Here is a 144,179-nt window from a genome sequence, read left to right as displayed (position 1 = left end):
GTACTATCCAGTTTTGGGCCTTTGGTATCTAAAAAAACAAAGTTTGAGTGTGTCGCTCACTGTTCAGCCGCAATTATATCTATTTAAAAAAGTCTGGTATACCCCAGTAAACAATAACTGTGGTTTTGCCATCAAACGGTAAAAAATCTCTATTATTCAGGTTTTGGTATATTTTCCGTAAAGAAAAACAGTAGTGTCTCCTGACTGTTGTGACACAAAAATATATCTGTTGAAAATAGTCTGGTGTAGGCCCGACAAATCCCAGTGTGGTTTTGCAGTTCCATGGGTCAAATCTCTGTACTATCCAGTTTTGGGCCTTTGGTAACTAAAAAAACACAGTTTGAGTGTGTAGCTCACTGTTCAGCCGCAATTATATCTATTTAAAAAAGTCTGGTATAACCCAGTAAACAATAACTGTGGTTTTGCCTTACCACGGTAAAAAATCTCTATTATTCAGGTTTTGGTATATTTTCCTTAAAGAAAAACAATAGTGTCTCCTGACTTTTGTGACAGAAAAATATATCTGTTGAAAATAGTCTGGCTGGTGTAGGCCTGACAAATCCCAGTGTGGCTTTGCAGTTCCGCGGGTCAAATCTCTGTACTATCCAGTTTTGGGCCTTTGGTATCTAAAAAAAGAAAGTTTGAGTGTGTCGCTCACTGTTCAGCCGCAATTATATCTATTTAAAAAAGTCTGGTATACCCCAGTAAACAATAACTGTGGTTTTGCCATCCCATGGTAAAAAATCTCTATTATTCAGGTTTTGGTATATTTTCCGTAAAGAAAAACAATAGTGTCTCCTGACTGTTGTGACACAAAAATATATCTGTTGAAAATAGTCTGGTGTAGGCCCGACAAATCCCAGTGTGGTTTTGCAGTTCCACGGGTCAAATCACTGTACTATCCAGTTTTGGGCCTTTAGTATCTAAAAAAACACAGTTTGAGTGTGTCGCTCACTGTTCAGCCGCAATTATATCTATTTAAAAAAGTCTGGTATACCCCAGTAAACAATAACTGTGGTTTTGCCATCCCACGGTAAAAAATCTCTATTATTCAGGTTTTGGTATATTTTCCGTAAAGAAAAACAGTAGTGTCTCCTGACTGTTGTGACACAAAAATATATCTGTTGAAAATTGTCTGGTGTAGGCCCGACAAATCCCAGTGTGGTTTTGCAGTTCCACGGGTCAAATCTCTGTACTATCCAGTTTTGGGCCTTTAGTATCTAAAAAAACACAGTTTGAGTGTGTCGCTCACTGTTAAGCCGCAATTATATCTATTTAAAAAAGTCTGGTATACCCCAGTAAACAATAACTGTGGTTTTGCCATCCCACGGTAAAAAATCTCTATTATTCAGGTTTTGGTATATTTTCCTTAAAGAAAAACAATAGTGTCTCCTGACTTTTATGACAGAAAAATTTATCTGTTGAAAATAGTCTGGCTGGTGTAGGCCCGACAAATCCCAGTTTGGTTTTGCAGTTCCACGGGTCAAATCTCTGTACTATCCAGTTTTGGGCCTTTGGTATTTAAAAAAACACAGTTTGAGTGTGTCGCTCACTGTTCAGCCGCAATTATATCTATTTAAAAAAGTCTGGTATACCCCAGTAAACAATAACTGTGGTTTTGCCATCCCATGGTAAAAAATCTCTATTATTCAGGTTTTGGTATATTTTCCGTAAAGAAAAACAGTAGTGTCTCCTGACTGTTGTGACACAAAAATATATTTGTTGAAAATAGTCTGGTGTAGGCCCGACAAATCCCAGTGTGGTTTTGCAGTTCCACGGGTCAAATCTCTGTACTATCCAGTTTTGGGCCTTTAGTATCTAAAAAAACACTTTTTGAGTGTGTCGCTCACTGTTCAGCCGCAATTATATCTATTTAAAAAAGTCTGGTATACCCCAGTAAACAATAACTGTGGTTTTGCCATCCCACGGTAAAAAATCTCTATTATTCAGGTTTTAGTATATTTTCCTTAAAGAAAAACAATTGTTAGAACTCTCCTGTTAGGTTTTTTTGAGTTTGCTGGTCACATGACCATTTTGCCTATTTAATCCGGCTCCGCCCTCCTTACCTTGCTGGACTTCATTGTATTTACTACTCTTGAGCTAGCTTGGTGCTCTTTTGCCGTTCTCTGTTAGTTTTACTAGGTCTTCTGACCTCTATGCTTTTTGTTGTGTGTTTGTCTTTGACTGCTACTATTTCTGCTAGGAGGTGTCCAACTTATCCCAGTCCCTAGTTCTTGTAGGGATGCCTCCCTCACATCTATAGGTCTTCGTACAGACTAGCCGAGGACTTTAGCGGGTCTGATCGCAGGATCAGGTTCCCCGTTACATCGTAGGGATCTAGTTTAGTTCTATTGTAGGGACAGATCTCCTGTCTTTCCTTAGTCTCTGTAGCAGATCATAACAGTAAGTCCAGCCCTAAAAGAAAAAAAAAAAAAAAAAAAATTTCTCTAAGGAAAGACCTCCAGTTTTCCATCATGGTCTCGGTTCAAGATTTGGCTCAACCCTTGCAGGGACTCTCTCTGGAGGTGGTCAAGCTCCAACAACACGTGAGTAGCTGTCCTGAAGCACATTTTGTTGAACCAAAGGTACGTCTGCCTGATTTATTTTTTGGCGAACAACAAGATTTTTTTTCTTTTAAAAATGCTTGTTTATTGTATTTTCGTTTGAGACCCGGATCCTCTGGTGATGAATCACAGCGCATAGGGTTCATAATGTCACTTTTGCGCAAAGATCCTCAGGGATGGGCCTTCTCTCTCCAACCTAGTGATCCGTGCTTTAGATCAGTGGATAGTTTTTTTTCTGCTTTGGGTTTGTTGTACGATGATCCTGATCGTGTCTCATCTGCTGAGTCTGAATTAAGGCGTTTGAGGCAGGGATCGGTTAATGTGGAAAAATATTGTTCTCACTTCCGTCGGTGGTCTACCCAGGTGGGGTGGAACGATTCAGCTTTGAAAAGCTTGTTTCTTGCAGGGCTAGGTGAAAGGGTTAAGGATTTACTGATTGCTTATCCCACACCTGGAAACTTGCAGGAGGCAATGCAATTAGCTATACGGGTGGACAGGAGACTGCGTGCAAGGATTAATGAGAGCAAATCCTCTGCTATGTCAGCTCCGAGTCTTGAGAGGGTCTGTGCTGACAATGGAGAGCCAATGGAGATTGGGGCGATGGCACCCCGCTCTCAGGAAAAAGACCGCAGGCTTTCTGAAGGCTTGTGCTTCTATTGCGGAAATTCTGGTCATTTTATTAAGAGCTGTGTGCTTCGTATGAAGAAAGAAAAAAAAATGGTCAGTCATGCCCGTATTGCCTGTTTAAATTCTAAGGGAGTATTCCTATCTGCCACTACGGCTGCTCAGGATGAATTAATTGAATTTCGGGTATTTTTGGATTGTGGTTCTACTCTGAATGTGATTGATGGGGGATTCTTGGAAAAACTTAGATTAGAACCTAAAACTTTGTCATCCCCTATTTCTGTGGTTTCTGTTGATGGCTCTCCCTTGAAGAGTGTTACTCAAAAGGTCTGTGAATTTCCCCTCACTATTAATGGTATTCATCAAGAGAATTTGGATTTGGTGGTATTGGATAATTTGCCTTCTCCAGTAATATTGGGGTTACCGTGGTTAAAATTGCACAATCCTGTATTGGATTGGTCTACAAAAGAAATTAAGTCCTGGAGCCCTAAGTGTTATGACAAGTGTTGTAACGGGCGCATTGCTGCTGTGGAAAAAGGGGAATTACCTGTACCTATTCAGGATTTTTGGAGAGTTTTTTCTGAGGAGGAGTCGCAAATTTTGCCTCCCCATAGAGACTATGATTGTACCATTGAATTTGTCCCTGGAGCGACTCTTCCTAAAAGTCGTTTATTTAATCTGACTATTCCTGAGAGAAAGGCTCTGGAGGAATACATACAGACAAGCTTGGCCGCCGGTCACATTAGGCTTTCCAAGTCTCCTGTGGCTGTTGGATTTTTTTTTGTAAAAAAGAAAGATGGCGGTTTACGTCCTTGTCTGGACTTTCGTGAGATTAATAAAATTACTGTACGCAATCCTTACCCACTGCCATTGATTCCTGATTTATTTAACCAGTTAGTGGGGGCCAAGTGGTTCTCAAAAATTGATCTCCGGGGGGCACACAATTTGTTGCGCATGAAGGAGGGTGATGAATGGAACACTGCTTTTAACACTCCTGTGGGTCATTTTGAGAATCTGGTGATGCCTTTTGGTCTTACCAATGCTCCAGCATTTTTTCAGAATCTTATTAATGACATCCTTAGACCTTTAATCGGCAAAAATGTGGTTGTGTATTTGGATGACATTCTGATTTATTCGCCTGATCTGGAGTCTCATTGGCAGAGCGTACGTGAGGTATTACAGTTATTAATGGACAATTTGCTTTTTGCTAAGCTGGAGAAATGTGAGTTCGCTGTACAATTAGTTTTTGGGCTACATTATCTCCAGTGAAGGTTTTGAGATGGACCCGGTTAAAGTTCAAGCTGTGCAGGAATGGCCTAGGCCTATTGGTTTGAAATCGATACAGAGGTTTTTGGGTTTCGCCAATTATTACAGAAAATTCATAAAAAAAATTTCTATTAATGTCTAACCGCTGACCGATCTCACCAGGAAAGGTGCTAATGCGGTTCAGTGGACTTCTGAGGCCATTGAAGCATTTGTGTTTCTAAAGGAGAGGTTCACCTCTGCTCCCATCCTTATGCAGCCTGATGTGACTAAGCCGTTTTTGGTTGAGGTTGATGCTTCTTCGGTGTGGGTCCGTGCGGTGTTGTCTCAGGAAAACAAGGATGGAGTACATCCCTGTGCCTTTTTTTCAAAGAAATTTTCTGAGACTGAACTTAATTACGATATTGGTAATCGGGAATTGCTGGCGATTAAACTCGCATTTGAACACTGGCGTCACCTCTTGGAAGGTGCTGAATTTCCCATTCAGGTTTTCACTGATCATAAAAATCTGATCTATCTTGATGCTGCCAAGCGCTTGAATGCCCGTCAGGCTAGGTGGGCACTTTTTTTCTCGCGGTTTAATTTTTCCGTTACTTACATCCCAGGTACCAAGAATGTTAAAGCGGATGCTTTGTCTTGCAGCTTTTCTCCCATGGTCGGTGTTGAGGAGGAAGAGGAGACCATTTTACAAGAAGGTGTTGTGATTGCTGCTTTGGACTCCGTTTTGGAGGATGAGATTCTTAAAGCTCAGGAGAATGCCCCATCTAACACTCCCCATGGGAGGTTGTTTGTGCCTAGGACCTTTAGGAGAGATTTGTTTGTTGAGTGTCATGAGTCTCGGTTGGCAGGTCATCCAGGAATTTCTGAGACCAAGAGACTTGTGGGTCGCAGTTTTTGGTGGCCTGGATGGCAGAAGGAAGTCATTAAGTGGGTGCGCCAATGTACTGTGTGTGCAAGATCCAAGTCTTCGCATGCTCCTGCTGCGGGGTTGCTTTGCCCTCTGGAGGTTCCTAGTGCACCTTGGACACATCTGGCTATGGACTTTATTACTGACCTTCCCCCCTCTGAAGGTTTCACGGTCATCTGGGTGGTCGTGGACCATTTTAGCAAGATGTGTCACTTGGTTCCCTTCATCAAACTGCCCTGTGCTAAGACACTCGCTAAGGCCTTTGTCAAGGAAATTGTCAGACTACATGGTGTTCCTACTGACATTGTTTCTGATAGGGGACCTCAGTTCGTGGCTCGTTTTTGGCGTGCCTTTTGTGACAGGTTGGGAATTCATTTGTCGTTTTCATCCGGATATCATCCTGAGTCTAATGGCCAGACAGAAAGGAAGAACCAGGATGTTGAGCAGTTCTTGCGTTGTTTTGTGGCAGACAATCAAGAGGGGTGGTCTGAGTTTCTGCCACTTGCTGAATTTGCTCTTAACAACCATACATCCTCTTCTGCTGGGTGTTCGCCTTTTTTTTGTTGTTCTGGGAGACATCCGTCTTTTGGGTCATTCTCCAAATTGGTTTCGGCTGTGCCTGAGGAGGAGAGTTTTTCCGGTGATTTGGAGAGAGTTTGGACGGATGTGCGTGGTAATCTTCAGGAGGCTAACAAAAAATCTAAGAGGTACTTTGATAGGAAACGGCAAGAGGTTTTGTTTGCTGTTGGTGACATGGTTTGGTTGTCCTCTAAGAATCTGCGATTGAGGATTCCTTCTAAAAAATTGGGTCCCAAGTTCGTAGGGCCCTTTAAGGTGCTTCAGATAGTTAACCAATCTGCTGTTAGGTTGGAGGTTCCTACGTCCTGGAAGATTAACCCGGTGTTTCATGTTTCTCTATTGAAAAAAGCTGATGTGTCGGATGGTGACGCCTCTGCCACTGTTCCTCCGGTGGTGGAGGACGGGGAATATGAAATTTCCCGCATCCTAAATTCTAGACGGTATAGAGGGAGTTTGCAGTATCTCGTCGCTTGGAAGGGTTTCGGACCTGAGGATAACTCATGGGTGAGGGCGGATGATGTTTCTGCTTCCAGACTTTTCAGAGCGTTTCACAGGAGGTTTCCTGGTAAGCCTGGGCCTAGGGGATCCGGAGGATCCTCTTAGAAGAGGGGGTACTGTTAGAACTCTCCTGTTAGGTTTTTTTGAGTTTGCTGGTCACATGACCATTTTTGCCTATTTAATCCGGCTCCGCCCTCCTTGCCTTGCTTGACTTCATTGTATTTACTACTCTTGAGCTAGCTTGGTGCTCTTTTGCCATTCTCTGTTAGTTTTGCTAGGTCTTCTGACCTCTATGCTTTTTGTTGTGTGTTTGTCTTTGACTGCTACTATTTCTGTTAGGAGGTGTCCAACTTATCCCAGTCCCTAGTTCTTGTAGGGATACCTCCCTCACATCTATAGGTCTTCGTACAGACTAGCCGAGGACTTTAGCGGGTCTGATCGCAGGATCAAGTTCCCCGTTACATCGTAGGGATCTAGTTTAGTTCTATTGTAGGGACAGATCTCCTGTCTTTCCTTAGTCTCTGTAGCAGATCATAACAACAATAGTGTCTCCTGACTTTTGTGACAGAAAAATATATCTGTTGAAAATAGTCTGGCTGGTGTAGGCCCGACAAATCCCAGTGTGGCTTTGCAGTTCCACGGGTCAAATCTCTGTACTATCCAGTTTTGGGCCTTTGGTATCTAAAAAAACACAGTTTGAGTGTGTCTCTCACTGTTCAGCCGCAATTATATCTATTTAAAAAAGTCTGGTATACCCCAGTAAACAATAACTGTGGTTTTGCCATCCCACGGTAAAAAATCTCTATTATTCAGGTTTTGGTATATTTTCCGTAAAGAAAAACAATAGTGTCTCCTGACTGCTGTGACACAAAAATATATCTGTTGAAAATAGTCTGGTGTAGGCCCGACAAATCCGAGTGTGGTTTTGCAGTTCCACGGGTCAAATCACTGTACTATCCAGTTTTGGGCCTTTGTATCTAAAAAAACACAGTTTGAGTGTGTCGCTCACTGTTCAGCCGCAATTATATCTATTTAAAAAAGTCTGGTATACCCCAGTAAACAATAACTGTGGTTTTGCCATCCCACGGTAAAAAATCTCTATTATTCAGGTTTTGGTATATTTTCCTTAAAGAAAAACAATAGTGTCTCCTGACTTTTGTGACAGAAAAATTTATCTGTTGAAAATAGTCTGGCTGGTGTAGGCCCGACAAATCCCAGTGTGGCTTTGCAGTTCCACGGGTCAAATCTCTGTACTATCCAGTTTTGGGCCTTTGGTATCTAAAAAAACACAGTTTGAGTGTGTCGCTCACTGTTCAGCCGCAATTATATCTATTTAAAAAAAGTCTGGTATACCCCAGTAAACAATAACTGTGGTTTTGTCATCCCACGGTAAAAAATCTCTATTATTCAGGTTTTGGTATATTTTTCGTAAAGAAAAACAGTAATAGTTTCTCCCTGATTGTTCAGATTGTTTAAAAGAGTCGGGTGTAGGCCTGAGAAATAGAACTGTGGTTTTCCTCTTCCACGGTTCTAATCTACTTTTTATAACCTTTTTTCCATTGATAGTGCAAGTGTATGCTATTTTACTTCCTTTACAATGGGCAAGGCGCGTGGCAAGGGACGTGGAAGTGGACGTTCTGGTGATGGTTCGTGCAGAGGACAGGGCCGTGGCAAAGGTGAAAATGTGCCACAACCAACAGCCACATCTTCTCGCTCCCACTTCTTGACTGAATTACTAGGGAAGCACAGAACAACACCAGTATTGAGAACTGATCAGTGTGAACAGGTTATTAATTGGATAGAAGATAATACTTCCAGTTACCTGGGCACCACCACCTCCGGTCTGTCTTCCACACGGTCAACTCTTAGTAGCCATGAGTCTCGACCGCATACTCCTCCTCACCCTGATGCTCCTTCCTCCCACCATGCCGAGTGTCGTCAGACAGCAATTGATCCTACACTTGGACACTCTGAAGAGCTGTTCACTGGTCCATTTCCATATTTGTGCCCCTCGCCTTATACGCTTGAAGTGGTGGAAGAGGAGATCCCATGTAGCCATGCCCAAAACAGCCACGGCCACAGGAAGTCGACGCTGGCAATTTGTCACAAGAGGTGGACGATGACGAGACACAATTGCAAGGAAGTGAGAAGGAGCATCGTGGTGCGCAAGTGGAAGAGGAGGAGGTGGTGGATGATCTAGTAACTGACCCAGCATGGCAGGAGGACATGCAGAGTGAGGCCAGCAGCACACACGGGGAGGGAGGCAGAGTACCTCAACAGGCAGGAAGAAGCAGTGTGGTGGCCGCAGACAGAAGGTGGGCAACCGTTCCCCGTAACACCAACACGAGGGACGTTGCCAGTACAAGCGGTAGGTCTTCCAGAGTCTGGAATTGTTTTAAAGACTCTGCTGATAACCCCAAAAAGGCCATATGTTCCACCTGCCATGCCAGCATCAGCAGGGGTGACAAAACTACCAGCCTGACCACCACCAGCATGATCCGGCAAATGGCAGCAAAGCACCCGACTTTGTGGGGCGAAACCCAGGGTCCACGACCAGTGTCAGCGGGTGTCACCACTGCTTTTTCCACTGTTGTGCGTGCAATAGAACCCCCTGTTGTGTGTGCAAGGCAATCCCCTGTCCATACTGCATGTAAAGATGCCCCCTCCTCTCAGTCTTCACTTGTTATGGCAGTTTCTCAAGAAACAGCATCAACGTCCACGTCCACGTCCCACCGCAGCGTTCAATTGTCCATATCCCAGACCTTTGAACGAAATCGGAAATTCGCAGCTAACGCCCCACAGGCCACAGTCCTAAATTCGCACATTTCACTACTGCTTGCGTTGGAAATGCTGCCTTTTAGGCTGGTGGAGATGGAATCCTTCCGCAATCTTATGACGGTGGCCGTCCCTCGGTCCTCGGTCCCCAGCCGACACTATTTTGCCCGGTATGCCATCCCCGCACTACACAAGCATGTGTCCCAAAGCATCTGCCGTGCCCTCAACAATGCAGTTTCTGGGAGAGTCCACCTGACAACGGACACGTGGACAAGTGCTTGTGGCCAGGGATGGTACATCTCTCTGACGGCACACTGGGTAAACTTGTGGAAGCCGGGACCCAGTCGGACCTTGGGACGGAACACGTCCTCCCCACACCGAGGATTGCGGGCCTTATGTCAGTCATAGTTGCCCACACAGTGTATAGCTCCTGCGCATCATCCTCCTCCTCCTCCTCATCATGTTCAGCCTCCATCTCAGATATCACCACATCAGTTACAAGCTGGAAGCACTGCAGTACTGCCTCCGCCAAGCGGCAACAGGCTGTGCTGAAACTCATAAGCTTAGGTGATAAACCTCACACTGCTTGTGAGTTGTGGACAGCTGTGAAAGAGCAGCCAGATCTGTGGCTGAGACTGCTGAACCTACATCCCAGCATGGTCGTGTGTGACAATGGCCGTAACCTGGTGGCGGCTCTGAGGTGAGGTGAGATCACACACGTACCATGCCTGGCTCATGTGCTTAACCTTGTGGTTCAGCAGTTTCTTAAATCGTACCCCGAGTTGCCAGATCTGCTCGTGAAAGTACGCCGCCTGTCAGCTCATTTTCGCAAGTCTGCTACAGCTTCCGCCGCCCTTGCTGTGTTGCAGCAGCGTTTGCAGCATCCGGCACACCGACTGGTATGTGATGTCCCCACACGTTGGAACTCTACCCTCCACATGTTACAAAGGATTTGTGAGCAGAAGAGAGCAGTTGTGGAGTACCAGATGCAACAAGTCCGTCGATATTCAGGTCAGACTCCACACATAAGACCTCACGAGTGGACCTGGATGTCTGACATACTGTATGTACCATCCTGACAAACTTTGAGGAGGCCACCAAGATGGTGAGTGGCGATGACGCCATCATTAGTGTCAGCATCCCACTTGTCTGTCTTTTGCAACGCTCTCTGCAGAGAATTAAAGAGGAGGCATTGCAGCCAGAGTGTGATGAGATGGATCAAGAAGCTGTAGTGGGCGATTACACACAGCCCAGCCTCATCTCATCCCAATGTGCATTGGGGGACAATGAGGGGGAGAAGGAGGAGGAGGAAGAACAGGAGCTGGTATCATGCGCTGTAGACGGTAGTACCTGTACAAGTGTCATACCGTCGGTTCAGCGTGGGTTGCCTGAGGACAGGGGGGAGGAGGAGGAGGAGGAGAGCATGGTCAGTCGTCATCTTGGTGAGGACACGGAATTCTTGCCCGTTACCAGTCTGGCACGCATGGCTGACTTTATGTTACACTGCCTTAACCATGACCCTCGCGTTGTCAAAATGTTGGGTGACAGTCATTCTGGTTGGTGACACTTTAAGACCCCCGCTACAAGGAGAACTTTCACTCTCTTATTCCTGAGGTGGAGAGGTCTACAAAAATGGGGCAGTACCAGAAGGCCCTTGCTACAGAACTCTTAAAAAAATTCCCATCTGAACACGCTAGCGGCAGAGGTCACAGTTCGTTGCCCAACCAAGGCGTACAGGCGAGAGAGATGCAACTCCAATCCAGCAGAGGCAGGGGAACACTGTCAACATTCTGGGACAGTTTTCTGAGACCCGCCCAGCTTACAGGCCCTGAGGCGTGGGGTACTCTCACAAGGAGTGGAAAGTTTCAAAAAATGGTGAGGGAGTACCTTGCCGACCGTACCAGCATCCTCCGTGATTCCTCTGTGCCTTTTAATTATTGAGTATCCATGCTGGACACTTGGAATGAACTCGCTCTGTACGCCTTGGAGCTCCTGGCCTGCCCTGCCGCTAGCGTGTTATCGGAGCGTGTTTTTAGTGCCGCTGGGGGAATTATAACTGATAAGCGCACTCACCTGTCAACTGACAATGCTGACAAGCTGACCCTTATCAAAATGAACAAAGGCTGGAATGGGCCAGACTTCTCATCACCACCAAATGACAGCAGAGTAACATAAAGTCAAATCCACTGTGTTATTTCGGGAGGTGTATTCACATGCACCGCTTCACACCCACACATGGGTATACGCTTCCTCATTTCGGCTGTTTTATGTTCTTCTCCTTATCCTCAGCCTCCACCACCACTATACCACCAGGGTGCCAACATTGCAAGTTCCTCCGTCCTTATTTTTGTCAGCTTTTGCTTGGAAGGCATAAGCAAATCCTATGGGAGACCCACTCCCCAATAATGGGACTTATGTTTGTAATATGCTGTACTGCATGGCTCTTGTAAGGGGCATTGCAAGTTGCTCCATCCTAATTTTTGGAAGCTTTTGCTTGTAAGGCATAAGCAAATCCAATGGGAGACCCACTCCCCAATAATGGGACTTATGTTTGTAATATGCTGTACTGCATGGTTCTTGTAAGGGGCATTGCAAGTTGCTCCATCCTAATTTTTGGAAGCTTTTGCTTGGAAGGCATAAGCAAATCCTATGGGAGACCCACTCCCCAATAATGGGACTTATGTTTGTAATATGCTGTACTGCATGGCTCTTGTAAGGGGCATTGCAGTTCCTCATAATTTTTGGAAAGCCTTCCATTCACTGCTTAGGCCAACAGTGCACAGGAGACCCAGTTGCTATAAATGGGAAAAAAGGTTTAGTTAAGGCCCTTTGACCTCCATGTCATTTCCAAGGGGCATTGGAGTGCCTCGAAATGTTTGGTAGGAATTGCACTCACTGTATGCCCTATAACTGTGTAGCCGAACCGCTCCTTTTGTTACAGAAACATGTCCTACAAGACATATCTGGTTGACTGGACTGATATTGATGTGAATGGTCCCTGTTCCTCCTGCTCTTTCTCCTTTGCCACCACCTCATCCATCATTTATCACCTGGAGCTTTGTTTTAACGGGAGTCATAGAACTTGGATAGTGCAATCTAGCACTCTTATTAACAGGTTCAAAAACCAAGGATACCCCGGTAATCTAATCAAAAAAGCATATCTGGAGGCTTTAAATATAGAAAATAGGGATAGTCTATTGATAGGTAAAGAAAAAACTAAAAATGCCAAGGAGAGTAATTATTCCTTGAACTTCATAACTTCCTACAACAAATCTCATGGTCAAATACGAAAAATACTAGAAGATAACTGGAAAATTCTTCTGGATGATCCCATACTGAAAAAGATCTTGCCTAAAAAACCGGGTATTACTTTTAGGCGTGCCCCCACACTAAGAAACATCATAGCTCCAAGTAGGATAAGGGATACGACAAAGAACAACAGTATGACTCCTGTAACATCCCGTAAAGGGGTTTTTAAATGTGGCAACAAAAATTGTCTATGCTGTAAAAGTATTACGCATGGTCTTACTCACTTTCAATCAAATACTAATATGGAGAGTTTTGAGATCAATAAATATCTCACCTGCAATTCTACCTTTGTTATTTATCTGATAGAATGCAGTTGTAATAAACAATAAGTGGGGAGAACGATACAGCCCCTCCACCTACGCCTCAACTCCCATAGGCATAATGTTCTTAAAGGGTTTTTAAAACAAGGTCTTTCTAGACACTGCACAATGGTGCATAATAAAGATTTTCTGAATCTAAAAATCAGCCCTATTGACCAAATTCCTGAGAATTATCCTAATAGGCTCCAAGAACTAAACAGAAAGGAAATTTATTGGATTTACAGACTGAATACTCTTAAGCCCTTTGGTCTGAATGATGTTTCTGAAGTTTTTTTATAGTTAATGTATAAGTTTTTCTATTTTCATAATTACTTCCTTATTGTATTACTATTCCTTTTTATTGTGTTATTCACAAGATCTATAAATAATATTGTTTTTCACATATATACACATAAATCCTTGGTTTTACATTTATCATAGTTTTTTGACACAAATATGGTGTTCCTCTAAAATCATGTACGCTATTATAAATATTCCCTCTTTTATGTTTTCCTTTTGGGAGTAGTATAATTCGAACCCACATCGCAGCGCTCTGCTGGATGCTACTATCACACACCTCTCTCCTTCCACGCCACCGCACGTCAGGTGATTCACTACCTGTCTGTGTATCTCCTGTATTTAAGCCGCAGTCTTTATACTACATTGCGGCGTTTTCTCAGGATCCTATTACTACACATTAGGTCTCTACGTCACTACATGACATATGTCAGATAACCTGTTCCTTACACTATTCCTCCGTTGACAGAGGATACTACTAGCTATATTTTATATGGGGGTACTTTTTATTTTTTATTTTTTTTTTATTTTATTTTGTTCTTTCCAGTTCCATCTCCCTTTATGGAACGATTTCTGATGGGTGTATTCTCATTAGAGTTTTTAATGTTATACACATATTTATTTTGTTCTTACCTAATGTGTACACTTACTTGTTAGTAAGTAATATTGCTTTTATGTAATTACTCCATTTGACTGATACCTTTGATTATTTATACTTTTCTGTCCAACATTATCTTTTTGCCCCCTTTTTTTTTTTTTTTTTTTTTCTCTCTTTTGCACACGGCCTCAGGTGCAAAGGTTATGTTTGGTTTTTTTCTGCTCTTCCTTTTTGAACCCTTTTTTTTCATTTGCTGTCTGTATATAAATGGAGTGTTTCAGTGCATACATTGATATATCTGTTGGTGCCCTGATGAAGGGGTGTGGAACACCCAGAAACGCGTAGGCATTTACCAATAAACAAGGATATTATTACATGTTCCTGACTTGAGGATCTTTCAGCGGCGCGGACATATATCTCTACTTTCACCGCCTTTAGAACTTGGATAGTAGCAGGAAAACATCCAGCAATCCTCGGAGGAGGTAGGATATGCGCCAAAACGCTGACCACCTCAGGCCTAGCCGCTACTACATACATGCGCTTGCATTCCAACAAAACAAAGCAGATGTTAACTTCTATCATCCTCATCATGCTCCTCACCTTAGCACTCTCAACTCCCCTGATGCAGAAGCCAGGGCCCACCGGAGGAGTCTGGTTGTCTGGTGGGCTCGGCCAATGCTGCCCTAAAGCAGGCCAGGCTAAGAAAAGTGTGGGAAAGGTTACCGGGACAAATAGGGGTGGCTGGGGACTGAGTATGGACAACCGGCCGCCCCCTGGAGGCTGGGGAGCAAGCGGGGACATCCGGCCACCGGGCGGCTGGGGACTGAGTATGGATACCAGGCCGCCGACGCAGCCATGGCATGGTGGCCAGATTCCGCCTCCACATGCCTAAAAGGCCCAATTTCTAGTGCAAGCAAGCAAGCAGTATAGTATTGCAGCCTGGGGGTGGGTGGGTGGCAGGCTGCATACTTGCGCTTGTATTGCAAGGAACGGGGGAGGTACAATTGAACACTGCCCTGGGACTAGAACTTGCACAGGGATAGTTACAAGTCTGCATCTTCTGATGCGGCAAGGATCACTTATGATGGGCACACTTTTAGACAGTGACCTGGGTGTCAGAGATGCTTCCAGGGGTCTTCCCCATGCTGTTCCCATGTCTTTTCAGCATTTTATGCATGTGTCACACAGCACATGGTCAGATAAGGTTGTAAAATGTTAAAATGACATTTTCCGGTGAATGCATTTGTCACAGTTGAAAGCAATACAAAAGTGCAAAAACGCATAAAAAATGCTACTTGTGAACATAGCCCAAGGTGGGGAGGCGTATTTTTGTTTTTGGTTATTTATTTTACCTTATACACAAGTCTTTACCCTGGAAAAGAAATTCCTTAACATATTTCACAGGAAAAAAGTTTCAGTTTCGTTTTTGAACGTTTTATTGTGAGCCCGTAAAAGTGGCTTAATACCTCTGACCACGTTGTTGACATCAGTGACCTGGGGGTCATAAATGCTTCCTGGGGCGATCCCCATGCTGTCCCCATGTCATTTGAGCACTGTCACTATCGTTTTGGGCACTTGTTAGGCTTTTAAAAGACTGCCGGGGGTGCCACCGCAAAAATGCTCGGGTCTCCCATAGACTAACATTGGGCTCGTTGCTCGGGTTGAGCACCCGAGTATCACGGCGAGCTCGGCCCGAGCTTCGAGCACCCGAGCATTTTAGTGCTCAATCAACACTATTGGTGATATCAATTTCCTGTTTGTGGCACATTAGTATATGGGAGGGGGAAAACTTTTCCAGTTGGGTGGTGACTAGTGATGAGCGAGCATGCTCGCTACTGCTTGGTGCTCGCCCGAGCATCTCACTGCTCGAGATGCTCGGCGCTTGCCGAGTATTTCTGGGGTTGCTCGGCGGGAGCTCAGGTCCCCTCCCTGCATGTTTGGCACTCTTTAGAGTGCCAGTCAACATGAAGGGATTGCCTGCCACTCACTGTAATGCCATAGCCATGTTGGTTGTGGCATTACAGTGATTGGCTGGCTGCACAGCGTCATCAGGTGTATATTAGACCTGGCGCCGCCGTGCTCATCATAGTCACTCCGGATCAGACAGTGTAGGGAGAGCTGCTGCTGCTGTGTCAGGGAGAGATTTGCTTGTGTATTAAGTAGTGTAGGGAGAAAAACCGTACATTACACATATCCATCTTAACAAACAGTCCTTCTGAGGACTAATCTATCTGCAGAGATATTAGGCAGGCAGGGTGCATAGGCAGGCAGTGTATATAGCAGACTGCAGTGCATATAGCACAAGAGGCTCCATTCCAATTCTGCCTTCTGCTGCTGTTAGATATTTCTATACAAAGGTCCAGGTCTCAGGGGCCAGGAATACTTTTTATTGGATCCTAAAATGAAAAAGTATTTTTTTTCCACTTTTTCATTTTTACAAATCAATTTGTGAAGCACCAGGGGGTTCCAAATGCTCACTATGCATCTAGATAGGTGCCTTGGGGGGTCTATTTTCCAAAATGGGGTCACTTGTGGGGGAGCTCCAATGTTTTATTCTGTTCCGCATGTGGTAAACTTGATAAGGCAGCTTTATTCTTTGCGTCAGTACGTTTACAGCGGTACCACATTTATATAGTTTTTCTATGTTTGGCGCTTTTACACAATAAAAGATATTTTATAGAAAAAAATATTTTTTTGCATCGCTTTATTCAGAGAGCTATAACTTTTTGATTTTTCAGATGATGGAGCTGTATGGCGGCTTGTTTTTTGCGGGACAAGATGACATTTTCAGTGGTACCATTTTTATTTATATTCGTCTTTCTGATTGCGTGGTATGCCATTTTTTGTTTGGCAGTATGATGATAAAGCATTGTTTTTTGCTTCTTTTTTTTTACCGTGTTCACTGAATGGGTTAACTAGTGGGACAGTTTTATAGGTCAGGTCATTCCGGACGCGGTGATACCAAATATGTGTACTTTTATTGTTTGTTTGTTTTTTTTTTCATAATAATATTTATTGATGGGTAGATTATATTTTTATTTTTGGTGGATTATTTTTTTTAATTTTTTTTTAATATGTTTGCAATTTTTTTTTTTTTTTTCACTTTCTGACAGTTTTTACACTTTTTTACTTTATCCCACTATGGGACTTTCACTTTTTTTATTCTGATCGCCTGCACAGCATAGGGATGGAGCACCATCCCTGTGCTATGCAGGCAGTCAGCGCAGCACAGTGATAAGATTGTTTGGTCATACACTGCGCATGATCAAACAATCTTCCTGCTGTCTGGTGACCCGGATGTTGTCATGACGACATTGGGTCGTCATGGCAACACCCGGGAAGCCGCGGCAACAGCGCTGGAGGCCGGAAGAGGAGGTGAGTATTGCAATCACCTCCCCTTGCCACCGCAATGCTGCGATCGACTTCGATCACAGCAATGCGGGGGTTAATGTGCCGGGAGCGGTGCGGGACCGTTCCCTGCACATAGTGCCGAGTGTCAGCTGTGACAATCAGCTGACACCCGGCGGCGATCGCGCCCGCACAGCCTGTGTGCGCGTGCGATCGCAATGACGTACTAATACGGGTCAGGCTCTTAAGCCCCAGGGCACAGACGCGTATTAATACGTCATGGGCTGTAAAGGGGTTAAAACTCTGTTTCCTCCAACACACGGATCACGCATAAGTTCTCTCCAAACTCAGTCATTTGTAGTGAGCGTGGAAGATACTGTCCTCCATTTAAAATGGGCAAGGCACGTGGCAAGGGACGGGGGAACTGGGCGTGATGGTGATTGTGCATGCAGACGCCGAGGACAAGGCCGTGGGCAAGCCGAAATTGTGCCACAACAAACACCCACATCTTCTCGCCTGACCTTTCTGTCACAATTCCTATGGGCCCGCAGCACACCACTATTGAACCCAGAGCAGTGTCAAAAGGTTGTTGGTTGGATAGCGGATAATGCTTCCAGTCACTTAGCCACCACCACCACCACCACCCTGTCTTCCAGACGGTCAAGTCTCAGTAGCCATGAGTCTGGACTGCATATTCCTCACCCTGATCCTCCTTCCTCCCACCATGCCGAGTACCTGGAGACAACTGATCCCATACTTGGACACTCTGAAGAGCTGTTCACTTTTCCATTTATAGATTCGGCCTCTCGCCTGGTCCACTTGAAGCAGGGCAAGAGGAGATCGCGTGTAGCGATGCCCAAATATTTGAGGAGCCACGGTCACATGAAGGCGACGGTGGGAAAATGTTACAAGAGGTGGACGATGATGAGACACAATTGTCAGAAAGTCAGGAGGAGGACCAGGGTGCGGAAGTGGAAGACGAGGTGGTAGATGATATAGTAACTGACCCAACCTGGCAGGAGGACATGCAGATCAACGACAGCAGCACACAGGGGGAGGGAGGCAGAGAACCCCAACAGGCAGGAAGAATCAGTGTAGTGGCCACAGACAGAAGGCAGGCAACCATTCCCCGTAACACCAACACGAAGGAAGCTGCCAGTACAACTTGTTAGGTCTTCCCGAGTCTGTTTGTTTTTTAAAAAGAGTCTGCCGATAACCCCAAAAAGGCCATTTACACCACCTGCCAGGCCAGCATCAGCATGGGTGGCAAAATGACCAGTCTGAACACCACCAGCATGATCAGGCACATGGCAGCAAAGCACCCGACTTTGTGGGCCGAACCCCAGGGTCCAGGAACAGTGTCTGCGGGTGGCACCATTGCTTCTTCCACTGTTGTGCATGCAAGCCAATCCCCTGTCCATGGTGCATGCGAAGATGCCTCCTGCCCTGCACCTGTCGTTGCGCACTCTCAAGTAGCAGCATCAAGAAGCACGTCCATGTCCTTGTCCCAGCACAGCGTTCAGTTGTCCATACCCCAGTCCTTGGAATGCAAGCACAAATACGCAGCCAACGCCCTACAGACCACAATACTAAATTCTCACATTTCACGACTGCTTGCGCTCTAAATGTTGCCTTGTAGGCTTGTGGAGATGGAAGGATTCCGCAACCTAATGGTGGCTGCCATGCCTCAATACTCGGTCCCCAGCTGCCACTATTTCTCCCGGTGTGCCATTCCCACATTACACAAGCACGTGTACCAAAACATTAGCCGTGCTCTCAACAGCGCAGTTACCGGGAAAGTCCACCTAACCACGGACACATGGACAAGTGCTTGTGGGCAGGGATGGTACATCTCGCTGACGGCACACTGGGTTAACATAGTGGAAGCCGGGACCGAGTCAGACCTTGGGACTGAACACGTCCTTCCGACGCCAAGGATCGCAGGCCCTAGGTCAATCAGGGTTGCCCCCACAGTCAACAGCTCCTGCACCTCATCCTCCTCAGCCGCCTCCTCCTCTTCAGCCTCCATCTCCAAAATAACCACATGAGTCACAAGCTGGAAGCACTGCAGCACTGCCTCGGCCAAGCGGCAACAGGCTGTGCTGAAGCTAATACACTTAGGTGACAAACCGCACAATGCTGAAGAGTTGTGGACAGCTCTGATAGAGCAGGCAGATCTGTAGCTCACACCGCTGAATCTACAGCCAGGCATGGTCGTGTGTGACAATGGCTGGAACCTGGTGGTGGCTCTGAGGCGAGCTCACACACCTACCATGCCTGGCCCATGTGCTTAACCTCGTGGTTCAGCGATTTCTCAAATTCAACCCGGATCTGCCGGATCTGCTTGTTAAAGTACGCCGCCTGTGTGCCTATTTTAGAAAGTCAGCTACAGGTTCCGCTGCCCTTGCCGTGTTTCAGCAGCATTTGCAGCTTCCAGCTCACAGACTGTTGTGTGATGTCCCCACACATTGTAACTCTACACTGCAAATGTTGGGAAGGATTTGTGAGCAGAAGAGGGCAGTTGTTGAGTAACAGCATCAACAAGGCCATCGGTATTCAGTTCAGTTCCATACATAAGACCTCAGGAGTGGACATGGATGTCAGACATATGTACCATCCTCCAAAACTTTAAGGACTCCACCAAAATGGTGAGCGGCGATGACACCATATCTAGCGTAACCAGCTTCTCTGTCTTCTGAAACGCTCTCTGCTCACAATCAAAGAGGATGCATTGCAGGCGGAGCACGATGAGATGGAGCAAGGAACCATACAGGGTGATTGCACACAGCCAAGCCTCATCTCATCCCAATGTGGATTGGGTGACAATGAGGAAGAGGAGGAGGAGGAAGGACAGGAGCTAATTTCTTGCACTATAGATGGTACTACCTGCACAGCTGTCATACCGTCTGTTCAGCATGGATGGCCAGCGGACAGAGAGGAGGAGGAGGAGGAGAGCATGGTCAGTCATCCTCTTGGTGAGGACATGGAAGTCTTGCCCGTCAGTAGTCTGGCACGCATGGCTGAGTTTATGTTACGCTGCCTTTCCCGTGACCTTCGCGTTCTCAGAATTTTGGGTGACAGTCATTACTGGTTGGTGACCCTTCTAGACCCACGCTACAAGTAGAACTTTATATCTCATATTCCTGAGGCAGACAGGTCTACAAAAATGGGGCTGTACCAGAAGGCCCTTGTTGCGGAATTATTAAAAAAATTCCCATCTGAAAACGCTGGCGGCAGTGGGCACACTTCGTTAGACAACCAAGGAGTTCAGGTGAGAGAGACACAACTTCAATCCAGAAGAGGCAGAGGAACACTGTCAAAGTTCTGGGAGAGTTTTCTCAGACCCTCCCATTTCACAGGCCCTGAGGCGTGGGGTACTCTCACAAGGAGTGCAAAGTTTTGGAAGATGCTGAGGGAGTACCTTAGCGACCGCACCAATGTCCTCCGTGATTCCACTGTGCCTTATAATTATTGGGTATCCAAGCTGGATACGTGGAATGAACTGGCTCTCTATGCCTTGGAGGTCCTGGCCTGCCCTGCCGCCAGCGTTTTATCAGAGAGGGTTTTTAGTGCCGCTGGTATAACTGATAAGTGCATCTGCCTGTCAACTGAAAATGCTGACAGGCTGACTCTTATAAAAATGAACAAGGGCTGGATTGGGCCAGACTTCTCAACACCACTGAATGATAGCAGCATAACATAAATTCAAATCCAGTGTCTTTTCTTGGGAGGTATACTCCCATGCACCTTTTCACACCCACTCATGGGTATTCGCTTCCTAATTTTGGCTATTTGCTCTTGTCCTCCTCTTTCTCCTCATCCTCCACCACCATATCACAGGGTGACCGTGGTCCGTGATAAACACCCTATAAAAATTCTGTGTGTGTTGCATGATGCCCATAAAAAAAAAAATTATACAGTATGTTCATGTATACCCCCCAGGGGTAAATGTTTGTCAGCCCATACACTTGTACATGGGCATTACAAGTATAGGAGGCCCGCTCTTTTCTAATGGGAACATTTTTTTATGAGACCCTCCTCCAAGTCTCTTCCAAGAAGCATTGAAGTGCTTCCAAATTTTTGGCAGCCCTTGCATTCACTGCTTAGGCCAACACTGTGGGAGACTCTCTCCTTTCTAATGGGAATTTGTCATTACTGTGGCCCTGCTCTATGTGTCTTTAAATTGTTAGTGGGGTTTTTCCTAAATTTGGTCAGCCGTTGGACTCCCTGCATACCTTATAACTGTATAGCAGACTCTCTCCTTTCTAATGGGAACATGTCGTACTTGCTACTGTGGCCCTGCTCTGTGTGTCTTTAAATTGTTAGTGGGGTTTTTCCTAAAATTGGTCAGCCGCTGGATTCACTGCATACCCTATAACCGTATAGCAGACCCTCTCCTTTCTAATGGTAACATGTCGTACTTGTTACTGTGGCCCTGCTCTATGTGTCTTTAAATTCTTAGTGGGATTTTTCCTAAAATTGGTCAGCCTTTGAACTCACTGCATACCCTATAACTGTATAGCAGACTCTCTCCTTTCTAATGGGAATTTGTCGTTACTGTGGCCCTGCTTTATGTGTCTTTAAATTCTTAGTGGGGTTTTTCCTAAAATTGGTCAGCCGTTGGACTCACTGCATACCCTATAACTGTATAGCAGACTCTCTCCTTTCTAATGGGAACATGTCATACCTTGTTACTGTGGCCCTGCTCTGTGTGTCTTTAAATTCTTAGTTGGGTTTTTCCACAATTTTGGCAGCCCTTGCAGTCACAGGGTAGATACAGTTTCCCTCTATGCCAGTCCTTTCACCAAGCTAAATACAACTCTCAGCAAAAAAAACTGTGGACTGGCTCCGTACTGTCCCTGGCCACATTCACCTATCCACGTGTTTGTGGGTAGGCGGTCTTTCCCAGTAAGTGCACTGGGGAGGGCACGGGTAATGTTGTGGGACCTGTGCTTTAGGAAGGCGGTGACGATACCGGGAAAAATAATGCCGGCTGGGGACCGAGTATGGATTGTGGACAGCTTCCGCCTCCACGAGCCTAAAAGGCCACATTTCAAGTGCAAGCAGCTGCCCAGAAATCTGTCAGTTTAGTGTTGCGGCCTGTGGGTGGGTGGCTGGCTGGCTGCATACTTGCACTTACATTCCAAGTAACAGAAAACTAAGCAGATGGTGGCCTCTATCATCATCATGGCTTCACCTCGGCACTATGAACTCTCCTGAAGGAGAAGCCAGGGCCCACCGGAGGAGTCTCCGGTTCTCTAGTGGGCCAGTCCAACCCTGCCAAGAAGCAGCCCTGGCTAAGAAAAGTGTGAGGAAAGGTTCCGGGACACTCTATGGCTGCTTTTTTAATGTGAATAGGACATGCTTATGCATTTTATTTCTTAAACCGCATTGCAGATCAGGCCATTGTCCAACTCTGTATTCATGAAATTAAATGCGCAAAGAAAGATGTTTGTGTGTCAAAGCACCACCGACAAGTGCGAGTTGATGTTGGATGGGCTGCCATTGCTTCTGCAACAAGCTGCATTAGAGGACTTCCCAGGGTAGATACGGTTTCCCTTTATGCCAGTCCTTTCACCAAGCAAAATACAACTGTCAGCAAAAAAATCTATGGACACCCGCCCGCCGCCGGCACGAGGTTATGAAAGCTTCCGCCTCCACGAGCCTAAAAGGCCACATTTCAAGTGAAAGCAGCTTTAGAGGACTTGCTGGGAAAAATGACAGCTTGGTAGATATGGTTTCCCAAGTCCTTTCACCAAGCTAAAGAATATGGCTGTGGTGAAATACAACTCAGCAAAAAAAGCTGTGGACTGGCTTCATACCGTCCCTGGCCACATTCACCTCTCCACGTGTTTGTGGTTAGGCGGTCCTTCCCAGTTTGTGCACTGGGGAGGGCACGGGTAATGATATGGGACCCGTGCTTGTGGAAGGCGGAGATGACACCATGAGAAATTGTGGGGGCTGGGGACCGAGTATGGACACCCGGCAGCCTCTGGCATGAGGTTATGAAAAGCTTCCGCATCCACGAGCCAAAAAGGCCACATTTCAAGTGCAAGCAGCTTTCAAAAATTTGGCAGTGTAGTATTGCAGCCTGTGGGTGGGTGGGTGGCAGGCTGGCTGCATACTTGCGCTTGCATTCCAAGGAATGGGGTAGGGACAACTGAACGCTGCACTGGGACAAGGACGTGGACGGTGATAGTTTCAAGTCTGTAACGTCAGGTGCATCGCGGGAGGCACCTTCACATGCGCCAAGGATCACTTATGATGGGCACACTTTTAGGCAGTGACCTGGGAGTCAGAAATGCCAGAGGTCTTCCCCATGCTGTTCCCATGTCTTTTCAGCACTGTATGCATGTGTCTGATGATGTGTCACACATCACATGGCCAGATAAGTTTGTAAAATGTTAAAATAACATTTCCCGGTGAATGCATTTGTTTTAAAAAATAACGTAAAAAACAAAACAGTAGGATCTTTCTTTAGTATGAAAAACAGCGTTACCAATTTAACCTCAATGTAATCACATTGTTCAGCTCATGCACCTCCTCCTCCATCTCCGAAATGATCACATCAGTCACAAGCTGACAGTACTACAGCACTGCCTTGGCCAAGCGGCAACAGGCTGTGCTGAAGATAACATGCTTAATGCTTAATTGACAAACCGCCCTGCGCTGCAGAGTTGTTGAAAGCTGTAACACAGCAGCCTGATTTGTGTCTCTCACCGCTGAACATACAGCCATCTTGTTAAACCACTCTTAACTCCACAGCTCTTCCAAGGGGCATTGAAATGTTGTTTTTAATCATAGTAACATAGTCTTCCTTCAAAATTAAAAACTATGTTACTAAGTCCATCTAGTTCAACCCATAGACTAACATGTTGATCCAGAGGAAGGCAAAAAAAAACATGTGGCAAACACTAAGCTCCACATTGGGGAAAAAAATTCTTTCCCGACTCCATACGACAATCAGACTAGTTCCCTGGATCAATGCCCTATCAAGGAATCTAGTATATATAACCTGTAATATTATACTTTTCCAGAGAGGCATCCATGCCCTTCTTAAATTATTGTAGTGAATCACTCATTACAAAATCATGCGGCAGAGAGCTCCATAGTCTCACTGCTCTTACAGTAAAGAATCCCCGTCTGTGATTAGGATTAAACCTTCTTTCCTCCAGACGTAGAAGATGCCCCCTTGTCCCCGTCTCAGGCCTCAGAGTAAAAAGATCAGTAGAAAGGTCTTTGTACTGTCCCCTCATATACTTGTACATAGTAATAAGATCACCCCTAAGCCTTCTTTTTTCCACAGTAAATAACCCCAAGTGTAATAACCTGTCTTGGTATTTCAGACCCCCCAGTCCTCTAATAACCTTTGTCGCTCTTCTCTGCACCCTCTCTAGTTCAGCTATGTCTTTCTTATACACCGGAGACCAGAACTGTACACAGTATTCTAAGTGTGGTCGCACTAGTGACTTGTATAGAGGTAAAATTATGTTCTCCTCATGAGCATCTATGCCTCTTTTAATGCATCCCATTATTTTATTTGCCTTTGCAGCAGAAGCCTGACACTGGCCACCAAACGTGAGCTTGTCGTCCACCAATACACCCAGGTCTTTTTCAGTTACAGTTTTGCCCAGTGTTTTACAATTAAGCATATAATTATACATTTTATTTCCTCTGCCCAAGTGCATTACCTTACATTTATCCCCATTAAAGCTCATTTGCCATTTATCAGCCCAAGCTTCTAGTTTACATAGATCCTCCTGTAATATAAAATTGTCCTCCTCTGTATTGATTACCCTGCAGAGTTTAGTGTCATCTGCAAATATTGAAATATTACGCTGTATGCCCACTACAAGGTCATTAATAAATATGTTTAAAAGAAGGGGGACCAATACTGCCCCTGTGGTACCCCACTGTTAACTGAGATCCAGTCTGAGTGTTTTCCATTAATAACCACCATTTGTTTCCTATCACTGAGCCAATTCTTAACCCACATACATATATTTTCCCCTATCCCCATTGTTCTCATTTTATGCATCAACCTTTTGTGTGGGACCGTATCAAAAGCTTTTGAAAAGTCCATATACACAACATCCACTGCATTTCCTTGGTCCTGTCCAGAACTTGCCTCCTCATAAAAACTGATCAGATTAGTTTGACAGGAACGGTCCCTCGTAAAGCCATGTTGATACTGGGTCATGAGGTTATTATTAGTGTTGAGCGAACATGCTCGACACTGCTCGGTACTCACCCGAGCATCACGCTACTCGGGATGTTCGGCGAGCACCGAGCATTTCCGGGTTACTCGGGTGGGAGCTCGGGTCTCCGCCCTGCATGTTTGGCGCTCTTTACAGAGCCAATGAACATGCAGGGATTGCCAGCCAGTCACTGTAATGCATGTTGTTTGTGGGCATTACAGTGATTGGCTGGCCGCACAGCGTCACCTCGAGTATTTAAAACCGGGCGCCGCCATCTTGGACACAGTCGCTCCGGATCAGACAGTGTAGGGACAGCGCTGCTGATTTAGGGAGAGATATATCCTGCAAAATAGTTAGTGTAGGGTCTGTAAAGGCTGCCAGATCAAACAAACAGTCCTTCTCAGGACTAATATCCATCCCAGGTATATCAGGCAGGCAGGCAGGTAGGCTGTATAGGAGACACAGTGGTTATACCAGCAAATGCTGCATTACAGTCCTGTGTGCTGCTCCTGTTGCTGAAATTGCTGGACTTAGCTCCAGGTCCCGGGGGCCAGGAAAAATCCTTTTTTTTTATCAAAATCCTCTTTTTTTTTTCCTCCTTCACAATGTACAAATACCCATCTTATTAACCTCTTGGTGTCCCCCCCCCCCCCCCCAAAAAAAAAAGTGTGCCTCTGATTTTTCAGACACAAATATATCTGTTGAAAATAGTCTGGTGTAGGCCAGAGAAACAGAAGTGTGGTTTTGCAGTTCTATGGGCCATTTGTATCTAAAAAAAACAGTTTGAGTGTGTCGCTCACTGTTCAGCCGCAAATATATATATATTTTAAAAAGCCTGGTATACACCAGTAAATTATTACTGTGGTTTTGATGTTCCACGGTAAAACATCTCTATTATCCTGTTTTTGGCATTTTTTGCTGTATAAAAATAATAATAGTGTCTCGCTGATTTTTCAGACACAAATATATCTGTTGAAAATAGTCTGGTGTAGGCCCAAGAAATACAAGTGTGGTTTTGCAGTTCCACGGTACAAACCTCTGTATTATCCACTTTTGGGCCATTTGTATCTAAAAAAAACAGTTTGAGTGTGTCGCTCACTGTTCAGCCGCAAATATATATATATTTTAAAAAGCCTGGTATACACCAGTAAATTATAACTGTGGTTTTGCTGTTCCACGGTAAAAAATCTCTATTATTCAGGTTTTGGTAGTTTTTTCCGTAAAGAAAAACAGTAGTGTCTCCTGACTGTTGTGACACAAAAATATATCTGTTGAAAATAGTCTTGTGTAGGCCCGACATCCCAGTGTGGTTTCGCAGTTCCACGGGTAAAATCGCTGCACTATCCAGTTTTGGGCCTTTGGTATCTAAAAAAAAAAGCAGTTTGAGTGTGTCGCTCACTGTTCAGCCGCAAATATCTCTATTTAAAAAAGTGTGGTATACCCCAGTAAACAATAACTGTGGTTTTCCTCTTCCACGGTTCTAATCTACTCTTTATTACCCTTTTTCCATTGATAGTGCAAGTGTAAGCTATTTTACTTCATTTACAATGGGCAAGGCGCGTGGCAAGGGACGTGGAAGTGGACGTTCTGGTGATGGTTCGTGCAGAGGACGGGGCCGTGGCCAAGGTGAAAATGTGCCACAACCAACAGCCACATCTTCTCGCTCCCACTTCTTGACCGAATTACTAGGGAAGCACAGAACAACACCAGTATTGAGAACTGATCAGTGTGAACAGGTTATTAATTGGATAGCAGACAATACTTCCAGTTACCTGGGCACCACCACCTCCGGTCTGTCTTCCACATGGTCAACTCTTAGTAGCCGTGAGTCTCAACCGAATACTCCTCCTCACCCTGATGCTCCTTCCTCCCACCATGCCGAGTGTCGTCAGACAGCAAGTGATCCCACACTTGGACACTCTGAAGAGCTGTTCACTGGTCCATTTCCATATTTGGGCCCCTCGCGTGATACGCTTGAAGTGGTGGCAGAGGAGATCCCATGTTGCGATGCCCAAATATTTGAACAGCCACGGCCACAGGAAGTCGACGTTGGCAATCTGTCACAAGAGGTGGACGATGACGAGACACAATTGCCAGGAAGTGAGGAGGAGGATCGTGGTGCGCAAGTGGAAGAGGAGGAGGTGGTGGATGATCTAGTAACTGACCCAACGTGGAAGGAGGACATGCAGAGTGAGGCCAGCAGCACACAGGGGGAGGGAGGCAGAGTACCCCAACAGGAAGGAAGAAGCAGTGTGGTGGCCGCAGAGAGAAGGCAGGCAACCGTTCCCCGTAACACCAACACGAGGGACGTTGCCAGTACAAGCGGTAGGTCTTCCAGAGTCTGGAATTTTTTTAAAGACTCTGCTGATAACCCCAAAAAGGACATATGTTCCACCTGCCATGCCAGCATCTGCAGGGGTGACAAAACTACCAGCCTGACCACCACCAGCATGATCAGGCACATGGCAGCAAAGCACCCGACTTTGTGGGGCGAAACCCAGGGTCCACGACCAGTGTCAGCGGGTGTCACCACTGCTTCTTCCACTGTTGTGCGTGCAATAGAACCCCCTGTTGTGTGTACAAGGCAATCCCCTGTCCATACTGCATGTAAAAATGCCCCCTCCTCTCAGTCTTCACTTGTTATGGCAGTTTCTCAAGAAACAGCATCAACGTCCACGTCCACGTCCCACCGCAGCGTTCAATTGTCCATATCCCAGACCTTTGAAGGAAAGCGGAAATTCGCAGCTAACGCCCCACAGGCCACAGTCCTAAATTCGCACATTTCACGACTGCTTGCATTGGAAATGCTGCCTTTTAGGCTGGTGGAGACGGAATCCTTCCGCAATCTTATGGCGGTGGCCGTCCCTCGGTACTCGGTCCCCAGCCGACACTATTTTGCCCGGTGTGCCATCCCCGCACTACACAAGCACGTGTCCCAAAGCATCTGCCGTGCCCTCAACAACGCAGTTTCTGGGAGAGTCCACCTGACAACGGACACGTGGACAAGTGCTTGTGGCCAGGGAAGGTACATCTCTCTGACGGCACACTGGGTAAACATAGTGGAAGCCGGGACCCAGTCGGACCTTGGGACGGAACACATCCTCCCCACACCGAGGATTGCGGGCCCTATGTCAGTCAGAGTTGCCCCCACAGTATACAGCTCCTGCGCATCCTCCTCCTCCTCCTCATGTTCAGCCTCCATCTCAGATATCACCACATCAGTTACAAGCTGGAAGCATTGCAGTACTGCCTCCGCCAAGCGGCAACAGGCTGTGCTGAAACTCATAAGCTTAGGTGATAAACCTTACACTGCTTGTGAGTTGTGGACAGCTGTGAAAGAGCAGGCAGATCTATGGCTGAGACTGCTGAACCTACATCCCGGCATGGTCGTGTGTGACAATGGCCGTAACCTGGTGGCGGCTCTGAGGCGAGGTGAGATCACACACGTACCATGCCTGGCTTATGTGTTTAACCTCGTGGTTCAGCGGTTTCTTAAATCGTACCCCGAGTTGCCAGATCTGCTCGTGAAAGTACGCCACCTGTCAGCTCATTTTCGCAAGTCGGCTACAGCTTCCGCTGCCCTTGCTGTGTTGCAGCAGCGTTTGCAGCTTCCGGCACACCGACTGGTGTGTGATGTCCCCACACGTTGGAACTCTACCCTCCACATGTTGCAAAGGATTTGTGAGCAGAAGAGAGCAGTTGTGGAGTACCAGCTGCAACAAGGCCGTCGATATTCAGGTCAGACTCCACACATAAGACCTCAGGAGTGGACCTGGATGTCTGACATATGTACCATCCTGACAAACTTTGAGGAGGCCACCAAGATGGTGAGTGGCGATGACGCCATCATTAGTGTCAGCATCCCACTTGTCTGTCTTTTGCAACGCTCTCTGCAGAGAATTAAAGAGGAGGCATTGCAGCCAGAGTATGATGAGATGGATCAAGAAGCCGTAGCGGGCGATTACACACAGCCCAGCCTCATCTCATCCCAACGTGCATTGGGGGACAATGAGGGAGAGGAGGAGGAGGAGGAGGAGGAGGAAGAACAGGAGCTGCTATCATGCGTTGTAGACGGTAGTACCTGTACAAGTGTCATACCGTCGGTTCAGCGTGGGTGGCCTGAGGACAGGGGGGAGGAGGAAGAGGAGGAGGAGGAGGAGAGCATGGTCAGTTGTCATCTTGGTGAGGACACGGAAATCTTACCCGTTACCAGTCTGGCACGCATGAGTGACTTTGTTACGCTGCCTTAACCGTGACCCTCGCGTTGTCAAAATGTTGGGTGACAGTCATTACTGGTTGGTGACACTTGTAGACCCCCGCTACAAGGAGAACTTTCACTCTCTTATTCCTGAGGTGGAGAGGTCTACAAAAATGGGGCAATACCAGAAGGCCCTTGCTGCAGAACTCTTAAAAAAATTCCCATCTGAACACGCTAGCGGCAGAGGTCACAGTTCGTTGCCCAACCAAAGCGTACAGGGGAGAGAGATGCAACTCCAATCCAGCAGAGGCAGGGGAACGCTGTCAACGTTCTGGGACAGTTTTCTGACACCCGCCCAGCTTACAGGCCCTGAGGCGCGGGGTACTCTCACAAGGAGTGGAAAGTTTCAAAAGATGGTGAGGGAGTACCTTGCCGATCGTACCAGCGTCCTCCGTGATTCCTCTGTGCCTTTTAATTATTGGGTATCCAAGCTGGACACTTGGAATGAACTCGCTCTGTACGCCTTGGAGGTCCTGGCCTGCCCTGCCGCTAGCGTGATATCGGAGCGTGTTTTTAGTGCCGCTGGGGGAATTATAACTGATAAGCGCACTGCACTTTCAACTGACAATGCTGACAAGCTGACCCTTATCAAAATGAACAAGGGCTGGATTGGGCCAGACTTCTCATTACCACCAAATGACAGCAGAGTAACATAAAGTCAAATCCACTGTGTTATTTCGGGAGGTGTATTCACATGCACCGCTTCACACCCACACATGGGTATACGCTTCCTCGTTTCGGCTGTTTAATCTTCTTCTCCTTATCCTCAGCCTCCACCACCACTATACCACCAGTTTGCCAGCATTGCAAGTTCCTCCGTCCTAATTTTTGGCAGCTTTTGCTTGGAAAGCATAAGCAAATACCATGGGACACCCACTCCCCAATAATGGGACTTATGTTTGTAATATGCTGTACTGCATGGCTCTTGTAAGGGGCATTGCAAGTTGCTCCGTCCTAATTTTTGGCAGCTTTTGCTTGCAAGGCATAAGCAAATACTATGGGACACCCACTCCCCAATAATGGGACTTATGTTTGTAATATGCTGTACTGCATGGCTCCTGTAAGGGGCATTGCAAGTTGCTCCGTCCTAATTTTTGGCAGCTTTTGCTTGCAAGGCATAAGCAAATACTATGGGACACCCACTCCCCAATAATGGGACTTATGTTTGTAATATGCTGTACTGCATGGCTCTTGTAAGGAGCATTGCAAGTTGCTCCGTCCTAATTTTTGGCAGCTTTTGCTTGCAAGGCATAAGCAAATACTATGGGACACCCACTCCCCAATAATGGGACTTATGTTTGTAATATGCTGTACTGCATGGCTCTTGCAAGGGACATTGCAAGTTGCTCCGTCCTAATTTTTGGCAGCTTTTGCTTGCAAGGCATAAGCAAATACTATGGGACACCCACTCCCCAATAATGGGACTTATGTTTGTAATATGCTGTACTGCATGGCTCTTGTAAGGGGCATTGCAAGTTGCTCCGTCCTAATTTTTGGCAGCTTTTGCTTGGAAAGCATAAGCAAATACCATGGGACACCCACTCCCCAATAATGGGACTTATGTTTGTAATATGCTGTACTGCATGGCTCTTGTAAGGGGCATTGCAAGTTGCTCCGTCCTAATTTTTGGCAGCTTTTGCTGGGAAAGCACACGCAAATACCATGGGACACCCACTCCCCAATAATGGGACTTATGTTTGTAATATGCTGTACTGCATGGCTCTTGTAAGGGGCATTGCAAGTTGCTCCGTCCTAATTTTTGGCAGCTTTTGCTGGGAAAGCATAAGCTAATACTATGGGAGACCCACTCCCCAATAATGGGACTTATGTTTGTAATATGCTGTACTGCATGGCTCTTTTAAGGGGCTTTGCAGTGCAGTTCAGGGTCTTTACTGATGATTATAAGGTAGACCCTCCCGGGAGTACTGGCTAGCATAAGAGGCCTGGTCAGTCTGTGAGCAAGCAGGAGTTCCCCTGGCCAGGTGGAGTTGTAGGCCTCCCTGTCTGTCTGCACTCTTCCTGGCTACCTTGCTGTAAGCGGGTAGAAGTAGCCCACGTCCCTGAGTGTACCGTGTAGTGCTCACCCGTATGGCTGGTGACTTGGGGCCTTCTGTTAGCCTCCGCTCCACGACGGCGGTGCTGGTCCCTTGCTTGTGACTAAGCCTCCGGGCTTCTATGGCCAGAGGACCTGAAATCCCCTGCCGGCTGGTTTCTGCTGCTGGATATATAAGTCCTCACAGCTTCGGACTCCTGTGTCCGGTTCCTATTGTCTTCTGCCAGGGCGAGCTCTGCTCAGCTTCCAGCCCCTCGTCTTTAGCTCCTAGCTCCTACAGAGCTCCTTGCTGTTACTTTCCCTTGCTCTCACTCTGACTCTGACTGTTCTCTGTTCTCTGACTCACTCAACCCCACCCCAGATCCAGTTTATAAGGGCAGAATTCTCCCCTCCCAGGACTGGGGCAGGAGGATGTTGCATGTTTAAGGGATCCTGACCAGGAAACCTCCCACTTGCTCTCCGACGTAATCTCTATTACTGTGGTGACCAGACCCCTGGGGTGCCACACATGGCTCTTGTAAGGGGCATTGCAGTACCTCATAATTTTGGAAAGCCTTCCATTCACTGCTTAGGCCAACAGTGCACAGGAGACCCAGTTGCTATAAATGGAAAAAAAGGTTTAGTTAACGCCCTCTGACCTCCATGTCATTTCCAAGGGGCATTGGAGTGCCTCGAAATTTTTGGTAGGCATTGCACTCACTGTATGCCCTATAACTGTGTAGCTGAACCGCTCCTTTTGTTACAGAAACATATCCTACAAGACATATCTGGTTGACTGGCCTGATATTGATGTGAATGGTCCCTGTTCCTCCTGCTCTTTCTCCTTTGCCACTACCTCATCCATCATTTATCACCTGAAGCTTTGTTTTAACGGGAGTCATAGAACTTGGATAGTAGCAGGAAAACATCCAGCAATCCTCGGATGAGGTAGGATATGCGCCAAAACGCTGACCTCCTCAGGCCTAGCCACTACTACCTACATGCGCTTGCATTACAACAAAACAAAGCAGATGCTAACTTCTATCATCCTCATCATGCTCCTCACCTTGGCACTCTCAACTCCCCTGATGGAGAAGCCAGGGCCCACCGGAGGAGTCTGATAGTCCGGTGGGCTCGGCCAATGCTGCCCTAAAGCAGGCCAGGCTAAGAAAAGTGTGGGAAAGGTTACCGGTACAAATAGGGGGGGCTGGGGACCGAGGATGGACACCCGGCCACCCCCTGGAGGCTGGGGAGCAAGCGGGGACACCCGGCCACCAGTCGGCTGGGGACTGAGTATGGATACCAGGCCGCCGACACAGCCATGGCGTGGTGGCCAGATTCCGCCTCCACATGCCTATAAGGCCCAATTTAAAGTGCAAGCAAGCAAGCAGTATGGTATTGCAGCCTGGGGGTGGGTGGGTGGCAGGCTGCATACTTGTGCTTGCATTGCAAGGAATGGGAGAGGTACAATTGAACACTGCCCTGGGACAAGGACTTGAATGGGGATAGTTGCAAGTCTGCAACGACAGGTGCAAGGTGGGAGGCATCTTCGCATGTACCATGAACAGGGGTTTGGCATGCACACACTACAGCGGAATAGGCTCTCCTTCCCACTAAATGCACTGGGGAGGGCACAGGTAATGTTTTGGTATACGCGCTTAATCTTATGTATAAGACACACCAGGACAAATAGGGGCGGCTAGGGACTGAGTATGGATACCTCGCTGCCGAAGCAGCCATGAGGTAGTGGCCAGCTTCGGCCTCCTCTAAACTAAAAGGCCCCATTTCAAGTGCAAGCTAGCAGTATGGAATTGCAGTCTGGGGGTGGGTGGGTGGCAGGCTGCACACTTACACTTGCATTAAAAGAAAACATAGCAGATGCTAACTTCTGTCATCATCATCATGCTCCTCACCTTGGCACTCTCAACTCCACCGATGGAGAAGTCAGGGCCCACCGGAGGAGTCTGGTTCTCTGGTGGGCTCGTCCAATGCTGCCTAAAGCAGGCCGGGCTAAGAAAAGTGTGTGGCTGGATGTTCCAAGGAGAAATGGGGGCGGCTGGGGACCGTTTATGGACACCCGACTGCCCCCAGGCGGCTGGGGACCGTGTGGACACTCGGCCGCGGGGCGGCTGGGGACTGAGTATGGACACCCGGCCGCCGGGCGGCTGGGGACTGAGTATGGATTCCAGGCCGCCAACACAGCCATGACGTGGTGGCCAGATTCCGCCTCCACATGCCTAAAAGGCCCAATTTCAAGTTCAAGCAAGCAAGCAGTATGGTATTGCAGCCTGGGGGTGGGTGGGTGGCAGGCTGCATACTTGCGCTTGTATTGCAAGGAATGGGGGAGGTACAATTGAACACTGCCCTGGGACTAGAACTTGCATGGGGATAGTTGCAAGTCTGCATCTTCTGATGCGGCAAGGATCACTTCTGATGGGCACACTTTTAGACAGTGACCTGGGAGTCAGAGATGCTTCCAGGGGTCTTCCCCATGCTGTTCCCATGTCTTTTCAGCACTTTATGCATGTGTCACACAGCACATGGCCAGATAAGGTTGTAAAATGTTAAAATGACATTTCCCGGTGAATGCATTTGTCATAGTTGAAAGCAATACAAAAGTGCAAAAACGCATAAAAAATGCTACTTGTGAACATAGCCGAAGGTGTGGAGGAGTATTTTTGTTTTTGGTCATTTATTTTAACTTATACACAAGTCTTTTCCATGGAAAGGATGTTCCTTAACATATTTCACAGGAAAAAAGTTTCACTTTCGTTTTATTGTGAGCCTGTAAAAGTGGCTTAATACCTCTGACCACGTTGTTGACAGCAGTGACCTGGGGGTCAGAAATGATTCCTGGGGCGATCCCCATGCTGTCCCCATGTCATTTGAGCACTGTCACTATCGTTTTGGGCACTTGTTAGGCTTTTAAAAGACTGCCGGGGGTGCCACCGCAAAAATGCTCGAGTCTCCCATAGACTAACATTGGGCTCGTTGCTCGGGTCGAGCACCCGAGTATCATGGCGAGCTCGGCCCGAGCTTCGAGCACCCGAGCATTTTAGTGCTCGCTCAACACTAGTTATTATTCTTCAGATACTCTATTATACAGTAGCATCTCTTAGGAAGCCCTCCAGGATTTTACCCACAGTAGAGGTTAAGCTTACTGACCTATAATTTCCAAGTTCAGTTTTTTGTCCCCTTTTTGAATATTGGCACCACATTTGCTATACGCCAGTCCTGTGGTACAGACCCTGTTATTATGGAATCTTTAAAGATTAAAAATAATGGTCTATCTATGACGTTACTTAATTTCTGCAGAACTCGCGAGTGTATCCCATCCGGGCCCGGGGATTTGTCAACTTTAGTGATTTTTAGACACCGCCGTACTTCCTGCTGGGTTAAGCAAGTGACATTTAATGGAGAATTTTTGTCATCACTAATCATGTTTTCTGTCATGTGATTTTCTTGCGTAAATAAGGTTGAAAAAAAATCATTTAGCATATTGGCTTTTTCCTCATCCTCATCCACCATTTCACCCAGACTATTTTTAAGTGGGCCAACACTATCATTTTTTAGTTTTTTACTATTTATGTAGTTAAAGAATATTTTGGGGTTATTTTTTACTTTCTCTGGCAATGATTCTCTCTGCCTCAATCTTTGCTGCCTTGATTTGTTTTTTACATAATTTATTTAATTTTCTGTTTTTATTTAATTCTTCATCACTACCTACTTGCTTTAGTTCTCTAAATGCTTTCTTTTTGTCACTTATTGCGCCCCTTACAGCTCTATTTAGCCATAGTGGTTTCCTCCTATTTCTAGCATGTTTATTCCCAAAGGGTATATATTGTGCACAGGTTCTATTCAGGATGCTAATAAATGTCTCCCATTTGCTTTGTGTAGCTTTATGTCTCAGGATATTGTCCCAGTTTATTGCACTAAGATCATCTCTCAACCGTTGGAAATTTGCCTTCCTGAAGTTTAGTGTCCTTGTAACCCCTCTACTACACATCTTATTAAAGGTTATATGAAAACGTATTATTTTGTGATCACTATTACCCAAGTGACCCCCAACTCGTATATTTGATATGCGGTCTGGCCTATTGGTTAATATTAGGTCTAGCAGTGCCCCCCTTCTTGTTGGGTCCTGAACCAGTTGTGAAAGGTAATTGTCTCTCATAGTTGTCAAAAACCTATTACCTTTGCTTGAACTACATGTTTCTGTCCCCCAATGTATTTCAGGGTAGTTGAAGTCTCCTATAATAATGATTTCTCCTTGAGTCGCTGCTTCATCTATTTGCTTTACGAGGATATTCTCCACTATTTCCATTATTTTTGGAGACTTATAACAAACCCCTATCAGTAATTTATTATTTTTCCCCCCTCCCCTTATCTCCACCCACAGGGACTCTACATTTTCATTAGATTCACATATATCCTCCCGCAAGGCGGGTTTTAAGGATGATTTTACATATAAACACACACCCCCCCTCGCTTGTTTGTATGGTCATTTCTGAACAGACTATGGCCCTGTAAATTAACTGCCCAGTCATGGCTCTTGTCCAGCCACGTCTCAGATGTCCCTACCATGTCATAATTATTTTCCAACAAAATTAATTCTAATTCCTCCATTTTGTTGGTGAGGCTTCTGGCATTAGTGTACATGCATTTTATGTATCTCTCTGTACCTCTATTCCTTCTTACATTATTGACTGTTCTAACCCCACCCCCAATTTCTTTATTTGTGCCCAGGTCAATATCTGCACTATATTCCCCACCTATAAAATGAATACCCCCCCAATCCCTAGTTTAAACACTCCTCCAACCTTCTAGCCATTTTCTCCCCCAGCACAGCTGCACCCTCCCCATTGAGGTGCAGCTGGTCCCTAGCATAGAGTCTGTAGCCAACTGAGAAGTCGGCCCAGTTCTCCAGGAACCCAAATCCCTCCTTCCTACACCAGTTCTTGAGCCACTTATTTATCTACCTAATCTCTCGTTGCCTCTCTGGTGGGGCACGTGGTACCAGTAGTACGTCAGAGAGTACCACCTTGGAGGTGCTTGCTTTCAGCTTGCAGCCTAATTCCCTGAAATCATCTTTAAGGACCTTCCACCTACCTCTAACTTTGTCATTTGTGCCAATGTGCACCATGACCGCTGGGTCCTCACCAGCCCCTCCCAGTAATCTGTCAACCCAATCAGCGATGTGCCGGACTCGAGCACCAGGTAGGCAGCACACTGTTCGACGATCCCTGTCTTTGTGACAGATTGCCCTATCTGTTCCCCTAATAATTGAGTCCCCCACTACCAGCACCTGCTTGGCCTGCCCTGCTCTCCTATTTCCCTCATTACTGGAGCTGACACTCCTCCGGCTTTCAGGGGACATGCCTTGCTGCAGCAGTGCTACCCCTGTACCGTCACTCCCCTCATCTGCCAACTTTGCAAACTTATTGGGGTGTGCCAGATCAGTACTAGCCTCCCTGGCACTCTTCCCTCTACCCCCCCTTCTAACTGTCACCCAACTAGCGGCCTCAGTGTCCTGCAGCTCCCGACTACCACCCTCCCCCACATCTACCCCAGTGAGCTGCTGCTCAATGAGCAGCAGACTCCTTTCCATATTGTCAATGGATCTCAGTGTTGCCAGCTGCTCATTTAGATCCAGTACCTGGGCTTCCAAACGCACAATGTGCACACATCTCGCGCAGCAGTAAGCAACCCTGACCAGCTGTTCAAGGAAAGCATACATGTGGCAAGATGTACACTGGATAGGATTGTCAATAATGGAGCTCATTTCCTAATGGGGATTGCAATATACAGAATGTTAAGTAAAAAGAAAAGAATTAATAAAATACAGACAGCAATTCAGTCCAAAGTCCTCCCTTCCAAACTCCCTGAATCCAAGTCACTGAAAAACAAGTCACACACTTACTTTCGTTCGCACTTACGCTCCGGTCACACTCAGCTCGTTCACACTCGCAAACTAAGAGATATAAAGAGTTTTTTTTTTCCCTTTTCCAGCAATCCACCCTACAGCTCAATGCACTTCCAACCTCCTCAACTCTTATAACGAGCATTGCATTTCCTCCTAATTTTAGTCAGCTTTTGCTTTTCAATACATTGGCGAACACTAAGGGAGACCCACTCCCCAATAATGGGTAGAAGGTTTTTAGTATGCTGTAATCCACATCTGTTTCAAGGGGCATTGCAGTTCCTCATAATTTTTGGAAAGCCTTCCATTCACTGCTAAGGCCAACAGTGTACAGGAGACGCAGTTGCTATAAATGGAAAAAACGGTTTAGTTAAGGCCATCTGACCTCCATGTCACTTTCAAGGGGCATTGGAGTGCCTCGAAATTTTTGGTAGGCATTGCACTCACTGTATGCCCTATAACTATGTAGCTGAACTGCTCCTTTTGGTACAGAAACATATCCTACAAGACATGTGTGGTTGACTGGCCTGATATTGATATGAATGGTCCCTGTTCCTCCTGCTCTTTCTCCTTTGCCACGACCTCATCCATCATTCATCACCTGAAGCTTTGTTTTAACGGGAGTCATAGAACTGGGATAGTAGCAGGAAAACATCCAGCAATCTTCGGAGGAGGTAGGATATGCGCCAAAACTCTGACCACCTCAGGCCAAGCCGCTACTACACACATGCGCTTGCATTCCAAGGAACAGAAAGCTTAGGAGATGGATGGCCTCATGATCATGAATAATTTACTTGTTGTGTAGGAGGCCGACCACTGCTGCTGTCTACCTTCTGAACTTTGTGTTGAAGCCTGATTGACCCAGGACCCGCAATCCTCTATGTCTGGAGGACGTGTTGCATCCAAGTGTCCAACTGTGTCCCGGCTTCCACAGTATTAACCCAGTGTGAAGGCGTCAGTCAGATGGACCATCCCTGGCCACATTCAGTTGTCCACGTGTTTGTGGTTAGGCTGTCCTTCAAATAGGGGCGGCTGTGGACCGTTTATGGACACCCGGCCACCCCCAGGCGGCTGGGGACCATGTGTGGGCACCCGGCCGTGGGGCGGCTGTGGACCGAGTATGAACACCGGCTGCCCCCTGGCGGCTGGGGACCAAGTGTGGACACCTGGCCGCCTGGGAACTGAGTATGGATACCAGGCCGCCGACGCAGCCATGACGTGGTGGCCAGATTCCGCCTCCACATGCCTCAAAGGCCAAATTTCAAGTGCAAGCAAGCAGTATGGTATTGCAGTCTGGGGGTGGGTGGGTGGCAGGCTCCATACTTGCGCTTGCATTGCAAGGAATGAGGGAGGTACAGTTGAACATTGCCCTGGGACAAGGACTTGCACGGGGATCATTGCAAATCTGCATCTTCTGATGCAGCAAGTATCACTTCTGATGGGTACACTTTTAGGCAGTGACCTGGGTGTCAGAGATGCTTCCAGGGCTCTTCCCCATGCTGTTCCCATGTATTTTCAGCACTTTATGCATGTGTCACACAGCACATGGCCAGATAAGGTTGTAAAATGTTAAAATGACATTTCCCGGTGAATGCATTTGTCACAGTTGAAAGCAATACAAAAGTGCAAAAACGCATAAAAAATGCTACTTGTGAACATAGCCCAAGGTGTGGAGGAGTATTTTTGTTTTTGTTTATTTATTTTACCTTATACACAAGTCTTTTTACCCTGGAAAGGATGTTCCTTAACATATTTCACAGGAAAACAGTTTCCGTTTCGTTTTTGAACGTTTTATTGTGAGCCCGTAAAAGTGGCTTAATACCTCTGACCACGTTGTTGACAGCAGTGACCTGGGGGTCAGAAATGCTTCCTCGGGTGATCCCCATGCTATCCCCATGTCATTTGAGAACTGTCACTATCGTTTTGGGCACTTTTTAGGCTTTCTACAGACTGCCGGGGGTTCCGCCACAAAAATACTCGGGTCTCCCATAGACTAACATTGGGTTCATTGCTCAGGTCGAGCACCCGAGTATCACGGTGAGCTCTGCCTGAGCTTCGAGCACCCGAGCATTTTCGTGCTTGCTCAACACTATTTATAATATTGAACCGTAAAAATAAAATTTTCACATTTTTCCCACAAAAATGTTTTTCATCCCCTAATTTTGCATTATCATAAGGGTAACAGGAGAAATTGCACCATGAAATTTGTTTAGTAATTTCTCCTGAGTATGCCGATACCCTATATGTGGGGGAAAACCACTGTTTGGGTACATAGCAGGGTTCGGAAGGGAAGGAGCGCCATTAGACTTTTTGAATGTAAAATTTGTTTGAATAATTAGCAGACACCATGTCGCATTTGGGGAGCCCCTGATGTGCCTAAACAGTTGAAACCCCCCACAAGTGAAACCATTTTGGAAACTAGACCCCTTAGGGAACTTATATAGATGTGTGGTGAGCACCTTAAACCCCAGGTGCTTCACAGAAGTTTAGAATATTGAGCCATAAAAATAAAATTTTCACATTTTTCCCACAAAAATGTTTTTCATCCCCTAATTTTGCACTATCGTAAGGGTATCAGGAGAAATTGCACCATGAAATTTGTTGTGCAATTTCTCCTGAGGACGCGGATACCCCATGTGTGGGGGGAAACTACTGCTTTGGTGTACGGCAGGGTTCAGAAGAGAAAGGAGCGCTATGTTGGCTGGGATAGGTTGCAGACACCATGTCACATTTGAAGAGTCGCTGACATGCCGAAACAGCAGAAACCCCCACAAGTGACCCCGTTTTGTAAACTACATCTCAAGGAATTCATGTAGGGAAGTAGTGAGTATATTTTAATTTTTAAATTTATTCCATTGGACAGTGAAGAAAACATAATTATATTTTTACCACAAAAAAATGTTTTACCCTCAGATTTTACATTTTCACACAGGGCAATGGGTAAAAATGGTGCTAATAATGTGTAACACAATTTCTTCTAAATGTAGCAATACACCATATGTGGCTGTACCGTACCACTTAGCCATATGTCGAGATCCGGGAGGGACGGAGAGCTATTTGACTCTTGGAGAACAAATTATTGTAGAATAGTTTGCGGACTCCATATACACAGCCTCTAAGTGCTAGAAGAGCAGAATCCCCCCTCAAGTGACCCCATTTTAGAAATTATACCCCTTTGGGAATTTACCTACAGGTGTAGTGATGATTTTGACTCCATGGGTCTTTTCCAGAAACAAGCAGCAGTGGATGTTGCTGAGTGAAAATGTCAAACTGCCATTGAAGTGACCAGTACGCTGTAGTGACCAGTACTTTGTGCTCAGCTCGTGCTTGTGGAGACATGCACCTATAAATTAGGCAAGCTCTCATCGCTACAGGAATTCCAAACGTGAACCCTAAATGCAGTTTGAGCACATTGTGGGGCTCAGAAGGGAGGGAGGCATTTGGATTTGGTAGCACAAAATTTTCTGAATTTCTTTTGGGGGGGCAAGGGCCACTTCGCTTTTCCAGAGCCTTTCTGCTACCAGTAACTTTGAAGTCCCTTATATTTTTAACAGATAACGGACCTAAGTGGGGACAAGCTTTTTTTGTGGATTGAGTTGAAGCTCAGTGCAGAAAGCCAGATAAATGTGACCAGAGCCTTACTGCGATCTTTGGGAGACATAATAATCAGTAGCAGGTGAAGAATTTGTTTTATTTATTTTTTAAGCGTTTTTTTACACGTGCGGTATAAGTGATTAGACGACTTTATTCTTCGGGTCGGTGAGATTACAGCAATACCAGATTCATATCGGGTTTTTACGACTGATAGCTGTCACACATTAAAAGGCACTTTTTTTTGGCAAAATCTAGTTTTTGCATCGCCATATCTTGAGAGCTATAATTTTCCAATATTTCGGCCGACAGAGTCATGTGAGGGCTTGTTTTCAGCGGGAACGAGTTGACGTTTTTATTGGTACCATTTTTGGGTACGGGACATTTTTTGATCACTTTCTATTCCGTTTTTTGGGAGGTAAAATGAACAAAAACCAACAATTCAGGAATTGTTTTTTGAGGGTTTTTTAATGCCATTCTGTGTGTGGTAAAAGTTATAAGGCAGCGTTATTCTTCTGATCAGTATGTTTACAGCGATACTACACATATAGTTTTTTTATGTTTTGGCGCTTTTACACAATAAAACTATTTTATAGAAAAAATATTTTTTTTGCATCGCTTTATTCTGAGAGCTAAAACTTTTTTAATTTTCAGCTGATGGAGCTGTATGGAGGCTTTTTTTTTGCAGGACAAGATGACGTTTTCAGCGGTACCATTTTTATTTCCATTTGGCTTTTAGTTCGCATTTTATTTCACTTTTTGTTTGGCAATATGATGAAAAAGCATATTTATTTGCTCAATTTTTTTTTTTTTTTTTACGGTGTGCACACAAGGGGTTAATTAGTGTGACAGTTTTATAGATCGGGTTGTTCCGGACGTGGCGATACCAAATATGTGTGCTTTATTTGTTTTTGCATAAATATACGGATTTATTGGTTTAATATTTTAGCTATTTATTTTTATTTATTTTGTGATTTTTTTTAACAGTTTGAAAACATTTTTTAGACTTTTTTTTACATTTTTACTTAGTCCCTTTATGGGACATCAATTTTTATTTTTATAATCACTGTTCTCACGCAATGCAATAGACATGTATTGCATTGCATGAGAGCTCTGCTGACAGTGTAAAACTGTCATTATCTCCTGCTAGACTCTGCTGCAGGCTGAGCCTAGCAGGATACCGTACATGGCAGACCCGGAGGCGGTCATGTGACCTCCGGATGCCATGACAACGCCAGGTCCTCTCAGACATCAGGGGGGCGTCTGAGAGGTAAGTGGACAACCCTCTCTCCTCTCACTAACTTCTAAATACCGCGATCTCTATAGATAGAATCATTGGGACCTGATCCAATCAGGTCCCGATGATGTCCCCTGTCACTGCTACTGTTCTGAACCACAATCGCAGCACCTGCAGGACCCTGGGGGTCCTGAGCGCTGCGGGACCACCGACCATTTATAAACGTCGGTGCTGCACAGAGCCCAGGCAGCGCCGACGTTTATATACAGTGGGCGGTCGGAAAGTGGTTAATTTACTTATAATATTATACACAGAGACCGAATGTGAATAGCATCACCGAAACACTGCAACGGAATGAAAATGGAAGAAATGTATGATTTTTGAAGTCTATTCGGTGATATGTCTGATAGAGAACGACAGCTTTAAATTGTAGTCCTGTAATTTACTAATATTATTCTACACGGAAACCTAGTGTGAATACCGTCAACGACAAATTGCAACGGAATTAAAATGGAAGAAATGTATGATTTTTTAAATCTTTTTGATGAAATGTCTGACAGAAAACCACGGAATTAAATAGTAGGCCTGTAATTTACTAATAATAATCTACACAGAGACTTAGTGTGAATAGGTCACCGACAAACTGCAACGGAATGAAAATGGAAGAAATGTATGATTTTTGAAGTCTTTTCGGTAATATGTCTGACAGAATCAAGGCTTTAAATTGTAGGCCAATAATTTACTAATGTTATTCTACAAAGAGATCTACACTGTGTTCCAAATTATTATGCAAATAATATTTTCTCAGATTTTCCCAAATTACCTATATGAATTGCAGTCATTGTAATTTTCCAGTCAAATAACTATTAGAGTACAATTGAAAGGTTTTTGTACAAACTGCCTATGATAACAGGATATTTTTAAAAAAATAAAAAACTCAAACTGCACTCAAAATGCATGTTCCAAATTATTATGCACAGCAGAGTTTTCAACCTTTTCATTTTAATAAAGAACAAAAAAATGGTCATTTTTGAAATTATAAGCATTAGCCGGTTATTACACACTGAAATCAAACAGTTTTCAACTCAAAACTTTATTCTAGGTGATGTTACATTTACACATAGGACCCCTTGTCCGAAAGGAGCTTCTGAACTCTCTCGTCCATTGAATTTGTCAGGTTTTGGATGGTTTCTGCTTCAATTGTTTTGCATGAGGACAGAATACCCTCCCAGAGCTGTTGCTTAGATGTGTACTGCCTCCCGCCATCATAGACACTCCTTTTGATGATGCTCCAGAGGTTCTCAATGGGGTTGAGGTCAGGGGAGCATGGGTGCCACACCATAAGTTTGTCCCCTTTTATGCCCATAGCAGCCAGAGATGCAGATGTGTTATGTTCAGCATGAGACGGGGCATTGTCATGCATGAAAATGATCTTGCTGTGGAATACACGGTTCTTCTTCTTGAACCATGTAAGGAAGTGCTGTTTGAGAAACTCAACATACATTATGGAGTTTATCTTTACCCCTTCAGGGATCCTAAAAGGGCCGACAATCTCTCTCCCCATGATTCCAGCCCAAAACATTACTCCACCTCCTCCTTGTTAGCGCCGTAGCCGTGTTTGCATGGGGTGTCCATCAACCAGCCATCCTCCACTCCATCCATCTGGACCATCGAGATCATTTCATGCATGATAATGCCCCGTCTCATGCTGCACATAACACATCTGCATCTCTGGCTGCTATGGGCATAAAATGGGACAAACTTATGGTGTGGCACCCTTGCTCCCCTGACCTCAACCCCATTGAGAACCTCTGGAGCATCATCAAAAGGAGTGTCTATGATGGCGGGAGGCAGTTCACATCGAAGCAACAGCTCTGGGAGGGTATTCTGTCCTCATGCATAACAATTGAAGCAGAAACCATCCAAAACCTGACAAATTCAATGGACGAGAGAGTTCAGAAGCTCCTTTCGAACAAGCGGTCCTATGTGCAAATGTAACATCACCTAGAATAAAGTTTTGAGTTGAAAACTGTTTGATTTCAGTTTGTAATAACCTGCTAATGCTTATAATTTCAAAAATGACAATTTTTTTACTCTTTATTAAAATGAAAAGGTTGAAAACTCTGCTGTGCATAGTAATTCGGAACATGCATTTTGAGTGCAGTTTGAGTTTTTTATTTTTTTATAAATATACTGTTATCATAGGCAGTTTGTACAAAAACCTTTCAATTGTACTCTAATAGTTATTTGACTGGAAAATTACAATGACTGCAATTCATATAGGTAATTTGGGAAAATCTGAGAAAATATTATTTGCATAATAATTTGGAGCACAGTGTAGTGTGAATAACTTCACCGAAACACAATGAAATGAAAATGGAAGAAATGTATGATTTTAGAAGTGTTTTCGGTGATATGTCTGATAGAAAACCACGGAATAAAATTGTAGGCCTGTAATTTACTAATATTATTCTACACGGAGACCTACATGGAGACCTAGTCTAAATAGCTTCAATGATATACTGCAACGGAATGAAAATGGAATAAATATATGATTTTTTAAGTCTTTTCATAGCTATGTCTGACAGCAAACCACGGCTTTAATTTTGAAGGCCTGTGGTTAGTAATATTATTCTACACAAAGATCTAGTGTGAATAGCTTCACCGACACACTGCAACGAAAAGAAAATGGAAGAAATATATGATTTTTGAAGTCTTTTCAGTGATATGTCTGACAGACGACCACGGCTTTAAATTGTAGGCCTGTAATTTACTAATATTATTCGACACGGAGACCTAGTGTGAATAGCTTCACCGACATACTGCAATGGAATGAAAATGGAAGAAATGCATGATTTTTGAAGTCATTTTAGTGAAATGTCTGATAGAGAACAACGGATATAAATTGTAGGCCGCTAATTTACTAATATTATTCTACATGGCGATCTAGTGTGAATACCGTCACAGACATACCGCAATGGAATAAAAATTGAATAAATATATGATTTTAGAAGTCTTTTCGATGATATGTCTGACAGAGAACCACGGCTTTAAATTGTAGGCCTGTAATTCACTGATATTATTCTACATGGTGACCTAGTGTGAATAGCGTCACCGACACACTGCAACTGAATGAAAATGGTAGAAATGTATGATTTTAGAAGTCTTTTCGGTGATATGTCTGACAGAGAAACATGGCTTTAAATTGTAGGCCTGTAATTTACTAATATTAATCTACACAGAGACCTAGTGTGAATAGCGTCACCGACACACTGCAGCAGAATGAAAATAGAAGAAATGTATGATTTTAGAAGTCTTTTGGGTGATATGTCTGACAGAGAACCACAGCTTTAAATTGTAGGCCTGTAATTTGCCATTATTATTCTACACAGAGACCTAGTGTGAATAGCGACACAGACACACTGCAACTGAATGAAAATGGAAGAAATGTATGATTTTAGAAGTCCTTTCGGTGATTTGTTTGACAGAGAACCAAGGCTTTAAATTGTAGGCCAGTAATTCATTGATATTATTGTATACGGAGACCTAGTGTGAATAGCGTCACCGACACACTGCAACAGAATGAAAATAGTAGAAATGTATGATTTTTGAAGTCTTTTCAGTGATATGTCTGACAGAATCAAGGCTTTAAATTGTAGGCCTGTAATTTACTAATGTTATTCTACACAGAGATCTAGTGTGAATAACTTCACCGACACATTGCAACAAAATGAAATGGAAGAAATGTATGATTATTGAAGTCTTTTCAGTGATATGTCTGACAGAGAACCACGGTTTTAAATTGTAGTCCTGTAACTTGCTAATATTATTCTACACTGAGACCTAGTGTGAATAGCTTCACCGACACACTGCAACTGAATGAAAATGGAAGAAATGCATGATTTTAGAAGTCTTTTGGGTGATATGTCTGACAGAATCACAGCTTTAAATTGAAGACCTGTAATTTACTAATATTATTCTACACAGAGACCTAGTGTGAATAGCTACACCAACACACTGCAATGAAATGTAAATTGAAGAAATGTATGATTTTAGAAGTCTTTTGGGTGATATGTCTGACAGAGAACCACGGCTTTAATTGTAGGCCTGTAATTTGCCAATATTATTCTACACAGAGACCTAGTGTGAATAGCGACACAGACACACTGCAACTGAATGAAAATGGAAGAAATGTATGATTTTAGAAGTCTTTTCAGTGATTTGTTTGACAGAGAACCAAGGCTTTAAATTGTAGGCCTGTAATTTACCAATATTATTCTACACGGAGACATAGTGTGAATAGCGTCACCGACACACTGCAACTGAATGAAAATGGAAGAAATGTATTATTTTAGCATTCTTTTCAGTGATATGTCTGACAGAACACCACAGAATTAATTTGTAGGCCTGTAATTTACTAATATTAATCTACACAGAGACCTAGTGTGAATAGCGTCACCGACACACTGCAACAGAATGAAAATAGTAGAAATGTATGATTTTTGAAGTCTTTTCGGTGATATGTCTGACAGAATCAAGGCTTTAAATTGTAGGCCTGTAATTTAATAATGTTATTCTACACAGAGATCTAGTGTGAATAGCGTCACCGACACATTGCAACGAAATGAAAATGGAAGAAATGTATGATTATTGAAGTCTTTTCGGTGATATATCTGACAGAACCAAGGCTTTATATTGTAGGCCTGTAATTTACTTATGTTATTCTACACAGAAATCTAGTGTGAATAGCTTCACCGACACACTGCAACTGAGTGAAAATAGAAGAAAAGTATGATTTTTTAAGCATTTTCGGTGATATGTCTGACAGAGAACAACAGATTTAAATTGCAGGCCTGTGATTTAATAATATTATTCTATACAGAGACTTAGTGTGAATAGCTTTACAGACACACTGCAACAGAATGGAATATGAGGCCAATATTTTTCATGTTCAGTTCAAATTTCTGTATTTTTATCGCTATAATATGGAACAGATCTGGCTTTGTTCTGCAGTGAGCAGAAAAATGTTGTGCTGGATTGCTTTTTAGGCAAATAACCAGGATTAAGATAATAAAAAAAATTGCCCTGGCCCCTGATATCTGGGGCTGTCTAGAAATATCTGTAATTATTACCACAGCAGGAGACAGAACGTTCAGTGGACCCTCTTGTGCTGTATTAAACACTGCCGACTGCCACATACACTGCCTGCCTGCCTAGCATTGATTATATGCAACTGGATTAGTCCTCAGAAGGACTGTAGGTTCAGATGGATATATACGATATGTTATGAAATAGCTATACTAACTCTAAGAAGCAATCTCTCCCTGACGCAGCAGCAGCTCTCTCTACTCTGCCTGATTCCGGGGTAGACTGTGACAAGCATGGCGGCGTCCGATCTTATTTACACCTGATGACACTGTGCGGCCAGCCAATTACTGTAATGCCCACAGCCAACATGGCTACGGCATTACAGTGTGTGGCAGGCAATCCCTGTATGTTCATTGGGTCTCTAAAGAGCGCCAAACATGCAGGGAGGGGACCCGATTTCTCGCCCAAGCAACCCGGAAATACTCGCCGAGCGTCGAGCTTGTCGAGCACAGGCGAACACGTTTGCTCATCAGTAGTCCTAAACAGTCTGTAGGTGCTTTATCAGAGAAGACAACTTCCTCCTCCTCTGCAGTCCTTTCCCGGTAATTGCTGTAGTTGTTTCATCTGATGAAGGCCCTTACCGCTGTTTGGGACATCTGGAATTCACTACACAACAGACTTGGTAATTTGCTTTTACCCGGTGCAGAAATCCTTCCCGGATTTCCACCCCTGAGAGCAGGAACCTCAGTGGCTCGTACCTGCCATCCTGCAGTCTACCTGACAAAAGGTGCAAGTTGTGACCATCTCTTCACTCTTTCTCAATATCTTTGCTTGCGACCAACCCAAGAGTCGTGTTTGTTACAGATCGGCTGCTAAAGGCTTATAAAGAGCTTTTATCTTTCTGAGAAAGCTGCAAAGACTTTGTGTAATTCATCAAATTTGGGCTTGTTTGCCTTCTTTATTTGTCTTCTCTCCCAGTAAGGATGACATCCTCTATTAATCTGATCCTCTTACTCTCATCTCCAGGACCCCTCTTGTGCTGCACCAGATCTCTGGAATGCACTACCCCAGACTTTCCAGTTAATTCCCACTGTCCAAAGTTTTAAGCTTGTCCTAAAAACCCATCTGTTTAGACTGGTCTATCACCTCACCTCACTAATATAACTACTCCCTGTACTCACTTTCCTCAGACTCTTGTCCTGTCACCTGTTCTCGCGCCCTCCTTGCACTCAGAAGCACTTTGTATCTGTGCTGGTACAGATTCTGGCTGTTGTCCGATTCATCCACTTATTTATTATAGTGATGCCGGGCCGGGCCGTACAATTACATTATTTTAATATTATTTTATTTTAATATTATTAGAAATCAATATGGGCAGAAAATAGAGACGTTCTTGTCACCTGGCAGCTGCTCCTTTCATTTGGGGCATTGGATGGTGAACTTGGCGCTGGACGGCAGGAGATGGTGGAGAAATATTACATTGATGTAAAACAAGTGACAATAATGATGAAATGTAACAAATTATTGAAGGAATGTTTTGCACAGAATCATTTCAGGGGGAGATGATTTTTCTTAAGGAGAGAATACTATGCTTCTTGTCATTTATTAAGGTAAGAAAAGAACGGTCAAATAAGAGATTGGGAGAACTACAATAACAGGAGGAGGGTCTACAATGATTTCATGTGGTATAGTGCCTATTGAATCTGTCACCTTCTCATCCAAACTGGGCATGGCTTCGCGGACAGCCTACGGAGGTTGAGAAAAAGGATCTGATTACATTACATGGACTTAAGAAATAGATAGATAGATAGATAGATAGATGATAGATAGATAATAGATAATAGATAGATGATAGATAGATAATAAATAGATGATAGATAGATGATAGATAGATGATAGATAGATAATAGATAGATGATAGATAGATAGATAGATAGATAGATAGATAGATAGATAGATAGATAGATAGATAGATAGATAGATAGATAGATAGATAGATAGATCTTACCCTAGAAATCTTTACCTTGGTTTCTCCGGTGATACCAGATAGATCGGAGAAGACTTCTACTAAGGGCATGTTAGTTAATAATTCTTGAAGATTGATGGACCTGGAGACATTGATTTTGGGGAGGGATAAATCCACATAACTGTGTGCAAAGAAGAGGAACAGAAGTGTGAATGATATATAAACTGTGGACCTCATAAGATAATGTGCAGATGCTTCATAGAGCGGAAACCACCGAACATGGACCCTTCAGACATATTGCTAATCTGCCCTATCAGACATTTTCCCAATGGGCCAGGGTAAGGCACTGCTTGGGGGGCTGCCAGCCCCTTTAATTTTTCGGATACCTATTGCAGAGTCACTGGGGCCGGGGTGCGCGCGCACAGCTTTCATTAAGGTTATGTACCCACGATGCTTACCAGCCTGCGGCCCCCACGCTACGGAATAGCTGTCGGCGGCTACCGCAGTTTATGCAATTAAGCAGCGCCATTTTTTTTTCCACCAGCGGACTTTCCTCAGAGGTCAGGTCTATGGGTAAAGCCCGCATGCGGACCCGCAAGAGAAATTGACATGCTGCGGTCTGGAAAGACGCGCCGCATTTCAGTTTCCGCGGGTGATCCGCATGTACATGAAGACGTATAGTGGACATGGGATTTCTCGAAATACCATTCACTATGCTGTAACATTTGGCCACTGTGGATTTGACGCTGCATAAACACACAGCGTCAAACCCTCAGGGTCTCCGGATCGTGTGCACATACCCTAACTGAATGCTGCGATGCCAGGAAAGTTGCAGCTGTCACATGTCAGAGCATTCTCTGTGTGCGTAGAGCGCATTCTACTCTCCCACCCCAGTAATGCTGCCGCCGCTGGAAAGCAGCACCGGACCATCAGTCCACCGCAGTGTGTCCCCGTTCACTCACCTTCTGCAGACACCTTCCTGCCATCACAGTGTCTTCTATGGGAGTATATACAGCAGTTACAATTTCCTATAAAATGTATATACAGCAGCCCCAGCTTTTCTTAAAAAAATATGTACAGCAGTTGCAGTGCACAGTACCACCTCTCTTGGTCAGTATACTGGGTGTAATTCTCAGTATATGTATAATTCTGTATATATACAGTACACAGTACCGCTCCTCCTGTCCTGTATATATACACTGCACAGTACCACTCCTCCTGTCCATATACACTGCACAGTACCACTTCTATTTCCTGTATATACACACTGCACAATACCACTTCTCCTGTCCTGTATATATACACTGCACAGTACCAGTACTCCTTTCCTGTATATATACATTGCACAGTACCACTCCTCCTGTCCTGTATATATACACTGCACAGTACCACTTCTCCTGTCCTGTATATATACACTGCACAGTACCACTTCTCCTTCCCTGTATATATACACTGCACAGTACCACTCCTCCTGTCATGTATATATACACTGCACAGTACCACTCATGTCATGTGTATATACACTACACAGTACCACTCCTCCTGTCCTGTATATATACACTGTACAGTATCACTTCTCCTGTCCATATACACTGCACAGTACCACTTCACCTGTTTTGTATATATACGCTGCACAGTACTGTAGCGCCCAGGGGATGGGAACTACTCGGCGCCCCGGCCTTAATGCCTGATTCTGGGGGGGATGTCGCGGTGGTCGGCTCCCGGGCCTGTTCCCTGGGGTCTCTCTTAAAAAAGGGGAAAGGAAATGTCAAAGTTCCTGACGCCACCTGTGGTATCTGGTGAGTGTCACCAGCGCTGCGGCAGTCCACTGAGGCCGGTGTTGTGGCAGATTAGATGGTATCGCTCCCCACAGGTGGAGCAGGCCTCAGGGCAGTAATGTTTGATGAGGTGCACTATATGGTGGTGACCCAGCCGGGTCCAAGGAAGAACAGGGGACACACACACAGGGTTTGCTTCTGTACCTTTTACTGGTGGAAATGCAGGTACCGTCTGGAGCGCTGTAGGGTGAGGGGTGCACTGCAGGACTCTCCCCAGTGAGCAGGTGTAGGGCCTCCTGTTTCTTCACCGCTTAGTGTTACTGTCTGGTCTGCCTGGAGCTAGGCCTAACTTTGTTTCCGTTCCGCACCCGCTGACTTGGTGATAGGGCCTTCTGCTGGAGATCACTCTCCCTATTCTTTGGGGTCCCTGTGATTCCTGACCCTGGTACGTATCAGCTTTTGGTGATCCTGGGACATATAGTTCGCCAGGGGATTCCGGTTGTCTTCTACAGGGGATGTACAGCTCTGTAGACTCGGATCCGGTGTCCGGTATATTTTCTGGGGTGAGCTGATAAAGCTCCTCTGCCCCCAATGCTACTCACTCCTCTAGCCTTCGGCCTACTCTGGGCCCTAGCTAGGCTACACACACTGGCAGTTAGCTGGCAGCCTCTTCTGCCGCTCTCTAGAGCGTCGGCAACGCTCCTAGCTCGCTGGCCTGAGCTACTTGAGTCCAGCTTGCAGGAGCCTGGTGTTAGAACCTTGCTCTTAGGTTTTTTCCTTTGCTGGTCACATGACCTTGTTGGCCTATTTAATCCTGCTCCGCCCTTCTGGCTTTGCTGGACTTCATTGTATAACTACTTTCTAGCTAGCCTGTGCTCTGTATCTAACTCTGTTAGTTTGCTTGGTCTACGGACCTCTATGTTCTCTATATTTTGTTTGTTCGTCTGTCTGCTACTATTTCTGTTAGGAGGTGTCCCATTTTCCTCCCAGTCCTTAGTACTTGTAGGGATTCCTTCCCCACATCTATAGGTCTCCGTACAGACTAGCTTAGGACTTTAGCAGGTCTGATCGCAGGATCAGGTTCCCTGTTACATCGTAGGGATTCAGCTGAGTTCTATCGTAGGGACAGATCTCCTCTCTTTCCTTAGCTCTGGTAGCAGAACATAACACCTGGTGCTCCACTGCTGAGCTATTAGCTGTGCTCTCTAGACTCCCCTGCAGACTGACCTGTTTCTGTGTCTGACTCTGCAGGAACTCTGTCACAGACTGCAAACTGAAACTAAACTCCTCTATCTCAACTCACTTCCTGAGGAGAACTGACTAACAGACTCTTCTGCTCTGTTCTTAACTCTGGAGCAGACTGACTCACTGCTTAACTCCACCCTCCTTTATATATCCTTATCCGGGGCTTCCTCTGGTGGTTCTGAGGTAGGGTGGAGGTGTATGTGCGGGCCTCTTGTGGAGGAATCCTTTCGTGCACCCCTCTAAGATCTGTGGCAGGGCGCCACAGTACCACTCCCCCTGTCCTGTATATATACACTGCACAGTACCACCTTTCCTGTCCTGTATATAAACACTGCACAGTACCGCTTCTCCTCTCCTGTATATATACACTGCACAGTACCACTTCTCCTGTCCTGTATATATACACTGCACAGTGCCATTTCTCCTGTCCATATACACTGCACAGTACCACTTCTCCTGTCCTGTATATATACACTGCACAGAACCACCTCTCCTGTCCTGTATATATACACTGCACAGTATCACTCCTCCTGTCCTGTATATATACACTGCACAGTACCACTTCTCCTGTCCTGTATATATACACTGCACAGTACCACCTCTCCTGTCCTGTATATAAACACTGCACAGTACCAATTCTCCTGACCTGTATATATACACTGCACAGTACCAATTCTCCTGACCTGTATATATACACTGCACAGTACCAATTCTCCTGACCTGTATATATACACTGCACAGTACCACCTCTCCTGTCCTGTATATATACACTGCACAGTACCAGTTCTCCTGACCTGTATATATACATTGCACAGTACTGCTTCTTCTGTCCTGTATATATACAGTACATTGCACAGTACCACTTCTCCCTGTCCTGTATATAAACACTGCACAGTGCCATCTCTACTGTCCTGTATATATACACTGCACAGTACCATCTCTACTGTCCTGTATATATACACTGCACAGTACCACTCCTCCTGTCCTGTATATATACATTGCACTGTATCACTCCTCCTGTCCTGTATATATACACTTCGCAGTACAACTTCTACTGTCCTGTATATATACACTGCACAGTACCATTTCCCCTGTCCTGTATATATACACTGCACAGTACCACTCCTCCTGTCCTGTATTTATACACTGCACATTACCACTTCTCCTGTCCTGTATATATACACTGCGCAGTAGAACTTCTCCTGTCCTGTATATATACAGTACATTGCACAGTACCACTCCTCCTGTCCTGTATATATACAGTACATTGCACAGTACCATTCCTCCTGTCCTGTATATATACATTGCACAGTACCACTTATACTGTCCTGTATACTGTATATACACTGCACAGTACTGCTTCTCCTGTCCTGTATATATACACTGCACAGTACCACTTCTCCCTGTCCTGTATATATACACTACACAGTATCACTCCTCCTGTCCTGTATATATACACTGCACAGTATCACTTCTCCTGTCCTGTATATATACACTACACAGTATCACTCCTCCTGTCCTGTATATATACACTGCACAGTACCACTCCCCCTGTCCTGTATATATACACTGCAGGTCTTTTTTTTATTGATAGAATAAGTACAGTACATGACAGAACAATAATACATTACAGGACACCAAACATAAGAACAAAACAAGACGACAAATCACAGAAAATAAATCCCCCCAGGAATATATACATATACAAGAAATAAATATAAAACCTATAAAACCCCCGGCCCAGCTTCATTCATACTACTATATACAATCCCACACAACACTCACACCGTCCTATATACAAGATTATATACAATAAAACACTAAACCTAATATAACGTATATACAACCGGACACTAACACTAACCTACTGGTCCCACTGCCTGACCTTACAGTCACCCCCTTACCGCACCTCATTCACACCACAGAAAACCAAAAATAACAATATATACAATAGTGACATGGACAATTTTAAACCTTTTTTTTTTTGTATATTTTTTTGTATTTTTTTTAATATTTTTATTTTTTTTATTTTTTGTAATTTTTTAATATATATATAAAACACAGACCTACACTAACTATCCCACCACCCCTGATCCAGCTCTGGCCACAAAGTTCAGGATTACTCCGAGCTAGGATCAGGCCCCAAAGTTTTTCCCCAGGCGGGGCCTGGACCAGGCCAGATCAGTCCTCTTATCACCACTGATGAAGAAATCCCCCAAATCCCCCACCCAACCTAACTAAAAACCCCTATTATACATTATATACAATATATACAGAACACAACCTACACACTCACCATCCAAGGCTCAAGTTCGATGACGGCAAACCTTCTATTCAGGAGACAGAAATACAAAACAAAAATCTAGGGTGAAAAGACATCAGCCCACCACCAGTATATAGGAGTACTACCGGACTAAGGTACCCTGAAGGAAAAGCCCCTCCAGAGACGGGCCGCCCTCCGGGCACCCAGTCTTTCATACTCCAGAAAACGTACCTTCACCAGGTCACCTAGGATGTTCCTACAGACTTCATCTACATGGAGGATTTTACTCTGCGTCGAGACTAAAACTCGTGTGTTCCACGTGAAATACCTTACCACTGCGCTGACTATGAATAAAGTGTCTCGGTCCCTTCTCCCAAGGTCTCCGAACGCTCCATAGGCCCACCCGGCGTAGGACAGAGTAGCCAGCCGCGGCCAACCAATGGAAGCCCCCACCCTGTTGTACACCTCTGTATTAAAGGGACAATGAAGCAGGAAGTGCTCCATGCTTTCCAGCACGTTAGCACAAGCCTCACGGGGGCAATTCCTGTCCTCGGAGCTCCTGTACTTCAAATTATCCCTCACATACAGCTTATCATGGAAGCAGCTCCAAGTCAAGTCCCAGTACTTCTCGGCGATCCTGCTAGAATTTAACAAACTCAACCCAACCTCCAGATCCTGACTTGGGCAGTCTTTGAGGGCCAATGGACTCTGAAAATGAGAAAGCAAGACCCTCATATCGAGGAGTTTCCTCGGGAGGGACCTCACCTCCCACATTCCCAGACCCCACCGGCGGATCATTTTCAGAACCGGGGTAACATAAGCCGGGAGATGCCCGTGTGGTGTGCGAAGATCCTTCAATCTTCCCCCTGTCTCCCATTCCTGGAAGAAAGGCTGAAACCATCCCTTGCAGGAGAATACCCACGGAGGAGCCCTCTCTTTCCAGAGGTTTGCCACGTTCACTTTCAAGAAGGTGTTCACTAGGAACACCACGGGGTTCACCTTATTCAAACCCCCTAGTCTCCTCGTGCGGTAAGTGACCTCCCGCTTGACTAGGTTCAGTCTGTTCCCCCATAACATCTGGAAGAACAGACTGTAGACCCGTGTCCAGAAAGGCTCTGGCAAGACACAGACGCTGCCCAGGTAGATTAGCAAGGGAAGCAGGAAAGCTTTGCATAGGCCAACCCTTTCCCTCAGGGTCAAAGACCAACCCCTCCATTGGTCCACTCTTTGGGCGACACCTTTGATTCTGCCTTCCCAGTTTTTCGTGGGGTAATCACCCTGGCCGAATTCGATGCCCAGGACTTTGGCATGTTCTTGGGGTTCGGGGAGGGGGTCCGGAAGATCAAACCCGGGATCTCCGCCTCGCAGCCAGAGACTCTCACACTTATCCTGGTTGACCTTGGACCCGGATGCCTCAGAGGAGCGCTCCACTTCTGACATCACCACCACTGCCTCCTCTTGCGAATAAACAAAGACGGTGACATTATCCCCGCAGCCCCGCCCATCCGCACCCCCGCCAATGGTCCACAATCGATCCTTCTGAGGAAGGGATCGATTGCAAATGCGTAAAGCAAAGGGCTAAGAGGACAGCCCTGACGGACACCAGATCCTACCCCGAAAGGTCGTCCAATCCACCCATTCACCAGAGGGAAAGTCTCAGCCCCTGCATACAAGGTCTTAAGCCAGTCCACAAACCCTCCAGGCAGATCATACCTCAAAAGAGTGGACCAGAGGTACTCGTGGTTAACCCAATCAAAGGCTTTTGCCTGATCCAGGGTCAGCAAGAACCCCTTCCAAAGGCCCGCCCTGCCTTGCTCCATGGCCTCTCGGACACCTAGAACAGCACTAAAAGTGCTACGGCCAGGAACGCAACAGTGCTGAACCTCCGAAAGGAGCCAGGGTGTAAACTTCACCAGCCTGTTGAAAAGTATCTTAGCCAAAATCTTCCTGTCCACATTGAGAAGTGCTATGGGATGCCAGTTCTCAATGCGTGACGGATCCTTACCCTTTAACAAAATGATCAAAGCTGACCTCCTTAATGATCTCGGCAGAGTGCCCGAGGAGAGACACTCGTTAAACACCTGAGTCAAGAGGGGACCAAAGAGTCCCTAAAGGTCCTAAAGAACTCAGATGTTAAGCCATCTGGACCTGGCGACTTTTTGGGCCTAAGCCCCTCGATCGCCAGTCTCACTTCCTCTTCTTTGATCGCTTCTGCCAAATCGCCCAGCGGGAGGTCAGCCCCTGGCTCAGGAACAGATTCAGCCAGGAAAGCCGACATCCCGTCACGATCAAGCTCCCTCCTTCCCAAGAGGTGCGAGTAGTAGGAACTGACGACCTCCAAGATCCCTGATCTGGACCTTCTCAGGGACCCTGTACTGTCCATCAGCCCCGTCACTATCTTACTATTTACTGACATCTTACAGTTTCTGTAAGGGTCGGGCGAGCAGTACTTCCCGTAGTCCCTCTCGAAAACCAAAGATGCGTGCCTATCGTACTGACACCTCTTCAGCAAGGACTTCACTCTGGAGATCTCCTCGCGGCTACCTCCAGTCAAGACAAGATGCTCGAGTTTCCTTCTCAGGCTCTGATACAGGCGATCCCTGTTCAGGCTTCTGAGGTTCGAGAGCTGCCGGAAGAATCTCGCCACCCGATGTTTGAACATCTCCCACCACTCTGACTTAGTGTTACTTAGGCCCAGCAATGGTACCTGGCTCTGAAGGAATTCCTCAAAAGACCGTCTTACAGCTTCTTCCTCAAGGAGTGACGAATTCAGCTTCCACTAACCTCTTCCCATCCGAGGAGTCTCTGTAACATTCAGAGAAAACATAATCAAACAGTGATTGGAGAACTCCTCCTCCACAACCAACAATGGTGAAGAGACGGCCTTCTCCTTCAAATAAAACCTGTCTAGCCTAGACCTGCACTGACTACCTCTAAAAAAGGTGAATCCCGTGTCGCCCGGGTTGTGCCGGATGTGGACATCCACCAGGCGAGCCTCACTCACTATCCTGTTTAACGCGACGCAGTCATTAGCCAGCCTGTCTCCGGAACCTCCTCTATCACAGGATCTCGTGACATTGTTGAAATCCCCTCCAAAGACCACCTGCCGACTCGAAAATAAAAAAGGTTTGATCTTCAGGAAGAGACATTTGCGGTCCCACTTGGACTGTGGACCATAGATGTTAATGAGCCGAAGCTCTTGTCCCCCCATGGAGACATCTAGGATCAAGCATCTCTCCATTTCTAATTCGATCACTCGTCTGCATTCAACCGCTGCGGTCTTAAAAAGGACCGCCACCCCGCTATACGGCTCGGCCGCAAGAGACCAGTAGGAGGGCCCATGCCTCCACTCCCGCCTTGCTTTATGCAAGGTTGATATATCGGTCAACCTGGTCTCCTGCAAAAACAAAATGTCGGCGTCAAGTTGGCCAAGAAAATGAAAGGCCGTGTACCTTGCCGCATCTGACTTTATGCTGCAAACATTAATAATTGCCAGCGTCAACGGGGTGTGTGCCGCCATCATGAATGATTGAATTAGATAGCCTTTTTCTTCCCACCACTGACAGTCCCAACCTCTCCCTCCGATAATGACGGGTTTTTAGTGCGCTTAAGACAAACAGACTCGTCCATTCTCCTTACATACATTCTTGCCCTCATCTGGTGGTCCTGGGTTAGTCTTCCCCCCAGAGGGCTTTGTATTTGCCCCGCGAGAGGAAAACTCAGCCATCTCCTGAGCCTCAACCACCTTGTCAACAACCTCCGGCCCCGGGTCCCCATTTCCACCCTCCAGAGGGAGGTCCTGGAGAGCCCCGAACCGGTTGGAGAGATCCACCAGAGGGGGGCGGCTGAACCCTCCAATGGTGCTTAGATCACGGCCAGAGAGTCAGAGGGGTCGCACTCCAAAGAGGCAGCTCGAGACCTGGTCACCCTCCTACCTCTGGCCATTTTCCTGTTACCCTTTTTCTTTTTCTGTGACCACTCCCCCTCTCCCTCATCTAGACTGTCACCAGAAGAGGGTTACTGGGAAGACGTGGCGTCCTCTCACTCTTCCCTTTCAAGTCTCTTGATCTCCTCGCTCAATTTGCTGTCTTTAGGATCCTCAGCTGCAAGTGAAGTACCTGGGTCAGAGTTAAGGGACATTACTCCCTGCCCCCTGTCCCCACAGCGCTGTTCCTGCCGCCTGATGGTGGATGGCGGCAGCTTGCTCCTCACCGGTTCCCTGCCTCCCCCGCCCCTACTGGTCCCTTCACCGGCAAGATTAGTCCCGGCTTTCGTCTGTCCCGCACTCGCCGCTTTCAGGACCGCATTGGCGAAGGAACGCGGACAGCGACTGAACAGGTGACCGTGGTCACCACACAAGTTACATCTAATCCTGCAACAGGCAGCAGCAAGATGACCAAGGTCCCCAAACAGTGCGCATTTCTGGGTGGTACACTGCGCACTGAAGTGTGTGGGGCTACCGCACCTGTGACAGACATTAGGCTGCCCCCGGTAGAAAATCAAGATCCTATCCCTCCCCAAAAAGTTTGAGGAGGGGATATGGGTAACAGTGTTTCCCGAAACCTTCAATCTCACCATGAAGGTCCAGGCCCCTGACCAGATACCATGGTCATCGAGATTCTTTTGGGGAATATCGGTGACCTCTCCCTATCGACTCACCCAGGTCGTAATGTCCATACAGGAAAGCTACTCATTACTAGTCAAAACGGTCACCTTCCTGACTGAATTTTGGCGGGTTATTGCCAGGGGAAACAGACCATGCCATTCGGGGCGACTCCGAGCCAGCTCATGGTGAGACCAGAAAAGCTCAAGGCCCTCCGGTCTCATGAAGCTGACATCGAAGTAGGAGGTCCCGTAGGGATGGATCAAGGCAAAGATGTCATATGCCGCAAAGCCCATCCCCAGCAGGAGCTCAACCACCTTCGCCCTATCAGGACAGGCAACCTTGCTCACCCACTGGAGATGGGCCACGTTCCTACGGTTACTCCTCTGCCCCGTTGTGGGCAGAGATCAGACAATCTCTGCCCCTCTATCTCGGAAGGCTGAAAGACCATGTCTCTCTATCCAAAAAGACAGATCAACCTCCCTCCCCTCTACAGTGATGAGCTCTCCCTCTCCTCAGGGCGTCCAGGAGCTGCTGCTGCAAGTCACCATTCCCAGGGCCCCCAGACGAGGGCGCACTACTACCCCCAGCACTGACAGCTCCTGAATAGCTTTGGGCTGAAGCCCCAGCCAATGCTGGGGGGGCAGCGGGACCATCGCCTACTTCCCTCCCACCAACACCAGTGCTGCTCCCACCATTCACTCCACTACTACTCCGACCATTCGCTGCACCACTACTCCCACCATTCACTCCACTACTACTCACACCATTCGCTGCACCACTACTTCCACCATTCACTCCACTACTATTCCCACCATTCGCTGCACCACTACTCCCACCATTCGCTGCACCACTACTCCCACCATTTGCTCCACCACTACTCCCATCATTCGTTCCACTACTACTCCCACCATTCGCTGCACCACTACTCCCATCATTCACTCCACTACTACTCCCACCATTCACTCCACCACTACTCCCACCATCTGCTCCACCACTACTCCCATCATTCACTGCACCACTACTTCCAATCCCTTTACTTGTCACCCCATTACCTCCTCTGTTCTCTGCACCTTCCACAGTCACCTCCATTCCTTCCTCCCTTGTGTCTGGTGTCTCTGCACTCACACCTGCTGGGCCGGGGGAGGGGAGCTCTTCCAGAGACTCCTTTCCCTGCAGCACCACACCCGTTTCCCTTTGGCTGCTGCTGGCTTTCTGCAGGTCATCTCCTGGATCATCCCGCCCCCCTACTGCAGCATTTTGGTCCTTGTGCTGGGCAGACTGTTGGGCACCGCTGCCCGCCCTGCACTCACAGACTTTGGGGTCTTAGTGTGCTTTTTGGGCGCTGGGGCACACTGCCCCCCTGTCACAGCAGTGTGCCCAGTGTTCCTCGCAGATGTGTTTTTCACATCCCTCCCGGCCCCCCCAGCCCAGGTGATAACTGGCTTAGCCGCAGACGGCAGGGAGGGAAACTCCACAGAACTTCCTATGTCCGGCGCTGTACCTCCACAGCCTCGCCCCCAGCACTGTTCCCCGCACAGATGGCAGCATCGCCGGACGTCCTTCTCCTCTCCCCACCTTGCCTCTGCCTCGAGCCAACTGCAGAGCCCATGCCTTTAGGTTTATTGGGGTTTAAACAGAAGGTGGCAGGCGCAACATCAGACATTGGTACATACTTGTAACTCACCACCTCCTGTGCAGCTCCTCCGGTCTTCCTCTTCCTCCTCTTGGTCTCCTCCACTAGTTTGTCCTCACCGAAGGAAAACCGCATCAGGTCCACTGGAGACTCCAGCAGTCTGATCTCCCTCAGCAATCCTCCTTCCTCCTCCTCCCCCGACACTCCAGCCTCTGCTGTCGGAGTCCTCTGCCCTGCAGGGAGACCACTTGGGCTCCGGCTCTGCCCCTCACTGGCTCCAGCAACTGCAACTCCAGTCACCTCTTCATCCTCCTCCTCCTCTTCACTAAGGACGCCGGCTGGCGGTTCTCCTGAGGAGTTTAACCCCTTCATTTCTGAGAACCGCCGCTGGTTCTTAAACCTCTCCAGGAAGGGATCTGCGCTTTTCTCAATCCCCTCCCGGAGGAGCACTAACCTGACCACCTCGTCTCTGAGGGCTTTAAACCTCTGGGAGGTCGCGGGTCTTTCCTTGCTGGACGCCCGGGTGTTCAGGACCCGGGCCTCCCTCAGCTCCTCTTTCAGCTGGGTTAGTGCTTTGCCGGCGTCCTCGTACTCTCGCAACGTGGCGACCACGTGGGAGGAGAAGAAACTTGTGGACTCGCTGGAGCTCATCTCCCCCCAGTATCTTGCTAGGCTCTTGTTCCTGGGGCCTGGGGTGCCCCGGTCTTCCTCTCTGGGCGGGCAGTGAACAGTCTCGGGGTTGGAGCAGGTGGATGTACTCTTCCTCACCCTTCCCGATCTCCTCACTCCCTCCTGGGCCCGTTGTTGAGGCTTCTTCTCCCCCGCCGGCATAGACCGGGGGATAGGAGGCTGGGAAGCCATGCCGGCCTCCCAGTAGGCCTGTCTCTCCCTGGGGAGAAGAGAGGCAGACGATGACCCTCCTCCTGGAAGTGCATGAGCTCAGGAGGCAGGTGCTACTCTCAGCACCACTCCTCCTGTCCTGTGTATATATGCTGCACAGTACCACTCCTTCTGTCCTGTATATATACACTGCACAGTACCACTCCTCCTGTCCTGTATTTATACACTGCACATTACCACTTCTCCTGACCTGTATATATACACTGCGCAGTAGAACTCCTCCTGTCCTGTATATATACAGTACATTGCACAGTACCACTCCTCCTGTCCTGTAAATATACATTGCACAGTACTGCTTCTCCTGTGCTGTATATATGCAGTACATTGCACAGTACCACTCTTCCTGTCCTGTATATATACATTGCACAGTACTGCTTCTTCTGTCCTGTATATATATACTGCACAGTACCACTTCTCCCTGTCCTGTATATATACACAACACAGTATCACTCCTCCTCTCCTGTATATATACACTGCACAATACCACTCCTCCTGTCCTGTATATATACACTGCACAGTACCACTCCTCCTGTCCTGTATATATACACTGCACAGTACCACTCCTCCTGTCCTGTAAATATACACTTCACAGTACCACTTCTACTGTCCTGTAAATATGCACTGCACAGTACCACTCCTCCTGTCCTGTATATATACACTGCACAGTACCACTCCTCCTGTCCTGTATATATACACTGCACAGTACCACTTCTCCTGTTCTGTATATATACATTGCACAGTACCACTCCTCCTGTGCTGTATATTTATACACTGCACAGTACCACTTCTCCTCTCCTGTATATATACACTTGTAAGGCAGCGCTAGTCATCATTCTGGGGGATACTCGCTGCACCGGGTCAATCAATGCACACCAGCAATGTCTTTCCGGTTTTCACAATGCCGCAGTTTATTACTTCATAAAACCGCATCTCACTGGGTCCAACTCAGTGGCACACCGACACACATATATATAATGTTCAGGAGCCTCCAGTGGCAGACAGGCCCACTTGGCTCCAGTTACAGCCTTCTGCAAGGTAATAGCATAGCAATGTCCATATCAATGTCCATAGTGTTTTACCTTTGCCGGGTTTAGCTGCTGCAGACCGTTTCATACGCCACCACTGTGGCTTTGCGGCTTCCCAGGTGTTGGTCTCTAGCCGATGCTCCCTCTGAGGCTACTGGTATGTCTTTCACACTCACAACATCCAGCCTGCGCCTTTCAGGAATCTTCAGCAAGCCTCTACCTTCCAAGGCCTCTAGCATCCACTCACAGGATCCAGTCTCAGCCTTTCAGGCTGCCAGGCTTCACTCGGCCTCACTAGGCCTCACACAAAACCGGTGTCCCCCACACACGGGAACAGGCCTCATGCCTCTCTCACAACACCCCTGTCTCAAATCACCCAGGGTTTATATATCCTGTAGCACACACACACAGACAGGACCTTGCTGATGTCACAGTCATGTGATCAGACATACATTCTGTGCGCAAGTCACATTTCCTGGTCGTAAACTTGTCAGACCTTCCCCGCTCCCAGCGGTCAGTCGAAACCCTGTCAGGTCTCCCCCGCTCCCAGCGGTCAGTCGAAACCCTGTCAGGTCTCCTCCGCTCCCAGCGGTCAATACAGCAGTGCGACTCACATGCCCTGGTATCTGAGGTCCGGTTTGACTCCGTACTGTCCCGTCCTCTATTGAGTCGTTTGTATGGGCTGCTCAAACCTGAGTCACTGGAGGTCTCACTATCTCTAAACCCAGACCCACTACTTTCAGGACATCTTGAAAGGTCCCTAACTTCAGCTGTAGCTGTTCTGCTATTTAGGGGGCCCTTTCTCTGTCTGGTCTCACAACCTCTAGACGGCTGCCATCTTCTGCTGCTCAGATGATGCTGTCTATCCTCTCGCAGTCTTGCGAGATTCAGCTGTTCTACCTCTCGCAGGTAGGTCACTATGTACTCCACCAGCATACGTATATATGCAAGATTTTCCTCCTTTCCTACAGCAGAGAATGACACCATGCAGTCTTCATCTGGTATCCAGTCCTGACGATCACGTGGACTGCTTACTCTCACCACACCAGACTTCTTGACCATCATCTGCATGACTCGACCATTTCTCCCAACGAGCTTGCTCACCAGAACATGAGGCACCCGGATGACCTCCTCCTGCAGACTGTGAGCTTTTCTCATCAGCTCCAGTTGTCTGGCGGCTTGTTCCGTCTTCAACCGGAGAAACTGCTTCATGCGAACACATTGCCAATGTATGTCACTTAGGATCGCCACCCTCTTCACTGTGACTTTGGTCGTGGACAGGACCACCAGCTGTTTAGCTTCTGAGGTCGAGTACACCTTACAGGCTCCCACGGCCTTCTTAAACTGGTCGTGCACGGACTCACTGGTGCATTCTTCCCTCAAATCCTCAGGTACATCTATGAGGCATTTGTACCGAGACGTTTCGGTCTCACCAGTGGTCTCCAAACGATCATTTGTTAACACTCTCTTAGCTTTCCTCAGGTCCACCTTCTCATGGTCTAAGGGAGTGAGTGTCACTTGTTTGCCTTTTCCCTTCTCCCAGGAGGCCTCGTTCACTGAGTGATACTCTATCAGGTGACTTGTGAGCCCGGAAACTTCTTCCTTTAGTTCTGCCACTCTCCTCTCAGCGGTCCATCTCTGAAGCTCTTCCTGCTTCAACTGCTCTTTTAACAGTAGAGTTCTCTCAGACCTCTCTGTCTCCAATGCGCCCACTCGGCTCTCAATAGCCAGTCTCTCAAGCTTCTCTTGCGTCCACTGGGCTTGTAGCAACTCCTTGAGCTCCTTGATCTCGGCTCCTACATCCACCGAATCATCCGAGCTCACATCACTCGAGGAGTTATCTGCTTCATACCTCCCATCACCAGCGACCAACTCCTAGCCCTGGTCTGTGGCTTCTCCGATGGACTCCCCCATCTTTTCCCCCTCAGCTTCCATCTTGCTGAGCCTTTCCTTAAGGCATGTCTCTGCCCTCTGGAGATTATCACAGGACACCTGTAGCTCCTTCACCTGAGCTTCCAGACCTAGGGTCTTTCTATGGAGATCATCATTCTCCTCATGGGTCTCCTGCAGAGTGGTCTCAACCACTTGGCACATGTGCTCTGCATCCGCCTTATCATCCTCTAGTTTTCCTTTACCCCTGAGGAGATCCTCATAGGCTCTTTTAATCTGTTTGAGTTTCTTACTGAGTGCACCACACTCCTTCTTGGAGTCACACAGTTCCTGGTTGAACTGTGCGCGCAGTCGTTCTAGTTCCTGATCACGTCCAGAAACTCCATCCTGCCGCGTCTCCTTCTCAAGTTTCAACTGCAAAACCTCCTCCTTGAGTTTGCGGCGGTCCTCATTAATTTCCAGGAACATTTCCTTCCATTGATTAACTTCCTTGTTCACCTCCTCTTCTGTATCGGAGGTTGCTACTGGCAACGTCACCTCCTCTTCTTCTAAAAGAGGATCCACACTTGAAACAACGGCGCACAGCATTACATTCTTCTTATTTTCTCTTTCAGCAACGACTACAGGAACAACCTTTTTGTGGCCCCGTCTACGAGATGGGGACTTTCCCACCTCGTCTAGCCCCTCCTGACGGACCTCACCTTCTACTTCCATAGTGTCACCGTCAGCTACGGGGTCTGTGTCACTCCCCATGGTGTTGTGGACTAACAGGTCACCTCCCACCTTGACGTCAACCACCTCCACTGGAGTCACCCCGTTATCAACGGTCAATTTGTCATTTTTAGGGAGTACCAACCCACCACCAGTAACAATTTTCAGTTTTCTACCCTCCATGCTCTTGTGAAAATCCGACCCCTTTTGAGACTCCGCCCCCTTTTGGACACCCACACCTGTAGGGGGATTTTCACAAAAAAAAACAGCAGTAGTCTTAGGACTGAGTTCACAACATCTCTTACCACCTCCCCGGGCACTCTGGGACAATACTGGCTCCCCCGGAGAGTCCATAGAATGGTCCACTGCCGCCATTCTATATGGTGCCCACAGCTCCTGCGGTTCCTGCACCATGTCCTGTAAAAGTTTCTCAAATACCTGATGTGAGTCCTGTCGCTGTTTCTCAAATGCCTGTTGCTGCGACTCCACCAGGCATTTCAATCGCTCAACAGCTTCAGACTCATTTGCTGCTCCTTTCACAGCCATCTTTATCAGCTCCTGCATATCTTCAGGACACTCTATTATGCCAAAGAGCAATTGCACACGTTCATCTAACCCCTTTTCCATTCCGTCTGGAGATACTGCACCATTCCTGGCCATCACGGTACACACTAGACACTTTATACCGCTCTCCCCGAAAAATTTTTCGTGGCCCCGCCGAGCCACCGCAAAAGCGGATTTGAGTGCGACAACAACCTTCGCAACCCCGCCGAGTTGCAGCCAGATGCTTCAACTTCGTGAGCCCCGCCGAGCCACAGCAAACCAGGTTTGAGTGCGACGCCAATCTTCGCAACCCCGCCGAGTTGCAGCCAGATGCTTTACCACACTCGTCGACCTGTATCGTTGCCGCTAGCAACCGGACTGCAGTTGCCCCTAGCAACCAGACTGCAGTTTCCCCTAGCAACCAGACTGCAGTTGCCCCTAGCAACCAGACTGCACTTGCCCGCACTCTCGTACCACATGTAAGGCAGCACTAGTCATCATCTTGGGGGATACTCGCTGCACCGGGTCAATCAATGCACACCAGCAATGTCTTTCCGGTTTTCACAATGCCGCAGTTTATTACTTCATAAAACCGCATCTCACTGGGTCCAACTCAGTGGCACGCCGACACACATATATATAATGTTCAGGAGCCTCCAGTGGCAGACAGGCCCACTTGGCTCCAGTTACAGCCTTCCGCAAGGTAATAGCATAGCAATGTCCATATCAATGTCCATAGTGTTTTACCTTTGCCGGGTTTAGCTGCTGCAGTCCGTTTCATACGCCACCACTGTGGCTTTGCGGCTTCCCAGGTGTTGGTCTCTAGCCGACGCTCCCTCTGAGGCTACTGGTATGTCTTTCACACTCACAACATCCAGCCTGCGCCTTTCAGGAATCTTCAGCAAGCCTCTACCTTCCAAGGCCACTAGCATCCACTCACAGGATCCAGTCTCAGCCTTTCAGGCTGCCAGGCTTCACTCGGCCTCACTAGGTCTCACAAAAAACCGGTGCCCCCCACACACGGGAACAGGCCTCATGCCTCTCTCACAACACCCCTGTCTCAAATCACCCAGGGTTTATATATCCTGTAGCACACACACACAGACAGGACCTTGCTGATGTCACAGTCACGTGATCAGACAGACATTCTGTGCGCACAGGACCTGAGCTATGTCACAGTCATGTGACCAGTCACCTGAGGGAAAGGTACATGTTCAGCCAAAATACACACTGGATCATTACAGTAATGCCGCTGCATTACACACTGTACAGTTCTTTTACTCTCCTGTATATATACACTGCACGGTATCTCTTCTCCTGTCCTGTATATATACACTGCACAGTACCACTTCTCCTGTCCTGTAAATATGCACTGCACAGTACCACTCCTCCTGTCCTGTATATATACACTGCACAGTACCACTCCTCCTGTCCTGTATATATACACTGCACAGTACCACTTCTCCTGTTCTGTATATATACATTGCATAGTACCACTCCTCCTGTGCTGTATATTTATACACTGCACAGTACCACTTCTCCTCTCCTGTATATATACACTTGTAAGGCAGCGCTAGTCATCATTCTGGGGGATACTCGCTGCACCGGGTCAATCAATGCACACCAGCAATGTCTTTCCGGTTTTCACAATGCCGCAGTTTATTACTTCATAAAACCGCATCTCACTGGGTCCAACTCAGTGGCACACCGACACACATATATATAATGTTCAGGAGCCTCCAGTGGCAGACAGGCCCACTTGGCTCCAGTTACAGCCTTCTGCAAGGTAATAGCATAGCAATGTCCATATCAATGTCCATAGTGTTTTACCTTTGCCGGGTTTAGCTGCTGCAGACCGTTTCATACGCCACCACTGTGGCTTTGCGGCTTCCCAGTTGTTGGTCTCTAGCCGACGCTCCCTCTGAGGCTACTGGTATGTCTTTCACACTCACAACATCCAGCCTGCGCCTTTCAGGAATCTTCAGCAAGCCTCTACCTTCCAAGGCCACTAGCATCCACTCACAGGATCCAGTCTCAGCCTTTCAGGCTGCCAGGCTTCACTCGGCCTCACTAGGTCTCACAAAAAAACGGTGCCCCCCACACACGGGAACAGGCCTCATGCCTCTCTCACAACACCCCTGTCTCAAATCACCCAGGGTTTATATATCCTGTAGCACACACACACAGACAGGACCTTGCTGATGTCACAGTCACGTGATCAGACAGACATTCTGTGCGCACAGGACCTGAGCTATGTCACAGTCATGTGACCAGTCACCTGAGGGAAAGGTACATGTTCAGCCAAAATACACACTGGATCATTACAGTAATGCCGCTGCATTACACACTGTACAGTACTTTTACTCTCCTGTATATATACACTGCACGGTATCTCTTCTCCTGTCCTGTATATATACACTGCACAGTACCACTTCTCCTGTCCTGTTTTCAGTGAAGCGACTTTGTACTTTGGTGGGGGGGATTCACTATAGGTCTGTTATTTTCTACATTCTTATGGGCAAATTTTTTTTTTTTAGGAAAACTGTTTTAAATGAGTTAACCCAAGTTTGAGATCCAACCGCTGGAACCTCCTTGATCCCGAGAACCAGAGCTTTGCAGAGCACCACGTAAATGCAGCGTTGGTTGATCCTTCGCACTGTGGCACCATTCACATGTGGCTCTTCAAATAACGCCTGTAAGAGAGTGGTGAGAGGCACGACCGAGCAAAGCAAAATTCAGTGATTGGGGCTGATGGGTTATAGTATGTGGGCTAGTGGGGTTTGTGTGCCAGGGCTGATTTTTGACCCAGTTCGGCCCTGAACACAATCACCCCCGTCCTCTCTGATACGTGTCCTAACACCTGCTGAACCCCCCTATACATGGATGTGTTCACAATGGTGGTCTTATATGGGGGATAGGGGCACACATGTGGGCTGACACAATGTCATCACTCCTCACTATAGCGGTGCCCCCAAATTTCTCCAAAATGGAGCAGAAGACAAACGGCAGTGATTATGAGAGATGAATGTGCAAGAGTGATAGAAGAGGACAGGGAAGAGTCCGCGTACACATTAATACACAATGGCCCGCATTCTTCATTGTTTTTTCATCCAGTTTGGTGTATTTTGTGCCTTCTTTGAAGTCTACTTTATCTCTGCTCGCTTGTTTTTTTGTTCTCCGCTTTGTTGGTGGAGTTTTATGATTTCAGATGTCACCTGAGCCCCCTGATGTAGTTTTATGTTGCTTTTTCAAATTCCCATCTTTGCCCCATTGTGTAAAAGATGCTACTTTTTGCTGAAAAAGTTGCAAAAATGGTAAATGACAGGGAAGAAGCCCTTTTTTGACTTTTTGCCAAATTCATGAACCACACTTTCCATTTTGATGAGTTTGGTGCAATAAACATCATTGAAGCCTCTTGATAAGGGATTAAAACTGACTTAAAAAACACCACAAATGATGAATTGAGGCCTAAGTGGGAGAGCGGGCGACTAAAGATCGTCCTCCTTAATGACTGAAAACACTTGATAAACCTCTGGATATTCGAGGACGCCATTGTCTCCATTATTTCTGAGCAGAATGGACAAGAGTCCATTTTTCACTACACCTACAATCAGAGTGTCTGGATCCTGCACCATTGGGGGACAGGAAGTGGAGTTCAAGCAGCAGCTCCGATGTTACTACATTGTACCTTTTGCCCATGTTTGGATAGGTTTTGGCCATGTTTTTTGGTTTCCTTTCACATTGATCAATCCTTACCGCTTTTTCATTAATTTCTTCCACTTCTGAATTGTTTCTTCATTAAGATTCTCTTCTATTTCAGACAACTTCCCCTCCGCTGGCAGGATGAAAAAGGCCTCGGCATCCGCTTTATAGGGTTTGGAGACCACAGTGGCCTCATCGGTGAAGGCCACTTTGCACATCCCTCTCATTTTCATGAATGGCACCTTCACACTTGTCTTCTCATTGATTTGAAAATCTCCTTCTTCTATCCTTATGTTGTCAAATAGAGTTTTGATTTTTGCTGCAAAGAAATAGAGACAAAAAAAAATATTCTATAATATGGCCAAGTATAATATCAGATACTGTTACCTGACTGTGGAGTTAATGAATCAAGTGCAACAACCAACACCCGAGAGTTATTGGTGCTAAGACAGGGTCTTGTGTCAGTGTTTTTTATCTTGGGCTTTGTGCACACTGTGTCTTTTTGTTGAGTTTTTGGAGCAGAAACTGAATAGAACCTCTAACTTTTTAGGAGGATTCGGAGAGTTTCCTTTCATTTTATGTTACCATAATTCTTCCAAAAACTCTGCGTGAACACACGCTCATAGGTACATGAACACAACAACTTTAACTTTATTCCAACTTCTGGAGCTCCAGAAGTTTTGAGTGGGAAGTAGAGATGAGCGGTGTTCGACTAGAACTGTTCGCCAATCTCAAATTCGAGCTGTTTTGGGCAGTGTTCGAGTTGTTCGACGAACCCGAACGATTTGCAAAAAATTCGGCTGTTCGAGGTTATGTTCGATAACTGTTCGTGCACCAAAAGCGTGTCCTGCATGTCTGGCGCTATTTAGAGCACCAATCATGCAGGGATTGTCTGCCACTCACTGTAATGCCACAGCCATGGTGGTTGTGGCATTACAGTGATTGCCCAAATCGATGGGAACAGTGCCAACAGTGAAACATGAAAAGCCGGCAATTCAGCAGCGGCATACACCGGTACCCGACAATTTAGAACCGAAAGAATAGAGCTTCACACATAGATTAGATAGATAGAAACATGTCAGCCACATATATACGAAGTACAGTGACAGTGTTGCTTACTGTACTTGTCATTTAGTGTAAAGGATTTATCAAAAAAAATATTAGTGTTTTCATGCACCGTCTCTTTAAAAAAGCCGGCCGGCAATTCAGCAGCGGTACCCGACAATTTATAACAGACAGAATAGAGCTTCACACATAGATTAGATAGATAGAAACATGTCAGCCACATATATATGAAGTACAGTGATAGTGTTGGTTACTGTACTTGTCATTTAGTATTAAAATAAAGGATTTATTATTAAAAAAATTGGCGTGGGGTTCCCCTTAATTTTAGGCTCTAGCGGAGGTTAAGCAGACGGCTGGGGCAGATGTTTGAAGCCTGGGAAGGGGGTAATACCCACGGAGCTTCCCAGGCTACTAATATCAGCCCCAGCTGAATACCTAGCCTTTACTAGCTATTAAAATGGGGGACTCCCCCAAAAAAAATGACGTGGGGTCCCCCCTAATTTAATAGCTAGCAAAGGCTAGGCAGACAGCTGGGGGCTGATATTAATAGCCCAGGAAGGGAGCCATGAATATTGGCCCCCTCCCAGGCTAGAAACACCAGCCGTCAGCCGCCCCAGAAATGGCGCATTCATAGGATGCGCCAATTCTGGCACTTAGCCTCGCTCTTCCACGCTGCCCTGGTGCGGTGGCAGGGGGTAATAGGGTTGGGGTTGATGTCAGCTTATAATGCCAGCTGACATCAAGCCCAGGTTAGTAATGGAGAGGCGTCTATAAGACACCCCCATTACTAACCCCATAGTCAAAGTTAAAAAAAACACAAACACCCAGAATAAAGTCCTTTAATTGAAATAAAGACACAATTCTTTATTGTTCTAAATTAAACCATACTTACCGTCACGCCCATTCCAGCTGAAGCCAACGATCTCCTGCAATAAAAGAAAAATAATAAAGCAACCTCATCCTTACCTTTCCATGGTTCCCACGACAGCTTCAGCTCTGCTACATCGAGATGACAGGCTGGACCGCAGCAGAACGCTGCCATCCAGCCTCTCATCCCGCAGACACTGAGAAGCGCAGGCTTGTTTGCGCGGCTCAGCGTCTCTCTGTGACGACATCCAGATGAGCCGAGTTCATGTCCAATGAACTCGGCTCACCTCATGCACGTCACTGACAGCGTGGGAAAATTCTCACGCTGAAGCGGTGAGTGCAGGAGAATTCTCCCACGCTGTCAGTGACGTGCATAAGGTGAGCTCATGTCCAATGAACTCAGCTCACCTCCTGCACGTCACTGACAGCGTGGGAGAATTCTCCTGCACTCAGCGCTTCAGCGTGAGAATTCTCCCGCTGAAGCGCTGAGTGCAGGAGAATTTTCCCACGCTGTCAGTGACGTGCATAAGGTGAGCTCATGTCCAATGAACTCAGCTCACCTCCTGCACGTCACTGACAGCGTGGGAGAATTCTCCTGCACTCAGCGCTTCAGTGTGAGAATTCTCCCACGCTGAAGCGCTGAGTGCAGGAGAATTTTCCCACGCTGTCAGTGACGTGCATGAGGTGAGCCGAGTTCATTGGACATTAACTCGGCTCATCTGGATGCCCTCACAGAGAGACACTGTGGAGCGCAAGCAAGCCTGCGCTTCTCAGTGTCTGCGGGATGACAGGCTGGATGGCAGCGTTCTGCTGCGGTCCAGCCTGTCATCTCGATGTAGCAGAGCTGAAGCTGTCATGGGAACCATGGAAAGGTAAGGATGAGGTTGCTTTATTATTTTTCTTTTATTTCAGGAGATCGTTGGCTTCAGCTGGAATGGGCGTGATGGTAAGTATGGTTTAATTTAGAACAATAAAGAATTGTGTGTTTATTTCAATTAAAGGACTTTTTTCTGGGTGTTGTGTTTTTTTTAAATACTTTACTAGAAATTCATGGTGGTCATGTTTAATATTGGCGTGACCCCATGAATTTCGGGCTTAGGGCCAGCTGATAATGCCAAGCTGGCCCTAACCCCTTTATTACCCAGTGAGCCACCGCATCAGGGCCCTGGATGAGTTGGGTACAGCGCCAGAAGCTTTTATGAACGCGCCATTTTCCGGGGTGGCTGCGGACTGCAATTTGCAGCGGTGGTGGCCCAGAAAGCTTGGGCCTCCCTGCGCTGCGGATTCCAGCCCCCAGCTGCCTAGTTGTACCTGGCTGGACACAAAAACAGGGCGAAGCCCCACGTCAATTTTCTTTAAATTATTTCATGAAATAATTAAGAAAAAAAGGGCTTCCCTATATTGTTGTGTCCGGCCAGGTACAAATAGGCAGCTGGTGGTTGGGGGCAGCCCGTTCCTGCCTGCTGTACCTGGCTGGACACAAATATAGTGCCAAGCCCCACGTCAATTTTTTTTAAATTATTTCATGAATTTCCTGAAATAATTTAAAAAAATTGAAGTGGGGCTTCGCACTATATTTGTGTCCAGCCAGGTACAGCAGGCAGGAACGGGCTGCCCCCATCCACCAGCTGCCTATTTGTACCTGGCCGGACACAACAATATAGGGAAGCCCTTTTTTTCTTAATTTTTTCATGAATTTCATGAAATAATTAAAAAAAATTGAAGTGGGGCTTCGCACTATATTTGTGTCCAGCCAGGTACAGCAGGCAGGAACGGGCTGCCCCCAACCACCAGCTGCCTATTTGTACCTGGCCGGACACAACAATATAGGGAAGCCCTTTTTTTCTTAATTATTTCATGAAATAATTTAAAGAAAATTGACGTGGGGCTTCGCCCTATTTTTGTGTCCAGCCAGGTACAACTAGGCAGCTGGGGGCTGGAATCTGCAGCGCAGGGAGGCCCAAGCTTTCTGGGCCCCCCCCGCTACAAATTGCAGTCCGCAGCCACCCCGGAAAATGGCGCGTTCATAGAAGCGCCATCTTCTGGCGCTGTACCCAACTCATCCAGGGCCCTGGTGCGGTGGCTCACCGGGTAATAAAGGGGTTAGGGCCAGCTTGGTATTATCAGCTGGCCCTAAGCCCGAAATTCATGGGGTCACGCCAATATTAGACATGACCACCATGAATTTCTAGTAAAGTATTTAAAAAAAACACAACACCCAGAAAAAAGTCCTTTAATTGAAATAAAGACACAATTCTTTATTGTTCTAAATTAAACCATACTTACCATCACACCCATTCCAGCTGAAGACAACGATCTCCTGCAATAAAAGAAAAATAATAAACCAACCTCATCCTTACCTTTCCATGGTTCCCACGACAGCTTCAGCTCTGCTACATCGAGATGACTGGCTGGACCGCAGCAGAACGCTGCCATCCAGTCTGTCATCCCGCAGACACTGAGAAGCGCAGGCATGCTTGCGCTCCTCACTGTCTCGCTGTGACGGCATCCAGATGAGCCGAGGTCATGTCCAATGAACTCGGCTCACCTCATGCACGTCACTGACAGCGTGGGAAAATTCTCACGCTGAAGTGCTGAGTGCAGGAGAATTCTCCCACGCTGTCAGTGATGTGCATGAGGTGAGCTCATGTCCAATGAACTCAGCTCACCTCCTGCACGTCACTGACAGCGTGGGAAAATTCTCCTGCAATCAGCGCTTCAGCGTGAGAATTTTCCCACGCTGTCAGTGACGTGCATGAGGTGAGCCGAGTTCATTGGACATGAACTCGGCTCATCTGGATGTCGTCACAGAGAGACGCTGAGCAGCGCAAGCAAGCCTGCGCTTCTCAGTGTCTGCGGGATGACAGGCTGGATGGCAGCGTTCTGCTGCGGTCCAGCCTGTCATCTCGATGTAGCAGAGCTGAAGCTGTCGTGGGAACCATGGAAAGGTAAGGATGAGGTTGCTTTATTATTTTTCTTTTATTGCAGGAGATCGTTGGCTTCAGCTGGAATGGGCGTGATGGTAAGTATGGTTTAATTTAGAACAATAAAGGATTGTGTCTTTATTTCAATTAAAGGACTTTATTCTGGGTGTTTGTGTTTTTTTTAACTTTGACTATGGGGTTAGTAATGGGGGTGTCTTATAGACGCCTCTCCATTACTAACCTGGGCTTGATGTCAGCTGGCATTATAAGCTGACATCAACCCCAACCCTATTACCCCCTGCCACCGCACCAGGGCAGCGTGGAAGAGCGAGGCTAAGTGCCAGAATTGGCGCATCCTATGAATGCGCCATTTCTGGGGCGGCTGACGGCTGGTGTTTCTAGCCTGGGAGGGGGCCAATATTCATGGCTCCCTTCCTGGGCTATTAATATCAGCCCCCAGCTGTCTGCCTAGCCTTTGCTAGCTATTAAATTAGGGGGGACCCCACGTCATTTTTTTGGGGGGTCCCCCATTTTAATAGCTAGTAAAGGCTATGTATTCAGCTGGGGGCTGATATTAGTAGCCTGGAAAGCTCCGTGGGTATTACCCCCTTCCCAGGCTTCAAACATCTGCCCCAGCCGTCTGCTTAACCTCCGCTAGAGCCTAAAATTAAGGGGAACCCCACGCCAATTTTTTTAATAATAAATCCTTTATTTTAATACTAAATGACAAGTACAGTAACCAACACTGTCACTGTACTTCATATATATGTGACTGACATGTTTCTATCTATCTAATCTATGTGTGATGCTCTATTCTGTCTGTTATAAATTGTCGGGTACCGCTGCTGAATTGCCGGCCGGCTTTTTTAAAGAGACAGTGCATGAAAACACTATTATTTTTTTAAATAAATCCTTTACACTAAATGACAAGTACAGTAAGCAACACTATCACTGTACTTATTATATATGTGACTGACATGTTTCTATCTATCTAATCTATGTGTGAAGCTCTATTCTTTCTGTTCTAAATTGTCGGGTACAGATGCTGAATTGCCGGCCGGCTTTTTTAAAGAGACGGTGCATGAAAACACTAATATTTTTTTTAATAAATCCTTTACACTAAATGACAAGTGCAGTAACCAACACTGTCACTGTGCTTCTTATATGTGTGACTGACATGTTTCTATCTATCTAATCTATGTGTGATGCTCTATTCCTTCTTGTCTAAATTGTCGGGTACCGGTGTATGCCGCTGCTGAATTTGCCGGCCGGCTTTTTTAAAGAGAGTGTCTTCTGAGCAGTTTGTCAGCTTTTGGACACCTTTGCAGGTGTTTTCTATGTGTTTCTATGTGTTTTTGTTTGCCTGCCATTGGTTTTAACGGTGTTCGACGGTGTTCTAAGGTGTTCGACGAACAGTTCGACGAACAGTTCCTCGAACATCCCGGTGTTCGACGAACCGAACCTAACCCGAACACTACGGGGGTGGCTCAACACTAGTGGGAAGCTTTGGCACTAGTGTATTATTTGTTTGTTGTCTTTTTTAATTTAAATTATAACTACAGGGTATGTTCCCACCGGAATATACAGTGGGGAAAATAAGTATTTGATACACTGCCGAGTTTGCAAGTTTTCCCACCTACAAAGAATGGAGAGGTCTGTAATTTTTATCATAGGTACACTTCACCTGTGAGAGACAGAATTTAAAAATAAAATCAAGAAAATCACATGTATGATTTTTACATAATTAATTTGCATTTTATTGCATGAAATAAGTATTTGATACAATAGAAAAACAGACCTTAATATTTGGTGCAGAAACTTTTGTTACAATTACAGAGGTCAGACGTTTCCTGTGGTTCTTGACCAGGTTTGCACGCACTGTAGCAGGGATTTTGGCCCCCTCCTCCATACAGATCTTCTCCAGATCTTTCAGGTTTCGGGACTGTCGCTGGGCAACATTGAGTTTCAGCTCCCTCCAAAGATTTTCTATTAGGTGCAGGTCTGGAGACTGGCTAGGCCACTCCAGGACCTTGAAATGCTTCTTACGGATCCACTCCTTTGTTGCCCTGGCTGTGTGTTTCGGGTCATTGTCATGTTGGAAGACCCAGCCACAACCCATCTTCAATTCTCTTACAGAGAGAAGAAGGTTGTTGGCCAAAATCTGGCGATACATGACCCCATCCATCCTCTCTTCAATACGGTGCAGTTATCCTATCCCCTTTGCAGAAAAGCACCCCCAAATTATGTTTCCCCCACCATGCTTCATGGTTGGGAAAGTGTTCTTGGGGTCATCCTTCTCCTTCCTCCAAATATGGCGAGTGGAGTTGATACCAAAAAGTTCTATTTTGTCTCATATGACCACATGACTTTCTCCCATGCCTCCTCTGGATAATTTAGATGGTCATTGGCGAACTTCAAACGAGCCTGGACATGTGCTGGTGTGAGCAGGGGGACCTTGTATGCCCTGCAGGATTTTAATCTATGACTATGTAGTGTGTTACTAACAGTAATGTTTGAGATTGTGGTCCCAGCTCTTTTCAGGTCATTGACCAGGTCCTCCCGTGTAATTCTGGGCTGATTCCTGACCTTTCTCAGAATCATCCTTACCCCACAGGGTGAGATGCTGCATGGAGCCCCAGACCAACAAAGATTCACAGTCATCTTGAGTTTCTTCCATTTTCTAATAATTGCACCAACAGTTGTTGCCTATTCACCAAGCTGCTTGCCTGTAACCGATCCAAGCCTTGTGCAGGTCTACAGTTCTGTCCTTGGTGTCCTTAGACAGCTCTTTGGTCTTGGCCATGGTTGAGAGGTTGAAGTGTGATTGATTGTGTGGACAGGTGTCTTTCATACAGGTAACGAGTTCAAATAGGTGAAATAAATACAGGTAATGAGTGCAGTGTAGGAGAGCTTCTTAAGGAAAAACCAATAGGTCTGTTAGAGTCAGAATTCTTGCCTGTTGGTAGGTGATCAAATACTTATTTCATGCAATAAAATGTTATTTAATTATGTAAAAATGATACAATGTGATTTTCCGGTTTTTGTTTTTAGATTCTGGTAAAAATGATCTCACAATATGATTTTCCTCATCAATATGATTACAGTGATACTAAACAAGTCCAGATTTTTATTATTTAAGTGGTCTAAAAAAAATCATAAGTTTGCAAATAAAATTTTCTCTAGGGTTGTGATACTCTTTCCGAGTCCCATAATGTTTTAATTTTTCTGCCGATGGAGTTGGTGATGGCTTATTTTTTGCGGTGCAACACTTTGTTTTTGTTGCTACCATTTTGGGATAGATGTCACATTTTCATAGCTTCTTACAGCATTTTTTTGTGGAATTACAGTGACCAAAAAAAACATAATTTTGACGTGCTAGAATTTTTTTTGTTTACTGATCGGGTTAATTATTTTTATATTTTGATAGATTGAACATTACTGAATGCGGTGATACCACATGCATGTATTTTTTTAATATCTTTATTTTCAATGGGGGAAAAGAGGGATGATTTGAACTTTAATGCTTTTATTCTTCTTCTCAGATATTTTTTTTTATTTTACTTTCCACTATTCTTGTTAATCCCTTTAGGGGTCTTGAAGCTCCGATTATCGGATCGCTTGTGCTATATACCACGATGCTGCATATAGCAGAAATCACTGTCTCCTTTGAAGCCCGGCCACAGGCTGAGTTACAAGGGAGCTCCATAATGACAAGCACAGGGGTCTTCATCATCTTTCTAATGACTTTTGTAAAAGTTGCACAGTTTTGACTTTTTTTTGCAAATGTCCTGTAACCTCGTTCCTGGGGTCACTTTATGTAGACTTGCATTTTTTTGTTCACATTTTGTGATATTTTAATGAAATACCTAAAACATACATGTCAAACTCTGGCCCACAGGGTGGTTTTATTTGGCCTGCGACACCAGAACCACCACTCCTATCTGGGGCCATTATTCTATATGGAGGACTATGTGGGGCCCATTATACTGTATGGAGGACTATGTGGGGCCCATTATACTGTATGGAGGACTATGTGGGGCCATAATATTGTATGGAGGACTATGTGGGGCCCATTATACTGTATGGAGGACTATGTGGGGCCCATTATTCTATATGGAGGACTATGTAGGGCCCATTATACTGTATGGAGGTCTATGTGAGGCCATTATACTGTATGGAGGACTATGTGGGGCCATTATTTTGTATGGAGGACTATGTGGGGCCATTATACTGTATGGAGGACTATGTGGGGCCATTATACTGTATGGAGGACTATGTGGGGCCATTTTACTGTATGGATGACTATGTGGGGCACATTATTCTGTATGGAGGACTATGTGGGGCCATTATACTGTATGGAGGACTATGTGGGGCCCATTATACTGTATGGAGGACTATGTGGGGCCTATTATTCTATATGGAGGACTATGTGGGGCCCATTATACAGTATGGAGGACTATGTGGGGCCCATTATTCTATATGGAGGACTATGTGGGGCAAGTTATTCTGTATGAAGCACTATGTGGGGCCATTATACTGTATGGAGGACTATGTGGGGCCCATTATACTGTATGGAGGACTTATGTGGGGCCATTATACTGTATGGAGGACTATGTGGGGCCCAATATACTGTATAGAGGACTATTTGGGGCCCATTATACTGTATGGAGGACTATGTGGGGCCCATTATACTGTATGGAGAACTATTTGGGGCCATTATGCTGTATGGAGGACTATGTGGGGCCCAATATACTGTATGGATGACTATGTGGGGCCATTCTACTGTATGGAGGACTATGTGGGGCCCAATACACTGTATAGAGGACTATTTGGGGCCCATTATACTGTATGGAGTACTATGTGGGGACCATTATACTGTATGGAGAACTATATGGGGCCATTATACTGTATGGAGGACTATGTGGGGCCCAATATACTGTATGGATGACTATGTGGGGCCATTCTACTGTATGGAGGACTATGTGTTGCCCAATATACTGTATAGAGGACTATTTGGGGCCCATTATACTGTATGGAGGACTATGTGGGGCCCATTATACTGTATGGAAGACTATGTAGGGCCATTATACTGTATAGAGGACTATGTGGGGCCATTATTCTGTATAGAGGACTATGTGGGGCCATTATTCTGTATGGATGACTATGTGAGGCCTTTATACTGTATGGAGTACTATGCAGGGCACATTATACTGTATGGAGGACTATATGAAGCACATTATACTGTATGGAGGACTATATGAAGCACATTTTACTGTATGGAGTACTATGCAGGGCCCATTATACTGTATAGAGGACTATGTGGGGCCATTATTCTGTATGGATGACTATGTGAGGCCTTTATACTGTATGGAGTACTATGCAGGGCACATTATACTGTATGGAGGACTATATGAAGCACATTATACTGTATGGAGGACTATATGAAGCACATTTTACTGTATGGAGTACTATGCAGGGCCCATTATACTGTATGGAGGACTATATGAAGCACATTATACTGTATGGAGGACTATATGAAGCACATTTTACTGTATGGAGGACTATGTGGGCCCATTATACTGTATAGAGGACTATGTGGGGCCATTATTCTGTATGGATGACTATGTGAGGCCTTTATACTGTATGGAGTATTATGCAGGGCACATTATACTGTATGGAGGACTATATGAAGCACATTATACTGTATGGAGGACTATATGAAGCACATTATACTGTATGGAGGACTATATGAAGTACATTTTACTGTATGGAGTACTATGCAGGGCCCATTATACTGTATGGAGGACTATATGAAGCACATTATACTGTATGGAGGACTATATGAAGCACATTTTACTGTATGGAGGACTATGTGGGCCCATTATACTGTATAGAGGACTATGTGGGGCCATTATTCTGTATGGATGACTATGTGAGGCCTTTATACTGTATGGAGTACTATGCAGGGCACATTATACTGTATGGAGGACTATATGAAGCACATTATACTGTATGGAGGACTATATGAAGCACATTTTACTGTATGGAGTACTATGTAGGGCACATTATACTGTATGGAGGACTATATGAAGCACATTATACTGTATGGAGGACTATATGAAGCACATTTTACTGTATGGAGTACTATGCAGGGCCCATTATACTGTATACTGGTTGGCCCACGACTTTTGGCCCTCTCCGTTTGAGTTTGAGGCAAAGATAAAGTATATTTTAGATTTATCACAAAAATTAACTACATAAGAATTTAGTGCAAAAAAACATCTACGAAAACCATTAGATAGAAAAAGAAAAGTGACTTAAAGCGCGATTCATCATTTGCATATTTGTAAGTGCTTTATTTCCAAGGTAATCACTTACAATATATGTAGTCGAGGATAGGAATCACGCCATGGTCTTCACTATGCAGCTCGGCCATCTTCCCGTGGGTGTTATAATCATCTGCAGCAAAAAGTAATGGAAAAAATAGAGCTGCTCCCAAAAATAGAAAAACCCTCATGTTTCTTAAAGAGAAGCAGAATGTCACTATTAGTCAGGTTATGTTGAATGCAAGTGTTAAGAGCAAAAAAAAATACATTAGGGTCCCTTCACACATCTGAATCTGGTATATGTGGGGTCTGTTTTCACACGTACTGAGGCACATACACACATAACATCTATGGGGCTGCGCACATGTCCTCGTGTTCACAAAAACCGTGTGTCCCACACGTAGACTTGTCCGTTTTTTTCCGGCAGCATCGACGTCAGTACGTACTGCACACAGATGTCATAAAGTGTGACACATGCCGGAATAGAAATTACAGATTTTAAGATGTTAAAGACAAAGGAGACAGAGAGACAGATAATATATAGATAGATACATAACAGATAGATAATAGATCGATACAGTTGAAGCTAGAAGTTTCCATCCACTTTATAAAAAGACACATCTGCATGTTTTTCTCAATATCTGACATGAAATCAGAATAAACCTTTCCCGTTTTAGGTCAATTAGGATTACCATCATTTTTAATATTTGCCAAATGCCAGAATAATGAGAGAGAGAGAATGTTTTAAGGCATTATTACTTACTGCAAAGTCAAAAGTTTTATACACTAAGATTACTATGCCTTTAAACAATTCTGGACTGCCCATATGAAAGCTTTGGAAGCTTCTGATAGGTTTTTTGGCAACATCTGAGTTTATTAGAGACACACCTGTGGGTGTATTTTAATGCACACCGGAAACACACTGCTTCTTTGTGTAGCATCATGGGAAAGTCTAAAGAAATCAGCCAAGATATCAGGAAGAGAATTGTGGACTTGCACAAGTCTGGCTCATCCTTGGGTACAATTTAAAGATATCTGAAGGTGCCTCGTTTATCTGTACAAACAATTATATGCAAGTGAATCGCCCAGGGAAATATGGGGGAGACTCCGTACCCGGGCCTTTACCTTCTGTGGGATGTCACGGCAGTTGACTCCTGGGCCCGTACCCTGAGGTCACTCTTTAAAAGGGGATTTGTTAACAGTTTGTCTCGTGACGCCACCTGTGGTTCCCGGTAATGAGTACCGGCGCTGCTTAAGACCTCTGGAGCAGATGTTTAGGGCAGCTGGGTTGCTGAGGCTCTCCACAGGCAGAGCACAGCTCCAGGGCAGTGTAGTAGCAGATGGTGATGCTGGGCATTGTAGTGCAGGCACAGTAGCATGGTAGAAATAACTGACAGAGACAGTGGAGTGCAGTCATCCGAGTTTACTCACAATTCTTCTTAGGTTCCTCAGGTACACTGTCCAGGTGTCAGACTCCCGCGTCGCACTGCGTTTGCCAGGCAGGTGTCCAGCACTCCTTCAGGTATATCAGAAACACTTAACGGGACCCCCTTTCTTTATGTTCCTTCCTTGACCGACTTCTTGCGCTGGGTCTTCTCCCTCCTGCCCTGCGCTCCCCACACACAGTCCCAATCAGGTACTCTGAGATCCCTCTGGGCAACCTGCAGTTCCCAGACCTACTTGGTACCCCTTACATTGGCTAGGGTGAGGTTGTGGCAATTGCACCATGGAAGTGCAGAAGCCTCCGGTATTACAGCCGAGACCTGGAGTAACACGGCTAGTCCAGGGACCGGTTCAATTCCTGCGGCCTGATCCCTCTGACGCCCGGCAGATTCGGGTGTACGGGTGCAGTCCTGCACTCACCGTACCCCCTGGGATTCCTTCTGTTCCTGAAGCATTCCTCCCTTGCTCCCCACTCCACTCCTGGGCCTCTCTCACTAGGCCCCACTTTGAAGCAGAGCTCCTGAAGAGACTCTGCCCCCCTCCTCTCCTCTTGCTGCTCACCTACTTTCTGCACTGCCTTGACTAAGATGGCTTCCTATACATATATATCTATTCAAGTTCTCCCCTGTTCTACGTCCTCCACCCACACTCACCACTGGTTCCCCCTCGCTTAGGTTCCCCCCACTCCAGCCAGGGACAGGGCAGCAGAAGAAGTGCATAATACCCTTCCAGCTGGCCTGGAGTAGTGTAGGGTTGAGTGCAGGTGTTAGGGTCCCGGGCAGTACTCCATCCTTACCTGAGAGAAGGAGATGCCACACCTCTGGGTGAGGTGCAGTACCTCTGTGGCGACTGAACCCTCAGGGGCGCCATATTAGTACAAACAAGATGTGAATGTCCAGCCATCATACCGCTCAGGAAGGAGATGGGTTCTATGTCTCAGAGATGAACGTGCTTTGGTCTGACATGTTCAAATCAACCCAAGGACAAAAGCAAAAGACCTTGTGAAGATGATTGCGGAAGCTGGTAAGATTGTGTCAATATACACAGTGAAATGAGTACTGTATCAACATGGGCTGAAAGGCCACTCTGCCAGGAAGAAGCCATTACTCCAAAAGAAACAGATTAATGTTTGCAAATGCACACAGGAACACAGACCTTAATTTTTGGAGACATGTCCTGTGGTCTGATGAAACTAAAATTGAACTTTTTGGGCATAATCACAATCGATACGTTTGGAGGAAAAAGGGAGAAGCTTGAAAGCCTAAGAACACCATCCTAACCGTGAAACACGGGGGTGGCATAATCATGTTGTGGGGTTGTTTTGCTGCAGGAGGGACTGGTGCACTTCACAAAATAGATGGCATCATGAGAAAAGAAGATTATGTGGCAATACTGAAGCAACATCTCAAGACATCAGCCAGGAATTTAAAGTTTGGGCGCAAATGGGTCTTCCAAGTGAATAATGACCAGAAGCATACTGACAAAATGGTAACAAGGTGGCTTAAGGATAACAAAGTCAATTTTGGAGTGGCCATCACAAAGCCCTGATCTCAATCCTATTGAAAATTTATGGGCAAAGCTGAAAAGGCCAGTGCAAGCAAGGTGACGTACAAACTCGGATCAGATACACCAGTTTTGTCAGGAGGAATGGACCCGAATTCCGACCAACTATTGTGAGAAGCTTATGGAAGGATATCCCAAACGTTTCAACCAAGTCATTCAGTTTAAGGGCAATGGTACCAAATACTAATGAAATGTATGGAAACTTTTGACTTTGCAGTAAGTAATACAAATGCCTTAAAACATTCTCTTTCATTACTCTGGCATTTGGCAAATATTAACCATTATGGTAATCCTAATTGACCTAAAACGGGAAAGGTTTATTCTGATTTCATGTCAGATAATGAGAAAAACATGTATATGTGTCTTTTTATATAGTGTATGGAAACTTCTGGATTCAACTGTAGATAGATTTGAGATAGATAGATAGATAGATAATAGAAAGATAATAGATAGACGAATAGATATATAGATAATACATAACTGATAAATAATAGGTAATAGATAATATACAGATAGATGCTAGATAGTTATCTGTGAGATATATTAGTGCCTTGTGTGTGTAGTTTACTGTACATGTATTAACCTAATAAATAAATAAAAAAAACGGACGTGGGGTCTCCCCTATTTTTTGTAGCAGTGTAGACCATATATCGGGATGGGCTTCCCAGGATACAGTGAAGTCGTGGACAAGGAAAGTCGCCAACACCAATCTTTCCAGATGGAGTGTTACAGAAGAATTTAGATAGAATACTTTTCCAACAACTAAAAAATGAAACAAGTTACTTCACACCCAGTCAGGACTGACCAGGACCCCTGCACTGCGTCACTCCCTTAGCCCAACAGTGATGACTAGTCGTGCACCCGTCTAGTGTGGTCACCGAGCATTTACCTGGGACTTGGGAACAATCAAATGAATGTCAGGGGCGGACTACTGGTGAGAGAGAACAGCAGCTTCAAACTTAACAAAATGACTCTATACCCACAAGGTAGAACACGGTTACTGATTGATATAGCGTGGAGTTCTCTTTAAGAACCACGTGAGTGGGATTCTCTGAGGAGTACCTTTGTATACTCCAGTAGATATTGATTTACTGCGGTGGTCTCTATAAGGCACTGGTGGCTCCGGACGCTGAGTCCGCTGGACACTGGTGCTATCATGTGCCTGTATCTGCCTGTCTGAGTTTGGCACCAAACTAACTGTGTGTGTGCACGCTCCCACCATAAACCCTGCAGTGGGCCTGAGGTCAGGACTTTCTGACCTGTGTCTGGTCGCTGTAACACTACAGAGTTGCGTCCGCCCAGACGACAGCCGCGTGAACAGTGGATGGTGAGTCTCCAGCTGCGTCACTGATACCGGCTCCCGGGGATTTCTGCTCTGCTCCTTTCTGTATAAAAATGCAAGTAAAACACACAGCAAAAACAAGTATTTTTGCAGCTCTGTTTTTTTTTGCCAAGAGAAGCAGAAATGGAGCACAGATTTCTGCACCAAATATATAACGTGTGCAGAGACCCCTATTGTCCTTATCTTATATCATTCTTTACATTATGTAAGAGTTACAGTTAGTGTTGAGCCACCCCCGTAGTGTTCGAGTTCGGTTCGGTTTGTCGAACACCCGTATATTCGCCGAACTGTTCGTCGAACTGTTCGTCGAACACCTTCGAACACCGTTAAAACCAAACAAAATCACATAGAAACACATAGAAAACACATAGAAAACACTTCAAAGGTGTCCAAAAGCTGACAAACTGCTCAGAAGACACAACTAACACATAGAAAAGTGACAAGTACATATAGTCATGCGAAAAGAAAAGAGGTGGAGGAGTAAAAGGAGGGGGAGACACAGATATAGGCATGTCATGCCTTTCTAAAATCAAGAAAGGCTGGATTAAAAATCTAAAATCAGCCTACCAACACCCAGATGTCGTGACAAGAAAATTAAAAAATAAATATCTTTAGGTAGAATGGCGGTTCCATTCAGAACACTTTCCTTACAAGACGTAGTGGTATTCCCGTTGTGAGTTGTGCCAAAAACGGAACCCAATACATTCGGACTAATCCACCATTTGTCATATCCAAGGGGAAGGTCCGTAAACGACAACATCGACGCGGAACCAAGTACAGTAGTATATACTGTACATCCTTTGACAAGGCAATCAGGCGGATCAAAAAGTTGGGAAGGGTCACCCTAATGGCCAAAACAGACATTGATGCGGAGTTCCGGTTACTTACTACCTGTGCCTCCGAATAGTGTCCAACTATTGGGCTGCTTCTGGGAAGGAGCATACTATATAGATCACTGTTTATCCATGGGGTGCTCCAGATACTGCTCACTATTTAAGGCATTTAGTTGCTTCCTCGAATGGGTTGTAATGGACGTTTCTAAGGGGGCACATATTATCCATTACCTCGACAACTTCTTATGCCTGGGCCCAAAATATTTGCCACAGTGTGAATACACGCGTTAGTCCACCTGTGAGAAGGAGAGAGCTGGAGGGAGAGCGGACACAACAGAGCCGAGGGGTTAGATGGAGAACAGAAGAAGGAAAGAGGGCGAGGGAGGTAAGGGAGTAAAGTGGAAGGCCGACCTGAGCTACCCCACGTTCCTGCTGGACGGGGAACAGCCCTGAGAAGAAAAGCCGCTTGCACATCCGTTTGAGGTTATGGGTGCGAGCGGGCAGAGGGACTACGCTGGAGTGCGAAGCCGACACGGCCAGTCCGTTCCTGCCCGTGCGACCTCCGTGTCGCCGGGTTTGTGTCAGAGCCGCGGTGGACCCTGATGGCCAGCCCCCCTCTCCCAATACTGGTGCCTGTCCGCTGGTGGGTTGAGCCCCCCCGAGGTGGGGGGGGTAACATCTGCAGAAGAAAGACCATCTTCCAGCAAAACAAAGATGTCTACTTCTTTTCGTGGACAATGTGATACAATCCCTGCCTTACGGACATGCCCATCACTACAGATTCCAGATGAGGCACAAAAACAGCAGGTGCTTCAACGGATATCAAGTGCTCCTTCAAGTGGGCTCTCCTCCACCTCAACTTCAACATCACAAATACTCCAGTCCTCAAAGGTGTCACCACAATCACACTTGCTTCCTCACAGCTCCCAAGTCTCCAGCTGCCCATCTGAGTATGGTGTAGAACAGATGGTTGAGTCTGCACAGCTGTTTACTCATACTATAGCCTGGGAAACGGAGGTCTGCTCCAGAGCTTCTGTTAATCCAGATGAGGAAATGATCTGCACTGATGCACAGAATCTTTATGAGTCGGATCCAGGACCGGATGAAGAAGGTTCTGAGCATAATGTAGACACTCGTTCCCAAACTGTAACTCCTGTTGGTGGAGACAATGATGAAGACGATGATGAGACTCACATACCTGATTGGAGCGACAACTTGACTTTTCGGTCAGGGCAGGAAGAGGTTGGCTCTGAGGACGACGGGTGTGAGAACACACAGGGTGATGATGACGAGGTTGGAGATCCCACTTACTGTCAACCCACAGTCAGCCAGTCGATGAGGTCAGCAGAGGAGGTGGAGGAGGATGTGACTAGCCCAGGGGGTGGGGATGACTCGGTACCCGGGCCTTTTCCTGACCTTGGGGATGTCGCGGTGGTCGGCTCCCGGTCCCGTACCCTGGGGTCACTCTTTAAAAGGGTGGATAATTGTTAATTTTATAAGAGTTTGTGACGCCCCACAGGTGGAACTAGGCCTCAGAAAAGTGTATGCAGGGGGAATGCAGGACAGGCGAGACCCAGCTGGGTCAGACAAGAATGGGAATGGACACGGTAGTCACTTCAGTACCTTTTACTGGTGGAAATTCAAGCACATCCCGGAGAACTGGAGGGTGAAGGGTGCATATCAGGATCCTCCCCAATGAGCGGGTGTAGGGCCTCCTGTTTCTTGCCTCTGCGTAGTAAGTTTCTGACCTGCCTGGAGCTAGGCCTAACTTTGTCTCTGTCCTGCGCTGGCAGAACTTGTGGTAGGGCCTTGTCTTAGAGTTCATGCTCCGATTGTGCGGTGCCTAAGCGTCTCCTGGCTCTGTTACGTATCAGCACCTTAGCGATCCTGGGACTTGTAGTTATCCAGGGATTCCGGTTATGCCTTACTGGGTCATAGAGATCCCAGTAAACTCGAATCCGGTGTCCAGTAAATGCTTCGGGGTGAGCTGGTTAACCTCCTCTGCCACCTATGTACTAACTCTCCACTCGCCTTCGGACTACTCGGGCCCTCACTAGGCAATACACACTAACGGCAGCTTGACAGGCTTCACCGATCTTATGGCGCCGGCACACCTTAACCTCTAACTGGGCTCCCTGAATCTAGCTAGCAGGAGCCTCGTGCTCCACTGCTAAACTATTAACTGAGTTCTCTAGACTAGACTGAGCTCCACTTCAGACTGACCTCTCTTAGGCTTCTCTACTGCAGGAACTCTTCAGAGGAACAGAACTTCCTAGCTCCACCTTCCCTATTTATATCCCTAACGGGCTCCCTCTGCTTGTCTGAGGGGGAAGGTGGAGATGTGTGAATGTTTATGGGGGCCTCTTGTGGAGGATTCCATAAATGCACTCTTCTAGGATCTGAGATACCAAGCGCAGCTGGGCGTCACAGATGCTATTGACTACGAGGATAGGTTGCGCCTTCCTGGACAGAGACAGGGTACTGGAAGCACGTCAACAACTGCATCCTCAACCACAACTCTGCCTCTGACCACAAGTCGTAGTGGCTCTTCAGGTCGCATGGGCTCTAAGCCTTGCATAGCCTGGGCTTTTTTTCAGATCGATAAGGATGACCCAACACGTGCTATCTGTAATATTTGTCACCAAAAGCTAAGTAGAGGCCAAAAAATCCATAGTTTGAGTACTTCATGCATGAACCGTCACATGGATATGAAGCATAAGTTGCAGTGGGAAGCTCACTGTGCTACAATGCGGCCTAGCGGGCCGGGCCAACCACCGTCTGCCCCATCTTGTGCATCTGCGGCCTCTTCATCCTCTGTGACTGGGGGGACAGCAGTTACACATGTTTTTGGACACAGACCTGCCACCTCTTTACCCGCAACAGTCAGTGTGATTGGCAGGTCATCATTTCATTTGGAAGTGGAAACACCAGCTGGTGTTGAGCGCTCTCCGGCATCGAGAGCACCACCTTTGGATCAAGGCAACCTAACTTTTCCACCTGCATCTTCCTCACAGACCGGCAGTTTGCCGGGGACACCCTACTCAACCTCGTCTAAGCACAACAGCCAGCCCTCGGTCCCTCAGATGTGGACAAGTAAAAGACCATTTCCTCCAAGCCATGACAAAGCTAAGAGGTTGAATTTCACCATCTGCAAGCTGTTGGCTACAGAAATGCTGCCTTTCCGCCTAGTGGACACAGAGGATTTTCGAGACCTTATGTCCGTCGCAGTGCCCCAGTACCAGATGCCCAGTCGGCATACTTCTCAAAGAAATGTGTGCCTGCGCTACACCAGCATGTCGCACACAACATCACCGCTTCTTTGAGAAACTCTGTGTGTGACAGGGTGCATTTCACCACAAACACTTGGACGAGTAGGCATGGACAGGTCGCTGACTGGGCACTGGGTAACTATGGTGACAGCAGGACAAGGGGCTGCTGTCCAAGTCTTGCCGTCCCCACGAGTTGTACGTCAATCCTCTTTATCTAGAAGTTCCTCCACTGCTTCTGCCTCCTCAACCTCCTCTCGGTCCTCCACCTGCACCCTAAGCCTGTCTGGTAATGACACCCGCTTTCTAACTGCGCAGAAGGAATCCTGCACACCTCCTTACTATGCTGGCAGCAGTGCTCAAAGGCATCAGGCAGTGTTTACTTTGAAATGTCTGGGAAATGTGAGTCACACAGCTGAGGAGTTGTGGTCATCTCTGGAGTCCCAGTTTCATGAATGGTTGTCTCCACTTGACCTGCCACCAGGAAAGGCCATGTGCGACAATGCTGCAAACCTGGGTGCGGCCCTACGCCAGGGCAATGTCACACACGTGCCTTGTATGGCTCACGCGTTGAACCAGGTTGTCCAGCAATTTTTAGCCCAATATCCCGGACTAGATGGCCTTCTGCAGAGGGCACGGTCGCTGTGTGCTCACTTCCGCCGTTCGCATCCCGCAGCTCAATGACTTACATCTCTACAGAAGTCGCTGGGCTTGCCAGTTCACCAGTTGAAATGCGATGTGCCGACATGGTGGAATTCAACTCTGCACATGTTGCAGCGACTGTGGCTGAACCGACAACCCTGGTGCAATACGTTCTGACGTATAGCCTGGGCCAACGAGATCTAGAGGTGGGGCAAATCACGCTGCAGGAGTGGTCTCAGATCAGGGACCTATGAAGTTGACGCGCCCCCTTGGCCGTGTGGTACCCGGAGCCGGGCCGGTAGATGCTGGTGGTTGTAGTCGGAGGCCCAGTCCGTGACCCAGGGCGGTCAATCCAAGGGTAATTTGTATATATGGGTTTTATAATGTCCGACTACGCCACCTGTGGAGTTCGGCCAAAGGGGCCGCCGCTGTGGAACAGTCCTCTGAAGCTAGTGATTTTGCAGCAATGGTATTATTACTCCCCACAGGAAGAGTGTAGCTTCAGGGCAGTGTGGGTGGATGATGGTGGTTGTAGTGCAGGGAGTCAGTAATGAACACAGAGTCCGTGTTATGCAGTCCCAAGATCTTTACTCACAGTTGTTGCAGTCCAGATTACAGGTACCAGAGCAATCTCCCCCATCGTGCTGTGCATACTCAGTGAGGGGCTCAGTCCACCCCCAGATAGCTCCAGAGTACTTAGCAGGACCCCCTTCTGTGTGTCCTTTCTCTGGCCTTCTCCCTGCACCTCACACCCAGTGACACTTCTATCCGGTATCCTCGGGCCTTGGCGGGCGACGTGTGTTCCGTCCCCTGGGTCCTATGTGGCTACCTTCTTAGTGAGACTGGTGTGGACTTTTGCCTGCAGTACATGAAATGCTGCAGCCTCTGGTTTCTAGTTGAGCCTTGCTGTTTCTCCACTAGTTGAGTGACCAGTTCCCCTTATCTGGCCTGACCACTCTACCTCCTGGTAGCAGCAGGCGTACGGGTGGCCTTCTGCACGGCCCGTACCCTTAGGGTCCCTTCAGTTCCTGGAGCCTTCCTGCTCCCACTGCTCTCTTCTCTCCTTCAGTCCTGGGCCTCCCAGGCTAGGCCCGCCTCCGGAGCAGAGCTCATGCAGAGCCTCTGCTCCTGTCACTTCTCCCCCTCTGACTGGCTTGCTCCTTCTAAGATGGCTTCCTATTTGTACTCTCCCTGTCATGTGCTTCCCTAAGCTGCTTTCTCCACCCACACCCACTACATAGGACCCTCTCGCCAGCTAGGGACCTGGGACTGTGCTCTCCCTTAGAAGCAATCTCGCCCTACCCCCACTGTGGGCATGTGTTGGATGCAGGTGTTAGGGTCCCGAGCCATACTCCTTCCTTACCTGAGAGTGAGATACCACACCTCTGGGTGAGATGCAGTACCTCTGTGGTGACTGAACCCTCAGGGGCGCTACACACCCTTCTGCACAGTTTTGAAATGGCGACGAAGATGTTTAGTGCTGACGATGACAATCAGCATGACTATTCCGGTTATTTACATGCTGGAGCACACGTTAAACAGAATTCAGAGTCAGGTGGTGGGACAAGAGGAGGTGGAGGAAGTAGAGGAGGAGTTGTATGCGGAAGGGATAACATCTCCAAGGTCCAGACCGTCGGCAGCACCAAGGCGGCAGGCATGGGAGGGTGGGGGAGAGGGATTAACCAGGGCGAATGGTAGCAGCCAAACTGTTGAGGAAGGTGCAGGAGCCGAGGAAGAAGTGGAGGACGAACTGGCGATGGGCATGGAAGACTCATCAGATGAGGGAGACCTTGATTTCATTTCTTTTGTGTGAGGTTGGGGGGAGAGGGCAGAGGAAGGAAGCATGATTCTTACCTCACTACCCACACAACAAGGACTTGGCCTTCAAGGTTGCGCAAGACACATTAGTGCCTTCTTGCTGCACTACCTGCAACATGACCCTTGGATTGTCAGAATTCGAAGTAATCCCGACTACTCGGTTGCCACACTCTTAGATCCCCGGTAGAAAAGTAAATTTGCCAAAATAATTCCTGCCATAGAAGGTGATTCATGCATGCAGGAGTATCAGCAGAGGCTGTAGCAGAATCTTACATGTGCTTTTCCACAAAACACCAGTGGGGCACATAGTGAATTTCACAGTTCTAACTTGCAAACCGTGGGACTGTCGAGTCTTCATCACTCAAACCATAACAGTAACACAGTTTCTGCTGGTAACAGCAATTTTGTGGAATCGTTTCATCACTTTTTTAGACCATCCTTTGCAAGGCCACAGGAGACAAGAAGTCTGACACATAGTCAACGCCTAGAGAGGATGGTACAGGAGTATCTCCAAGTGAACATTGAAGCTATGACTGTGTCACTGGACCCTTGCTCATTTTGGGATTCCAATCTGGAAAAATGTCCGGAGCTCGCCACTCACGCCTTGGAGATCTTGCAATGCTCTGCAGCCAGCGTTCTTTCTGAATGTGTGTTCAGCGCTGCTGGTGGTGTGCTGACAGATAAGCGCACGCGGCTGTCCACTGAGAATGTAGACAGACACGTTCATAAAGCTGAACAAATCATGGATCCGCAAGGACTTTTCTACCCCTGTGTCATCCTGGGGAGACTAAAAGCTTGAGGATTTGGTAAAATCACCTCAACAACCGTTTTAAGCAACTCTGAGGCAATTGATGCCACTTAAGTGGTGTCTGTGCCACAATTTTTGGATAAAATGGAGACTCTTTTTGGAGTCCCCTTGCCGTGTTTTACGTGACGTTGACATCGTCAATTCCAGGTGGGTTGGGTTGCCCCGCCCTTTTAACTTTAAGAAACTACATACACTATGGCTTGGGGTAATACAGATGGTTGAGTCTGAAGAGCTGTTTACTCAGAGGTCTGCTCCAAATCTACAGTGTCTGCTAGTCAGCATAGAATTTTTAACTGCATCTAGCCTAGGCAATACTTTGGGGATAGTAGCCCAGCTGCGAAGCCAGCTGCACCGCCTGTGTATCTAATAAGAATTTTTAAATGCATCTAGCCTAGGCAGACTGTGGGGACCCCCAACCAAACCCAGACGCTCAGCCACCCTACCACCCCCCTTTCCTTGACAATACAATAATGTTACAACTGGATGGGTGAGGATCGGTCACAGCTTTATTAACTCTTTATACTCATTCCATTGGAAAGGCATTTTATTTCTAAAATAATTCAGCTTGTTGCAGCATGCCCTGTGTCTCCACACCGGCAAGTTGGCCAACAAGTGTAACTCTCCAACATGTCCTTTCTATCTCCAGGCCACGGAGGATCCTGCGTACTCGTATGCAGGACTCTGACCCCCATCCATCACTCTTAATGCTTGTTCCACTACGTCCTGGAGTCCTGACAGGAATATGTCCAGTCCAATATCCATTAAGTGAACACCGTCGGGCCGTATGAGGCCTGCTTTATCTCCTTCCAGTTGTCGGTGTTGTATCACTACACCGCCTCTGTCTCTTTCAAATTTTTCCATACGAATATTTATTACCCGCCTTGTCCGTTCGATGGCCATGATGTCTCGCGCATCTTGCCATACCGCTATCGGCACAATCTCTGACCATACTATAGTTAGTTTTGTGAAAAATTCTCTGAATTTCTCAGTGTCTAGTTTCATTATTGCCATTAGTTATACGCTCTTGTGATGACCTAGGTCGTTTCACCCGTCCTGTATAACTAAGATGACCGGACCTCTTGCCTCTCTCCCTACCTTGATTACCTCCATTAGTACCTGTGGCCATTGCAGGCCTTTAATACCTCTCCAGTTGAAATATGTGTTATGAAACTCTAACGTCCTCCCGCCTGGGCGGACTTTCGCCCTTTTTTCTGCCCAATATATATACGAGTGGCCTATCATCCACACTGTTGGCTTACAGTCACCTGTAAAAGAAACAAACCACGATAGGATAACAAGTCCGGTCTTATGTATGTCGCCAAACATGTGGATCGCCATCTCCTTATCCTCTGAACTTCCGTTTCTGACAGTCCTACTCTTGCTGCTTCCATGGCCGCGCCTATGCGGAATGAGTGTGTCCCATAATCTTTGGGGTGGTTCCCTGCCGATGTTATGCATTTATTAAATATAGCTTGGAACTGGTATCTTGATAATGGCATTCCATCAATGTGTGATAGGAAGAAATTACTTTGTGATCTGATGGTTATATATGTTTTTACTATTGGTACCCGACTCAGTGTACCGTTTGTGGGTTGTAGAAGTACCCAAGTGCCCCTGCCCACTGAAAATGTTTTCGATTGGCGTATGCGTAGACGTATTTCATTATTGGCTATGAATACGTCCTCGTGTAATAAGCCTCCACTGTTGGTAATTTTGGATTGAGGGACTAATTTGCTTATGCATAGCGCCCCGAAGAAGGCGATCGCAAATGCAGTAGACAGTAGTGTTGCTTCAAATTGTGAGTGTCATGTTAATGGTGTTAGGGATATGATTAGTGTTGAGCATTCCGATACTGAAATATCGGGTATCGGCCGATATTCACTGTATCGGAATTCCGATACTTAATTCCGATACTTTTATAATATCGAATACCGGAATCGGAAGTTCCCATAATGCCTGCGCTCTGCAGTGTCTCTGAAGGATGACAAGCTGGATGGCAGCGCTCAGCTGCGATCCAGCTTGTCATCAGAATGCCATCCCAGCGTGGGAGAATTCTCCTGATTGTTTAAAAGCCGGCGCGCGGTAAAAAGCCGCCGGCTTTTAAACAATCACGCAGCCCCATACTGCTTCCCCGCAGCCTCCCACCCCGATCCTCCGCTCCCCTCGCCACCTCCCATCCCGATCGTAAATTAGGACCGGGCGGGGAGCGCAGCACCAAGGAGCGAAGGACCCGGGCAGGGAAGCCGGCAGTGAAAAGACTTCACCGCCGGCTTTCCCGTTCTGTGCTGCGCTTTCCCGCCGGTTATTTCAAATGAACAGCTGAGGTATCAGGTGATGCCGATCAGCTGTTCATTTGAAGTAGCCGCGGTGCCCTCAGAGGGTTCATGTGAGTTCATGCTTGACTGCATGAACTCACATCAACTTTCCCACGGCCGCACAGGTCAGCCTCACCTCCCGGACCCGTCATGATTAGTGTGTGCGGGGTGTGTGTGTGTGCGGGGTGTGTGTGCGGGTGTGTGTGCGGGGTGTGTGTGTGCGGGTGTGTGTGCGGGTGTGTGTGCGGGCAGACATAGGCCGATGTGACACTACTACTCCCATCGGCCTATGTCTGTCCCCCGTCCACTCCTGCCAGCAGGATCAGCTCGATGGGAGCAGTAGTTCCCATCAGCCTGATCCTGCTATTTAAATTGCCCTACTGTGTCCCCAATAAATGTTAAATACATGTCATTGGTGGCCAGTGGTTACCTAAAAGAAATTAGTTCATACATTACCTGTCCCCGCCGATCGCCACCTAAAATAAAGTAAAAAATAAAAAACTACACCTATACTCACCAAGACACCTAATTCCCCGAAGCCATCGATCTCCTGTAATAAAATATAAAATAATAAACCACAACCTTATCCTTACCCCTCCGTAGTAGTCCACGAGTGTCCCACGAAGATCTCCAGTTCAGAGCAGCCACATAGAATGTGACCGCTCTGAACCGCTGCCGCCGCTAGAATGACGGGGCCGTAAGGGTTCACCGGAGTTCAGGCAGCGCTGCTCCGGTTAGCTCCTTTACGGCACTGCTGTATCGTGAGAAATTCCCACGGTACAGCACTGCCGTAAAGGAGGTCTCCGGAGCTGCGCTGCCTGAATGCACTCCGGTGACCTCAGTCAGTGGCTCCCGCTGCCGGGAGCGGACGTGTTCCCGGCAGCGTGAGCTTACAGCAGCCATGCACAGCTGTCACCATCTCCAGATGTGACAGCTGTGCATGGGAGATCAGCGCAGGAACGTGGACAGGTAACTATTTTTTTTTTAGTAAACTAAGAATTAAATAAAATGGTGTTTTATTTCAAATAAATTATTTTTTTCTGGGTGTAGTGTGTTTTTTCTTTTTAACACTTTGTAGGTTAGTAATGGGGGTGTCATATAGACGGCCATCATTACTAACCTGGGCTTCATGGCAGCTGGCGCTGACATGAACCCCACCACTATTACCCCCTGCCACCGCACCAGGGCAGCGTGGAAGAGCGAGGCTAAGTGCCAGAATTGGCGCATCCTATGGATGCGCCATTTCTGGGGCGGCTGACGGCTGGTGTTTCTAGCCTGGGAGGGGGCCAATATTCATGGCACCCTTCCTGAGCTATTAATATCAGCCCCCAGCTGTCTGCCTAGCCTTTGCTAGCTATTAAAATAGAGGGGACCCCACGTCATTTTTTTTGGGGGGGTCCCCCATTTTAATAGCTAGTAAAGGCTAGGTATTCAGCTGGGGGCTGATATTAGTAGCCTGGGAAGCTCCGTGGGTTTTACCCCCTTCCCAGGCTTCAAACATCTGCCCCAGCCGTCTGCTTAACCTCCGCTAGAGACTAAAATTATGGGGGATCCCACGCCATTTTTTTTTTAAATAAATCCTTTATTTTAACACTAAATGACATTTGAGGACTTAATAAAGATGCAGTCCCTAAATTATTATTTATTTTTTAATAAATTTTTCCCAAAACTTTTGACGTGGGCTTCGCCATATTTTTGTATGCCAGCCAGGTACAGCATCCAGCTTCTATGAACGCGCCATTTTCCGGGGCGGCCGCGGACTGCAATTTTCAGCGGGGGGGGGGAGGGCAGAAAGCTTGGGCCTCCCTGCGCTGCAGATTCCATCCCCCAGCTGCCTAGTTGTACCTGGCTGGACACAAAAATAGGGAGAAGCTCCACGTTTTTTTTTTTTTAATTATTTCATGAAATTCATGGAATAATTAAGAAAAAAAGGGCTTCCCTATATTGTTGTGTCCGGCAAGGTACAAATAGGCAGCTGGTGGTTGGGGGCAGCCAGTTCCTGCCTGCTGTACCTGGCTGGACACAAATATAGTGTGAAGCCCCACGTCAATTTTTTTTTAATTATTTCAGGAAATTCATGAAATAATTAAAAAAAAATTATGTGGGGCTTCGCCCTATAATTGTGTCCAGCCAGGTACAGCAGGCAGGAACGGGCTGCCCCCAACCACCAGCTGCCTATTTGTACCTAGCCGGACACAACAATATAGGGAAGCCCTTTTTTTCTTAATTATTCCATGAATTTCATGAAATAATTAAAAAAAAAAATGTGTGGCGCTTCGCCCTATTTTTGTGTCCAGCCAGGTACAACTAGGCAGCTGGGGGCTGGAATCTGCAGCGCAGGGAGACCCAAGCTTTCTGCCCCCCCCCCTCCCCCCGCTGAAAATTGCAGTCCGCAGCCACCCCGGAAAATAGCGCGTTCATAGAAGCTGGATGCTGTACCTGGCTGGCATACAAAAATATGGCGAAGCCCACGTCAAAAGTTTTGGGAAAAATTAATTAAAAAATAAATAATAATTTAGGGACTGCATCTTTATTAACTCCTCAAATGTCATTTAGTGTTAAAATAAAGGACTTAGTTTAAAAAAAATTTACGTGGGGCTTCGCCCTATATTTGTGTCCAGCCAGGTACAGCAGGCAGGAACGGGCTGCCCCCAACCACCAGCTGCCTATTTGTACCTGGCCGGACACAACAATATAGGGAAGCCCTTTTTTAAAAAAATTATTTCATGAAATAATTAAAAAAAAATTGACGTGGGGCTTCGCACTATATTTGTGTCCAGCCAGGTACAGCAGGCAGGAATGGGCTGCCCCCAACCACCAGCTGCCTATTTGTACCTGGTTGGACACAACAATATAGGGAAGCCCTTTTTTTCTTAATTATTCCATGAATTTCATGAAATAATTTAAAAAAAAAATGCGTGGGGCTTCGCCCTATTTTTGTGCCCAGCCAGATACAACTAGGCAGCTGGGGGCTGGAATCCGCAGCGCAGGGAGACCCAAGCTTTCTGGGCCACCCCCGCTGCAAATTGCAGTCCGCAGCCGCCCCAGAAAATGGCGCGTTCATAGAAGCGCCATCTTCTGGCGCTGTACCCAACTCATCCAGGGCCCTGGTGCGGTGGCTCACTGGGTAATAAAGGGGTTAAGGCCAGCTTGGCATTATCAGCTGGCCCTAAGCCCAAAATTCATGGGGTCACGCCAATATTAGACATGACCACCATGAATTTCTAGTAAAGTATTTAAAAAAACACAACACCCAGAAAAAAGTCCTTTAATTGAAATAAACACACAATTCTTTATTGTTCTAAATTAAACCATACTTACCACCACGCCCATTCCAGCTGAAGCCAACGATCTCCTGCAATAAAAGTAAAATAATAAAGCAACCTCATCCTTACCTTTCCATGGCTCCCACGACAGCTTCAGCTCTGCTACATCGAGATGACAGGCTGGACCGCAGCAGAACGCTGCCATCCATCCTGTCATCCCGCAGACACTGAGAAGCGCAGGCATGCTTCCACTCCTCAGTGTCTGGCTGTGACGGCATCCAGATGAGCCGAGGTCATGTCCAATGAACTCCGCTCACTTCATGTACGTCACTGACAGCGTGGGAAAATTCTCCTGCACTCAGCACTTCAGCGTGAGAATTTTCCCACGCTGTCAGTGACGTGCATGAGGTGAGCTGAGTTCATTGGACATGACCTCACCTCATGTATGTCACTGACAGCGTGGGAGAATTCTCACGCTGAAGCGCTGAGTGCAGGAGAATTTTCCCACGCTGTCAGTGACGTGCATGAGGTGAGCTGAGTTCATTGGACATGAACTCGGCTCATCTGGATGACGTCACAGAGAGACACTGAGGAGCGCAAGCATGCCTGCGCTTCTCAGTGTCTGCGGGATGACAGGCTGGATGGCAGCTTTCTGCTGCGGTCCAGCCTGTCATCTCGATGTAGCAGAGCTGGAGCTGTCCTGGGAACCATCGAAAGGTAAGGATGAGGTTGCTTTATTATTTTTCTTTTATTGCAGGAGATCGTTGGCTTCAGCTGGAATGGGCGTGATGGTAAGTATGGTTTAATTTAGAACAATAAAGAATTGTGTCTTTATTTCAATTAAAGGACTTTACTCTGGGTGTTTGTGTTTTCTTTTAACTTTGACTATGGGGTTAGTAATGGGGGTGTCTTATAGACGCCTCTCCATTACTAACCTGGGCTTGATGTCAGCTGGCATTATAAGCTGACATCAACCCCAACCCTATTACCCCCTGCCACCGCACCAGGGCAGCGTGGAAGAGCGAGGCTAAGTGCCAGAATTGGCGCATCCTATGGATGCGCCATTTCTGGGGCGGCTGACGGCTGGTGTTTCTAGCCTGGGAGGGGGCCAATATTCATGGCACCCTTCCTGGGCTATTAATATCAGCCCCCAGCTGTCTGCCTAGCCTGTGCTAGCTATTAAATTAGGGGGGACCCCACGTCATTTTTTTTGGGGGGTCCCCCATTTTAATAGCTAGTAAAGGCTAGGTATTCAGCTGGGGGCTGATATTAGTAGCCTGGGAAGCTCCGTGGGTATTACCCCCTTCCCAGGCTTCAAACATTTGCCCCAGCTGTCTGCTTAACCTCCGCTAGAGCCTAAAATTAAGGGGAACCCCACGCCAATTTTTTTTTAAATAAATCCTTTATTTTAACACTAAATGACAAGTACAGTAATCAACACTGTCACTGTACTTCATATATATGTGACTGACATGTTTCTATCTATCTAATCTATGTGTGATTCTCTATTCCTTCTATTCTAAATTGTCGGGTACAGATGCTGAATTGCCGGCCGGCTTTCTTAAAGAGACGGTGCATGAAAACACTATTATTTTTTTAAATAAATCCTTTACACTAAATGACAAGTTCTGTAAGCAACACTGTCACTGTACTTCTTATATATGTGACTGACATGTTTCTATCTATCTAATCTATGTGTGAAGCTCTATTCTGTCTGTTATAAATTGTCGGGTACAGATGCTGAATTGCCGGCCGGCTTTTTTAAAGAGACGGTGCACGAAAACACTAATATTTTTTTTAATAAATCCTTTACACTAAATGACAAGTACAGTAAGCAACACTGTCACTGTACTTCATATATATGTGACTGACATGTTTCTATCTATCTAATCTATGTGTGAAGCTCTATTCTTTCTGTTGTAAATTGTCGGGTACCGGTGAATGCCGCTGATGAATTGCCGGCTTTTCATGTCATTCTACATTATTCTTAGTTGTTTTACTTCATGTAGAATTAACCTACAAGGAAAGAAAGGGTTTATTTTCATTCCGATATTTGTGTCCCATTGACTTGCATTGGTTTCCGGTATCGGAATCGGCGATATCCGATACTTTTTGGGTATCGGCCCGATCCAATCCGATACGATATTTCCTGATTAGTGTTGAGCATTCCGATACTGAAATATCGGGTATCGGCCGATATTCGCGGTATCGGAATTCCGATACTTAATTCCGATACTATTGCAATATCGTATACCGGAATCGGAAGTTCCCATAATGCAATGAGACATTTTCATTTTATTCAGCCAATGAGGATCCTAAGAAGTGTGGGCACATCCTGTTAGGCATGTAGGCATCTTAACTAATGGCATGGCTGTGATTGGCTGCTGAAATGATGTCATGATGCACTATAAAAGCCACCGCCGCCATTTTGAGCTCACTCTGCTGTGAATTCAGTTAGGGATAGGACGCTGTTGTTCTGAGGGACAGTTTTAGCTACCTATTTGCTCTATACTGCTTTACCCAAGCTACTTTCTAAATCACTGTGCCTTGCAGTGCTAGTGCACAGTTCCCTGTGCTGTTCACCGCTATCTGCAAGGTCTGTGTGTGTGAGTGCAGCTCACCCTGTAGTGTGTGCTTCAGCCAAGTCTGGTTGTAGTGCACTCAGTGTGTGTCACTGCCTCATACATTGTCCTTTTTTGCCAATTCATAATTTTTCCTGATATCTCCTATTAGTGTGGTGGTTCCATCCATATTCAGCTAAATTGATTCCAAACACACTATATAGGAGTAGATAGAGGAGCCTTTCTGCAGCATTGGGCCCTGCAGCCCCAGCCAGATTAGTATTAGCCTATTTTTTGCAGCCTTCCTACATTGTAATAGCTACAAAAAGTTTGTGATACTATCGTTATTACATCTTTAGGCACATCCAGTGTCTTTTTGTGACAAAAAAAAACTAAATAAAGTTCACCAAACACTCCACTTTACAGTTGTGTAGGCCACATTAGCTCATATTAAAGTCTAGTCCACACTTTATAAAATTAGTGTTTCTTATACCTGTTAGCAGCTGTTCAGGAATAAGCACACTAAGCCCTTAGTACTTTTCTGCCTATCTTTATCAGTCTACCAAGATGAAGAAGGCAGGGAGTAAGGCATGTGGTCGTGGTCGTGGGCGTGGGCGTGGAGTTTCTGCAGGGAGAGGACGTGAGGATTCTGTGCCTGCAGGGAGAGGACGTGGGGATTCTGTGCCTGCTGCGGGCACCAGTGACTCAGCATCCCCCAGTTTTACCAGGGAACAGTCCTTTATGCGCAGCTTTGTAGGAGCTAGCCGTACCCCACTGCTGCGCGAGGACCAAATTGAAGCCGTTGTCGGATGGATGGCAGCTAACGCATCGACTTCAATTAGTTCCAGATCCTCTCAGGTCCTGAGCACTGAAGAGCACCCATCTGTCTCTTCACCACCTGCCAAATTGCCCAGGCAGTCAGAGAGCCCTGGACAGGAGCCATCTCTACTTCTGTTCTCTGAATCTCTTGGCTTGGAAAGAGGGGGCCAGCCAAGCAGAATTCGAGAATTTGAAGAAGAGGTAGTATGCAGTGATGCGCAACCGTTTTGTCTCTCTGAATCTGAAGAGGCGGGTGGGCCAGTGCCTATGGTCAGCAGCACACCTCAGTACGCATCTGATGATGAGACTCAGGTGCCACTTTCTGGTGCGTACTGTGCTGTCGAGACTACCCAGGAGAAGCAGTTGTTTGAAGAGGGTGGTGTAGATGATGAGGTCCTTGACCCATCATGGCGTGAGGGACAGGAAGGTGGTGGGAGCAGCTCTGAGGAAGAGATTCCCCGAACGGCCCAAAAAGGAGGGAGAGGGAGGGGGCAGACTTGGTTGCCTGTAGCCTCCACTTCGGCACCCATTAGGAGCATGGCTCTTCCAAAATCCAAAGCGGGCGCTCCCAAGACTTGCAGTGCCTGGTCCTTTTTTGACACAGTTGCAGATGACATTTGCTTTGTCAAATGCAAGCTGTGTAATCAGAAGGTGAAAAGAGGGAAAAGTGTCAGCAACCTCAATACCACAAATATGTGGAAACATGTGCGGACCAAGCACGTGGTGGAGTTACACAAACACACTGAAGACCTAGGCCAACCTACAGCGCCACCTACCACCTCTTCAGCTCGTGTTGTAGCCTCTTCCTCCAGCTCACACACAGCTGGTTCGGCTTCCTCACAGGATCGCCATGGAAGAATCTCTGGCACTGTTGTACAGAGACACAGTGTAATTCCACCCACAGCACCACTTTCCCAGTCATCCTCACACTCCCAGGCCAGTCTACAGCCATCGTTAGCACAGGCATGGGAGAAAAGGCGCCCATACTCGGCAAACCACCCCCGAGCACAGGCTCTGAATGCTGGCATTGCTAAACTACTGGCCCTTGAAATGCTATCATTCAGGCTGGTGGAGACTGACACATTCCGTAACTTTATGGCATTGGCAGTCCCACAATACAACGTGCCCAGCCGCTTTTATTTCAGCAGGCAAGCCGTCCCTGCCCTGCAACATCATGTGGAGGGAAAAATTAAACATGCGCTACAAAACGCCGTCAGTAGCAAGGTCCACCTGACCACTGATGCGTGGACCAGTAAGCATGGACAGGGACGATACCTTTCCCTCACTGCCCATTGGGTAAATGTTGTGGAGCCGGGTACAGATCTTGAGAGTGGCGCTGTACGTGTTCTGCCAACTCCAAGGATTGCAGGAATCCAGTCTGTACACATTGACTCCTCCTCATACTCCAGTTCCTCTGAATCAGCGCTGCAGGAGCCGTCACGGTCTACCTCCACATCGACCCGTGAACGGTTACCTGTTATGATGACCGATATGAGCACAGCCGTGGCCAAACGTCAACAGGCCGTATTAAAATTAATTTCTTTGGGGAATCGAAGCCACACAGCGCAGGAGCTCTGGAATGCCATCAAGCAGCAGAGTGACGTGTGGTTTGTGCCAGCGAATCTCCAGCCAGGCATGGTAGTGTGTGACAATGGCCGAAATCTGGTGGCAGCTCTGGGCCTAGGCAACCTCACTCACATCCCATGTCTGGCACATGTGCTCAACTTGGTCGTGCAGAGTTTTTTGAGGGACTATCCGGATCTTGATGCACTGCTTCACAAGGTCCGCATAGAGTGCGCTCACTTGCGGCGTTCCAGCAATGCAAGATCACGCATTGCAGCTCTGCAGCGCCGATTATGTCTTCCGGAACATCGCATCATATGTGACCTACCCACCAGGTGGAATTCAACGTTACATATGTTGGAGAGGTTGTGTGAGCAGCAGGCAGCAGTAATGGAGTACCAGCTGCAGCAGGCGCAAACAAGTCGCAGTGCGCGCCGTTCACACTTCACCACCACTGAGTGGGCCTCTATGAAGGACATTTGCCACGTTTTGCGTGCCTTCGATTATTCCACGCGGATGGCGAGTGCAGATGATGCACTAGTCAGCATGACTATCCCCCTTATCTGCCTGCTTGAAAAAACACTGCAAGCACTAAGGGACGAGGTTTTGGAAGAGGTGGAGGATGAGGAGTCACAAATGCCATCTGCTTCTCTACAGTCTGCGCAACGTGGTTCCTCACAAAGGCCTAGGCAGGGGACACTTTGTGAGGAGGATGAGGAGGAGTCAATGGATGAGGAAGACATCTGTCCAGAGGAGGGAGGTACACAATGCTCTAGTAGTCAGTATCTAGAGCGAGGGTGGGGTGATGCAGAGCAGGCAGAGATCACGCCTCAAGCAGGGGACAGCGTTTCTTGGCCAGTTGGCAGTCTGCAGCACATGGTTGATTTCATGCTGCAGTGCCTCAGAAACGACCGCCGCATCGCCCACATTCTCAACACGGCTGATTATTGGGTGTCCACCCTCCTAGATCCTCGCTACCGGGACAACTTACAAACCCTCATAACACCATTGAACCGGGAGCGTAAAATGCGGGAGTACCAAGACGCACTGGTGCATTCCATCATGTTCTCCATTCCAACCGAGAGCAGTGCTGCTAGTGCTTTACAAAGCAGCTCAGTGCGTCGAGGCAGTGGAGGAAGCTCTGCACAAAGAGGGAGCAGAAGCAGCGCCTCAGCACAAGGCAAGACCAGTATGGCCGAAATGTGGCAAAGTTTTGTGTCCCCGCCGCCACAAATGTCTACACCATCACAGACAGCTCCAGTCAGCAGGAGGCAACGTTTCCGTCAGATGGTGACAGACTACATGTCTTGCCCTCTTAGTGTACTCCCAGACGGCTCTTCTCCCTTCAAGTTTTGGGTCTGTAAGCTGGATACATGGCCAGAGCTTAGTCAGTATGCACTGGAGGTGCTAGCTTGCCCTGCTGCTAGTGTATTATCGGAACGCGTCTTTAGTGCCGCAGGTGGTGTACTAACAGACCGTCGCATGCGACTATCCTCCGATAACGTTGACCGGCTTACTTTTCTCAAAATGAACAAGGCCTGGATCTCTCATGAATTTGCCAGTCCTCTTCCAGAATAAATAATTGGTTGGCAACAGTATCCAGGTCTCCTGTTCTGTTCATGTTTCTACCACATGAACTGTAATCCCTGAGCTCCAACACCGCCAGTTGGCGCTCGGAAGTGCCGTCTGCACAGTCAACACTTGCTGCCGTGTTATTGGGGTTCAGTAACGTCAGCTGTTCTCCTGCTGTGCGGACGGCAATTTCTCCTGATTTGTCCACATCCACTGTACTACACATTTTAAAGTTGCTCCAATTACTCCTCTGGCTCCTCTGTTTTCATTCTTATCCCTGGGCTCCAGCACCGCCAGTTGGCGCTCGGAAGTGCTGTCTGCACAGTCAACACTTGCTACCATGTTATTGGGGTTCAGTAACGTCAGCTGTTCCCCTGCTGTGCGGACGGCAATTTCTCCTGCTCTGTCCACATTCTCACTACTACAGATTTTAAAGTTGCTCCAATTACACCTCTGGCTCCTCTGTTTTCAGTATTATCCCTGAGCTCCAACACCGCCAGTTGGCGCACGGAAGTGCCGTCTGCACAGTCAACACTTGCTGCCGTGTTATTGGGGTTCAGTAACGTCAGCTGTTCTCCTGCTGTGCGGACGGCAATTTCTCCTGCTTTGTCCAAATCCACTGTACTACACATTTTAAAGTTGCTCGAATTACACCTCTGGCTCCTCTGTTTTCATTCTTATCCCTGGGCTCCAGCACCGCCAGTTGGCGCTCGGAAGTGCCGTCTGCACAGTCAACACTTGCTGCCGTGTTATTGGGGTTCAGTAACGTCAGCTGTTCTCCTGCTGTGCGGACGGCAATTTCTCCTGCTTTGTCCACATCCACTGTACTACACATTTTAAAGTTGCTCGAATTACACCTCTGGCTCCTCTGTTTTCATTCTTATCCCTGGGCTCCAGCACCGCCAGTTGGCGCTCGGAAGTGCCGTCTGCACAGTCAACACTTGCTACCATGTTATTGGGGTTCAGTAACGTCAGCTGTTCCCCTGCTGTGTTCACGGCAATTTCTCCTGCTCTGTCCATATTCACTGTGCTACTTATTTAAAACTTGCTCCAATTACACCTCTGGCTCCTCCGTTTTTAGTATTTACCCTGGGCTCCAACACCGCCAGTTGGCGCTCGGAAGTGCTGTCTGCACAGTCAACACTTGCTGCCGTGTTATTGGGGTTCAGTAACGTCAGCTGTTCCCCTGCTGTGCGGACGGCAATTTCTCCTGCTCTGTCCACATTCTCACTACTACAGATTTTAAAGTTGCTCCAATTACACCTCTGGCTCCTCTGTTTTCATTCTTATCCCTGGGCTCCAGCACCGCCAGTTGGCGCTCGGAAGTGCTGTCTGCACAGTCAACACTTGCTACCATGTTATTGGGGTTCAGTAACGTCAGCTGTTCCCCTGCTGTGCGGACGGCAATTTCTCCTGCTCTGTCCACATTCTCACTACTACAGATTTTAAAGTTGCTCCAATTACACCTCTGGCTCCTCTGTTTTCATTCTTATCCCTGGGCTCCAGCACCGCCAGTTGGCGCTCGGAAGTGCCGTCTGCACAGTCAACACTTGCTGCCGTGTTATTGGGGTTCAGTAACGTCAGCTGTTCTCCTGCTGTGCGGACGGCAATTTCTCCTGCTTTGTCCAAATCCACTGTACTACACATTTTAAAGTTGCTCGAATTACACCTCTGGCTCCTCTGTTTTCATTCTTATCCCTGGGCTCCAGCACCGCCAGTTGGCGCTCGGAAGTGCCGTCTGCACAGTCAACACTTGCTGCCGTGTTATTGGGGTTCAGTAACGTCAGCTGTTCTCCTGCTGTGCGGACGGCAATTTCTCCTGCTTTGTCCACATCCACTGTACTACACATTTTAAAGTTGCTCGAATTACACCTCTGGCTCCTCTGTTTTCATTCTTATCCCTGGGCTCCAGCACCGCCAGTTGGCGCTCGGAAGTGCCGTCTGCACAGTCAACACTTGCTACCTTGTTATTGGGGTTCAGTAACGTCAGCTGTTCCCCTGCTGTGTTCACGGCAATTTCTCCTGCTCTGTCCATATTCACTGTGCTACTTATTTAAAACTTGCTCCAATTACACCTCTGGCTCCTCCGTTTTTAGTATTTACCCTGGGCTCCAACACCGCCAGTTGGCGCTCGGAAGTGCTGTCTGCACAGTCAACACTTGCTGCCGTGTTATTGGGGTTCAGTAACGTCAGCTGTTCCCCTGCTGTGCGGACGGCAATTTCTCCTGCTCTGTCCACATTCTCACTACTACAGATTTTAAAGTTGCTCGAATTACACCTCTGGCTCCTCTGTTTTCATTCTTATCCCTGGGCTCCAGCACCGCCAGTTGGCGCTCGGAAGTGCTGTCTGCACAGTCAACACTTGCTACCATGTTATTGGGGTTCAGTAACGTCAGCTGTTCCCCTGCTGTGCGGACGGCAATTTCTCCTGCTCTGTCCACATTCTCACTACTACAGATTTTAAAGTTGCTCCAATTACACCTCTGGCTCCTCTGTTTTCATTCTTATCCCTGGGCTCCAGCACCGCCAGTTGGCGCTCGGAAGTGCCGTCTGCACAGTCAACACTTGCTGCGGTGTTATTGGGGTTCGGTAACGTCAGCTGTTCCCCTGCTGTGTTCACGGCAATTTCTCCTGCTCTGTCCATATTCACTGTGCTACTTATTTAAAACTTGCTCCAATTACACCTCTGGCTCCTCCGTTTTTAGTATTTACCCTGGGCTCCAATACCGCTAGTTGCTGCTCAGAAGTGCCGTCTGCACAGTCAACACTTGCTGCGGTGTTATTGGGGTTCGGTAACGTCAGCTGTTCCCCTGCTGTGTTCACGGCAATTTCTCCTGCTCTGTCCATATTCACTGTGCTACTTATTTAAAACTTGCTCCAATTACACCTCTGGCTCCTCCGTTTTTAGTATTTACCCTGGGCTCCAATACCGCTAGTTGCTGCTCAGAAGTGCCGTCTGCACAGTCAACGCTTGCTCCAGTGTTATTGGGATTCAGTAACGTCAGCTGATCCCCAGCTGTGTGTCCGGCAAATTCTCCTGCTTTGTCCACATCCACTGTAGTACGGATTTAAAACCTCCTCCAAATACACCTCTGGCTCTTCTGTTTTTAGTATTTACCCTGGGCTCCAGCACCGCCAGCTGGTTCTCGGCAGTTCCATTGGCTCTTGTACCTTCTGCTACCCATCCGGGTTCCAGTACCGTCAGCTGGTTCTCGGCAGTGTCTTTGGCACGGGTACTCCCTCCTGCCCAGCCTGGTTCCAGCACGCCAGCTGTTTCCGGGTAGTGTCAACGTCACTTTGCCTCCAATGCGTTGTCCTGTCGTGTTGCGGTCGGGTTAGCCGACTCTATGGTGCCTGCAGTTTAGGTGACTCCTATGTGGGCTGCGGGATCTGGCAATGAAGGCTGGTTCCATAGTGCCAATAGGACAAGCACCCTCTGTAGGACTGTGGGTTTTGGTAACTGCGGCCGGCTCGCGGCCTTGAACTTTTTTTTTACATGGGTACCTTCTGCTACCCATCCGGGTTCCAGTACCGTCAGCTGGTTCTCGGCAGTGCCTTTGGATTAGGTGCCTCCTTCTCGGTATCCAAGTTCCACCAACGTCTGCTGGTCCTTGGTAGTGCTTTCTGGCACAGGTACCTCCTGCTTAGTAACCGAGTTCCAGTAACATCAGCTGGTCCTCGGTAGTTCCATTGGCTCTTGTACCTTCTGCTACCCATCCGGGTTCCAGTACCGTCAGCTGGTCCTCGGTAGTTCCATTTGCTCTTGTATCTTCTGCTACCCATCCGGGTTCCAGTACCGTCAGCTGGTTCTCGGCAGTGTCTTTGGCACGGGTACTCCCTCCTGCCCAGCCTGGTTCCAGCACGCCAGCTGTTTCCGGGTAGTGTCAACGTCACTTTGCCTCCAATGCGTTGTCCTGTCGTGTTGCGGTCGGGTTAGCCGACTCTATGGTGCCTGCAGTTTAGGTGACTCCTATGTGGGCTGCGGGATCTGGCAATGAAGGCTGGTTCCATAGTGCCAATAGGACAAGCACCCTCTGTAGGACTGTGGGTTTTGGTAACTGCGGCCGGCTCGCGGCCTTGAACTTTTTTTTTACATGGGTACCTTCTGCTACCCATCCGGGTTCCAGTACCGTCAGCTGGTTCTCGGCAGTGCCTTTGGATTAGGTGCCTCCTTCTCGGTATCCAAGTTCCACCAACGTCTGCTGGTCCTTGGTAGTGCTTTCTGGCACAGGTACCTCCTGCTTAGTAACCGAGTTCCAGTAACATCAGCTGGTCCTCGGTAGTTCCATTGGCTCTTGTACCTTCTGCTACCCATCCGGGTTCCAGTACCGTCAGCTGGTCCTCGGTAGTTCCATTTGCTCTTGTATCTTCTGCTACCCATCCGGGTTCCAGTACCGTCAGCTGGTTCTCGGCAGTGTCTTTGGCACGGGTACTCCCTCCTGCCCAGCCTGGTTCCAGCACGCCAGCTGTTTCCGGGTAGTGTCAACGTCACTTTGCCTCCAATGCGTTGTCCTGTCGTGTTGCGGTCGGGTTAGCCGACTCTATGGTGCCTGCAGTTTAGGTGACTCCTATGTGGGCTGCGGGATCTGGCAATGAAGGCTGGTTCCATAGTGCCAATAGGACAAGCACCCTCTGTAGGACTGTGGGTTTTGGTAACTGCGGCCGGCTCGCGGCCTTGAACTTTTTTTTTACATGGGTACCTTCTGCTACCCATCCGGGTTCCAGTACCGTCAGCTGGTTCTCGGCAGTGCCTTTGGATTAGGTGCCTCCTTCTCGGTATCCAAGTTCCACCAACGTCTGCTGGTCCTTGGTAGTGCTTTCTGGCACAGGTACCTCCTGCTTAGTAACCGAGTTCCAGTAACATCAGCTGGTCCTCGGTAGTTCCATTGGCTCTTGTACCTTCTGCTACCCATCCGGGTTCCAGTACCGTCAGCTGGTCCTCGGTAGTTCCATTTGCTCTTGTATCTTCTGCTACCCATCCGGGTTCCAGTACCGTCAGCTGGTTCTCGGCAGTGTCTTTGGCACGGGTACTCCCTCCTGCCCAGCCTGGTTCCAGCACGCCAGCTGTTTCCGGGTAGTGTCAACGTCACTTTGCCTCCAATGCGTTGTCCTGTCGTGTTGCGGTCGGGTTAGCCGACTCTATGGTGCCTGCAGTTTAGGTGACTCCTATGTGGGCTGCGGGATCTGGCAATGAAGGCTGGTTCCATAGTGCCAATAGGACAAGCACCCTCTGTAGGACTGTGGGTTTTGGTAACTGCGGCCGGCTCGCGGCCTTGAACTTTTTTTTTACATGGGTACCTTCTGCTACCCATCCGGGTTCCAGTACCGTCAGCTGGTTCTCGGCAGTGCCTTTGGATTAGGTGCCTCCTTCTCGGTATCCAAGTTCCACCAACATCTGCTGGTCCTTGGTAGTGCTTTCTGGCACAGGTACCTCCTGCTTAGTAACCGAGTTCCAGTAACATCAGCTGGTCCTCGGTAGTTCCATTGGCTCTTGTACCTTCTGCTACCCATCCGGGTTCCAGTACCGTCAGCTGGTCCTCGGTAGTTCCATTTGCTCTTGTATCTTCTGCTACCCATCCGGGTTCCAGTACCGTCAGCTGGTTCTCGGCAGTGTCTTTGGCACGGGTACTCCCTCCTGCCCAGCCTGGTTCCAGCACGCCAGCTGTTTCCGGGTAGTGTCAACGTCACTTTGCCTCCAATGCGTTGTCCTGTCGTGTTGCGGTCGGGTTAGCCGACTCTATGGTGCCTGCAGTTTAGGTGACTCCTATGTGGGCTGCGGGATCTGGCAATGAAGGCTGGTTCCATAGTGCCAATAGGACAAGCACCCTCTGTAGGACTGTGGGTTTTGGTAACTGCGGCCGGCTCGCGGCCTTGAACTTTTTTTTTACATGGGTACCTTCTGCTACCCATCCGGGTTCCAGTACCGTCAGCTGGTTCTCGGCAGTGCCTTTGGATTAGGTGCCTCCTTCTCGGTATCCAAGTTCCACCAACGTCTGCTGGTCCTTGGTAGTGCTTTCTGGCACAGGTACCTCCTGCTTAGTAACCGAGTTCCAGTAACATCAGCTGGTCCTCGGTAGTTCCATTGGCTCTTGTACCTTCTGCTATCCATCCGGGTTCCAGTACCGTCAGCTGGTCCTCGGTAGTTCCTCAGCTTTCTTGTACCTTCTGCTACATTTCCAAGTTCAAGCTTTTTGAAATGGTTCTTGGTAATCACTCTGGATCTCCCTGACGAGGACCCTGAAGACGAGGACCCTGAAGACCAACCCTAAGAAGACGAGGACCCCGAAGACAATGACCCTGAAGACGAGGACCCTGAAGACCACCCCGAAGAAGACGAGGACCCTGAAGACCACCCCGAAGAAGACGAGGACCCTGAAGACCACCCCGAAGAAGACGAGGACCCCGAAGACGAGGACCCAGAAGACCAACCCGAAGAAGACGAGGACCCCGAAGACGAGGACCCCCGAAGACGACGACCCTGAAGACCACCCCGAAGAAGACCAAGAAGATGACCCTGAAGAAGTTGACCAAGAAGACAAAGAAGAGAAGACAAGCACCAAGATACAGAAAAACAAGAGACAGAAAACCAAGAAGCAGAAATACAAGAAGCTGCAGAACAAAAAGCGGAAGAACATTAAGCATAAGACTAAAAATCAGAGCAAAAGATAATATCTAAATTATAAGCAGAAGATGACTAAGCAGTGTATGGGGGTGAGTCCGTTCCTCCTCGTGGTGCCCCTGGAAAAGACCTGCTGCTGCAGGCCAAACTGAACGCGGACAAATCCTGTTGTAAATCTTTTGTGACGGGCAGAACGAAAGGTGTAATGTCCAACCTTTTATAGATAACAACTACAGGAATGCCTGTCACAAATAAGAATATGATGAAGAAGAAGAATATGAAGAAGATGAAGAAGTAGAATATGAAGAATGTAAAAAAAAGAATAATACGAAGAAGGTGAAGAAGAAGAAGGTGAAGAAGAAGTGGATGAAAAAGATGCTGAGGATGATGAAGGAGAAAGTGTGGGAGAAGTAAAAAAGAAGGTGAAGAGCATGGAAGTAGTGAAACATAAATATCTGACAAAATATAAAAATACTTAACATAGTTAATATTTCCGTAACTCAGAACATAATAAAAAAATATTAATTCCTGCTATTCCATTTGACTGGGCTAAACCTCTATGCCTTTATTGTCTCCCCCACCTCCCCCAATACATTCTACATTATTCTTAGTTGTTTTCCTTCATGTAGAAATAACCTACAAGGAAAGAAAGGGTTTATTTTAATTCCGATATTTATGTCCCATTGACTTGCATTGGTTTCCGGTATCGGAATCGGCGATATCCGATACTTTTTCGGTATCGGTCCGATCCAATCCGATCCGATATTTCCCGATATCGGAAGGTATCGCTCAACACTATTCCTGATATCGGAAGGTATCGCTCAACACTAGATATGATATTAGAAATCAGTTTTAGTGACACGGGACGGGACGTCTACACTCCTGACTTGGCTGACCCCTTTTCCACCCTTTTATGGATTGTCTGATGATGAATCTCTTTGTCACATCTCCCCAATTCAGTAGTTAGAAGTGAAATGCTACTCCAGTCAGACACCGCTGCGCTGACGCCCCTGATATGCCCCTCATCATTAGCTGGTGGAGAAATTCTATGGTGACTTGTAATCTGGCTTGTTCACATTGGTCAACCCGTCTGCCTGCTACTAGTCGTGTCCACTCTTCCCATGCCTTACCGTATTCTTGCCACGTCGACTGGGCAACTTACGCTCTGATTAATGGCATCAACTTTTCGCCGCTAGATCCCATAGGGAGGGCAACTGTTGCCCGATGGGTCGGCGTTGAGGAGGAGCTCTGTGAAAATCTGCCAATTGAATTGTGATAAAGCGTTAGCAGCAGCTTTAGACCCCTCAGCATCGTGGCTAGCGCGTACCCATACATTGTGTTTTAGGCAGAGGAATGCTAGCCGGCGTAGTAGGCCTAGCACTGGGAGAGACGATGATGCCATCTTATTAATGCAGTGCACTAGGCTGGTGTTTTTTGTTATGAAGCGTATATTTTTGTTAGCCTGGCGAGCGCCCCATATTTCTATTGCTACCACTATTGGGAAGAAAATGATTATTAATTTCAAAGCTGGTGGAGCTTGGTATAGATGGCCTAATACAATGAGTAACACACACTGCTACTATGCCCAAAATTATTTTCCAGGCAAGATGCAGTTAAAAATTATTAGTAATTTGAAAGCTGGTGGAGCTTAGTATAGATGGCCTAATAGAATGAGTACCACACACTACTACTATGCCCAAAATTATTTTCCAGACAAGATGCAGGTAAAAATTATTTGTAATTTGCAAGCTGGTGGAGCTTAGTATAGATGGCCTAATAGAATGAGCACCACACACTTCTACTATGCCCAAAACTATTTTCCAGACAAGATGCAGGTAAAAATTATTTGTAATTTGCAAGCTGGTGGAGCTTAGTATAGATGGCCTAATAGAATGAGTACCACACACTGCTACTATGCCAAAAGTATTTTCCGAGCTACATGCAGCTAAAAATTATTTGTAATTTGCAAGCTGGTGGAGCTTAGTATAGATGAACTAATAGAATAAGTCCCACACACTGCTACAGACCAAAATTATTTTCCGAGCTAGATGCAGCTAAAAATTATTTGTAATTTGCAAGATGGTGGAGCTTAGTATAGATGGACTAATAGAATAAGTCCCCCACACTGCTACAGGCCCCAAATTATTTTCCAGGCAAGATGCAGGTAAAAATTATTAGTAATTTGAAAGCTGGTGGAGCTTAGTATAGATGGCCTAATAGAATGAGTACCACACACTGCTACTATGCCCAAAATTATTTTCCGAGCTAGATGCAGCTAAAAATTATTTGTAATTTGAAAGCTGGTGGAGCTTAGTATATATGGACTAATAGAATAAGTCCCACACACTGCTACAAGCCCAAAATTATTTTCCGAGCTAGATGCAGCTAAAAATTATTTGTAATTTCAAAGCTGGTGGAGCTTGGTATAGATGGCATAATACAATGTGTACCACACACTACTACTATGCACAAAATTATTTTCCAGGCTAGATGCAGCTAAAAATTATTTGTAATTTGAAAGCTCGTGGAGCTTAGTATAGATGGCCTAGTAGAATGAGTACCACACACTGCTACTATGCCCAAAATTATTTTCCAGGCAAGATGCAGCTAAAAATTATTAGTAATTTGAAAGCTGGTGGAGCTTAGCATAGATGGCCTAATAGAATGAGTACCACACACTGCTACTATGCCCAAAATTATTTTCCAGACAAGATGCAGGTAAAAATTGTTTGTAATTTGCAAGCTGGTGGAGCTTAGTATAGATGGCCTAATAGAATGAGTACAACACACTGCTACTATGCCCAAAATTATTTTCCAGACAAGATGCAGCTAAAAATCATTTGTAATTTGCAAGCTGGTGGAGCTTAGTATAGATGGCCTAATAGAATGAGTACCACACACTGCTACTATGCCCAAAATTATTTTCCGAGCTAGATGCAGCTAAAAATTATTTGTAATTTGCAAGCTGGTGGAGCTTAGTATAGATGGACTAATAGAATAAGTACCACACACTGCTACTATGCCCAAAATTATTTTCTAGGCAAGATGCAGCTAAAAATTATTTGTAATTTTCAAGCTGGTGGAGGTTAGTATAGATGGCCTAATATAATGATGCTATGCCCAAAAGGTTTTACTTGGCTAGTTGCAGTAAAAAAAATTGTATTCTATACACAGTTGGTGTAGCTTGTGTGGTGCCCCTGAGGGTTCGACCGCCACAGGAATGCTGCACTTCTTCAATGGAGTGTGGTGTTCCTCCTCTGAGGTAAGTCCAGTGTGATGGTAGTAATCTAGCCTTTTACATCCAACACCACATTTCTCCACCAGAGGGAGCTAGTATGCACTAGATGCTGCTCCCCTGGTTACAGGGAGACTGGGGAACACAAAGTGGTAGGAACCAGTTAGTGGGTGTGGGTGGAGGAACAGTTAGTTTGTGACACTTCTAATTTGATATTTAATAGAATGCCATCTTGGATCTTGGTCCTCCTGTCCGGTCTACTGGCGGATGATCTGACCTGTGTGGTCTCGGACAGTGTGTCTGTCAAGTGGTCGTGCTGTGTGCTGTCAAATACTGTGTGTAATGTGACTTCCCTCCGGGAGCGCAGATCCTGTGTGGGCCTGCACCGGCATGGGACGCAGCCCTCGTACCCCAATCTTAGGGACGAGAGGTATTGTGCAGACAAGGAATGTCTCAACCCGGCCAAGGACCAGGATCAAGAAGGCCCGGGAGCTTTAGAGTGTGGCTCCCTAGCAAATGGGTCCCGGGGAGGATGCAGACAGAGCGGAGCAGGCCACCTGTCCTCGCCTACCTGATCTATTCAGAGGGATTCCAGCTGCGAGAGGGGTACCGGCCCCTGACACCCGACCTCGTACTCTACGTCCAGGACGGGAAAGTCCGGTTAGGCCCTGAGGATCCCGCCGGGCCTCGGATGGAGAGGAATTGCCACCCGAGCCCTACACCTGAGAGGAGCTCAGAGGGAGACCTGGCCTATCTACTACACACGCACAGATGGGAAAGGGTGAAGTCTGTAGTGCAGGAAAACTCTGGTGTAGGGTCGCTACCAAACACTGGACTTCCTCGGAGGTAGTCGGACCCCCGTCCCTGGTGGCCGCAGGACTCCGCGAGGAGCAGGGAGAAGTCTTGCGCTGCTTAAGAGAACTGTGAGTAAAGCCTTGGAAATTCATCCCTATGGCCTCCGGACTGTTCATTACGCGCCATACCACGCGACTCGGTGCCCGCACTCTCACACTACTACCCCCCTTCATCCCGCCTTGCCTGCCCTGAGGCCATGCTCTGCCTGTGGGGAGCAGCGAGAACTTTAGCCGCCGTGACAACGGGCCTCAGCGGACTGTAGCGGCACTGGTGGCGCATCACCAGACACCACAGGTGGCGTAGTCGACAATTACCACTCAGCACGGAAAGCCCTAACATAATTTTTTAATGTGACGGCCCTGGGCACGGAATGGGTCCAGGCCACGACTGCATCCCCCTTCTCAACATCTGACCCGGCTTCGAGTACCCCATCTTCCCAGGGCAGGGCTGAGAGCGTCACACTTGCAACACAGATACGTTACTCCACTGACTAACACACACTGCAAGAGGCCAAAAAGGATTTGCTTAGCTAGATTTAGCCAAATGCTGTGAAAAACACTTGCACAGCACTGGCACAGACCTGCCTGGCAAAAAGTCCTAGGAAATGCTGTAACCTAGCCCTGAAAAGGACTGCAATCACAACTATTCCCTACTCCCAAGCTATCTGTAGATTTCTGAGAAAATTGGCTTGAAATTAACACTGAAAGTATAGCGCACACAGCAACAGCGGTGCCATCTAACACGCAGCTGCAGCAGTGAAAAAATGGTGGCGACGGGGAAAATGGCTTGGTCTTATAGGGCAAGGACATGTGACATACACTGCCAATGACACATGCCCTTGCTTGTGTGAAAAAAAGCACTTCGCTCCGTGTGTGCGCTGCTGATAGGCTGACAGATTGCACCTCCCCACTGTAAATGCGGGAAAGAGAAAAAAAAATGGAGATCTTCATTATTCCTGCAGAGATCCATCCCCTGCCCCTCCCCCCGCCCCGCTGTACACTCAAACTGCGTATTAACTTTGATTATCAGCATTACTGTGAAAAAATCCAGTTACGATTTTGGTGCACGAACAGTTATCGAACATAACCTCGAACAGCCGAATTTTTTTCAAATCGTTCGTGTTCGCCGAACGGCTCGAACACCGCCCAAAACAGCTCGAATTTGAGATTGGCGAACAGTTCGATTCGAACAACGCTCATCTCTAGTTACAGTGACACACACAGGCTGCAACCTTGAAGATTTCCATGGGAAACTCAGCTCTGCCCCATCTGGGTCCTGCATCATCAGGTGCGGACGAGCTCTCACCTTCTCTTTACAGGTCAATTGCTCATGTGATCTCTGTTCACCATAATCGCACATCAGGGATAAATGTGATAAATATTACATTAATGTCCGATTTTCATCCACATCTGTATAATTTGTTTTTAGCTCTTATTATAGTTCACAAGATTAAATGTATCCATTAAAATCGGATGCTACACAGCTGATCTGTACGGGATCTGATTTTTTACTGCATTTATAGACTTGAATAGTCGAGTCTCATCTGAAATACAGAATATCCTCATGTACACTGCGGGGTTTTTTCACGTTGACATTTATTTGTCAAAAAAAAAAAGGTTAGCGAAACAGTCCAATTAATTAACATGGGTCGGAGCGCTGTCAGTTTATCTCACGGACCAAAAGTACTCTTGTGTGAACGTGGCCTTATTTGCAGTCTAGCGGGTGGATCGTGGGGAGAGCAAATGGATCATTTTCTATTTTCGGAATTGCACCGTAAAATAAACATCTATTTAAAAAAAAAACAACTAGGATTCCCAGGATCCTGGACCCTCATTAAGGAACATGACTCTTGATAACATACGGTGTATCTGATTGTAGGACCTCCTCATCTGTCAATTTAGCATCTCCTAATAGGACAAAAAGCGGTTACTGAATAGAGTGTGAGGCTATAAATTGGTCATAAAATAATTGCAGGAGGCATCTGTGACCTAATGTATTGCCCATAATTGAGGTTTCAGCATAAAAAGATAAAAAATCCCTTTAAATTGCATAAAACCTGTACAATCAGTTACAAGACAGAAATGTAACAGCTTCTAGGAGAAACGATGACAATGTATCACTCACCTGCAGCCGGATGTCAGATGTGAAGACTTCTCCTCTATATATAGGAGGATATATCCTGATATTATACAATCAGATGATTGTTGTTCTTCCTGCAGGTAAAATAAACAGTAAATGCTCCATTATCATCCTGTCAATTTCTGCAAATTTCATCATAAATATTACAGTGGTTGTGCAGATCAGACAATGGATTAATAGACTGCGGAGATCCTTCTATTTCAGCAGTCGGGTCACACAGGGTCATCAGACTGATAAAAGATCCTGTGTGGTCCCAGGATGTGTAAATAATGACCCCCAGTGTACAGTGGCACGGGCACAGACATTACCTCTCTGGTCTGTTTTTATGTGATGATTCAGTAATAATATATAGTACAGACCAAAAGTTTGGACACACCTACTCATTTAAAGATTTTTCTGTATTTTCATGACTATGAAAATAGTAAATTCACACTGAAGGCATCAAAACCATGAATTAACACATGTGGAATTATATACTTACCAAAAAAGTGTGAAACAACTAAAAATATGTCTTATATTCTAGGTTCTTCAAAGTAGCCACCTTTTGCTTTGATGACTGCTTTGCACACTCTTGGCATTCTCTTGATGAGCTTCAAGAGGTAGTCACCGGAAAAGGTTTTCACTTCACAGGTGTGCCCTGTCAGGTTTAATAAGTGGGATTTCTTGCCTTATAAATGGGGTTGGGACCATCAGTTGTGTTGTGCAGAAGTCTGGTGGATACACAGCTGATAGTCCTACTGAAAAGACTGTTAGATTTTGTATTATGGCAAGAAAAAAGCAGCTAAGTAAAGAAAAACGAGTGGCCATCATTACTTTAAGAAATGAAGGTCAGTCAGTGCGAAAAATTGGGAAAACTTTGAAAGTGTCCCCAAGAGCAGTTGCAAACACCATCAAGCGCTACAAAGAAACTGGCTCATATGAGGACCGCCCCAGGAAAGGAAGACCAAGGGTCACCTCTGCTTCTGAGGATGTTTATCCGAGTCACCAGCCTCAGAAATCGCAGGTTAACAGCAGCTCAGATTAGAGACCAGTTCAATTCCACACAGAGTTCTAGCAGCAGACACATCTCTTCAACAACTGTTAAGGGGAGACTTTGTGCAGCAGGCCTTCATGTTAAAATAGCTGCTAGGAAACCACTACTAAGGACAGGCAACAAGCAGAAGAGACTTGTTTAGGTTAAAGAACACAAGGAATGGACATTAGACCAGTGGAAATCTATGCTTTGGTCTGATGAGTCCAAATTTGAGATCTTTGGTTCCAACCACCGTGTCTTTGTTCGACGCAGAAAAGGTGAACGGATGGACTCTACATGCCTGGTTCCCACCGTGAAGCATGGAGGAGGTGGTGTGATGGTGTGGGGGTGCTTTGCTGGTGACACTGTTGGGGATTTATTCAAAATTGAAGGCATACTGAACCAGCATGGCTACCACAGCATCTTGCAGCGGCATGCTATTCCATCCGGTTTACGTTTAGTTGGACCATCATTTATTTTTCAACAGGACAATGACCCAAAACACATCTTCAGGCTGTGTAAGGGCTATTTGACCAAGAAGAAGAGTGATGGGGTCAGTCATCCAAGCAAAAGGTGGTTACTTTGAAGAACCTAGAATATAACATATTTTCAGTTGTTTCACACTTTTTTGTTAAGTATATAATTCCACTTGTGTTAATTCATAGTTTTGATGCCTTCAGTGTGAATGTACAATTTTCATAGTCATGAAAATACAGAAAAATCTTTAAATGAGAAGGTGTGTCCAAACTTGGTCAGTACTGTATTATACTGTATCTTATCAATGATGTGCCCTGTGTGAAATATTACAATGTCGCAGGATGACGCCCCTGGAGCGAGCCATAAAGTAATTATTGACGACTGGTATCATGACTCTAAAACTCTGCCAACAGCGATGGCCAATTGCCATGTGGTTTTTCTTCACAGTGATTCTTCTCTTGGGGCGTGTACATTTTCCTCTGTATCAAGCTGTCCAATCATAATCAGGTGGCATCACACAGGGGGGAAAAGGACACGCCCCTAAAAAGTGAGAAGAACCTGCCTTCACCTGTGAGATGTAATGACAGTCAGCCCTACCCTGAGCTCTGCAAGCACAGTGTGGTATATAGCAGAGCTGAGTGTCATTACACTTTCAGTTTTCATCTCATCTCAATTAGAATGAGGGGAGGGGATCTGAGCTGAGAGTGATTACAAACACTTCTGTAGTTCTCCTCTCACAAGGTTATTAGCTCTGTTGTGTCCTCCTGCCCCCACACTGACTGCCATGAAATTAAAGTTGAAGGTATTTGTAATTGTGGCGCCCCTGCGGGTCCAGTCGCCACAGAGGTACTGCATCTCAGCCAGAGGTGTGGTACCCCACTCTCGGGTAAGGATGGAGCACTACCTGGGACCCACACACACACATCCAACACCACATCACTCCAGTAGGGAAGGGCGTGATTGCTCCTGAGGGAGACCACAGTCCCAGTCCTTGTCTGAAGGAGGGAGCTAGGTAGAGGCGGTGGGTGGAGGAAGTAGTTTAGGGGAGCACACGAGGAAGGACTGAAGGTAGAGGGGACCACGTAGAGTGACAGTGACGTAGGTCACATGACAGACAGTATAAAAAGACTGGTAGAAACATCTAGAAGGGCCCAGTGAGTGAGGACCGTTGAGGAGTAGGGTCCAGACAGAGTGAGGACCCAGTCAGAGGGGCCCAGTAGGAGAGAGAACGAGAAGAGTGAGGGAGTCAGAGAAGGGTTCCAGAGACAGAGAAGGGATCCTAGAGGCACGGGAAGTGCGGAGTCCACCTTTGAGCACGACCGACCGTTGTCGGGAGAAGGGATCAGGTCACAGTAGGGGACCGGCCCCAGACTAGTGGAGGACTGCAAGACTCAGCAAACCGGAGGCTGCAGTATCTCTAAGTGCCGTAGCCAAAACCACACACATTCGCTGAAAAGGTGGCCATATAGGACCAAGGGGACAGAGTGGACCGCACCACTGGCTGGGGACACTGTGTGTGAGATGCAGGGCAGGAGGGCGAAAGCCAGCGCAGAGAGAGACAACCTGGGAAAGGTACTCAAGAAGGGGGTCCCGATCAAGTGCACCCAAGTTATCTGAGAGTTTGCTGGATCACTTCCCCGGAGAACACAGGACTCGGTGGGTGCTTATAACCTGCTGGCAGTTGTAACCTGGAACATGATAAGAACTTGAGTAAAAACTTGAAGACTGCACCCTGCTGTGTCCTTGACTTAATTGCTGCATCACCTGCCTTGCACTACACCAACAACAAAGCTACCTCTTTAACTGCCCTGGGGCTTAGCCCTACCTGTGGAGAGATGAACCATCTCTGCTGCGTCACCAACTGCCCCAGTGGATCTGAACAGCAGCGGTGGCCACCTATAGCTGCATACCATGGGTGGCGTCACAAAACTTTATCCCCAAAACTTTATTCCCCTCTGTTATTGACAGCCCAGGGCCATGGACCGGGTCACGCCACCGTGACTATCCCAAAAGAACAGATCGGCCCAGCGCACAGTAGCCCACGGCCCCAGTGGGCGTGTCATAATCATATTAATCTCTGCTACGCTTCCCCTCCCCCCACAATGACTGCTGTAAGATTACTCAGTTCAGCTGTACTCTACACAGTAGGGGCAGAGATCAGGGCTCAGATCAGGGCTGTCTATCATTACATTTCACAGGAGAGCCATGTTCTTCTGACCTTCTTTAAACGTGTTCTTTTTTTGGCTTCATAACGCCTCCTGCTTATGATTGGTCCTTCCATTAAACTAAAACCCCTAATTCATAACTTAATTACACTTAAGGCTCTGAAGTCCTTTATGTATTCTTTTTAGTGAATTTGTGGCACCCTGCTGTTCACAGGTAGAGCAGGACCCAAAAGGGTGCATGGACAGACTTCTCCACAAGAGGCCCTCATTACAAACAAACACCTCCATCCTTCCACCTCATACCATAAGAGGGAGCCCGGATAGGGATATATATATATATATATATATATATGGAGGGTGGAGCCAGGCAGTCAGTGAGTTGTTTAGTCAGAGAGTGTGCCGCCACTGAGAGCAGTGAAGACGCAGCAGGTCTGCTGCTGTATTGAGGGCCCCGAGTGTGGCCGGAGGCAAGGAGGAGAGGAGAGAGCAGTTGAGGGGGCAGAGGAGCATCATAGGCTCACCCCAAGACACAAACCGGACACCGGGTCGGCGCCTACAGGGTCCTTTATACCCAGTAGGGATCACCGGCATACCAGGAGTCCCTGGTCGACCTGAAGCTAAACCCTTGACAGGACTAGGAACCACGAAGGCCCCGGTATCCAGGGATAGTGGTTGCCAGATAAAGGTCCTACTACCAAGTGACAGGTGAAGGAATAGCACGACACAGAAGCTAGGCCCAGTTGCAGGCTGGCCAGGAACTTAGAGAGAGGGAGACAGGGACCAGGAGGCCTTATAACCACTCACTGGGGAGAAGTCCTGAAGTACACCCTTCCTACCGAGTACCCTGGACCGTACCTGACATCCGTACCAGTAAAGGTACTGAAGTGAATCCCCTGTCTCTGTCAGTTACTTCTGCTGCACCATCTCTCCTGCACTTCAACCCCCAGCATCACCACCATTTGCACTTACACTGCCCCGGGGGCCTGCTCAGCCTGTGGAGAGCGGAAACATCCCAGCAGCCATCCCATCACCTCCCCGAGGTCTGCAGCAGTGCCGGTAACCATTACCGGAAACCACAGGTGGCATCACGAGACAAACTGTACACTAAAACCCCTTTTTAAAGAGAGACCCAGAGTACGGGCTCGGGATCCGACTGCCGTGACCTCCTAAACAAGATAAAAGGCCCGGGTACCGAGTCCCCCTATACCCCCCTGGGTGACACAAATTCAGCATGAAATCTTCCCCGTCAGAGAGCTCCATAGTCTCACTGCTCTTACAGTAAAGAATCCTTTTCTATGTTGGAGTAAAAGATGCTCTCTGGTTATAGATATAGTCCTGGGTATAAGTTGATCATGGAAGAGAGTCTGCACTGAGCTTTAAAGTATTTATACTTTCCATACTTAAATAACCCTGTTTTTGCCCATTGTTCTGGGTGCTGCAGTCCACCCTTTCCATTATTCCTTTAGTTGCCGCCTTTGAACCCCTTCAGCTCTGTGACGTGTTTCTTGTGGTCTGGGGCCATTAATTGTGCACAATATTCTATTTGCAAATATTAACTTGTAATGAGCAAATATAATAGTTCCTCAAGGAGGAGCCAAGATCTCTACACGTGAGGAGCTGTTATTGTGGTTCCTGGTGGTAAGTGTGCGCCAGGAGCGGAATATGAGATCTGCGCACTACAGGTCAGCAGAGGGAGTTATACGCATTTCACGTTACTTTCCTGCCTCCTTTACTGTCTGAAGCCCAGAAACACAGGACTCAGACAGAACCCTGACGGAGCCATTCAGTATAATGTGGCAAATGGAGCCCAAAGTCTGCAAGTCGGGACTCTGACATTTCTATAGTCAATAATGCCGCAGATATTTGCTTCCAGTTGACACATTGTATTGAATGGCTTTGTTGGTGTCACATCTGAATCCCATTTTTCTGGGTTTCAGGCAATAACCCCTGATGGAGAAAAATAATTTGCAATTATAGTTTGAAATAAATCTTACATGTTTGTGATTTGGATCCTCCTGAGATCATCAGGACCTCAAGAAAAGCAAAGTGCAATAATGAGACTGGTGAACAAACTCATAAGGTGCCCAAATACACATGAAGGTGACCATAAAATCTAACCGTGGTTCCTCAGCCATACACCATACACATGCGCTCTCAGCTTGGATGAACATGAATATATATATATATATATATATATATATATATATATATTATTTCTGCAGAGGATGAACTTTTATGATTTTACCCACAGACACTAATAGGTTCTCCAATCATGAATGGATTGTGGTAAACTCATATTATTATATAGGAAACCTCAAAATCTTGTTTTCCCTAATGTCAGGTGGACGTCCTGCCTCTGCGGAGCCATAGTGGCCGGTGCCCTTCTCGCTGGTTCTGGTTTGGCACCTGATGCTAGAAGTGAAGCGAGTGGGAAACATCTGCTCCACTTTTGGGTTATCTAGAATTAACGCCTAATTTCTAATTCCTCTATATTCACAAACTGCTGGATTTATCTGGGGAAAACTAGTGTCGATTACCTGCTCACATGGGGGTGGGGGGCCGCTGCCAGTGGTCACAGGATCTAAGCCTTTCATTGACATGATCTATAACTCCATTCATAACACATAGCACATTATTAAACATCCATTTATAAAAATAGACCCCAGTGGTTCCTGGACCCTCATTAAGGAACATAACACTAGATACCATATGGTTTATTTGATTGTAGGACCCCCTCATCTATCAATTTAACATCTCCCAAAAACACATGAAAAAGTTATTGAACTGAATGTGAGGCTATAAATCGCTTGTTAAATAATTGCGGGAGGCGTCCATGACCTAATGTATTGCCCTATAATTGAAGTTTCAGCATATAAAGATAAAAAAATCCCTTTAATTGCATAAAGACTCTACAATCAGTTACAAGACAGAAATGTAACAGCTTCTAGGAGTAACGATGACAATGTATCACTCACCTGCAGCCGCTCCAAGTGTCCGGATGTCAGGTGTGAAGACTTCTCCTCTATATATAGGAGGATATATCCTGACATTATATAATCGGACACGTGTTGTCCTAACACAGGAATCCATCCCTCAGGTAAGATCAAGGTAAATGCTCCAGTATCATCCTGCCAATTCCTGCAAATTTCATCACGTATGAGGAAATAAACATTACACTGTTTGTGCAGATCAGACAATGGATTAATAGTCTGCGGAGATCCTTCTATTCCAGCAGTCGGGTCACACAGGGTCATCACTACCATAATGTGTCCCAGTATGTGTAAAGTAATGGCCCCCAGAGAATAGTGCACGGGCGCAGACAACATCTCGTAAGAATTGACTAATTAGCCGATCTCTTCCCGCTCGGGTCTATATTTATGGGATGATTTTATCTTATCGATGATGTGTGAGCAATGAGCCATTATACAATTATTGGGGGTGAGACACATGTGGTGGCCGGTAACATAAACCCGAAACTCTGCGCACCGCGATGGCCAAGTGCAGCACGGCATTGCTTCACAACCATTATCCCACCGATCAAAAAGTTTATTTTTATTTATTTCTATTACAAATTGTACAAAAAATATTGATTTTCTCTAGGTGAGATCATAGAGAGATAAAAGTCCTGGAATGGAAATCAGGGGAATCTCACTGTACTGCTACAATAAATTTTCTTTTATTAAAAGGGGGGAAATTGTAATGACTAACAGGGCGGTCGATCAATATTTTTTTTCATTAGACCAAATGAAAAATGATAAATAGGGAATAGTGTTGAGCAATCACTAAAATGCTCGGGTGCTCGAAGCTCGGGCCGAGCTCGCCGTGATACTCTGGTGCTCGACCCGAGCAACGAGCCCAATGTTAGTCTATGGGAGACCCGAGCATTTTTGCGGCAGCACCCCCGGCAGTCTGTAGAAAGCCTAAAAAGTGCCCAAAACAATAGTAACAGTGCTCAAATGACATGGGGAAAGTATGGGCATCGCCCCAAGAATCATTTCTGACCCCCAGGTCACTGCTGTCAACAACGTGGTCAGAGGTATTAAGCCACTTTTACGGGCTCATAATAAAACTTTCAAAAACGAAACTGAAACTGCTTTTCTTTGAAATATGTTAAGGAACATCCTTTCCAGGGTAAAGACTTGTGTATAATGTAAAATAAATAATCAAAAACAAAAATACTTCTCCACACCTTGGGCTATGTTCACAAGTAGCATTTTTATGCGTTTTTGCACTTTTGTATTGCTTTCAACCGTGACAAATGCATTCACCCGGAAATGTCATTTTAACATTTTACAATATTATATGGCCATGAGCTGTGTGACACATGCATACAGTGCTGAAAAGACATGAGAACAGCATGGGGAAGACCCCTGGAAGCATCTCTGACACCCAGGTCACTGCCTAAAAGTGTGCCCATCAGAAGTGATCCTTGCCGCATCAGAAGATGCAGACTTGCAACTATCCCCGTGCAAGTCCTTGTCCCAGGGCAGTGTTCAATTGTACCTCCCCCATCCCTTCCAATGCAAGCGCAAGTATGCAGCCTGCCACCCACCCACCCCCAGGCTGCAATACCATACTGCTTGCTTGCACTTGAAATGGGGCATTTTAGTTTGGAGGAGGCTGAAGCTGGCCACTACCTCATAGCTGCTTCGGCAGCGAGGTATCCATACTCAGTCCCCAACTGCCCGGAGACTGGGTGTCCACGCTCGGTCCCCGGCCGCCAGAGGGTGGCCGGGTGTCCATACTCGGTCCCCAGCCGCCCAGCGGCCGGGTGTCCACACACGGTCCACAGCCGCCTGGGGGCGGCCTGGTGTCCATAAACGGTCCCTAGCCACCCCTAATTCTCCTGTCAACTTCCCCCACACTTTTCTTAGCCTGGCCTGCTTTAGGGCAGCATTGGACGAGCCCACCAGAGAACCAGACTCCTCCGGTGGGCCCTGGCTTCTCCATCAGTGGAGTTGAGAGTGCCAAGGTGAGGCGCATGATGATGATGATGATAGAAGTTAGCATCTGCTTTGTTTTCTTGGAATGCAATCGCATGTATGTAATAGCGGCTAGGAATGAGGTGGTCAGCGCTTTGGTGCATATCCTACTTCCTCCGAGGATTGCTGGATGTTTTCCTGCTACTATCCCAGTTCTATGACTCCTGTTAAAACAAAGCTTCAGGTGATAAATGATGGATGAGGTAGTGGCAAAGGAGAAAGAGCAGGAGGAACAGGGACCATTCACATCAATATCAGGCCAGTCAACCACACATGTCTTGTAGGATATGTTTCTGTACCAAAAGGAGCGGTTCGGCTACACAGTTATAGGGCACACAGTGAGTGCAATGCCTACCAAAAATTTTGAGGCACTACAATGCCCACTGGAAGTGACATGGAGGTCAGAGGGCATTAACTAAACTGGTTTTTCCATTTATAGCAACTGGGTATTCTGTGCACTGTTGGCCTAAGCAGTGAATGGAAGGCTTTCCAAAAATTATGAGGAACAGCAATGCCCCTTGAAACAGACGTGGATTACAGCATACTAAAAACCTTCTACCCATTATTGGGGAATGGGTCTCCCTTAGTATTCACCTATGCATTGAAAAGCAAAAGCTGACTAAAATTAGGAGGAAAAGCAATGCCCGCTGGAAGAGTCGTGGAGGTTACAGTTAATTAAAAACAACATTTCAATGCCCCTTGATAGAATGGTGGAGGTCGCAGTAGCTTAACAAGACGGTTTTAATGCCCCTTGGAAGAGACGTGGAGGTTGCAGTAGCTTAACAAGACGGTTTTAATGCCCCTTGGAAGAATGGTGGAGGCCGCAGTGCAATAAAAAGACAATATCAATGCCCCTTGGAAAAGTGGTGGAGGTCGCAGTAGCTTAACAAGATGGTTTTAATGCCCCTTGGAAAAGTGGTGGAGGTCGCAGTAGCTTAACAAGACGGTTTTAATGCACCTTGGAAAAGTGGTGGAGGTTGCAGTAGCTTAACAAGACAGTTTAATGCCCCTCGGAAGAGACGTGGAGGTCGCAGTAACTTAACAAGAAGGTTTTAATGCCCCGTGGAAGAGATGTGGAGGCTGCAGTAGCTTACCAAGACGGTTTTAATGCCCCTTGGAAGAATGGTGGGGGTCGCAGTGGAATAAAAAGACAATATCAATACCCCTTGGAATAGTGGTGGAGGTCGCAGTAGCTTAACAAGATGGTTTTAATGCCCCTTGGAAGAATGCTGGAGGTCGCAGTGGAATAAGAAGACAATATCAATGCCCCTTGGAAAAGTGGTGGAGGTCACAGTAGATTAACAAGACGGTTTTAATGCCCCTTGGAAAAGTGGTGGAGGTCACAGTAGCTTAACAAGATGGTTTTAATGCCCCTTGGAATAGTGGTGGAGGTCGCAGTAGCTTAACAAAACAGTTTAAATGCCTCTTGGAAGAGTGGTGGAGGTCGCAGTAGCTTAACAAGATGGTTTTAATGCCCCTTGGAAGAATGGTCGACGTCGCAGTGGAATAAAAAGACAATATCAATGCCCCTTGGAAAAGGGGTGGAGGTCGCAGTAGCTTCACAAGACGGTTTTAATGCTCCTTGGAATAGTGGTGGAGGTCGCAGTAGCTTAACAAAATGGTTTAAATGCCTCTTGGAAGAGTGGTGGAGGTCGCAGTAGCTTAACAAGATGGTTTTAATGCCCCTTGGAAGAATGGTCGACGTCGCAGTGGAATAAAAAGACAATATCAATGCCCCTTGGAAAAGGGGTGGAGGTCGCAGTAGCTTCACAAGACGGTTTTAATGCCCCTTGGTAAAGTGGTGGAGGTCGCAGTAGCTTAACAAGACAGTTTTAATGCCCCTTGTATGAGACGTGGATTCAGAGTAGCTTAACAAGATGGTTTTCATGCCCCTTACAATATCCATGCAGTACAGCATATTAAAAACATTATTCCCATTATTGGGGAGTGGTTCTCCCATAGTCTTTGCCTATGCCTTCCAAGCAAAAGCTGCCAAAAAATAGGATGGAGGAACTTGCAATTCTGGCAACACGGACCACGATCACCCTGGTGGTATAATGGTGGTGGAGGCTGAGGATAAGGAGAAGAGCAAAATACAGCTGAAACGAGGAAGCGTATACCCATGTGTGGGTGTGAAGCAGTGCATGGGAATACACCTCCCGAAATTGCACAGTGGATTTGACTTTGTTATTCTGCTGTCATTTGCTGGTGATGAGAAGTCTCGCCCCATCCAGCCCTTGTTCATTTTGATAAGGGTCAGCTTGTCAGCATTGTCAGTTGACAGGCGAGTGCGCTTATCAGTTATAATTCCCCCAGCGGCACTAAATACACGCTCTGATAACATGTTAGCAGCAGGGCAGGCCAGGACCTCCAAGGTGTACAGAGAGAGTTCATTCCAAGTGTCCAGCTTGGATACCCAATAATTAAAAGGCACAGAGCAATCACGGGAGGACGCTGGTACGATCGGCAAGGTACTCCCTCACCATCTTTTGAAACTTTCCACTCCTTGTGAGAGTACCCCGCGCTTCAAGGCCTGTAAGCTGGGCGGGTCTCAGAAAACTGTCCCAGAATGTTGACAGTGTTCCTCTGCCTCTGCTTGATTGGAGTTGCGTCTCTCTCGCCTGTACTCCTTAGTTGGTCAACGAACTATGACCTCTGCCGCTAGCATGTTCAGATGGGAATTTTTTTAACAGTTCTGCAGCAAGGGGCTTCTGGTACTGCCACATTTTTGTAGACCTCTCCACCTCAGGAATAAGAGAGTGAAAGTTCTCCTTGTAGCAGGGGTCTAAAAGTTTTACCAACCAGTAATGACTGTCACCCAACATTTTGACAACGCGACGGTCACGGTTAAGGCAGCGTAACATAAAGTCAGCCATGCGTGCCAGACTGGCAGCGGGCAAGACTTCCGTGTCCTCACCAAGATGATTACTGACCATGCTCTCCTCCTCCTCCTCCTCCTCCTCCCCCCTGTCCTCAGGCCATCCACGCTGAACTGACTGTATGACAGTTGTACAGGTACTACCGTCTACAGCGCATGATACCAGCTCCTGTTCTTCCTCTTCCTCTTCCTCTCCCTCATTATCCCCCAATGCACGTTGGAATGAGATGAGGCTGGGCTGTGTGTAATCGCCCATTACGGCTTCTTGATACATATCATCATAGTCTGGCTGCAATGCCTCCTCTTTAATTCTCTGCAGAGAGCGTTGCAAATTACGGACAAGTGGGATGCTGACGCTAATGATGGCGTCATCGCCACTCACTATCTTGGTGGACTCCTCAAAGTTTGTCAGGATGGTACATATGACAGTCATCCAGGTCCACTCCTGAGGTCTTATGTGTGGAGTCTGACTTGAATATCGACGGCCTTGTTGCAGCTGGTACTCCACAACAGCTCTCTTCTGCTCACAAATCCTTTGCAACATGTGGAGAGTAGAGTTCCAAAGTGTGGGGACATCACACACCAGTCGGTGTGCCAGAAGCTGCAAACGCTGCTGCAACACAGCAAGGGCGGCGGAAGCTGTAGCCGACTTGCGAAAATGAGCTTTCAAGCGGCGTACTTTGACGAGCAGATCTGGCAACTCGGGGTACGATTTAAGAAACCACTGAACCACAAGGTTAAGCACATGAGCCAGGCATGGTACGTGTGTGATCTCGCCTCGCCTCAGAGCCGCCACAAGGTTACGGCCATTGTCACACACGACCATGCCTGGATGTAGGTTCAGTGGTCTCAGCCACAGATCTTCCTGCTCTTCACAGCTGTCCACAACTCAGAAGCAGTGAGGTTTATCACCTAAGCTTATGAGTTTCAACACAGCCTGTTGCCGCTTGGCTGAGGCAGCACTGCAGTGCTTCCAGCTTTTAACTGATGTGGTGACATCTGAGATGGAGGCTGAACATGAAGAGGAGGAGGAGGAGGATGGTGTGCAGGAGAAGAACACTCTGGGGGCAACTCTGACTGACATAAGGCCTGCAATCCTCAGTGTGGGGAGGATGTGTTCTGTCCCAAGGTCCGACTGGGTCCCGGCTTCCACTAGGTTTACTCAGTTTGCCGTCAGGGAGATGTATCATCCCTGGCCACAAACACTTGTCCACGTGTCCATTGTCAGGTGGACTCTCCCAGTAACTGCGTTGTTGAGGGCACAGCAGATGTTTTGGGACACGTGCTTGTGTAGTGCGGGGATGGCACACCGGGCAAAACAGTGTCGGCTGGGGACCGAGTACCGAGGGACGGCCACTGCCATAAGGTTGCGGAAGGATTCCGTCTTCACCAGCCTAAAAGGCAGCATTTCCAATGCAAGCAGTCATGAAATGTGTGAATTTAGGACTGTGTCCTGTGGGGCGTTGGCTGCAAATTTGCGCTTTCGTTCAAAGCTCTGGGATATGAACAATTGAACGCAGCGGTGGGACGTGGACGTTAATGTTGTTTCTTGAGAAACTGCCATAACAAGTGAAGACTGAGAGGAGGGGGCATCTTTGCATGCAGTATGGACAGGGGATTGCCATGCACGCACAACAGGGTGTTCTATTACATGCACAACAGCGGAAGAAGCAGTGGTGACACCCGCTGACACAGGTCATGGACCCTGGGATTCGCCCCACAAAGTCGGGTGCTTTGCTGACATGTGCCTGATCATGCTGGTGGTATTCAGGCTGGTAGTTTTGTCACCCCTGCTGATGCTGGCATGGCAGGTTGTACAAATGGCCTTTTTGGGGTTATCAGCAGAGTCTTTAAAAAAATTCCAGACTCTGGAAGACCTACCGGTTGTACTGGCAATGTCCCTCGTGATGGTGTTACGTGGGAACTGTTGCCCGCCTTCTGTGTGCGGCCACCAGACTGCTACTTCCTGCCTGTTGGGGCACTCTGCCTCCCTCCCCCTGTGTGCTGCTGGGCTCGCTCTGCGTGTCCTCCTGCCACGTTGGGTCAGTTATTAGATCATCCACCACCTCCTCCTCTTCCACTTGCACATCACGATCCTCCTCCTCACTTCGTGGCAATTGTGGCTTGTCATCGTCCACCTCTTGTGACAAATTGACAGCGTCGACTTCCTTTGGCCGTGGCTGTTCAAATATTTGGGCATCGCTACATGGGATCTCCTCTTCCACCACTTCAAGGGGAGCAGGCGAGGGGCACAAATATGGAAATGGACCAGTGAACAGCTCTTCAGTGTCTCCAAGTGTGGGATCAGTTGATCTCTGACGACACTCGGCATGGTGGGAGGAAGGAGCATCAGGGTGAGGAGGAGTACGCGGTCGAGACTCACGGCTACTAAAACTTGACCGTGTGAAAGAGAGACCGGAGGTGGTGGTGCCCAGGTAACTGAAAGTATTATCTGCTATCCAATTAATAACCTGTTCACACTGATCAGTTCGCAATACTGGTGTTGTAGTGTGCTTCCCTAGTAATTCGGTCAAGAAGTGGGAGCAAGAAGATGTGGCTGTTGGTTGTGGCACATTTTCACCTTGGCCACGGCCCCTTGCTCTGCATGCACCATCACCAGAACGTCCAGTTCCATGTCCCTTGCCAAGCGCCTTGCCCATTGTAAATGAAGTAAAATAGCTTACACTCGCACTATCAATGGAAAAAGTGTAGTAAAAAGGAGATTAGATCCGTGGAAGAGGAAAACCAAAGTTATATTTCTCTGGCGTACATCAGACTCTTTTGAACAGATATATTGGTGTCTGAACAGTCAGGGAGACATTATTACTGTTTTTTTTACGGCAAAAAATGGCAGAAGCAGGATAATACAGAGATGTGACCCGTGGAACTGCAAAACCACAGTTCTATTTCTCTGGCCTACACAAGACTCTTTTAAACATATATATTTGTGTCTCAACAGTCAGGCAGACACTATTACTGTTTTTTTAAGGGAAAAAATGCCAAAAACAGGATAATACAGAGATTTGACCCATGGAAGTTCAGAACCACAGTTCTACTTCTCTGGCCTACACCAGAATCTTTTAAACAGATATATTTGTGTCTGAACAGTCACAGACACACTCAATTTTTTTTTTTGTGGGGGGGGGGGAATACCAAAAGGTTAATAAGAAGCATATTTGTACAGTCTGACTGAGGGGAAAAAAAAATACAGGAAAAAAATAGGATTTTTCCTGGCCCCTGAGACCGGGGGATAAGTCTAGCAATTTGACCAACAGGAGCACACAGGACTGTAATGCAGCGTTTGCTGGTGTAACCACTGCGTCTCCTATACAGCCTGCCTGCTTGCCTGATATCTGGGATGGATATTAATCCTGAGAAGGACTGTTAGTTTGATTTGGCAGGTATAGAGACCCTACACTTCCTATTCTGCACTATATATCTCTCCCTAACTCAGCAGCACTCTCCCTACATTGTCTGATCCCGGCCGACTGTGTCCAAGATGGCGGTGCCCGGTTTTAAACACTCGAGGTGACGCTGTGCGGCCAGCCAATCACTGTAATGCCCACAAACAACATGTCTGCGGCATTACAGTGACTGGCTGGCAATCCCTGCAGGTTCATTGGCTCTGTAAAGAGCGCCAAACGTATAGGGCGGAGACCCGAGCTCCCGCCCGAGCAACCCGGAAATGCTCGGTGCTCGCCGAACATCCGGAGTAGTGAGATGCTTGGGCGAGTACTGAGCAGTGTCGGGAATGCTCGCTTAATAGGGAAATATTAGGGAAAAAAATAACCAACAAAAGTGTAGAGGTCTATTCACACGGACTGATAATTTCCCCTTGTAAACATGCGATTTGTCTAATGATTGGATGCTTTATACTGTCAGGAAACATCAGCACATTGCTTGTGAGATCAGTGGATGTGCTGCCGACAATATTCAATGCTGTATGTGGAAAGTGTAATTCTATTAATTATTATTGTATTGTGTGTTTTTTTTAAAGTTACTTTACTTTTTTGTCTTTTGTTTTTTGTTGATGTTTTTTGCCAAATTCTTCAAAGTGGTGGTGCGCATGGTTCATGATTTTTTACACAAAATCAAAATACTCTTTATTTTTGTCTTTAACCTGTTTTGTGACTTCTCATAACAAATAATTGCACATTTCACTAAATTATCTCAAAATTTGTGCAAAAATTTCAGGTCTACATAAAATCACTTCAGGGAGGGGGGGACGGACTCGAGGACATTTGTTAAAAATTGTGCAACTTTTCCAAAAGTTGCAATTCCTGAATCGACCGAATAATGACCAATAAAAAAGTACATTTATTAGATATTAAAGGATCACAAATTAAAAGAAGAATTCAAAAATGGATAAAAGAATTCCAAAAAGTAGACAATAAAAGTTGCAAACGTAATAAATCGGGCCCACAGACAACCTCACATGGGAATGTAAATTCTGCCTCCGTCCTTCCTCATTTCTGCCCTAAGGACTCCCTTGATGAAGTTTTCGAAGTTATCTAAGAGTATGAGTTTTTTTTAAGAGTTTCTGGAACAGAACCTGCATGTAAACTTTCCAAATCGTCCTCAAAAATGTCATTTTCCATTCAGTTTTTGCTTCAAAAACTCAACAAAAATACTCAGAGTGCAGATACTCTAAGGCCTTGTGAATACAGAGTTGAAACTGAATGGAAACTCTCCAAATCGCAAAACTGCTCAAAAACGTCTCAGTTCTGCTCAGTTTTTGCTCCAAAAAACTCAGCAGAAATATTTGGTGTGCACATAGCCTAAAATAGAAAATAGTGAAACTTGACCCCTTCTTGGCACCTGGTATGGATTAAGTTATAGAACAGGTAAAACAAAATTGAAAATCACAAATGTCCTCCTCTGTGTGTTGATAAATTAATCACTAAGTAGCTGAAAATTTCTGGAAGCACAAACTGTTACTGTGTACTTTCTCATTAGCAAATAAGTGCTACATCAAAGGAGAAGACATTTGCCCCTGGGGCAGCTGCTTGTCTCTAGCCCCACACCTGGTGCAACACATGGCAATGGAGATACAATATTTCCCTGCCACATCTATAATAATCTGATATTAACCCCATGCACGGCAATATCTGTGACCGGGGGACATAATCGCATCTGTGGGGTAAAGCTCTAGGATTTTTCACCTTGGGAAAACCACAGAAATGTAATTTCATCCCAAGTTATAGATACATCACAGTCACGCTTCTTGTGACTAGGACAGTGACAGTATCTCGGGAATATGGCAGACATATTATTCCACTAGGAGGTTCCTTTGGGAAAACGTGACATGTATTACAATCATGTTGTTGCATCATATTTCTGAGCATACAATTAGCTGTCATCCTCCCCCCGACCAGGAGAATTGGTGAGGGGTGTGGATGGGACCCTTAATAATATCTCATTCAGAAAAATATGGTAACATAATGGTTGATTCCCTACAAAAGCACAAGAAGGGCCGGGACGCCTTTCTGGATAAATCTAATACTTTAGGTTATGGGCAGTAGATTCTGTGATGGACATAGACCCAGAGAACTTGTCTGATCACCATTGTCACGCCATGTGTAAGTGCAACACAGAGGGAAATGGTAGAGGTAGCCCAGACAATAGGGAAAGGGGAGTGGAGACCTCCTAGTCTGGTCTAGCGTCACCCTATCGCAACTAACGTCCCTATGTAGCCTCCTCAGCTATCGCCGATCGCGTGCCTCGCCCTACTTTCCCTGACGTAAGGCTATGGCTAGGGATGGAAGAAGATGAGCAATAGTCAACCTCCACTAAAACTCTAAAGACAACAAGGGTAGACCAAACAGGGGAAAATGGCTTAGTTTTAAAAGAACTCCAAATGTGTACACGGTCTCAAGCTCCAGAGAGGATGAGGTACTGCTCCTGCTAAGCTTCACAAGTAGAAAGAATATAACCAGCGATGCCCTCTCAGACACAACAGATATATATGTGAGGCGCCCCTGAGGGTTCGGTCGCCACAGAGGTACTGCATCTCACCCAGAGGTGTGGTATCTCACTCCCAGGTAAGGATAGAGTGCTGCCCTGGACCCTAACACCTGCATCCAACATATTCCACTTCAGTGGGGGCAGGGCGAGATTGCTCCTAAGGGAGAGCACAGTCCCTGGTCCCTAGCTGAAGGGTGGAACTATATAGTGGGTGTGGGTGGAGGAAGTAGCTTAGGGGAGCACTTGTGAAGGAAAGTATAAATAGAGAAGCCATCTTGTAGAGTCAGATCAGTCAGAGGAGGAGAGTGTGTGGAGCAGGAGCTCAGCAGGAGCTCTGCTCAGGAGGAGGGCCTAATAAGAGGTCCAGGACTGAAGAGAGAAGGAGAGGAGCAGGAATGGCTCCAGGAATGAGGAAGGGACCCCAGGGGTACGGGCAGTGCTGGAGGCCACCCGTATGCCCGAATCTACCAGGAGATGGAGGGGTCAGGCCGCACAAAGGGGACCGGTCCCTCAACTAGCGGAAGACTTTATGTCTCAACTAGAAACTGGAGGCTTCAGTATTTTAAGTCCTGCAGCCAACAGTCCATATCAGTCTCACCAAGAAGGTAGCCATAGAGGACCCAGGGGACAGAACAGATGTCACCCGACAAGGCCCGTGGGTACCGGATTGGGACACTAAAGTATGAGGTGCAGGGAGATGGCCAGAGAGGGAGAACACACAGAAGAGGGTCCTGCTAAGTACTCCGGAGATATCTGGGGTGTTACAGATCCAGGTGGTGGAACCTCTGTGCTGCGGTGCAAGGAGGGACCAGAGGGGCATAACTAGGTATCAGCTCGGACTGACCAAGGTCGTACTTCGGCTCAATCGACTCCATGACCAGGGAAGGACCGAGCAGAGGGACCAGGTGCTACTCTGGGCCAGACCTTTTATGGCAGCAGGTGACCCCCACGGGTCAGAAGGCAGGGACTGACCGGTATAGCAGATGAGCATGGCAGGCAGGCTGACGGGTGATCCGGGTAGACGGACTGGCAGACACGGCAGGTAACTGGTTGGAGCCTCCAGGTAGGCTGACAGATAGGCACGGCAGGTTACTGGTACGTTCTCCGGGAAGTCAGGCTAGCTAAGCCCATAGAGAGACTGGCGGATTTGGATCGTAGGCCGACCGTCAGGCTGGAGAGTACAATTGGCAGGCGGAGACAGGGAGTCAGGCTGGTGGACTGGACTGGTAGTCAGGCTGGCAGACAGGACAGATAATCAGGCTGGTAGACAGGACTGGAAGTCAGGCTGGCGGACTGGACTGGTAGTCAGGCTGAGTTAGGTTGGCGGACTGGAATGGTAGTCAGGCTGGTGGACTGGACTGGCAGTAAGGCTGGCGGACTGGACCGGCAGTCAGGCTAGCGGACTGGACTGGTAGTCAGGCTGAGTTAGGTTGGCGGACTGGAATGGTAGTCAGGCTGGTGGACTGGACTGGTAGTCAAGCTGGCGGACTGGAATGATACTCAAGCTGGCGGACCTGAGGGCTGAAGCAGAGTTTAAGACACAAAGCTACAACCTTGCATGGGCACCTCCATTTTGGAGGAGGTGCCTTTTATATGAGAGATCTTCCGGCCAGTGGCCGGGGACTCCTTAGGACGGTTCGCGCGGCCTCTTTAAGAGGAAGGGAGCGCACGCACACGCCCTAAGCACAGTGCCCGAGAAGTTGCACATGCCGGCAGCAGCAGCAGCAGGGGAGCTGGAAGACGCCGGGCCGGGAGCGCGGCGGTAAGAGGGACGACGTCTCTGCCTGTCAGAGGGGAGAGACGTCGATACTGATTGGGGGTTGGCTGAACCCCTGCCTGGTGAGCGCAGCATGACGAGGGAAGTTACACTGGTACCTGTAACTTGGATTGCAACAACCGTGAGTAAAAACCCTGAAGACTGCACCCCACTGCCTCTGTCCGTTATTGCAGCTGCGCCATCACCCCTGCACTACAACACCCAGCATCACCTATAACATCTACAACATCTCTACACTGCCCTGGAGCTAAGCTCTACCTGTGGAGAGCCAAACCAACTCGTCTGCATCAAACACCAGCTCCAGAGGACGTGCTCCGCAGCGGCAGCTCCATATAGTTGCATACCACAGGTGGCGTCACGAACTTTGTACATAAAAACTCTAAATCCCCTGTAAAAATTCCCCCTTTTACTGACCGCCCTGGGTGACGGACCGGGTCACCGCCACTGTGACATCACCCTTAGCAACGACCGGCCTGGCACCGAGTACCCCACGGCCCAGGGGGCGAGTCAGCTTTGGCGTCACGAACAGGATATGAACCCACCCGTTATCACCAGGTATTGTGCGCCTAGAGACAGTGTTCTATACTGAATGTGGTGCTCTCCCCAGAAGAACGGGCGCCCTTATGTGCGAGCCAAAAGACAACAAGAAACCGCCTCCCATCGTGGGCCGGGTTCCAGAATGGCGCCAAAAGCGAGGCCCGCCCCGAGCAACAGTGACCATGTATGTGGATGTGTCCATCAAGCCGGGGGGTCGCCCCAAGGTGTGGCTGACAGCAAGTTGCCATGGAACCGCTCCCGAAAGGGGAGAGGAGAGAAGAAACCTAGGAGACAGGGCGGGGTCTCCAGCAGTCTAGACAGACCGCACCTGGCAGGAAAGATGGAGAGTCAGGAGCCAGCTCCCATCCAAGGCCTGCAGCAGTCAGCAACGCCTCTCACCCTGGAGGAGGCAATGGCCGAGCTATCCCTGGAGGATACCGAGTTCCTCCAGGCTGAAATCCAGGAGCTAGGCCGGAGAACGGAGAGGGCCCAGCAGGACGCCATTGCCGGCTCGAAGAAGGAGCTGCTGGAGAAGCTGATGATCCGGCAGCAGCCAGCGCTGCACCCCACCAGCAGCGTCCCAGCCCCGGAGGAGCCTGAACAGAGCCAGGAGGCAGAATACGGCACAAGCGCGACCGTGGGAGCAGGTAAGAAGAGACTTCCTGTCCCGGGCACTGAGAGTGCTGACCTGCTCCTGGGCCCCCTGGCAGAACCTCCGATCCCGGGCGCCTGCTCTGCCAATCTGCTCCCTTGTCTCCAGGCGGAATCTCCTGTCCCAGGCACCTGCTCCACCGACCGGCTCCTAGGCCCCCTGGTAGAACCCCCGATCCCGGGCGTCTGCTCCGCCGACCTGCTCCTAGGCCCCCTACTGGAGCCACATGCCCCCACACCCGAGTGGGTGTACGGAACCCCCTCCTACGACTGGTCCGCCAGATATGAAGACCAGCCAGAACCCCCTCTGATACCTGCACCTGCACCCCCGGTTACCTGCCAAGAAGGAGAGGAGTTCCGGTGGGACAACCGAGGGGGGGACCTCATAGGGTTTCCGTGGGAGACCCAGGCCCGCAGGAGGCAGGAGCACTGCAGGAGGGAGCTCCTGCAGCTGGAGGAGGAGCATCATGACCGGCAGGTGCGGTGGGAACAAATGGAGGTCCGAAAAATGGCGACCAAAACCCGGGCCCACAAGGCAAGAGCGGCCACCCCTAGTCAACGTCTGGAGGGGATAGTCTTCACATTTGATCTAGACACCGGGTGGGGCTTTGTGAGTAGAGATGAGCGGTGTTCGACTCGAACTGTTCGCCAACCTCAAATTCGAGCTGTTTTGGGCGGTGTTCGAGCCGTTCAGCGAACACAAACGATTTGAAAAAAATTCGGCTGTTCGAGGTTATGTTCGATAACTGTTCGTGCATACAAAACATAACTGGATTTTTTCTCAGTAATGCTGAAAATTAATGTTAATACGCAGTTTGAGTGTACAGCGGGGCGGGGGGAGGGGCAGGGGATGGATCTCTGCAGGAATAATGAAGATCTCAATTTTTTTTTCTCTTTCCCGCATTTACAGTGGGGAGGTGCAGTCTGTCAGCCTATCAGCAGCGCACACACGGAGCGAACTGCTTTTTTTCACACAAGCAAGGGCATGTGTCATTGGCAGTGTATGTCACATATCCATTCCCTATACGACCCAGCCATTTTCCCCGTTGCCACCATTTTCTCACTGCTGCAGCTGCGTGTTAGACGGCACCATTGTTGCTGTGTGCACTATACTTTGTTAATTTCAAGCCAATTTTCGCACAAATCTACAGATAGCTTGGAGTTTGGAAGAGTTGTGATTGCAGTGCTTTTAAGGACTAGGTTGCATCATTTCATACGACTTTTATCAGGCAGGTCTGTGCTCTTAAATAGATAGGTTGGGAGTAAAGACTAATTGTAATTGCAGTCCTTTTCAGGGCTAGGTTACATCAGTTCCTATCACTTTTTGCCAGGCAGGTCTGTGCCAGTGCTGTGCAAGTTTTTTTCACAGCATTTGGGTAAATCTAGCAAAGCAAATCCTTTTTGGCCTATTGCAGAGTGTGTTAGTCAGTGGAGTAGCATATCTGTGTTGCAAGCTCCACCACCTGTGCATAGAATACAATTTTTTTTACTGCACCTAGTGAAGTAAAACATTTTGGGCATAGCATCATTCTATTAGTCCATTTATACTAACCTCCACCAGGGTGCGAATTAAAAATAATTTTTTTCTGCATCTAGCTCTGAAAAAATATTTAGGCATCTAGCAGTGTGTGGGACTTGGTCTATTAGTCCATCTATACTAACCTCCACCAGGTTGCAAATTTAAAATATTTTTTTTCTGCATCTAGCTCTGAAAAAATATTTAGGCTTCTAGCAGTGTGTGGGACTTAGTCTATTAGTCCATCTATACTGACCTCCACCAGGTTGCAAATTCAATATAATTTTTATCTGCATCTAGCTCTGAAAATATATTTGGGTTTCGGCTTGTAGCCGTGTGTGGGACTTGTTCTATTTGTCCATCTATACTAACCTCTACCAGGTTGCAAATTCAATATAATTTTTATCTGCATCAAGCTCTGAAAAAATATTTGGGCTTGTAGCAATGTGTGGTACTCATTGTATTAAGCCATCTATACCAAGCTCCACCAGCTTTGAAATTAATAATAATTTTTAGCTGTATCTAGCCCTGAAAATAATTTTTCTTCCCAATAGTGGTAGCAATAGAAATATGGGGCGCGCGCCTGGCTAACAAAAATATACGCTTCATAACAAAAAACACCAGCCTAGCGCACTGCATTAATAAGATGGAATCATCGTCTCTCCCAGTGCTAGGCCTACTACGCCAGCTAGCATTCCTGTGCCTAAAACACAATGTATGGGTCCGCGCTAGCCACGATGCTGAGGGGTCTAACGCTTTATCACAATTCAATTGGCAGATTTTCACAGAGCTCTTCCCCAACGCCCACCCATCGGGCAACAGTTGCCCACCCTCCCTATGGGATCGAGTGGCGAATAGTTGATGCCAATAATCAGAGCGTCAGTTGCCCCGTCGATGTGGGCAAGCATACGCTATGGCATGGGATGAGTGGGCTCGACTAGTAGCAGGCAGACGGGTTGACCAATGTGAACAAGCCATGATCACAAGTCACCTTAGAATTTCTCCACCAGCTAATGATGAGGGGCATATCAGGGGCATCAGCGCAGCGGTGTCTGACCAGAGTAGCATTTCACTTCCAACTACTGAATTGGGGAGATATGACAAAGATTCATCATCAGACAATCCATAAAAGGGTGGAAAAGGGGTCAGCCAAGTCAGGAGTGTAGACGTCCCGTCCCGTGTCACTAAAACTGATTTCTCACATCATATCCCTAACACCATTAACATGACTCTCACAATTTGAAGCAACACTACTGTCTACTGCATTTGCGATCACCTTCTTCGGGGCGCTATGCATAAGCGAATTAGTCCCTCAAAATTACCACCAGTGGAGGCTTATTACACCAGGACGTAGTCATAGCCAATAATGCAATACGTCTACGCATACCCAATCGAAAACGGTTCCAGCAGGCAGGGGCACTTGGGTACTTCTACAACCCACAAACGGTAGAGTGAGTCGGGTAACAATAGTAAAAACATACATAACCGTCAGATCACAAAGTAATTTCTTCCTATCACACATTGATGGAATGCCATTATCAAGATACCAGTTCCAAGCTATATTTAATAAATGCATAACATCGGCAGGGAACCACCCCAAAGATTATGGGACACACTCATTCCGCATACGAGCGACCATGGAAGCAGCAAGAGCAGGACTGTCAGAAACGGAAGTTCAGAGGATAGGGATATGGCGATCCATGTGTTTGGTGAGATACATAAGACCGGACTTGTTATCCTAACGTGGTTTGTTTCTTTTACAGGTGACGCTAAACCAACAGTGTGGGTGATAGGCCACTCGTATTTATATTGGGCAGAAAAAAGGGCGAAAGTCCGCCCAGGCGGGAGGAAATTAGAGTTTCATAACACATATTTCAACTGGAGAGGTATTAGAGGCCTGCTATGGCCACAGGTACTAATGGAGGTAATCAAGGTAGGGAAAGAGGCAAGAGGTCTGGTCATCTTAGTTATACAGTCTGGGGGAAACAGCCTAGGTCATCACAAGAGCACATAACTAATGACAATAATGAAACTAGACACAGAGCGCTTCAGAGAATTTTTCACAAAACTAACTATAGTATGGTCAGAGATTGTGCCGATAGCGGTATGGCAAGGTACACGAGACATCACGGCCAACGAACGGACAAGGCAGGTAATAAATATTCGGATGGTAAAATTTAGAAGAGACAGAGGTGGTGTAGTGATACGACACCGACAACTGGAAGGAGATAAAGCAGGCCTCATACGGCCCGACGGTGTTCACTTAATGGATATTGGACTGGACATATTCCTGTCAGGACTACAGGACGGAGTGGAACAAGCGTTAAGAGTGATGGGTGGGGGTCAGAGTCCTGCATACGAGTACGCAGGATCCTCTGTGGCCTGGAAATAGAAAGGACATGTTGGAGAGTTACACTTGTTGGCCAACTTGCCGGAGTGGAGACCCAGGGCATGCTGCAACAAGCTGAATTATTTTAGAAATAAAATGCCTTTCTAATGGAATGAGTATAAAGAGTTAATAAAGCTGTGACCGATCCTCACCCATCTAGTTGTAAGAGTTACATTATTGTATTGTCAAGGAAAGAGGGATACTAGGGGGGCTGAGCGTCTGGGTTTGGTTGGGGGTCCCCACAGTCTGCCTAGGCTAGATGCATTTAAAAATTCTTATTAGATACACTGGCGGTGCAGCTTGCTTCGCAGCTGGGCTACTACGCCCAAAGTATTGCCTAGGCTAGATGCAGTTAAAAATTCTATGCTGACTAGCAGACAATGAAGCTTTGAAGCAGACCTCTTCAGACTCATCCATCTGTGTTACCCCAAGCCATAGTGTATGTAGTTTCTTACAGTTAAAAGGGGGGGGGGGGCGACCCAACCCACCTGAAATTGACGATGCCAACGTCACGTAAGACACAGCAAGGGGACTCCAAAAAGAGTCTCCATTTTTTCCCAAAATTGTGGCACAGACACCACTTAACCCTAGAACGCATACCTGGGGCCTCGCAGGACCGCCCTTTTAATTGTTTTCTATTTTCTGCGAGATTACTTTAGTTAGAATTTTGAAACTCTAGATATTCTTCATGTATATAGTTATTTCTCATTTGAGTTTGAGTTGTTCCATGTTATTTGCACACGGGCCTAAAAGGCCCCAGGTATGTGAAAGTGTAGATTTTTATGGTCATGCGTTCTAGGGTTAACCCTCCATCAGGGGCAACTGATCTGACAGGCGCAGCTCACTTAGTTTCATTTCTCTATTTTTAGTGGTTTGTCTGGGAAACACCGTCCTCCCAATACCTTCCTAACTTTAATGGCTGTGTGATTATGTGTATTCTCATTTATTACATTCCTATTAAGGTAACTGATCACTTTTAGAGCAATGAAATTTAAAAAAAAGGAAAATATAGCCAATTTTCTAGCCTGTGCCTGACATGCGCAATGCCCCTAAACTCGTTATGAAACATATTGCCCCTGACGGAAGGTTAAGTGGCATCAATTGCCCCACAGTTGCTTAAAACGGTTGGTGAGGTGATTTTACCAAATCCTCAAGCTTTTAGTCTCCCCAGGATAACACAGGGGTAGAAAAGTCCTTGCGAATCCATGATTTTTTCATCTTTATGAACGTGAGTCTGTCTATATTCTCAGTGGACAGCCGCGTGCGCTTATATGTCAGCACACCACCAGCAGCGCTGAACACACGTTCAGAGAGAACGCTGGCTGCAGGGCATGACAAGATCTCCAAGGCATGAGTGGCGAACTCCGGCCATTTTTCCAGATTGGAATCCCAAAATGAGCAAGGGTCCAGTGACACAGTCATGGCTTCGATGTTCACTTGGAGATACTCCTGTACCATCCTCTCTAGGCGTTGACTATGTGTCAGACTGCTTGTCTCCTGTGGCCTTGCAAAGGATGGTCTAAAAAAGTGGTGAAACGATTCCACAAAATTGCTGTTACCAGCAGATGCTGTGTTACTGTTACGGTTTGAGTGATGAAGACTCGACAGTCCCACGGTTGGCAAGTTGGAACTGTGAGATTCACTACGTGCACCACTGCTGTTTTGTGGAAAAGCACATGTAAGATTCTGCAACAGCGTCTGCAGATACTCCTGCATGCATGAATCCCTTTCTATGGCAGGAATTATTTCAGCAAATTTACTTTTGTACCGGGATCTAAGAGTGTGGCAACCCAGTAGTCGGGATTACTTTGAATTCTGACAATTTGAGGGTCATGTTGCAGGTAGTGCAGCAAGAAGGCACTCATGTGTCTTGCGCATCCAGGAGAACCAAGTCCTTGTTGTGTTGGTAGCGAGGTAAGAATCATGCTTCCTTTCTCTGCCCTCTCCCCCCAACCTCGCACAACAGAAATGTGATCAAGGTCTCCCTCATCTGATGAGTCTTCCATGCCCATAGCCAGTTCATCCTCTACTTCTTCCTCGGCTCCTGACCTTCCTCAACAGTTTGGCTGCTGTAACATACCTGGCGGTGTCTTTGCATAGTGGTCCATCTCCCACTGTGCAAGAGCGCGCACTTGATCTTCAATCCAGAATGTCTCTCTGGCTTCCCTCCATGCTGTCTGTTTGCTTCTCTTTCTGCTACTTAAGGGTGGTGCCCAATCACTTCCTCCTTTTTGTACCTGCTGCAGGCACACCCCTTGTGCGTCCTCAGCCTATTGCTGTCTATCACCTGGTATTTAACCCAGCTGCTCCAATGAATCCCTGTCTGAGCATTGTGTTTCATTC

The 144,179-nt window shown here is 47.0% G+C and overlaps 1 protein-coding gene across 3 annotated transcripts; it reads right to left on the bottom strand.

The window, feature by feature from the left end:
• Positions 1-48,713: 48,713 nt before the first annotated feature.
• LOC141153485 (alpha-1-antitrypsin-like) lies at positions 48,714-124,261 on the bottom strand. 3 transcript variants are annotated; one of them, XM_073638316.1, is made up of 7 exons: positions 124,124-124,261; positions 117,474-117,568; positions 112,422-112,517; positions 80,882-81,024; positions 69,702-69,966; positions 49,394-49,532; positions 48,714-49,131 (listed from the first exon to the last, which is right to left on the bottom strand). In XM_073638316.1, the coding sequence occupies exons 1-7, from the start codon at positions 124,190-124,192 to the stop codon at positions 48,991-48,993; spliced, it is 948 nt and encodes a 315-aa protein (XP_073494417.1). In that variant the 5' UTR covers positions 124,193-124,261; the 3' UTR covers positions 48,714-48,990. The 3 variants fall into 3 exon arrangements, with proteins under 3 accessions (XP_073494417.1, XP_073494418.1, XP_073494419.1); XM_073638317.1 differs by having other exon boundaries at positions 49,409-49,532; XM_073638318.1 differs by lacking the exon at positions 112,422-112,517 and having other exon boundaries at positions 124,124-124,260.
• Positions 124,262-144,179: the final 19,918 nt, after the last annotated feature.

This window comes from Phyllobates terribilis, unplaced genomic scaffold, assembly GCF_046119375.1.
Source record: "Phyllobates terribilis strain yellow unplaced genomic scaffold, ASM4611937v1 Scaffold_7__3_contigs__length_470593459, whole genome shotgun sequence".
NCBI classification, from domain to species: Eukaryota; Metazoa; Chordata; class Amphibia; order Anura; family Dendrobatidae; genus Phyllobates; species Phyllobates terribilis.
The sequence above is the reverse complement of the archived record's forward strand: the minus strand, read 5'-3'. Positions and strand labels throughout refer to the sequence as shown.

Excerpts from the sequence above, each read along its gene's own strand:
- LOC141153485 (XM_073638316.1), bottom strand. The coding sequence starts at position 124,192 with ATGTCAGGATATATCCTCCTATATATAGAGGAGAAGTCTTCACACCTG. Across the intron at positions 112,518-117,473 it reads CATCTGACATCCGGCTGCAG|ATTTTCACAGAGCTCCTCCT; the intron begins GTGAGTGATACA and ends TTCAATTGGCAG. Across the intron at positions 81,025-112,421 it reads TTGATGCCATTAATCAGAGC|AAACATGAGGGTTTTTCTAT; the intron begins GTAAGTTGCCCA and ends CTTCTCTTTAAG.